This window comes from Gymnoscopelus microlampas (assembly GCF_963454915.1).
Source record: "Gymnoscopelus microlampas genome assembly, chromosome: 14".
NCBI classification, from domain to species: domain Eukaryota; kingdom Metazoa; phylum Chordata; class Actinopteri; order Myctophiformes; family Myctophidae; genus Gymnoscopelus; species Gymnoscopelus microlampas.
The window spans coordinates 49947986-50092164 of record NC_139951.1 but is presented as its reverse complement, the minus strand read 5'-3'; the positions used below and the strand labels follow the sequence as shown (position 1 = coordinate 50092164).

The window sequence follows — 144179 nt, the reverse complement described above, 5'->3', positions numbered from 1 at the left end:
TGCACGTGTGTGAAGCACATATTGGAGTATGTGATAAGAGTGTGTGTGTGTGTGTGTGTGTGTGTGTGTGTGTGTGTGTGTGTGTGTGTGTGTGTGTGTGTGTGTGTGTGTGTGTGTGTGTGTGTGTGTGTGTGTGTGTGTGTGTGTGTGTGTGTGTGTGTGCGCGTGCATGTGTGCGTTTGAGAGAGAGAGAGAGAGAGAGAGAGAGAATGCTTGATAGAGGTGTGTGTGTGTGTGTGCGTGCACGTGCGTGTCATTATATGAGCATCTTGGCCTGTGCAAGAGTGCCCCTTGGCGTTCAAACCCTCCTAATGTACCAACTGGATGTGCAAGAGCACAATTCTATTTCATTATCCTCTGTCTGTCTGTCTGTGTGTCTGTCTGTCTGTCTGTCTGTCTGTCTGTCTGTCTGTCTGTCTGTCTGTCTGTCTGTCTGTCTGTCTGTCTGTCTGTCTGTAGGTGAACAGCTATCTTGGGCACCGTTGGACCGATCGCGATCGGTATGAAAGATTCCACACACACTTGGGTCGGTCAAAGACGAACCTCCTGCCCCGAATGTTTCAAGTCGGCCTCATGGTGGCGCTGTGTCTGGCCCATTCATGTTTAAGTCTTTAACTCTTGACCCGTAGGACGTACAATCAATAACTAATACATTCCGTGGATTCCCTTGGATCATGACAGAACCCATTTCCGCCTGACCAGATTTGCGCGAGACGTTTTGCTCAGTGTCCTGTTGTGAACTTTTGCACGTTGGCACAACTACTGGCCTCATGGTGGCGTTATAACCGGTCGAAACACAGCCCTGGGTAGGCTCCCCGGCCTGGTGGGAGTCTGCGCTCTATTCTAGTTTCATTTCATTTCATTCAAAGGGGCAATGGGAAATGCACACACACACACACACACGCACACACGCACACACGCACACATGCACCATGGTACCATGGATGAATTCAGACATCCTTACTGCCATGAAAGTCAGAAACAAAAAGTGTTCTGAGATTCATAAAGGTTGGATCAAACTCGCCAAATGCTTTAACAAAGGTCTCGAATCCCTGTGACAACAGACGAAGTGTTTAAAAAATTGAGCGCGCTACAACAACACAGAGCCACAGGTCTCGACAATATCCCCTCCAAGTTTCTAAAAGACTCAGCCGCCTTCATTGCTCCAATCATTACCCACATAATAAACCTCTCCATCAAACAGGGACGGGTCCCTGTTTGATACTACAACAAGATAAGATATACTTGTAGAATATCTATTAGTCTACTTGTATTATATTATATTATATTATATTATAGTCTAGAGTGATTTATAACCTGTATTATATTATATTATATTTTGATTGAATACTTTATTTATAAAGACATGGAAACAGTATGGAAGTATAATTCACAATACAAGGTCCTCTAAACTGGATCGCTCATGAAAGCACAATGTTTTATTTAAAATGAGTTCCTCACATCATGATGACATTTAAGAACAGACAGATATACACACTACTATACAACACTATTACTATTTAATACTTTACATTTTATGCAACACTGTTACAATTTAATTTTAATTGTAATAGTGTTGTATACAATGTAAACCAGTGGTTCTCAAACTTCTTCATGTCAAGGACCCCCAAATTGACACTTATTAGCCCGCGGACCCCGTTTGAAAAGATATGCCAGGGACCCCCCATAAGAGACGATTTTCACGGCTCTAGCAGTGATTCTAAACCATTTAAATTTCAAGGACCCCCAGTTTGACTTGGCATTAGGGCTACGGACCCCCCATTTAATGGCATTTATTTCTCTGGGACCCCAATTCATATTGTAAAATCAATGTTAATTTAACTCTGAGAGTGTCCAAATGGAACCAAATGGACCCGTAAGGGTCCATTTGGTTCCATTTGGACACTCTCAGAGTTACAGACCCATAAGGGTCCATTTGGTTCCTATCAATCATTTAGCTGGGGACCCCCTGGAACCCCCTCAAGTACCCCTGGGGGTCCCCGGACCCCACTTTGAGAACCAATGATGTAAACTATCAAAAGTTTACATTTTATGCAACAGTATTACTATTTAATAGTTTGTATTTTATGCAACACTATCTTGTCATCCTGACACATGTTTTCATTCTGAAACAAGAGGACATTTTGACCATAGAATAGATTAAAAACCAGAGGTTATGACGCCTCTAATGTTATTCTACGGACTGTGTCGCCCTCTAGTGGACAAACTCTACTCTCGTCTCCTCTAGGTATATTATTTATAACTATGACGCAGTGACTCAACAAACACTATTTATGGATATTTAGTCCATTTAATCATTTTATAAAGAGCAGCATCATAATAAGATGATGATTTGTATTGTTAATTCCTCCTCCACTCATTGGTTTGTTAGTTTGTTTTGAGCATAAAGCAGCTGCTAGCTGCTAGCTAGCCGCTAGCTGCACATAAACAGTGGCCATAAGGACTACAGTTAAGAACTACATGTTCCATCCACCATGGGTGGCTAGAAAAACTACAATCTTCTACTACATTTCCCATACACCAACTTCAGTAGTGATGAGGACTACATTTAAAGAACTACATTTTCCATCGACAATGGGTAGCTAGAAAAACTACAATCGACTACTACATTTCCCAAACACCAACATGTGTAGCTGTATGGACTACATCTAATGAACTACATTTCCCAGCCACCATGGATGACTAGAAGAACTACACTAGAAAGGACTACATTTCCCGCACACCTAGGTGTCATGCTTCACATACAATGCCACATGAATGCTTCCGTTTTCTCTTCAAAATAAAACACCTGCCGTCTCAAGCCTCACACAGAACGCAACGCGAGTGCTTCCGCTAATTTTTTCAAAAAATACAACCACTTTAACGCTTACAAATACAAATACTACGACGGTGTCTCGCGCCAAAGATAGCCGATCTACAAGCTCACAATGAGTCTCATTGTGAGCTTGTAGATTTGAACAGCTTCATGTAGAAACCAGCGCCATGTTGCGTCATCTCGTGTTTAATATTTTGATGATTAGAGTGATTCATTGACGACTTCCACTTGTATTTACTCATTTTGTCCACATGAGGGCGACAAGGGCCGTTGAATACAACCAGATGAACTGAGTCAGATGTTTGTGAAGTTTCGTAAACATGAATACATTTATAACATTATTATAACATTACATAACACATATATAACACATATATAACACATTATATAACATATATATAACACATTGTTACATTTATAACATTATTAGTTCAATGGGTTTACATCAATGTTGTGTTTTTACAGTCAGTTAGTTAGTAGTGGTTTTCAACCAGTGGTCCTTGAGAGAGTACCAGGGGGTCCCCAGCAAAATGAGTTAACATAGCATCACAATCATTTTTAACCACTTAGCTCAGGCTATTCAAAAATAGCAGATATACAAGCTCATAGCGCGGCACCGAGTGCTGCGCTATGAGCTTGTAGATCTGCTATTTTTGAAAAACCTTGAAAAACTGTGCATATCTTTGATCATTTATATTTTTTAAAGCGAAAATTAACTGATGTCTTTGCTTCTGGGGGGTCCCTGGCACGAAACATTTTCAAATGGGGGTCCGCAGCCAAATGTATATCAATTTAGGGGTCCTTGGCATGAAAAAGGTTGAAAACCACTGAGTTAGTTAGTTAGTAATATTATGTATTTGGGTAAAGTGATGATAATAATGTATTTAATATAATAATAATATAATATCATATTTGGGTAAAGTGATGATAATATAATGTATTTGATATAATAATAATATGATATAAGTGATGATCAAATATAATGGAAAAAATAAAAATAAAAAAAAATGCACAAATAGCTTGTAGCTTGTAGAATAGATAGAGAACGTCGGAAGAACGTGACGTACGTCACCGCTCCTTCTTCAATGTACTCCTTTGGCCATGCGGAAGTGACGTATGAATGTTGCATCATGGATGCGAGCCCCCAGAACTGCGGTAGAACCAACGGTGACGCTGTCGTCCCCTGGTGGTCAGATCTAGGATCGCAAAGCTCCCGCGTTTAAAACGCCACTGCGCATGCTTCTATCGTCCATAACGCTAGTGCGCATGCTCTGTTGGCTCCCGGTCCAGGAAGTACAGGTACTTCCGGGTGCCTCAAACGCTGGTGCGCGTCTGGATGTCGTCGTCGTTTCTCTCTATGTTTACGTTTATAATCCTGTTTTATTGAACATAAAGTAACGTTATTAAGGCTTTGTTGAAACGTTCTTAACAGATGAGCTGAACGTCACGGTGTGTTCCTTTAACGGTAAGAAACTAAACACGCGTTTCCGGTGAAATAGGCTTTAGACTGTAGACATACAGGGGCCAGTACTGCATTACAGATAAATGTAGGCAGTGCTCCTTTAGAGCGGTTTAAGCAGTGGTGGGAAAAGTACTCAAATTCTCTACTTAAGTAAAAGTACCAATACTGCAATACAAAAATACTCTGTTACAAGTACAAGTCCAGAATTTAAAATTTACTTGAGTAAAAGTACAAAACTATTGGCATAAAAATGTACTTAAAGTACCAAAAGTAAAAGTATTCAACATTTGAAAATAGCAGATCTACAAGCTCACAGTTACTTTCCACCACTGGGCTTAAAGGGTAAGACCACTTTGGTAGAGGTTTGGGTTGTGTAGTTACACCAATACAACTACTAGCAAAACCATTATCCCTGATGGAAGCCAGGGGACTGGCCTTAAAACTGTTCTGTTGCACACACACACACACACACACACACACACACACACACACACACACACACACACACACACACACACACACGCACACGCACACGCACACACACACACACACACACACACACATATGTATAATCAAGTAGAAATATTTTATTTTTATGGGGTAAAAAAAAAGGACAATATGTTCACTAGTTTAGAAAATGTCAGAATATTATCTTTTTTTTGGGGGGGGGGGGGGGGGGCATTGATTTTTACCAACAAAAAAAAAGTACTAATTTGCACGTTTAAACACTTTTACTTGAGTACTTCAGTCAGCCAGGCAGACTAATCATGTTCCAGTTGTCCAGCTCTTCAGACACAGATGGATGTTGGCATAGTAAATAAATGTAATGTGTAATTTGTACTTCTTTCAGAGTAATATGTCCACTTTTCCATGGAGTAAATGCACTTTTTAATTTGTATTATGAATGAATGATTCTACAAATGTCTTTTAAATCCTTACAGTTAAAAAAAAAAAAAAAAAGTATGTTTCTATATCAGTGGTTATCAAACGTTTTCATGTCAAGGAACCCCAAAATGATATGTATTTGGCTGCGGACCCCCATCTCAAAATATGTATTCCATAGCCCCCCCCAGAAGCAAAGATTTGCGTTAAAAATGTTCACTTTAATATAATATATTCAAAGATTTGCACACTGTCTGATCTCCGTGGGGACGGCGGTCACAGAGAATATTCCATGAATTACAGTTCAGTAAAATCGCTCGTTTTGTTGGCAAGGGGACGAAAAACGTGTTTTGTTTTCATTCTGGCAGTCAATGTGTTAATGAGTTAATTTCAGAGTCATGTCCAGCTCTCCAGACACAGTGTGATGTAATAAATGTAATAATAATAATAATAATAATGTATATTATGTTTCAGATGTCCAGTTTCCCAGCTCTCCAGACACAGTGTGATGTAATAAATGTAATAATAATAATAATGTACATTCTGTTTCAGATGTCCAGTTTCCCAGCTCTCCAGACCCAGATGGCCAGTGTGATGGAGACTCTGGTCCACGCGGCGGTGGCTGAACTGGGCAAACTGGTGGAGGACAGCACCGTGTTCGTCTTCCACCTCCACCTGTCCAGAGAGGGAGGGGCCAACAGCAGAGAGGGCGGAGTCATCAACACTGAGCCGGGCCGGGACCCCGCCGTGAAGAAGGCTCTGGTACTTCCATGTGTTTATTGTTTTACATATTATTTAATCTATATTATTGCATGGCTTGGTCGAATGCTTGATTTTCATTGGTGTGTTATTTTTGAATAATGCAATGCAAAAGCAATGAAATCCTCCGTCTTGTTGTTCATTTTGGGTCAATGTTTTTATTTTTTATTAAAGGTAGGGTAAGTGATTTTCTTTGATTAAAATAAGTGTTAAATGGCTCTATATTGTGATAGTAATCATTGCTATAGAGTGTTTGTTCAGTATTAGGAGTCTCCTTGTCTCTCCACCTCTTTATAAAACAGAAAATGCATTTTCGTTTCAGTTTCAGTTTCATTTCAATTTTATCCAATCAGGATAGAGAACTCAATCAGGATATAGATTAAACCAAGGGCGTACGGTCATTGGGGCCAACGAGGCCATGGCCCGGTCTGTGTAAACCCTGCCCCGCGTCTAAACCGACGGCCTCGGTCCTCGAAAAAAAATGGGGCAGTGTGTTTTGGGACGAGCGTTCCGTTTTCCACCCGGAATGGCTCGTTAATTCTCAATAGACTTATCAGCCGTTGTTGCGCGAACCACCCCCTGGCCCGGTCAACGATCAAATTCACCATACGCTGCTGTATTAAACAAATGAAATGTGAAGTGATGACACTAAGAAATGAGCAGGCAAAATTGGAACTGGAACACTATAAAAATGAAGCTTAAAAATTGGTACTTTCTCCTGATTGGCTGAGAGTTTGACACCTACCGGAAAATGTATTTTCTGTTTATTAAAGAGCTGGAGAGACGGGGAGACTCCTGTTACTGAACAAACACTCTATAGCAATGATTACTATCACAATATAGTGTTTTAACCTTTTAACAAAATACTTTTTGTTTTAACCCAAAAATATCACTTACCCTACCTTTAAGTAGCCGTGTAATAAGCAGGATAATCAATGGGGAGCAGGTCATTATTGAGAAGTACATTTTAGTAGATAAGTTTAGTAGATAATAGTAAGTAGTATAATAGTAGGAGAATAAAAAGACGCTATTTGTTTGGATGGGCCCGGGCCCACCTGTAGCTACGCCCCTGATTTGGGGCTCCTCGAAATGAAGATGTTTGAGAACCAATGAAATAGATCCATATTGGAGCCACACCCCTCCCCATGTGGATCCTGAGATCAACATGATTATATTTATTTCATTTCATTTTGTGTCTTCCAGCTGCGTTTCCAGCGTCTGTTTGCCTCCACCATGGAGACCCTGGGGAACGAGGCCTTGGGGAAGCTGCAGAACATGGTGGAAGACGTGAAGGTCCTCATGGACTTTGAGGAGAAGCTCTTCAAAGACTCCAAAGGCAAGAGGAAGAGACCTCAGACCAGCATCCTCCACATCCTGTCTGGAGGCAGCGTGGGTGAGTCACAGTGTTTACCACATGATCATTATTATGCTGAGTGACAAATGATTCAAAAGAAAGTACTTAATTGTGTGTACTCGCCAATACAGAGTACCACTAAGATTAACCCATTGAGATTCTACTATGTCTCCTAAATCTCAACAGTTTTCTGAAAAACGTATATGTTTCTATATCAGTGGTGTTCAGTCTTTTTCATGTCAAGGACCCCCAAAAATACTATATGTATTTGGCCACGGACCCCCATCAAGATATTTTGTTCCAGGTGACCCCCCAGAAGCAAAGATTTGAGTTAAAAATCTTTGCTTTAAAAAAATATATATATAGCCCAAAGTGTAAAATAATGCTTTTTAGCTCAAATCTAAAAATGACACAGTTCCAGGTCTTAATGGGTTAACCCAGGAAAAGAACATTTATGTCATGTCACAATAGTACCATATCCAACATCACAGACGATATCCAGTCTGTTGTTCTTGTTTCCAAATGATTTGTGTTGCATTCTAATCCGTAGTGTGATGATGTTTGTGTTTCTCAGAGGATGAACACTGCTATGGAAGAAGTCCCATACAAGAGGTGAGAGATGATATCTATATACAGTATACCATTGGTTCTCAAAGTGGGGTCCAGGGACCCCCAGGGGTCCTTGAGGGAGTTCCAGGGGGTCCCCAGCTAAATGATAGATTAGGCACCAAATGGACCCTTATGGGTCTGTAACTCTGAGAGTGTACAAATGGAACCAAATGGACCCTAACGGGTCCATTTGGTTCCATTTGTACACTCTCAGAGTTAAATTGACATCCTGGCACCCAAGGGTGTTCTTTTAGATGTGGGTCCCAGGGACATTCAATGAGTCCTAATAAAATGTGTCATTTTTTAACCAAGTGCAGCGTTTAACTTGTGTTTGATCTCATATAGTTATAATAAGTTAGTTATATTAATGTAGAAAATGCATCTGAAAGAAGGAAACACAATTCTAAATCTGACAACTGTAATATCTGCAAAATAAATGCATGTGAACATAGAACAGTAGGCCATATAAAGTAAATGGCACCAACATATAGTAAAATGAAATAAAGTCATTGAAATTAAATACTTTGGTGGTATTTAAATATGGTTTTATTTTGATTTCGGCGACTGTCCACGGCACAGACATTCACGTTTTTCAGCTCTGGGTGTTACACTAAAAAGTGTGACCCATAATGATATTAATATAGTAATAATGATGATGATGATAATGATGATGATGATAATAATAATAAATCAGACTTATATAGCACTTTTCTTAGTAACCTAAGTCGCTTTACAAAACAGATCAAAATAAACAACTTTATTTAGGAGTGAAGAAGTTAAAAGGCTTAAAACATACAATCAGGTCAGGCTGTACATAGTAAACATCCTCATAACGGGTGGTGTTGCTATTGGCCCGTTGGTTTAATTGATGAATTAAAGCCTTTTTAATGTTGATCTGCTGTCAGATTATTGACGAGGAGGGCGTGGCTGAAGAGGTAGACGCTGGGTTTGTATTGGCCGTCAGCCTCAAAGACGAACACGGAGACATCGACCTGGAAGCCATCGCCACCAGTGAGTACAAAGCAATGGTAATAATACATAGTCAGTGGTGTAAAGTAACTAAGTACATTTCATTTTGATGTATTTTTTTTTTACTTAACTGGAGCATTTACGATTTTCAGTACTTTTACTTCTACTCCACTACATCTCAGAAGCAAATATTGTACTTTTACTCCACTACAATTATGTGAAAACTTTAGTTACTAGTTATTTTGCAAATATAAATGATTACATTATAAAACATACATTAAACGCTTTAGCCCTATTTTATACATAGGCTATTTTCAAACATTTTAGTACTTTTACTTTTGGTACTTTAAGTACATTTTGATACCAATACTTTGGTACTTTTACTGAAGTACATTTTTAATTCTGGACTTTTACTTGTAACAGAGTATATCCATATTGCAGTATTGATACTTTTACTTGAGTAAAGAATTGTAGTACCTTTTCCACCACTGGCTGTACTGTTAACTAACTTGTTAATAAAGTAATCAATCAGTCAATCAATCAATCGATCATTCTCTCCAGGAGCCGCAGCTGAAGCAGAAGCCTCTTTAGACCCCGCCCCCTCCTCCCAGAGGGGCGTGTCCCGTGTCCTGGACCTCAGCAGTCGCCAGACACAGAACAAGGTTATTAGAATAAATTATAGATGTTTTACTTTGTTTTATTTTAAAAGATTCTTGTTAAGTGTGCCTGCCATGTTAATGGCAGAGGCACACTTATTGAGATCTTCCAGATTTATTAATACAAGTTTCAAGCCACAAAATTCGGTCAACCGTAACAGCCGCACGGTTTACACTACCGCCGCAATATATACATCAAAACGTGCGGCTTGGCCGGGAGTAGTGTGCTCGGAAACGATTTTCCGTCACGCGTTACCATGGCGACGTTATTAGCAAAAAACAGCTAAACTCCGCCCCTTTTGGCCGCACGTACCGCGCAAAACGCTTCTCCTCCCACACGGTTTACTCGTTAGTCGCAATGTATATATCAAAACGTGCGGGACGACCGTCCCACTTACCGCATTACTTTTTTCGCCGTTTCGCGTTACCACGCCCACGTTATTAGCAAAAACATGTAGCCGCGCCCCCTTTTCAGTCCCAAATTCAGACTCATTCTGACTTGACTTACTCTTCATCATCATCCTCCATTCACACCCATGTTAACCATCATCATCCTCACTCCCCCATTCACTCCCATGTTAACCATCATCATCCTCACTCCCCCATTCACTCCCATGTTAACGGTTACGGGGAGGGGGGGAAACCACCCAGAGACTCTAGGGCTCCTGCTATAATCCATGTGGCAGCTGTAACCACCAATGAGCTTTGTGTGTTGAAGCTCCGCCCCCTCTGCCTTCCTATTGGCCGAGCTTTAAATGGCCGTAACTTCTGTTTGCAGCATGGTACCGCCCCCAAACTTTGTCATCGACTTTATTTTTTTATGAACTTTTTTTTTTACCCCAAAATGATCTGAAACTTCGCCTACCCCCCCTAAATTAGGGTCTGCGAACACATCCGTCACAACAGGAAGTGGATATTTCACTTCCGGTTTTGAAAAGTGCCCAAAATGCTCCCAAACTTCGCCTACCCCCCCTAAATGAGGGACTGCGAACGATTGTATAATTGGCACGTTTTGCGTCAGACCTTCAGAAGTGGGCGAAACAAGCACTCAAACCATTTATTCACTTCCGGTTTCTGAAAATTTCCCGAAATGCTCCGAAACTTTGCCTACCCCCCCTAAATGGGGGACTGCAAACAATAGTATAATGGGCACTTTCTGCGTCAGACCTTCAGAAGTGGGTGAAACAAGCACTCAAACCCATTTAAGTAATTGTTTATATATTTAAAAAAATTATTACATTTTCTTCAAATGTTGTTTTAGATGCTCATTTTTACCTTCAATTTTTCAGTTTTTAAATTGTCCTTTTTTGACTTTCGGTTTATTTTTTATTAATTTTTGAAACATTATTTTGCTGTTTTTTTCTTTACTTTTTTGGCCGCCCGAAGGGATCAAAATGCTACTCCTCCAACACGGTTCACACGGCCCCGCCAATGTATACATCAAAACGTGCGGGACGACCGGCCCACCTACCGCATTACTTTTTTCACCGTTTCGCATTACCACGGCGACAAAACCCCCAGCCAACGCAGGCACACTTAAATTTTCGTAGGAAATTTCTTTCTAGTTTATTTTACATTCCTTTTTTCAAGCAGGTTATTTTTTTTTTTAAAGGCTTACATTTTGTTTAGTTTTAGTGTCAGTTATTTTTTTTCATTGTAATACAGAGTAGTTAGAGGCAAGCTTAAAAAAAAAGATCCACAAATAAAATAGCAGATCTACAAGCTCACAGCACGCAACGGCTTGTAGCTTGTAGATCGGTTATTTTCGCTATTTGAAAGGTTTTGACAACGGAGCTAAAAAACTGGTGCTGCTGCTTAAATATGGTCAGAGTTATTGTTTCAGTCACGGCTTTGTAAACCGTTTCAGATGGAAAAACAAAATGATTAAAGCCACGTTTCTATTTGTATTTACCTTAAAGCTCAAATGTCTTTTTCAAAATAGTTTTTTTTATTTAGTTTTAGTTAACTACATGGATTAGAAGCCAGCAGCATGCATGCTGCGCTGCCAAAACAGCTGATCTACAAGCTCTCAATGCGTCGCAGACGCATTGAGAGCTTGTAGATCTGCTGTTTTCGGTCATTATTCTAAGATCAGAGCAGAGTGTGTTTAACAAATCACACATTAGTTTAAACATTGTCGTGAGATTTTATTTTGCTTTAGTCCATGTTACTAGTGATTTAAAAGTTGAAGGAGTACATAACATAACATTTTCTTGTTATTGTCACATTCCTGAGTCAATAACTTGATGACCGGTGACTCAAAGAGTCTCCTACTGACCGATGACCCGCTCATCACATTATTGGCTCAGTAATGCGACAAAAACAAAACATCTCCATGAATTCAAGGCTTCATGACTCATGAGGTGTGTTAATTGATTGGGAAAAAAGCCTTTTTTTTGGGTGAACTTTTCCTTTTGAAGCCTGGTTTTTTTATTTTAAGTTAAAGCTCCGATGTCTTTTTCCATGTAGATGTTGTTAAACGTGTGAACCCTTTCCCTCCTCCCTCCAGGCCTCCTGTCCTCCCAGCGTGGCGGACATCCTGTCGGGCCGTAAGAAGCACTTCCTGTGTCCTCACTGTGGGAAGAGCCTGTCCAAGGCGGAGGGTCTGCGTCTGCACCTGCGCATCCACACGGGGGAGAAGCCCTTCGTCTGCGGCGTCTGCGACAAGCGCTTCGCCCAGCGCGGCGGGCTGCGGAGGCACGTGCGCACGCACACGGGCGAGAAGCCGTACCCGTGCACGCACTGCGGCATGCGCTTCGCCGCGGCGGACGCGCTGCGGCACCACGGCGCCGTGCATACCCGCCTGAAGCCCTACCCCTGCACCGTGTGTGGGAAGACCTTCAGCGCCAAGAAGAACCTGGCCAGACACGTGCGCACGCACAGCGGTACCTGATGCACATGCACACGCACACACACACACACACACACACACACACACACACACACACACACACACACACACACACACACACACACACACACACACACACACACACACATATTCTTTTCAGGGGAACTGTTTTTAATGACATCACGTCAAAGCGTGCGCGCGCCACGTGCATGCGCGAGCACGTGCGTGCGCCTACATGTGCGCACAGAACAGCTGCTTTGAGTCAACTCGTGAGGAGACCAGCATTAGAAAGCATCTTCTAATACTAATAATAAGTACATTTTGAGGTGGAAACCTCATATGGGTGAGAGTAAGAGAGAGAGAGAGAGATGGCGCCAGTGTGTTTGGCTGCTCGTCTCCTGCTCTCGCTTTGGTTTGTGTTTCTGCTGTGTCTAAGCCTTGGCACTGTTCAGTTTAAGTCTCTGCTGGTGTATGATCGCCAATCTCTTCTGGATATCCGACAAAATGCCAGGATTATTGGCTCATTCTGCCACAATGAACAAAAAACCGAGCCGCCGCTCCTAACAGGAATCCCGACTCATCTGCTCTCGGTCGCGCCCCCGCCGCCGAGGAGGAAACGGCTCCGCCGCCGTGGAAAACGGAGTGGCAAGCTGGTAAAACTGAAAGCTTGTGTATGCTTTTCGTCTTTGCCCCACGTGAAACCTGGATTATCTCCCTCCGCCCTGCTGCAACGACTCCGGGTCCCCAGCGCGACCTGTCTCGCTCCTGTTGCTAGCCTGGAGGTGCTATTCCAGCCCGACCGCCCCTGCGCTCCTCGGCTCTGGAGTCGCGGGGTGAACCCCCGCAATCTGCGGCCGCTGCCCCGCGATTTTAGCTCCTCCGGATTAAAGGCTCCAGCCCCTGTCAGGATTGGCCTGGTGAATGCCAGATCGCTGACACATAAAACATTTATCCTGAGGGATTTCTTCAGCTCCCGCGACCTGGATCTCCTCTGTGTGACAGAGACGTGGATGGCGGCGGGTGAGTGCAGTGCCCTCGTTGAACTGCTGCCGGCCGGCTGTTCCTATTTCAACTCCCCGCGGCCCTCGGGCAGGCTGGGTGGGGGAACAGCGGTCATCTATAAGGATGATATTAAATGCAAGCAATGCTCTGCTTCCTTTTCCAGCTTTGAAGTGACTGTGTTTGAGGTGGGTCGTATTGAGCCTGTTTTGTGCGCACTCATTTATCGACCGCCTAAATACAACAAGGATTTTGTGACTGATTTCTCCAATTTCCTGGCTGGAATATTGCCCAACTATGATCGAGTATTGATTCTCGGAGATCTGAATGTACACGTATGTTGCCCCGATAAACCGATGGTGAAGGACTTCCTAAACCTTATTGAATCGTTTAACATGGTGCAAAATGTGACGGGTCCTACTCATGAACGTGGGCATACATTAGATCTCGTGATATCATATGGGCTGCCTATTCTTAACCTAGAGATCTGTAATAATACGTTCTCTGATCATTGCCCCGTTCTGTTTGATGTTTTGCTCTCTTGTACTGAAAATAGATCTAGGGCTCCTGCTAGACTCTGTCGGACTCTTAACCCCCGCACTGCTAGTCGCTTTTCAGCTGCCTTTGAACAGCTGTGTGTCCCGTCTGCCTCGACTGTTCCCACAGAGGAACTGTGCTCTTGGTTTAATTCTTCGTGTGGGACCATAATGGACTCTGTGGCCCCATTGAAATCCAAGCAGCCCAGGGCAAAGCCTGAGCCCTGGTTCAATGACAGAACCCGTGCAGCTAGACAGGAGTGCCGAAAAGCAGAACGTAAATGGAAGAAGGACAAGCTGCAGGTTTCTTCTCAGATCGTAAAGGAATCCTGGCTCTCCTACCAGAACACTGTCAAAGAGGCAAAAAGAGAGCACTTAGCGAATATTATTGAGTCTAACCGTCTTAACCCACGTGTACTTTATCAAACCATTGACTCTGTTCTTAATATCGCTCAGCCTGTCTGTTTTGAATCATCAGACATTTGTAATGACTTCCTGCACTTTTTCATTGACAAGGTGGTAAATACAAGGGCCCTCATCTCTGCTCCTGCCTCTGACCCCTCTGTTTGTGTCCCATGCCCCGCCGTGCTCAGCTCGTTCGAACCTGTAACACTGTCCTTTTTGGAGGATATAGTCAGCCACATAAAGGCCTCAGGTTCGCCTCACGACGTCATTCCGGCGCGCCTCTTTAAAGAGGTTTTCCCCAGCGTAGCTCACTTGGTCCTGAACATCATAAATAGCAGTCTCTCTTCTGGTCTTGTTCCCACGTGTTTTAAACATGCTGTAGTGCAACCACTGCTTAAAGAAGCCAGGCCTCGACCCCACTGTGTTGGCCCATTTTCGGCCCATATCGAAATTGCCTTTTATCTCTAAGGTACTAGAAAAGGCTGTCTATGCCCAGCTACAGTCTTTTCTAGAGGAGCATAACATCCCTGAGGTCTTCCAATCTGGCTTTAAAACCCGGCATAGTACCGAGTCTGCACTAGTAAGGGTATTTAACGACATCCTCCGAGCAAATGATGCGGGCGACCATGTAATTCTTGTCCTGCTGGACTTGACGGCTGCGTTCGACACAGTGGACCACAACGTCCTGCTCTGGCGTCTGCAGCACCTTGTGGGTATCCACGGAACTGCGCTAGGGTGGTTCAGGTCCTACCTGACGGGCAGAACCATGTCTGTCAGCGCTGCTGGCTCTGAATCCGCCCCGGCGCCGTTGGCGTATGGTGTTCCACAGGGCTCTATTTTAGCCCCAGTGCTCTTCTCTCTCTATCTCCTGCCGCTAGGGTCCATCCTCAGGAAACATGGCATTTTGTTCCATTTTTATGCCGATGACAGCCAGATCTATGTCCCCTTAAAAAAGAAAGATGCTGATCCGAAAGCTCTTCTCTCTTGCCTCGAGGACATTAAAGCCTGGATGGCCCTAAGCTTTCTAAGCTTCAATGAAAAGAAAACTGAGGTGGTGGTGTTTGCCCCAAATGGTTCTGGTAACCCCCCTCCCTTTGATCTAGGCCCCCTGGCACAGTTTGTGAAGCCAACAGTCTCCAACCTGGGTTTCAAAATGGACAATGACTTCAAGCTAGATCGCCAAATTAGTTCAGTGGTGAAGTCTAGCTTTTTTCATTTGAGACAGTTGGCAAAAGTAAAACCTTTTGTATCCACCCAGCACTTTGAGACAGTAATCCATGCCTTTATTACATCTCGGCTGGATTACTGTAACGCCCTCTACCTTGGAGCCAGCCAGTCTTCCCTTGCTCGGCTCCAGCTGATTCAGAACGCTGCTGCCCGACTGCTAACTGGCACACGTAGGAGAGAGCATATAACTCCCATCCTTGCCTCTCTCCACTGGCTGCCCGTGCACTTTAGAATCCAGTTCAAGGTTCTGCTTTTTACTTTTAAAGCCTTAAATGGTCTCGCCCCTCCATACCTCTCTGAGCTCCTCCCCCCCCGCACTCCTGCCCGCTCCCTCAGGTCAGCTGACCAGATGCTGCTGGAGGTCCCGTGGGCGAACCGGAAGCTTAGAGGGGACAGAGCTTTTTCAGTCGCTGCCCCCAAGCTCTGGAACGATCTTCCCCTGCAGATTAAGCAGGCCCCCTCTCTGGCCATTTTTAAATCCTCGCTTAAAACGCACTTTTATTCTTTGGCTTTTAACACAGCATGAGACCTCTTTTTCTGAACTAGCCCCCCCTCCTTTTCTTGTTCTGTGTTTGTCTTTGTATTCTGTGTTTTTAATCTACTGTATTACCTATGCACTGTACAGCACTTTGTGGCAGCTGTGGTTGTTTTAAATGTGCTATATAAATAAAGTTGAGTTGAGTGAGTTGAGACCAATACTTTCGTACTTTTACTCAAGTACATTTTTTATTCCGAACTTTGACTTGTAACAGAGTATTTCTACATTGCAGTATTGATACCTTTACTTAAGTAAACAATTTGTGTACTTTTTCCACCACACTAACAATGGATGAAGTGGTCCTTTGACTAACATGAATGATTTAATTAGATTCTTGTTGTTTTTTCCCACACAGGGGAGAAGGCGTACAGCTGTGACCAGTGTGGGAAAGGCTTCACAAACACCTACACTCTGAAGCACCACAAGATGAAACACATGGGCGTCACGCCCTTCAAGGTCTGTGTTATAGTTATGACAGGTTTTTTCAGAAACCTACCAACCAGTTTTGGTAATTTCCAACCAGAGTTCCACCGTTTATTTCATTTCATTTTTATTTTCTTTAGTAATGCGAGAGCATGGAAACAAAGACATTGCTCTTGCTTTAATACTAATAATGAAATAATAATTAAGGTTGAACTCTGGTTTGAAATTTCCAACTCTGCCTAACAATGACAGTGTGGAGAGTTTCAGAATTTTGTGCAAATCTTTGAATATATATATATATATATATCTTTTATAAAGCGCCTTTTTTTTTTACTCAAATCTTTTCTTCTGGGGGATTCTACAAAATGTCTTCTAAATCCTAACAGTTTTTTGAAAAAACGTATGTTGCTGTAATATCAGTGGTTCTCAAACCTTTTCATGTCAAGGACCCCCAACATGATATGTATTTGTCCACGGACCCCCATCTCAAAATATGTTGTTCCAGGGACCCCCAGAAGCAAAGATTTGAGTTAAAAAAATATTAATGAAAATATATGTATATATTTTCAAATATTTGTACACATTTTAAAAAACGTTCCGAAACAATAGCAGATCTACAAGCTCACAGCGCCCTATTATAGCTAAACACATTTTTTAATATTACTCCTACAAATTCCTGCCCTCCTAATACGCGAGGGGGTCGTGTTTTTTCGATTACTTTTTTCATTTATTTTATTTCATTTTTTTTTGTATTTAATCTTTTTCATTTTCCCCCAAAAATATAAAAAGCAAATGAAAAACGTTATGGAAGAAACGCAGCCCCTTCACGTATTAGGAGGGCAGGGTGAGTCACCAGAACCAAGGACGGGTGTTTCTGATGAATCTAACATAAAAAAATGGAGTTTGAAGTTACAATGGGTTTGTATAGGAAGGGGGCGTGTCTGATGAAATGAATATCAAATATCTAAATAATGAATCAAGCAACTTAAAAACAGTCTGGGGGGCTCCCTAAGGCCTGAGTAGATGATAACATGACCCAAAGTTTTGTTGAAAGTGAAATATCCCTTTAACTATAATAACTCTTCTCTGTGACGTGGGTGTGTCCTCAGTGCCCTCACTGCCCCAAGGCCTTCACCAGCGCCATCATCCTGAGGGGTCACCTCAGGGTGCACAAGGCCTACACGCCGCTGCCCTGTGACCTCTGTGACAAGAAGCTCCGCAACGCCTACTCCCTGAAGACCCACATGGCCATCCACACCAAACCCTTCAAATGCAAACGTAATATATCTGATGTTCACCTTATGTTTATTACAGTTGCTTTCAAACCTTTTCATATCAAGGCCCATTATTTATTGGGCATTTGAGCCACAGAACCACCGTGTGATGAGATTTAGACTCTCAGACCCAAGACTAAAGGCCTTTGCACACAGGGTGTGATTAGTCAATCAGTTTTTACCGTATGCGAAAGAACGCGCGAATCGCACTGGGTTCGATTGAAAAAAAAAACGCATCGCATCGCCGCACAGGGTGTGCATGAGGTCATTGAGAACCATGAGTTCATTTAAAAAATTATATTGTCCGTTTTTTCCGTGCGGAAAATCGCACCCTGTCTGCAAAGGCCTTTAGAATATTTTGTTGTCGTTGGATAATATTTTGTCCACAATTCCATCCATGATGTACTGATGTTGGTATAGGAGAGATAACAGATGTATAGGAGAGATAACAGGCCAATGTTGATAAAAAAAAATAGCGTTGTTTTAGTTAAGTAATGCAGATGTTTAACACTAATTTAACTCTTGAGAGCGTAAAATGTATGTAGATCAGCTATTTTTGATACTTTTGTGTGACCTAGTAGAATGACGATTTACAAAATAAGTTACAATATGGACATAAGAGGTGTATGCCCGACAGTATATGCAATGTGAGCCCTCTGGAGTGAGTGTGGAAATATAGTGGCCCTCTACATCCTCAAAGTTGCATCACCCCTGGTATATATAGCAACATACATTTATTGTAACCTTTGAATACATATTTGAAGTTTTTCAGAAAACTTCTGAGGTCTAAATGGGTGAAAGACAGTTTGCTAGTTTAGTGTTTTATGTTGCTTTTGTTTTAGTTTTGTTTTATTTATAAATATTTGTGTAACCCATTAAGACCTGGAACGCATCTGTGTCACTTTTAGATTTGAGCTAAAAAAGCATTATTTTACGCTTTGGCTATTCAAAAATAGCAGATCTACAAGCTCGTATCGCGGCACCGAGTGCCGCGATACGAGCTTGTAGATCTGCTATTTTTGAAAAATCTTTAAAATGTGTGCAAATCTTTTTAATATATATATTTTTAAAGCGTTTTTAAAGTTTTTCAGAAAACTGTTGGGATTTAAAAGACATTTTGTAGAATGGGCTTCAGGTCTTTAATGGGTTAATTAACGTGTTTCTATTGTAACATGAATGGTAAACTCTTAGACAGTAAAACAGTGATTGTCTGGTCTCTCTCTCAGAGTGTTTCTATTGTAACATGAATGGTAAACTCTTAGACAGTAAAACAGTGATTGTCTGGTCTCTCTCTCAGAGTGTTTCTATTGTAACATGAATGGTAAACTCTTAGACAGTAAAACAGTGATTGTCTGGTCTCTCTCTCAGAGTGTGATCAGAGCTTCCATAACCGTAGCAACCTGAAGGCTCACTCGTGGTCCCACACGGGTAAGACCATCCCGTGTGAGTTCTGTGACAAGACGTTCGACAACCCTCTGAAGCACCGGGCCCACGCACGGCGACACGTCCCCGAAAAACCATACAGCTGCAACTTCTGCCAGGAGAGGTTTGGCACTGCCAAAGTGTAAGAGTCTGGAATTTATTACATTTTGTGTGTGTGTGTGTGTGTGTGTGTGTGTGTGTGTGTGTGTGTGTGTGTGTGTGTGTGTGTGTGTGTGTGTGTGTGTGTGTGTGTGTGTGTGTGTGTGTGTGTGTGTGTGTGTGTGTGTGTGTGTGTGTGTGTGTGTGTGTGTGTGTGTGTGTGTGTGTGTGTGTGAGTGAGAGCACGGCATAGACATATGCATCTGATTTGCAACACAAAGTTGCAACTCTGTTCTTTTAAAATAATTCATATTAAGTTAGTTTTAGTCAGTGGTGGAAAAAGTACTCACATTTTTTACTTAAGTAAAAGTATCAATACTGCAGTGTATAAATACTGTTAGTAGTAGTAAAAGTAAGGTATTCAAAATTTACTTGAGAGAAAGTACAAAAGTATTGGCATCAAAATGTACTTCAAGTACCAACAGTTAAAGGACTCATTGTGCAGAATGTCCCATTTCACAAGTTCAAAATGTATAAGAATCTTTTGAAAATAGCAGATCTACAAGCTCACAATGTGTCTCATGTAGATCGGCTATTTCCAAATGGCCAAAATGCATATTGGGCTGAAGTGGTTAATGTATGTTTTGTAATAATAATCTAAATCTACAAAATAACTTGTAACTAAAGTTTTCAAATCATTTTAGTGGAGTAAAAGCACAATATTTGCCTCTGAGATGTAGTGGAGTAGAAGTAAAAGTACTGAAAACTGGAAATCCTGCAATAAAGCAAAAAAAAAACCTCAAAACTGTACTTTAGTACAGTACTTGAGTAAATGTACTTAGTTACTTTACGCCACGGCACTGTAGTGACGTATTGCTCCCCCTACAGGCTGGTGAAACACGTAGACGTGCATCACACGCGGAGCGAGACGGAGTTCGAGTGCAAGCTGTGCGGGGACAGCTTCTCTACGAGGTACCAGCTGAGCAAACACAAGCAGCAGACACACCCCGCCAAGCCCAAACGCTACGACTGTCGCAGGTATGTGTGTGTGGACCAAGGGGCCAGCCTGACATATTTACAATGAGGCCCATACGGACTGAGAGACAGTTCATATGAAAGGCCTGTAGGTGGCTGCAGTTGTCAGAAAGAATATTCTCTCATTGTAAGTGGATGGGTTTTTGACGAACTTTAGACTAGATTAATTGGCTGCCAAAGATGCAGATCTGCGTTTTATTTTGAAAAAAAAAAAATATATATATATATATATATATATATTATTATTATTATTATTATTTTTTTTTTTTATTTGACCCAAAGACCAAGGAGACTCCCATCCACTTCCTTGTTAACTTAAAACTTAAAAATTCTGTATCTCGGCTCCTGAGTACTTTTTTTTTTCATTGAAAAAGTCTGGCAGTCTACTGTAGAAAATAAATAAATGATTCTGGCAGCCAATGTGTTAATAAACATTGCCATAAATTCTATATGCTTCCAGTCGCTAGTTTAAAGTCTCCTTTCAATCATCATGATTCCCTGGTCACATGTCTGGTCTCAACCAATAGCGTTTGAGTTCCGGCGTGCCCAATGGTATATATTAAAGATGGAGGATTGCACGTTCCTGAACAATCGGCTTCATTTACGGTCTGTAGAAACCAATGGGTGATGTCACGTTCCCTATATCATAGACAGTCTATGATATAGACCAGGGGTCCTCGACGTTTTCAGGCTAAGGACCCCCTAGCTGAAAGAGAGAGATAAAGCAGGGACCCCTCTATCTATATTATATAAAATTGTGTTTCAGATAAACGTTTGCTGCGTTTTTCCCCTCTACGCCTATAACTCTTTGCCAAAAAATAGCCGATCTGCGAGGCGTTGTGAGCTTGTAGATCGGCTATTTTTTGGCTAAAGTTCTCCTCAGAAAAGGGATGCTAGGGTTCAAGTGGTTAATGTAAAAGAAAATCATAACACAAAGATTTGGCGGACCCCCTGTAGTAACTCTGAGGACCCCCTAGGGGTCCCGGACCCCCTGTTGAAGACCCCTGGTATAGACCCAATTATTACATCATCCTCTAATCGCAATTATTTTTGCATAATCGTTTCCATTTGAAAAAGCTTTCACACATTTTCAAATATTAATTCAAAGCAGAAATAACAGATCTGTAAGCTTGTAGATCTGCTATTTCTGCCATTATCACACGTATAAAATGACTAAATATGTCAATAATGTCTTTGTATATTTAATTATTTGTCATATCTGTCCTGTGCAATTTTTGATTAGGACGCCTAAAAGGCAAACAGAAATGTATTTTTTATTCACATGTTCCAATGTTCAACACAATGGCCATTAACACAATTCAAGTTTTGCAGTAATCGAATATTGATTCTATTTGATCAACACTTCCTTGTTTTCCGAGGCGTCCGTGTCCGCCCAGTGCAATACTTATGGAATACTTACATTGCCGTAAGCAAGGAAATACTTCGTTTTGTTGTTCCTTTTGGGTTAATTTGTTAATTTATTTAAGTAGCCGTGTAATAAGCGCGATAATTATATCCCTTTATAATCATAATTCTTCAGGGTGATTAGGCACCTCCGCTAAGCGTCGGTGCCTAATCACCCTGTTGGGATTTATTTATCAATAATGACCGGCTACCCGTCAATTATCCCTTTGCTTTAATCCATGGTGGCGCCCCCTACAGGTGTGGCAGGAGGTACCCCAGCCACCGCAGCCTGAAGACGCACGAATGTGTGAAACCGCCTCACTGAAGGATGACCGCCGAGAACCTACTGAGAACCTACTGAGAACCTACTGAGAACCTACTGAGAACCTACTGAGAACCTACCAGAACCTACTGAGGACCTACGGAGAACCTACTGAGAACCTGCCGAGAACCCAGTGAGAACCTACCGAGAACCTACTGAGAACCTACTGGAGTCCAGGCTGGTGTAGGAGATAGGGTTGGGTTGGGTTGGGTTCCTGAACCAGAGGAACCGGATCCAACAACATGGTGGAACATTTTGGAACGGTTTCCAGAACCAGGTTCTAGAGCCGTTATGCTGACTTCACGTCTGCTGGTACCAGTGGTTCTCACACTTATTTTGTTTTACTTAAAGGACCATCATTTACAGTTACAGACCCTGTAAGGGTCCATTAGTAACCCAAGGGGTCCCTGGAACCCTATTTGAGACCCACTACAGTAATATGTATTATAATACTGTGTGTATGATGGAATCAATGAAGGCCACAATTATATACATTTTATTTTTTAAACATAAGAATGGTTTAAGGGAATCGTTAAGGAACCAGAATCCTTTAAGGAACAGAAGGTCCCGGGACCCCTAGGGGGTCCTCAGAGGTACTGCAGGGGGGGGTGCCAAATCTTTGTGTATGATGCTTTATAGACATGGGATGCATACCCCAACTTTTTGATTTATTTATTAACCACTTAAACCCTAGCATCCCTATTCTGGGGGGAACATTAGCCGAAAATAGCAGATCTACAAGCTTGTAGAGCTTGTAGATCTGCTATTTTCGGGGAAGAGGTCATCATATCTGTCTCAGAGGAGGGCGGTTCAGGAACCTGCCTACCAGTGACATCATAGCTAGGCAGGTTTGGTCATTTTCTTTTTTTTTTAAATGAATGGAAGAGCAACGTGTTCTCTTTCATTCAGCATGCTGACTGTCCAGGAAAGAGAGAGGTTGCAGGTTTCTATTGGCTTAGATACAATCCCCCATCGATGATGTCACTGGTAGTCAGGTTCCTGAACTGTCCACAGCCCTCCAATGAGAACACTCAGAGTGAGTAGAAACAATATCCATGAATTCAAGTCTCCATGGGGTGACTAATCAAAAGAAAAAAAATATTGTTTTGGGTGAAGTATCCCTTTAAGCCCAGTCTGAACGTGATTAAAAAACAGACAGACAGACAGACAGACAGACAGACAGACAACTTCAACTTTAGAGTTGAGATAAATAAAATCGGTTAATGTATGCGTCTTGTATCGTCTCATCTTTTGTCTGGGTTTATTCTGTTGTTTAAGGTTTTTTTTGTTGTTAAAATAAGTGTCAAATAGATCTATATTGTGATATTAATCTTTACTCTAGACTTCAGAGTGTTTGTTCAGTGACGTGAGGCCCGGTCTGCACGTCTCTTCAGCTCTTTAGTAAACACACAAATGCATTTTAATTCTATTCAAAAATAGCAGATCTACAAGCTCATAGCACGGTACAGTGCTATGAGCACATAGTGCACACCGTGCTATGAGCTTGTAGATCTCTTTGAAAAGTTGTGGAAAATGTGTGCAAATCTTTGAATATGTATATATATATATATATATATATATATATATATATATATATCGTTTTTTTTAAACAAACATTGTTAACTCAAATCTTTGCTTCTGGGGGATTCTACAAATGTCTTCTAAATCCTAACAGGTTTTTTTAAAAGAACGTATGCTGCTATGATATCAGAGGTTCTCAAACTATTTCATGTCAAGGACCCCCAAAATGATATGTATTTGGCCGTGGACCCCCATCTCAACATATTCAGTTCCAGCCCGACCCCCCCCCCCCCCCCCAGAAGCAAAGATAGACTAAGACTATTACAATAAGAATAATGGTGTCAGTCAGTTATGTAACATACTGTTAGAGATTTAAATAGGTTTAAATAGGATTAAACCTGATTTTCTCCAGAAAAATGGCCTAAGTCACAAAACCATGTGACTTATCCTATTTTGGCCTAAGTCATTTGAGGAAGAAAGTCCACCTGTGGCATATCTGATCACAACATGATCTTCTGCACCAGAAAGAAACGTAAACCTAAGACCGGTTACCACAAAACAGTCACAATCAGAGACCTCAAAAATGATAAGAGTGAGGACTTAGATCACAGACTGGAGGAACAGGATTGGTCCGACGTTCTAAACAGCACACAGGTAGACGAATCCTGGCTTAGTTTCAAAACCAAATTCATTCAAATTTTGGACAGTGTGGCTCCCATGAAAACCATCAGGGTCAAAACCCGCTCGGTACCATGGATGAATTCGGACATCCTTACTGCCATGAAAGTCAGAGACAAAAAGTGTTCTGAGCTTCATAAAAGTAGGATCAAACTAGCCAAATGTTTTAACAAAGGTCTCGAATCCCACGTAGCTAAACTTGAAAAGGAAAAAAACAAGCTAAGAAACAAGGTAAATAGCATGCTCCTGTTAGCAGAAAAAAGCTACCTCGATGACAAGATTGAGGAAAATCAAAAAAAAAACACGAGAGCTTTGGAAGCTACTCAAGAACCTCCTAGGCTGCAGCAAAAAATTGAAAACCAGGCTTTCAAACTTAAGCCTCAAGGTGAATGACACTCTCATTTCATCCAAACACGAAGTGAGTAAAATCCTCAACATATTCTTCACGACCGTAGCCTCAGATTTGGTTGAAAAACTTCCTCCACACTCTGGGAGATATGGTGAGGAGTATGTTGTCTCATTTTACGAAAAACAGGGTGTTTGCAAAGATGACTTTAAACTCTCCCCTGTGAAAACAGAAGAGGTGTTTAAAAAATTGAGTGCTCTTCATCAACACAGAGCCACAGGCCTCGACAATATCCCCCCCAAATTTCTAAAAGACTCAGCCGCCTCCATTGCTCCAATCATTACCCACATATTAAACCTCTCCACCACACAGGGACAGGTCCCCAACGACTTCAAAAAAGCAAGGGTGACCCCTCTGTTCAAAAAAGGAAACCAATTAGACCCTGGCAACTACCGCCCTATTTCTATTCTAAGCTCCATCTCGAAAGTCATGGAAAAAATAGTCTATGAACAGGTCGACAAGTATCTTGCCGAGAAAAATCGAATCTACAAATTCCAATCTGGCTTCAGAACAAACCACTCCACTGACACATGCCTTCTCTATTTGAACGACTCTATCAAACAAGAGATTGAAAAGGGCAAATATTGCGGCATGGTCATGCTGGACCTCCAGAAGGCTTTTGACACCGTTAATCACCCAATTATGATCAATAAGCTCAAAGCAATAGGTTTTGATGACACGTCAGTGAACTGGATGAGATCCTACCTGGAAGGGAGGGAGCAAGTGGTGGAAGTAAACGGCACCCAGTCCCCCCCCCTCCCAGTGACTTGTGGTGTTCCCCAAGGAAGTATACTAGGACCCTTACTGTTCCTGATATATGTGAATGACATGTCGTCAGCCTGCGACTGCAACCTGTTCCTGTTCGCAGATGACTCGGCCCTGCTAGTCTCGGGCAGGGACAGGCTGCAGGTTGAGAAAACTCTCAGCTCTGAACTCAACAAGATCTGCATCTGGCTCTCCGACAACAAGCTCTCATTACACCTGGGCAAAACGGAATGCATCCTCTTTGGGTCCACTCCTAACCTCAGAAAGGCAGAGAGCTTCACGATCAAAGCGGGTGATGATATCATCAAAAGAAAAAACGAAATTACCTACCTGGGCTCTATCTTGGAGGCTGACCTCTCTGGTGACAAAAATGCTGAAAAAACGATCAAAACGGTCCACAAAAAAACACGCTATTTGCGGAGTATTGATCGTAAAGTCAGTAAGAAGACTCTGAAGACTCTTGCAGTGGCCCTCATACAAGGTCATTACGATTATGCATGTACTTCATGGTATCACAACACCTCCAAGGCCTTAAAAACAAGGCTCCAAACATCCCAAAACAAACTTGTAAGGCTACTTCTTGGCCTCAACTACAAAACCCATCTAACCCCTGATCATTTTGATAGGATTGGATGGCTTAGGGTTGCGGACAGAGTACAGCAACTTGCTATGGGCCTGGTCTTCAAGATATATCACAACATTGGGATCCCCCTGTATTTGTCAAAATACTTCCAAAATGTTAATGATGTCCATGATCACAATACCAGAGGCAGCTCCACAAACCTTGTCCAACCCTTTTTTGGCTCAACAAAGGGAAGTAACTCGTTCTCATGCTATTCATCAAAAATGTGGAACGCCCTACCAAAAGGAGTAAAGGAGTGTAAAACCCTACTCTCTTTCAAAACAGCCCTAAAGATACACCTTCAGGAGGCTGCAATTGGAAAATGGCCCCTGTCTAAGTCCTAACCTAACCTACCCCCCTACCCCCCCCCCCCCCCCCCCTCTCTCCTTCTCCTTTTGTACATATTTCTCACTCTTCATACCAGTAACCTGTAAACTGATTGTATGACATTCTATAGTAGTTGTGTATATCTGTCTGTCTCTTATATGTCATCATGATTTGTGTGCATGGGGAACTCATTTGAAACAAGCTCAGTGCTTTTATGAGTCTTCCAGTTTAGTAGACCTTGTATTGTGAATTTGTACTTCCATGTACTGTTGTTCTCATGTCTTACTAAATAAAGTACATCAATCAATCAATCAATCAATCCATTATACTAAAAGTGAAGAGAACAATAAGACTTAGACAGGGGGGCCATTTTAGAATTGCAGCCTCTGATTCTCCTGAAGGTGTATCTTTAGGGCGGTTTTGAAAGTGAGTAGGGCTTTACACTCCTTTACTCCTTTTGGTAGGGCATTCCACATCTTTGTTGAATAGCATGAGAACGAGTTCATTCCCTTTTGTTGAGACAAATCTGCGTTGAACATGATCAGTGGAGCTGCCTCTGGTGTTATGATCGTGGACTTCATTAACGTTTTGGAAGTATTTTGATAAAATACAGGCGGATCCCAATGTTGTGGTGTATCTTGAGGACCAGGCCCATCATCCTGTTCAATTAGGAGATGAGCGATTTTACCAGATGTGGCCGGTGAGGAGCTGACTCAGGCAAACATATCATTTTCCTCAAAAAATGACTTGGTTTTCAACTTTTTTCGCGTCATGGACCCCCAAATTGACACATATTAGCCCACGGACCCCCATTTGAAAAGATATGCCAGGGACCCAACCATTTTGATTTCTTGGGGCATCCCAATCTACACTGTATCATCATCATTAATGTTCATGTAACTCTGAGAGTGTACAAATGGAACCAAATGGACCCTAACGGGTCCATTTGGTTCCATTTGTACACTCTCAGAGTTACAGACACATAAGGGTAATTTGGTTCCTAACTATTAGTTTGGCTGGGGACCCCCTGGAACCCCCTCAAGGACCACTGGTGGTACGTGTGTATGGATGAAGCTCAGTGCAGGTACGTTTAATAAACAGCAGGGGGCAACCTTCCCCATTTAGGGGGACAAGCAAGGTGGTGAGGATAGTTGTAGGTGGGAGAGGGGGGGGGTCATGTCACCCTGCATCAGTGGTGTAGATCTGCTATTTTCAAAAAATATTTATACATTTGAAATCTTGAAACGGTACATTCTGCATAATGAGTACTTTTTACTTTTGGTACCTTAAGTACATTTTGATACCAGTACTGTTGTACTTTTACTCAAGTAAAAGTCCTGACTTTTACAGTTGTAACAGAGTATTTCTACATTGCAGTATTGATATTTTTACTTAAGTAAAACATGTACTTTTTCCACCACTGCGCCCCCTACAAATTTGGTCAATGGCATTTTTCCATTAACCAGACCTGTAGGAGGCGCACTAGAGCAAATAAATTAATATCCGTCTAGTCGACATATTTTTATTGTATGCCCACAAAGTATATTTCAGAGTAAAGGTTCGGTTCTTAGAGCTTCCCCACCACATAGGATAGACTTTTAACGTCATAAAAATGTCTTTGTTTTGGCGAGAAGTGAAACGGTTTACTTCATATTTTCATGACAGTTTAAACATCGTACGAGCTGCTGGCTTCGGCGCCGTCGTAGCACGGTTCACATGACGCAAGCGTCATGGCGCTACGTGTTCCTGCTTTTTGAATCTATTCTAATTAAAACCCGTACATCTACATAAACGTTCATATGTAAAATATAACGTGCTGACTTCATGGCCACGGATGTAAAAAGTTAAAACGCCAGGGTCTAAATATTCGTATCTTCCGTATTGTTCAATAAAAAGCATTTTAATCCGATCGTTGGCCATTTTCTTAGACTCGTTTCCATACGCTTTCAACTACGCGACCCTATCGGTTAGGCGATGTACTGCTCTCTGATACAGCATAACTCTGTAAAAAAAATGGCCGCCGATCGGATTAAAATGCTTTTTATTGAAGAATACAGAAGATACAGGTACTTAGACCCAGGCGGTCTAGCTTGTTACATCCATGGCTTTAGGGTCAGAACTTTATATTTGAAATGTGAACCTTTATGTAGATGTACGGGTTGTAAATGTAGAAAAATAAAAGTCCAGGAACAAGTTGCGCCATGACTGTGTCAGCCATGTTTCAGGGCTAGACACCGTCGTAGGACGAAGTATAAACACATCAGAGCGAGAGAGAGAGAGACCCGGAAGTGAAAGTCGCTTCCGGCTCGTACCGTCGGTAGCTTTAAGTTGTAGGTTGATCATTTAGTGTGTGATTCTATCATTAAAACATTAATTAAAACCTCTTGATGAAAACATCCGCTCCTTTAAAACATGTTTGTGTAGATCTCACAGCCTTCAGCCCGTCCACCACACCGAGGCTCTGCGGAGGACAGGAGGACGACAACAAAAGAGACAGAGAGGCCTGAGAGCCTGAAGATCTGCGATCTGATCTGCAAAACCACAGGCCTCCACACACACACACACACACACACACACAGACAGACAGACAGGCGTAGAGACAGACAGACAGACACAGAGTGAGACAGGCAGACAGACACAGAGTGAGACAGGCAGACAGACAGACAGACAGATTAACCAGACGTTCCTAACGGGAGGAGTCAGTCCATTCTAACGGTAAGACCATAAACAACGATATATTATAGACCAGTGGTTTTCAACCTCAAGGACCCCCAAATTGACACATATTATTATCAACCATTTAGATTTCTTGGGGGTCCCAATCTACACTGTATCACCATCATTCATGTTCATTTAACTCTGAGAGTGTACAAATGGATGGTTTTTTGGACCCCCCCCCAAATTGATATCTATTCACAGATCTCCCCCCCATCTGAAAATGTGTTGTGCCAAGGCAGGGACCCCCTCTCCAGAAGCAAATATTTGAATTAAACATGTATGTGTGTATCTGCTATTTGGGGGGGGGAAATTACTTTTTTTTTCTCAAAAAATAAATAAAATTTTTATATATATATATATATATATTTTTTTTTTTTCAAAGAAAAACAAATCCACAAAAATAGCAGATCTACAAGCTCATAGCGTGGCATGAAGTGTCACGGCATGAGCTTGTAGATCTGCTATTTTTGGAATAGCCAAAGTATAAAATAACACAGACAGATGCTATAAATTGTGGGCCAACTACATTATTATCATTTTGTTAAGTTTATATTTAAGGCTGAATATTGTTTTTTAATTGCTACACATGGTCACTAAAACATTTCAGTCACATCATAAACAATACATTGAAGTAGCCGCAAGCATCATTTTTTTTTTAGATGATATTTCTAATATGTGGAGACCTGAGACGATTCTTTAAAAAAAAGGAAATCCTAACAGTTTTTGGAAAAAAATCTAAAACATTTTTTTCCCCAAGATTTTTCAAAAATAGCAGATCTACAAGCTCAGCTTGTATATCTGCTATTTTTGAACAGCCATCATTACAGTTGTACGGAAAGCTTGAATTATCCTCTTTCTATCTGTCAAGTTTTTGTTTCATAAAAATCTGCCGTAGAGACGTGTTTATGTTATGAGATACTTTCTGTCAATACATTCTGTTATGAGATACTTTCTGTCAATACATTCTGTTATGAGATACTTTCTGTCAATACATTCTGTTATGAGATAATTTCTGTCAATACATTCTGTGCGGGTGATAATTCAATAAAGTGTTGGGAGTTTGGAAGAGCTCGTTTTAATCAAATAATGCTGCCTCCTGCATTATGTGACATTTAGAAACTGGCCGTATGAAGGACCGTTGAGTGATTTACAACGAGCGCTTCCAAACTCCAACACTTAGATAAATAATCACCTGCACGGAATGTATTGACAGAAAGATGCTCATAACATGTCTGTAGACCAATCACCTGTTTACCAACATTGAGACTAGACGCACAGGTGATTGTTTCACGCAATCAATTCTCAACCTGTTGTTTCGGGGTGTGCTGGTTTGGTTTCAGCACACCCCAACCTCCTCTGGTGTGTTGGCTAGTGAGACCCTACAGAAAAACGCGGGCAAAAATCCTTGATTATGCGATGAAATATGCAGTTTCTTGCAATTTTATGTGGTGAAATTGTGGGAAGTTGCGAAATATGCGGAAAGTTGTGAAATATGCGGCACTATGCGAATATTGAAATGTGCGGAAAATGTGAAATATGTGAAAATATGCGGACATATGCAATGCGAAGCGCATATGATGCGATGCGGGCTTTTTGAAAAAACTTTACCCCCGCGTAATTATGCATGTTTTTGCTGATTATGCGGTAAATTATGCGATCGCATAATCGCATTCTTCTGTAGGGTTTAGCTAGTGAGGCGAGTCCTAGCGAGACCTGACAGAATGGGTTTCATTTGCAGTGTGACGTCCGTCGTCTGTTAAGGCAGTGGTTCTCAAACTTTTTCAGGTCAAGGACCCCCAAATTGACACTTATTAGCCTGCGGACCCCCATTTGAAAAGATATGCCAGATATGACCCCATAAGAGAAGACTTTTACGGCTCTAGCAGTGAATCTCAACCATTTTAATTTCAAGGACCCCCAGTTTGACATGCATTAGGCTACGGACCCCCATTTAATGGCATTTCTATCCTTGGGACCCCAATTTATATTGTAACATCAATGTTAATGTAACTCTGAGAGTGTACAAATGGAACCAAATGGACCCGTGGTTCCATTTTAGAGTTACAGACCCACATAGGGTCCATTTGGTTCCTAACTATCCTCCATTTAGCTGGGGACCCCCTGGAACCCCCTCAGGTACCCCTGGGGGTCCCCGGACCCCACTTTGAGAACCAATGTGTTAAGGTGTCTATATGGTGGATTTTTACGAAACACAAACTTGACAGATAGAAAGAGGATAATCCACGCTTTTTCCGTACAGCTGTAATGTTGCTGAGTTAAACGTCGTTAAACACAATCAGATCTGACTTTTCTGTTTGGATGTATGGGCTGTCAGGGGGTTGGTCTTGCAACTCTAGATTCCACATATTAAAGATAGAATCTAGAGTTGCTTGCGGCTCAAATTGAAGGGTAAATGTAGGTGTGATAAATAATGACATACTGTTGTGCATGTTCACATCATGTTCAAAAGCTATCCCCCTGTGGAACCAGGTGTATCAGGTACCTAGGGGTACTTTAGAGCTCGTTACCCCCAGGTGTATCAGGTACTCTGGGGGTACATTAGAGCCTCAAGCAACTCTTAGATGCTATAATGCTATCTGGCGTCTAGCGCGCGCGTGGCGACAGCCATGCGTGTGTGTGTGCTCGCGACGGGGGACGGCTCTCTGGCTGCGTGCGTGTGTGTGTGTGTTCGTTCGCGATGGCCATGTGTGTGTTCGCGACTGGGGACGGCTTCGGGGCGTGCGCGTCCACAGCAGGTCGCGAGCACGACGGCCGTGTGTGTTTCGGGGGGGGGGGGGCGTCTTCGGGCACGTGTGTGTGTGTTTGCGTGTGGGCAAGCGCTTTGGAAGTGTTGCAAGTAACATGTACAAAGTCACTTTCCATCCCTGAGACAGTGTCTGTGCACAGTGCATAACCCACAGTGGCGTGCACAGACATTTTGAGGGGCAGGTGCTCAAGTTATACTTTTTTTTGTTTACTTGGTCTGCTCTTTTTTCCCTCTACACCTATACCTCTTTGCCAAAAATAGCAGATCTACAAGCTCACAACGCCTCGCAGCGCGAGGCGTTGTGAGCTTGTAGATCTGCTATTTTTGGCTAAAGTTCTCCTCAGAAAAGGGATGCTAGGTTTCGAGTGGTTATGGTAAAAAGAAAAATCATATCACATAAAGATTTGGCGGACCCCCTGTAGTAACTCTGAGGACCCCCTAGGGGTCCCGGAGCCCCTGTTGAAGACCCCTGCTGTAAACTGAAAAAAAGGGCACTTCTGGGCAAAGGGCAGGTTGCACCACCTAGAGTCTATCTGTGCACGTCCCTGATAACCCACACTGTGTCTGTGCACACACAGCGCATAACCCATACTGCACATACTGTGGGTGCTCATATCCCCCGGCGGGTATGGTCTAGTTTAGACAGATTCTAGGTTCATTGTTTACCTCTGATCCTACAGTTTCATGTACCAGTCCAGTTCTCCAGACCCAGATGGCCACAGACAGTGTAAATGGTGCATTTAGCGCTTTTATCCAAAGCGCTTTACATAGATTCACCCATTCACACACACATTCACACACACACACACACACACACACACACACACACACACACACACACACACACACACACACACACACACACTCACACACTGATGGAGGAGGAAACCAACCTGCTCATCAGGAGCAGTTAGGGGTTCAGCGTCTTGCTCAAGGACACTTCTACACTAACTCTAGGGGAGCGCCCCAGCCCGGGATCGGACTGGGAACCTTGTGGTTTCCAGTTCACTCTACCCCTGAGCCACTGCCGTGTGATGTAATAAATGTAATAATAATTACGCGGGCAAAAATCCTTGATTATGCGATGAAATACGCGTTTTTTTGCAATTTTATACGGTGAAATTGCTGGAAGTTGCGAAATATGCAGCAATATGCGATGCGATGCGCATATTACGCGATGCAATGCGGCCTTTTTGAAAAAACGTTACCCCTGCATAATTATGCGCCATTTTGATGATTATGCGGTAAATTCTGCGATCGCATAATCGCATTTTCCTGGAGGGTCTAAATGATGTGTAATTATGTTTCAGATGTCCACAGTGTGATGTAATAAATGTAATAATAATAATAATGTATATTATGTTTCAGATGTCCAGTTTCCCAGCTCTCCAGACACAGTGTGATGTAATAAATGTAATAATAATAATAATAATAATAATGTATATTGTGTTTCAGATGTCCAGTTTCCCAGCTCTCCAGACACAGTGTGATGTAATAAATGTAATAATAATAATAATAATGTATATTATGTTTCAGATGTCCAGTTTCCCAGCCCTCCAGACCCAGATGGCCAGTGTGATGGAGACTCTGGTCCACGCGGCGGTGGCTGAACTGGGCAAACTGGTGGAGGACAGCACCGTGTTCGTCTTCCACCTCCACCTGTCCAGAGAGGGAGGGGCCAACAGCGAGCAGGACCAGGACGAGCTGAGGGACAAGCTGTCCACGGAGAGCAGGATGAAGATGGTAGGAACGCATCACCGTAATTATAGCCTTGTTGTCGGGCAGAACACCTCCCTACTCTAACTCTTTGTGTTTTTTCAAGTTAACGGTCTTACTTGATCACAGTACAGCGTCACACACAAAAAGTAGGGATGTGTAAAAGTGACCGAAATGAAAATCGATTACTATAATTCTATTCTTACCGACTATTCGAATATTCGACCACGCCCTCCCTTTTAACCCATTGAGACCTGGAACTGTGTCATTTTTAGATTTGAGCTAAAAAGCATTATTTTACACTTTGGGCTATTCAAAAATAGCAGATCTACAAGCTCATAGCGCGGCACCGAGTGCCGCACTATGAGCTTGTAGATCTGCTATTTTTGAAAAATCGTGAAAATGTGTGCAAATCTTTGAATATATATTTTTTTAAGGCGAACCGTTTTTAACTCAAATCGTTGCTTCTCGGGGGTCCCTGGAATAAAATATTTTGATGGGGGTCTGCGGCCAAATACATATACTTTTAGGGGTCCTTGACGTGAAAAAGATTGAGCACCACTGATACAGAAACATACGTTTTTCAGAATACTGTTGAGATTTAGGAGACATGTAGGATCGGCTTCAGGTCTCAATGGGTTAAAAAAAAAAAATGTGTTTGGGTGAAATTGTTCTGGGGATTGTCATCAAATGACTAATAGGTTACAATAACAGCATTGCATTGGCCTATAAACTGATTTTCAGAAATTAACAAAGACAAAGTACATCTTTTACATTATTGTAACTAAACTATTAAAGACGTGTGGTGAAATAAACAATATAGCCTTTGCAACAGAACTTAAAAAAAAATAAATGACAGCGCGTTGTGGGTTCAAGCCCCGATCCCGACGGCCTTCGCTGCATGTCACTCCCATCTCTCTCCCCATGTCCTGTCAGACTATATCCTATCAATTATAAAGGCATAACAGCCAAAGAATAATTCTTACAAAAATAATACAAATAGCAGATATATATATATATATATATATATATATATATATATATATATATATATATATATATATAAGCTTGGCTTGCGGATCTGCTATTTTCTTTCTTTTGAATCCTTAACCCATTGAGACCTGGAACTGTGTCATTTTTAGATTTGAGCTAAAAAGCATTATTTTACACTTTCTGCTATTTTTGAAAATTCGTGAAAATGTGTGCAAATCTTTGAATATATATATTTTTAAAGCGAACATTTTTAAGTAAAATATTTGCTTCTGGGGGGTCCCTGAAACAACTTATTTTAATGGGGGTCCGCGGCCAAATACATATCATTTTGGGGGTCCTTGACATGAAAAAGATTGAGCACCACTGATATAGAAACATACGTTTTTCAGAAAACAGTTGGGATTCAGGAGACATGTAGAATGGGCTTCAGGTCTCAATGGGTTAAAAGTAACAGTGTTGGACATATGAGGTTTCCACCCGACAGAGACCATATGTTTATTTATTTATAACATTTAATACGTTGACCGTACGGCCTACGGTTCAAGAGTTATTGGCCACAACGTGAACCGGGCCTTTAGAGCTCCAAACATGATGCCCGTTTTTAATACATGGGGACTGTGTGCAAAGTTTAACGCCCATCGGTCCAGCGTCCCTATCCTGGGGGAACGTTCGCCAAAAATAGCCGATCTACAAGCTCACAACGCGTTGCGAGCTTGTAGATCTGCTATTTTTGCTTCATCTCTCTCGCAGCTAACGGGTCCTTGGTGTGGACCCTGCTATAGTGGTACATTGTAGTCTCTGTGTTAACCCATTAAGACCTGGAACTGTGTCATTTTTAGATTTGAGCTAAAAAGCATTATTTTACACTTTGGGCTATTAAAAAATAGCAGATCTACAAGCTCGTAGCGCGGCACCGAGTGCCGCGCTATGAGCTTGTAGATCTGCTATTTTTGAAAAATGTGTGAAAATGTGTGCAAATCATTGAATATATATATATTTTTAAAGCGAACATTTTTAACTCAAATCGTTGCTTCTGGGGGGTCCCTGGAACAACATATTTTGATGGGGGTCCGCGGCCAAATACATATAATTTTGGGGGTCCTTGACATGAAAAAGATTGAGCACCACTGATATAGAAACATACGTTTTTCAGAAAACTGTTGAGATTTAGGAGACATGTAGAATCGGCTTCAGGTCTCAATGGGTTAAGGTATCATCATCTCAGATCTTCTGTCCATCCAGGCTGTGACCAGCAGTGTTGCCATGTCTGAGCTTAGCGACTTTGGCCTTGTTTTCTTTTTCTTCTGTAAATTAGCTTTCATATGTACATATTGGTGGTTGTGTTCATGTAGGGGGCTTGTTTCTAAAGTGTAGCTGCTTATCTGTGGTTTCTTCCTTATAGTCCTGGGGCCAAGACATATTTTGGTACCACCTAAGGTGACCGTAAAGTTTTTGTATTTTTGTCTTCCTACATGTCTCTAGTTTATATTTTGGTATGATAACCCTTCCAATCTTGTAGCTTAATGGCAGTTATCACTACCTACCGGCTAATGTATCCGGTAGGAGACACAAAGTAGAATCTTTGTGTCTCCTACCCCGGGCAACAAATTATTGCGACAAAAAACAAAATATATCCATGTATTCAAGGCTTCATGGGGTGTGCAATTGATAACTTCTCAGATTTTTGGTGTTTGCAAAAAGACTGCTTTCCATAAGCTTGTAAAAGTTGACCCTCCTTCGGTCTGGGGTGGTCATAGCTGAATGGGTAGAGAGTCCCCCTGAAAAACTTAAAGGAGGAGTTCACCCAAAAAAATATTTATTTATTTTTGAAGCCTTGAATACATGGATATATTTGTTTTTTGTCGGAATAATTTGATGCCCGGGTGTATTTCCGGTAGGAGACACAAAGATTCTACTTTGTGTCTCCTACCGGATACATTAGCCGGTAGGTAGTGATAACTGCCATTAAGCTACAAGATTGGAAGGGTTATCATACCAAAATATAAACTAGAGACATGTAGGAAGACAAAAATACAAAAACTTTACGGTCACCTTAGGTGGTACCAATTTGTGTTGAATATCAGTGTTGGCCCCTGGACTATTAATGTTGTTTAAATCAGGGGTTCTCAAACATGTTTATGTCAAGGAGGACCCCTAAAATGAATATTTAATGTCCAAGGACCCCCACAATGAATATTTAATGTCCAAGGACCCAAGACAGTGGTTGTGTCTGGACTATTTTTGTAACGAGGGCATTGTCTTATGCAGGGGTGCCATGAAGTACACCAGTGTTCATTTTGACTGCAGATTCTGATTTAGTGTTAGTCATAGTCTTCTGAATTACACACCATTTAGTTTGAGTCCTATTTTAGTCTTCTGAAATTGTTTAGTCTTAAGGCCTTTGCAGACAGGGTCCGTTTTTTTTATAGTTGCGTTGTCTTTCCCCGTTTGCCGCATGATTAAAACGCATGGGATTTGGTGTGCAATGCTGTGCGTGTTCCAAAAAAAAAGAATCTCTCGCTTTCCTGGGAAAATAGTCACCGCCCCCCCCCCCCCCCCCCCCTATTATTATTTTTTAAATTGTATGGCTCATATATACACACTGAATAATGTCAGTCTGACACTTTCCCTGGCGTGGCTAGTACAGTAGAGTGTAGTGCATTGGTTCTCAAAGTGGGGCCCGGGGACCCCCAGGGGTCCTTGAGGGAGTTCCAGGGGGTCCCCAGCTAAATGATAGAGCTAGGAACCAAATGGACCCTTATGGGTCTGTAACTCAGAGAGTGTACAAATGGAACCAAATGGACCCTGACGGGTCCATTTGGTTCCATTTGCACACTCTCTGAGTTAAATTCTCATTGATTTTAGGATATAAATTGGGGTCCCAGAGATAGAAATGTCATTACATGGGGGTCCGGAGCTTAATGCATGTCAAACTGGGGGGTCCTTGAAATTAAAATGGTTGAGAATCACCGCTAGAGCCGTACAAATCTTCTCTTATGGGGGTCCCTGAGGCATATCTTTTCAAATGGGGGTCTGCGGGCTAATAAGTGTCAATTTGGGGGTCCTTGATATGAAAAAGTTTGAGAACCACTGGTGTAGTGCTCGCCTGAAGACGTGCGTGTTTGGCCACCGCCTGCATTTCTTCAGTGTTTGCCGGTGTATTGGCATGTGTTCAGTGATGGGATAGGCTTTATCTTTGTCATGAATCACACCACGATGTTCGTCATGATGATTGGAATAGCCTATGATTGATTGATTGATTGATTGATTGATGTACTTTATTTAGTAAGACATGAGAACATCAGTACATGGAAGTACAAATTCACAATACAAGGTCTACTAAACTGGAAGACTCATTAAGCACTGAGCTTGTTTAAGATGAGATCCTTATGCACACACATCATGATGACATATAAGAGACACACAGATATACACACTACTATACATATAAGAGACAGACACATATACACACTACTATACATATAAGAGACAGACACATATACACACTACTATACATATAAGAGACAGACAGATATACACACTACTATACATATAAGAGACAGACACATATACACACTACTATACATATAAGAGACAGACACATATACACACTACTATACATATAAGAGACAGACAGATATACACACTACTATACATATAAGAGACAGACACATATACACACTACTATACATATAAGAGACAGACAGATATACACACTACTATACATATAAGAGACAGACACATATACACACTACTATACATATAAGAGACATACACATATACACACTACTATACATATAAGAGACAGACACATATACACACTACTATACATATAAGAGACAGACACATATACACACTACTATACATATAAGAGACAGACTGATATACACACTACTATACATATAAGAGACAGACTGATATACACACTACTATACATATAAGAGACATACACATATACACACTACTATACATATAAGAGACAGACACATATACACACTACTATACATATAAGAGACATACACATATACACACTACTATATATATAAGAGACATACACATATACACACTACTATACATATAAGAGACAGACACATATACACACTACTATACATATAAGAGACAGACACATATACACACTACTATACATATAAGAGACATACACATATACACACTACTATATATATAAGAGACATACACATATACACACTACTATACATATAAGAGACAGACAGATATACACACTACTATACATATAAGAGACAGACACATATACACACTACTATACATATAAGAGACAGACACATATACACACTACTATACATATAAGAGACATACACATATACACACTACTATATATATAAGAGACATACACATATACACACTACTATACATATAAGAGACAGACAGATATACACACTACTATACATATAAGAGACAGACTGATATACACACTACTATACATATAAGAGACAGACTGATATACACACTACTATACATATAAGAGACATACACATATACACACTACTATACATATAAGAGACAGACACATATACACACTACTATACATATAAGAGACATACACATATACACACTACTATATATATAAGAGACATACACATATACACACTACTATACATATAAGAGACAGACAGATATACACACTACTATACATATAAGAGACAGACACATATACACACTACTATACATATAAGAGACAGACACATATACACACTACTATACATATAAGAGACATACAGATATACACACTACTATATATATAAGAGACATACACATATACACACTACTATACATATAAGAGACATACACATATACACACTACTATATATATATAAGAGACAGACAGATATACACACTACTATACATATAAGAGACATACAGATATACACACTACTATATATATAAGAGACATACACATATACACACTACTATACATATAAGAGACAGACACATATACACACTACTATACATATAAGAGACAGACACATATACACACTACTATATATATATAAGAGACAGACAGATATACACACTACTATACATATAAGAGACAGACACATATACACACTACTATACATATAAGAGACATACAGATATACACACTACTATATATATAAGAGACATACACATATACACACTACTATACATATAAGAGACAGACACATATACACACTACTATACATATAAGAGACAGACACATATACACACTACTATATATATATAAGAGACAGACAGATATACACACTACTATACATATAAGAGACAGACACATATACACACTACTATATATATATAAGAGACAGACAGATATACACACTACTATACATATAAGAGACAGACAGATATACACACTACTATACATATAAGAGACAGACAGATATACACACTACTATACATATAAGAGACAGACAGATATACACACTACTATACATATAAGAGACAGACACATATACACACTACTATACATATAAGAGACATACACATATACACACTACTATACATATAAGAGACAGACACATATACACACTACTATACATATAAGAGACAGACACATATACACACTACTATATATATATATAAGAGACAGACAGATATACACACTACTATACATATAAGAGACATACACATATACACACTACTATACATATAAGAGACACACACATATACACACTACTATACATATAAGAGACATACACATATACACACTACTATACATATAAGAGACATACACATATACACACTACTATACATATAAGAGACATACACATATACACACTACTATACATATAAGAGACATACACATATACACACTACTATACATATAAGAGACAGACAGATATACACACTACTATACATATAAGAGACAGACTGATATACACACTACTATACATATAAGAGACAGACTGATATACACACTACTATACATATAAGAGACATACACATATACACACTACTATACATATAAGAGACAGACACATATACACACTACTATACATATAAAAGACATACACATATACACACTACTATATATATAAGAGACATACACATATACACACTACTATACATATAAGAGACAGACAGATATACACACTACTATACATATAAGAGACAGACACATATACACACTACTATACATATAAGAGACAGACACATATACACACTACTATACATATAAGAGACATACAGATATACACACTACTATATATATAAGAGACATACACATATACACACTACTATACATATAAGAGACATACACATATACACACTACTATACATATAAGAGACAGACAGATATACACACTACTATACATATAAGAGACATACAGATATACACACTACTATATATATAAGAGACATACACATATACACACTACTATACATATAAGAGACAGACACATATACACACTACTATACATATAAGAGACAGACACATATACACACTACTATATATATATAAGAGACAGACAGATATACACACTACTATACATATAAGAGACAGACACATATACACACTACTATACATATAAGAGACATACAGATATACACACTACTATATATATAAGAGACATACACATATACACACTACTATACATATAAGAGACAGACACATATACACACTACTATACATATAAGAGACAGACACATATACACACTACTATATATATATAAGAGACAGACAGATATACACACTACTATACATATAAGAGACAGACACATATACACACTACTATATATATATATAAGAGACAGACAGATATACACACTACTATACATATAAGAGACAGACAGATATACACACTACTATACATATAAGAGACAGACAGATATACACACTACTATACATATAAGAGACAGACAGATATACACACTACTATACATATAAGAGACAGACACATATACACACTACTATACATATAAGAGACATACACATATACACACTACTATACATATAAGAGACAGACACATATACACACTACTATACATATAAGAGACAGACACATATACACACTACTATATATATATATAAGAGACAGACAGATATACACACTACTATACATATAAGAGACACACACATATACACACTACTATACATATAAGAGACATACACATATACACACTACTATACATATAAGAGACACACACATATACACACTACTATACATATAAGAGACATACACATATACACACTACTATACATATAAGAGACATACACATATACACACTACTATACATATAAGAGACATACAGATATACACACTACTATATATATAAGAGACATACACATATACACACTACTATACATATAAGAGACATACACATATACACACTACTATATATATATAAGAGACAGACACATATACACACTACTATACATATAAGAGACATACAGATATACACACTACTATATATATAAGAGACATACACATATACACACTACTATACATATAAGAGACAGACACATATACACACTACTATACATATAAGAGACAGACACATATACACACTACTATATATATATAAGAGACAGACAGATATACACACTACTATACATATAAGAGACAGACACATATACACACTACTATATATATATAAGAGACAGACAGATATACACACTACTATACATATAAGAGACAGACAGATATACACACTACTATACATATAAGAGACAGACAGATATACACACTACTATACATATAAGAGACAGACAGATATACACACTACTATACATATAAGAGACAGACACATATACACACTACTATACATATAAGAGACATACACATATACACACTACTATACATATAAGAGACAGACACATATACACACTACTATACATATAAGAGACAGACACATATACACACTACTATATATATATATATAAGAGACAGACAGATATACACACTACTATACATATAAGAGACACACACATATACACACTACTATACATATAAGAGACATACACATATACACACTACTATACATATAAGAGACACACACATATACACACTACTATACATATAAGAGACATACACATATACACACTACTATACATATAAGAGACATACACATATACACACTACTATACATATAAGAGACATACACATATACACACTACTATACATATAAGAGACATACACATATACACACTACTATACATATAAGAGACAGACAGATATACACACTACTATACATATAAGAGACAGACTGATATACACACTACTATACATATAAGAGACAGACTGATATACACACTACTATACATATAAGAGACATACACATATACACACTACTATACATATAAGAGACAGACACATATACACACTACTATACATATAAGAGACATACACATATACACACTACTATATATATAAGAGACATACACATATACACACTACTATACATATAAGAGACAGACAGATATACACACTACTATACATATAAGAGACAGACACATATACACACTACTATACATATAAGAGACAGACACATATACACACTACTATACATATAAGAGACATACAGATATACACACTACTATATATATAAGAGACATACACATATACACACTACTATACATATAAGAGACATACACATATACACACTACTATACATATAAGAGACAGACAGATATACACACTACTATACATATAAGAGACATACAGATATACACACTACTATATATATAAGAGACATACACATATACACACTACTATACATATAAGAGACAGACACATATACACACTACTATACATATAAGAGACAGACACATATACACACTACTATATATATATAAGAGACAGACAGATATACACACTACTATACATATAAGAGACAGACACATATACACACTACTATACATATAAGAGACATACAGATATACACACTACTATATATATAAGAGACATACACATATACACACTACTATACATATAAGAGACAGACACATATACACACTACTATACATATAAGAGACAGACACATATACACACTACTATATATATATAAGAGACAGACAGATATACACACTACTATACATATAAGAGACAGACACATATACACACTACTATATATATATAAGAGACAGACAGATATACACACTACTATACATATAAGAGACAGACAGATATACACACTACTATACATATAAGAGACAGACAGATATACACACTACTATACATATAAGAGACAGACAGATATACACACTACTATACATATGAGACAGACACATATACACACTACTATACATATAAGAGACATACACATATACACACTACTATACATATAAGAGACAGACACATATACACACTACTATACATATAAGAGACAGACACATATACACACTACTATATATATATATAAGAGACAGACAGATATACACACTACTATACATATAAGAGACACACACATATACACACTACTATACATATAAGAGACATACACATATACACACTACTATACATATAAGAGACACACACATATACACACTACTATACATATAAGAGACATACACATATACACACTACTATACATATAAGAGACATACACATATACACACTACTATACATATAAGAGACATACACATATACACACTACTATACATATAAGAGACATACACATATACACACTACTATACATATAAGAGACATACACATATACACACTACTATACATATAAGAGACATACACATATACACACTACTATACATATAAGAGACACACACATATACACACTACTATACATATAAGAGACATACACATATACACACTACTATACATATAAGAGACATACACATATACACACTACTATACATATAAGAGACATACACATATACACACTACTATACATATAAGAGACATACACATATACACACTACTATACATATAAGAGACAGACACATATACACACTACTATACATATAAGAGACAGACACATATACACACTACTATACATATAAGAGACAGACAGATATACACTCTACTATACAGAACGTCATACAATCAGTTTACAGGTTACTGGTATGAAGAGTGAAAAAAAATGTACAAGAGAAGAGGGGGGTGGGGGGGATGGTCAGGTTAAGACTTAGACAGGGGCCATTTTTGAATTGCAGCCTCCTGAAGGTGTACCTTCAGGAGTTTTGAAAGTGAGTAGGGTTTTACACTCCTTTACTCCTTTTGGTAGGGCATTCCACATTTTTGATGAGAACGAGTTCATTCCCTTTTGTTGAGCCAAATCTGGGTTGAACATGATCAGTGGAGCTGCCTCTGGTGTTATGATCGTGGACTTCATTAACGTTTAGGAAGTATTTTGACAAATACAGGGGGATCCCAATGTTGTGTCGAATCTTGAAGACCAGGACCATAGCAAGTTGCTGTACTCTGTCCTCAACCCTAAGCCATCCATTCCAATCCTAGCAAAATGAGCAGGAGGTTAGATGGGTTTTGTGATTGAGGCCAAGAAGTAGCCTTACAAGTTAATGACTCTAGATCAGTGGTTCTCAAACTTTTTCATGTCAAGGACCCCCAAATTGACATTTATTAGCCCGTGGACCCCCATTTGAACAGATATGCCAGGGACCCCCACAAGAGAAGATTTTTACGGTTCTAGCAGTGATTCTCAACCATTTTAATTTCAAGGACCCCCAGTTTAACATGCATTAGGGCTACGGACCCCCATTTAATGGCATTTCTATCTCTGGGACCCCAATTTATATTGTAAAATCTATGTCAATTTAACTCTGAGAGTGTACACTCTCAGAGTTACAGACCCATAAGGACCCATTTGGTTCCTAACTACCATTTAGCTGGGGACCCCCTGGAACTCCCTCAAGGACCCCTGGGGGTCCCCGGACCCCACTTTGAGAACCAACGCTCTAGATCGTGACAGCCCTATACAGACGTACTGTACAGCATAATGCTCATAAAGCCTTCATACGTGATATACTGTATAGTTTTAACAACTTAAAGCCTATATTTAGGCGAGTCCCACAGGGCTCCTTACTAGGCCTCCTCCTGTTTGTGCTCTGTGCTAAATATGTGTGAGCCAGAAATAGCCGTCAAACCCTGAGCTTTGTACAGCTGCTGTTTCAGCTCAGTGTTTGGCTCAGGGTAATAACAGGCACGTTAACCACTGAAAAACCCCATCCGGGTTCTGTGGGAAAACCTTCACAGAAAACAGCAAGATCTACAATCTAGATCTGCTATTTTCAATGGAGAGATTTAACACATTGTGTGCCAGAGGTTTATTAAAATAGGGTACATCTAGTGCCAGCATATCTTCCATCCACTTACGTTGATATGTTTCGTGCTGTAGAAGCCCCGACGCGGACGTGCATGTAAACAGAGCGTGTGTGCGAGACGGTGGAGGGTCCCGACTAACGCCTGGAACAATAATATTTCTAACGCGATCCTCCATTGCAGAGTGATCGCCCATCGAAAACGGCTCGTTTCCACCACGTTAAAAAGAAATAGGAGATATTAAGCTTTTAGTCAAGGAGATAACATTGGAGCGGACGAACGGAAGCATTTTTTGACATGGATCCACATCCGGCCTCTCCTTCTTAGAGACTCCTTGGATGATCCCAAAGTTTCGTTAGAGCGCCCCCACGTGGGAAAAATATATAAAAAAAATAAAAGGGCCAAAAACCATCCGGACCGTTTATGGCACTCAATGTGTTAAGACCTGGAACGCATCTGTGTCATTTTTAGATTTGAGCTAAAAAGCATTATTTTACACTTTGGCTATTTAAAAATAGCAGATCTACAAGCTCGTAGCGTGTATAAGCTTGTATATCTGTTATTTTTTTTAAATCGAGAAAATGTGTGCAAATCTTTGAATATATATATTTTTAAAGCAGACATTTTGTACTCAAATCTTCTGCTTCTGGGGGGGGGTCCCTGGAACAACATATTTTGAGGTGGGGGTCCGCGGCCAAATACATATCATTTTGGGGGTCCTTCTCCTGTCAGGTGATAAGAAGCTACGTCCTAGCTCTTAATACATTGAAGGAAGCATGAGCTCAGTTCGGGGCTCTCCCCAGGCTGGCAGAGGGAGAGTAGCGCCCATGATTACAGCGTAAGTTAGGAAATGGGCTCTACGCACCAGTGGCGTTCCCAGGAATTACCTTTAGGGCAGGCGAGATTCCCCCCCCCCCCCTCCATAGTGTCCTCTGGATGAATCTCTTCTTCAGTGGTGGTCTCTTCATGTTGTAGTTTAGTAATGAATGGCTCAAGCTGCTCTCAGAGCCCCTTTTTTTGCCAGGTGAGTACAGGTGATGGCCCAGACCCCCACCCCTGGCACCCCGTGAGGACATTTGCATCACTATAGGCGAGGGTCGCTTTGCTGAATGGATAGTGTATTGGCTGTCTGGCGGGCTAACGGCCCGACGGACAGTTTTCTGTTTGGATTTTATTCACTGCCTGCTTCTCAGTCAGTCTTTTACTTTATTTTCTAGGGGAGGCGAGATTTTAGTTGGGCAGGCGGCCGCCTGCCTTGCCTCTATGGTGGGTACGCCACTGCTATGCACAGCAGCCATATTGGACAGAAATTGGGCCTCTTCCTAACTTCCATCACAGGTGTTACCAATGATACTAATGAAGGCTCTGTTCCATTTAGTGTAGCACAGTGGTTCTCAATCTTTTTAATTTCAAGGACCCCCATAACTCTGAGAGTGTACAAATGCAACCAAATGGACCCGGGAGGGTCCATTTGGTTCCATTTGTACACTCTCAGAGTTACACCCCCTCAAGGAACCATGAAGGTCCCTGGACCACACTTTGAGACCCACTAGTGTTTCCAGTGAGCCAACATGCACAATATCAGCACCCTGACTCTGTTTGACTATGAATGGAACAGAGCCTTCATTAGTGTCATTGGTAACACCTGTGAAGGAAGTAAGAAGAGGCCCAATTTTTCTCTCCAAAATGGCTGCTGTGCATAGAGCCTATTGGCACTGGGTGAAAAAAATGGGTTACAAATAGTGTGGGATAAAACATAAAAAATCACACCCTGTGTGAAGGTAGCGGCGCCTTTGATACATTTTGTCATCGATATGTGTTTATAATGTGTTTATAGCCATGTGTCACGTGAAGCTTGACCAATCACTTTGTTGACGCACCTGACCAATCAGAGCGTTGACGGGTCTGACCAATCAGAGCGTTGACGGGTCTGACCAATCAGAGCGTTGACGGGTCTGACCAATCAGAGCGTTGACGGGTCTGACCAATCAGAGCGTTGACGGTGAACACGGACAAAGTCAGGTATAGAGCAGGACCCGCTCTATACCTAAAGGTATAGAGAGCGGCTAGCGCCGCAAAAAAAAAGATAGTAAATCGTTTTGTTTGTGTGTTTCCTTCAGACTCTGTTTGCGTCGGTCATGGAGACGCTGGGCAACGAGGCGCTGGGGAAGATGATGAAGATCGTCGACGACGCCAAGGTTCTTATGGACTTTGAAGAGTCCCGCGGCTCCAAGAAGAAGAAACCTCTGACCAGCGTGCTCAACATCCTGTCTGACGGTGTGGGTGAGTAGGACTAGAAACGTCTCTACATCCTGTCTGTAGGACTACAAACATTACTACATCCTGTCTGTAGGACTACAAACATTACTACATCCTGTCTGTAGGACTACAAACATTACTACATCCTGTCTGTAGGACTACAAACATTACTACATCCTGTCTGTAGGACTACAAACATTACTACATCCTGTCTGTGGGACTACACACATTACTACATCCTGTCAGTAGGACTAGAAACATTACTACATCCTGTCTCTAGGACTACAAACATTACTACATCATGTCTGTAGGACTACAAACATTACTACATCCTGTCTGTAGGACTACATACATTACTACATCCTGTCAGTAGGACTACAAACATTACTACATCCTGTCAGCAGGACTACAAACATTACTACATCCTGTCTGTAGGACTACAAACATTACTACATCCTGTCTGTAGGACTACAAACATTACTACATCCTGTCTGACGGTGTGGGTGAGTAGCCTGGGATCAATACCCTACGTCACCAGGCACGTCATCAGGCGGCCGGAACCCGCAAGCCTCACCCTCTGGTCACTCCGGCCGCGATCAAGGGCATTGTAACAGGGCCTACCTAATGAAATCCTTGATGCGGCGTGGTTTATCTTATTTTTAAAATACAAAATGAATATGAATGTGAGCGTACTTTCTAGTCACATCCTCCCAACCTCCCAACCTCCCAACCTCGGCCATGTGATAGAGGTCAGACTTCCTGTATCTGGTTGCTATGGCAACCTGCCAGATCAGGCTGAGGGTCTGATAGGCGAATCAGAGAATCAATCAAACATAGAGTGTGATCACTGATGGAGGTGAGGTAAGATGTCTAAAACATAGAGTCTGATCACTGATGGAGGTGAGGGTAAGATGTCTAAAACATAGAGTCTGATCACAGATGGAGGTGAGGTAAGATGTCTAAAACATAGAGTGTGATCACTGATGGAGGTGAGGTAAGATGTCTAAAACATAGAGTCTGATCACTGATGGAGGTGAGGTAAGATGTCTAAAACATAGTCTGATCACTGATGGAGGTGAGGTAAGATGTCTAAAACATAGAGTCTGATCACTGATGGAGGTGAGGTAAGATGTCTAAAACATAGTGTGATCACAGATGGAGGTGAGGTAAGATGCCTAAATCATAGCCATAGCTCTGATCAACAGTCTGTGGCGGGTCTTGGAGGCATGTGGAGTGATCCTGTGCTTGCGAATCCCGGACGAACTTCGGAGCTTTTGTCAATTATATAGTAGTAAAATAAGATAATAAGATGTGTTTCAGCCTACCTGAGGTTGGCCAGACTTTGAAAACGAATAACTGTTTTGAAGTACCGTTAGTTGTCTCCGCCAGGAGACTATGTTTTCACTTTCCGCCCCCCCCCCCCCCCCCCCCCCCTCGGCCAAGCTAACATTGGTCAAGCATCACGTGACACGTGACAATACGTTGAAAGAGTGTGCTCTGATTGGCTAGTGAGACGCATGACGTATAGCGGCCTATAAATAGATGTGTCACTTTGAAAGAGAGTGAGGTAAGACAGGAATAATCACGAAATGGCTGAGAAATGGCGGAGCAACGCTTAAGACAGGATTAATCAGGAACAGTACTGGCGGAGACCTGTGCTCCGAGGAGCACATGTTCTAGTTTATATTATCATGATTCATGATCATTTAAATGTATTAGGTGTATGAACGGTGTGTGTACATATAAGGTGATGGTGCATTAGGTGTGTGTACATATAAGGTGATGGTGTTTTAGGTGTGTGTACATATAAGGTGATGGTGTTTTAGGTGTGTGTACATATAAGGTGATGGTGTTTTAGGTGTGTGTACATATAAGGTGATGGTGTATTAGGTGTGTGTACATATAAGGTGATGGTGTTTTAGGTGTGTGTACATATAAGGTGATGGTGTTTTAGGTGTGTGTACATATAAGGTGATGGTGTATTAGGTGTGTGTACATATAAGGTGATGGTGTTTTAGGTGTGTGTACATATAAGGTGATGGTGTTTTAGGTGTGTGTACATATAAGGTGATGGTGTTTTAGGTGTGTGTACATATAAGGTGATGGTGTTTTTGTTCTCACCCAGAAGCTGAACATTGCTATGGAGGAAGCTCTCCCTCTGCACAGCATGACGACGGCTCCATCAACGAAGAGGTGAGAACTCACTCATTCATTGATCCATCCATCGATGGATTGATGGACAAATCACAGACGGTACAGCAGGTAGAGCTACGCAAGAGATGCTGAGAAATATGACACAAAAATAGCTCAAATCATCATCATCATCAATACAGGAGCAATGCAATGCATATTTACAGAAAGAGTATGTGTGGTATTTAATGTTATTTAATGTTATTTAATGTTAATCTCCTGTCAGATCGTTAACGAGGAGGGCGTGGTCGACATGGACGCTCCCTTCGTGCTGGCGGTCAGCATCAAAGACGAACACGGGAACATCGACCTGGACGCCATCGCTGAGAGTGAGTGTCGAGGGTAAACCACGGGGTCCCCACGTGGTTTTCGGGGGGTCCCCAGATGATCTTAATGTGCAACATTGTTTTCTCACTCAACAGTAAACAAACCAACATACAGTATAAGTGTTTACAGGGTATCTGTGCATTTATAAAGATACAATTTAAGGACCTTGAAGACCTTTTTAATACCGCTAAAAAAAATAGAAAAAAAAGATTACATTTGCCGTCAAAAGTAAAGTAGTCAACAAACTATATTATTAAAATAATTAATTTAAATATTTTCGGAAATCTCTATGGGAAACATGAATAGGCTTTCAATTTGTGGAACCACAAAATGGTCGCCACAGCGTGTCGCAGTGCGACGCGTTTTGAGCTTGTAGATCTGCTATTTTTGCTATTTTTGAATTGGAATCCAGATTATTTTTTTTGCTATTTTTTTATTAGCGTTCTGCTAAGTAATTTTTTTATTTAATTTGAAATGCATTTAGTTATACTTATGTTAACTTTATGAACTTAAATACAAATACATTGGACATAAAAAGTCATTAAGGTACTAATATAGACTGAAGTAATTAAAGTGGGTCATGTTTGCATGTTTGGAATTGTAACAGCTGAAATCAATAATACGTAAATTATGGTATATCAGTATTGTGATATTAACCTGTGGGCCGCCTTAAGTGAATGTGGGGGCTGCATGTGGCCCACCAGTATGTCTTAGCTGGTGTAGTAGCTTCGTCCTAATCTGTGTTTTCACTAGTGATGCGACCCGTGGGTAATGGGTCAACCCGCGGCGTGGGCGGACAGTCAAGATTTCAGAGGCAATTATGCGGGTTGCGGGTCATCAACACCACTCTCACACACAAAACGAAATCACATTTAAGCCTATTATTAATATTGATATATATGGATAAAACTACTATTAACACATCGGGTGCCTATCACGGTCTGAACCGTGTGTTTACATAGTAGCGCTCCGGTGCCGTTCACGGTCTGAACCGTGATTTCAGTCTTTTTGTTTTTTTCATTTTTCTCCGCGCGGGCGGGGCTAGAGCAGCTCTGGGAGCACCCATTGTAATCCTGCGAAGGAAGTGCCAGATCGCTCACCGGAAACAAAAAAATGGCTCCCATCCGCTTCCTGTCTATTTCCTACTTTGAAACGCCTATATCTCCGAATCTGTTTCCTGTGGGGAAAACCGGTCATGCGCGATGCGCGATCCCCCCCCCGTTGTAACCCGCGAGGGAAATGTTATGGTTCCAGGCTGTAGCCAGGCTCATGGCACAACATGAATCGATGCTTTTTTTTGCGTGGATTTGCTTGTAACGCACGTGGAAGCTTTAAACAGTAAAGCGCAGTCAATGGAGAGAATGCTGGCACCCGATGTGTTAAAACCCATCATAATTATTTAAGTTTTTTATCATGATCTGACAATGTCAGAGTGTGGGTTCATTCCAGACAGCCTGGTGCTGCTGTGTCTCACAGCTCTGCAGTTATCCCATTACCCCAGTTCACTCACACTCACTCATTATTATCTTCTTTTTTTTCACCGCGGGTCGCGGGGCGGGTCGAGTCGTTGATTTATATATCGTGTGCGGCGCGGGTCGAGGCGGGTTCGGTTCCGGGGCGGGTCATGAAAAAACCCAACCTGTGTTCACTAGTGTTCACATATCGTCCTTGTTTCTTTCTCTCCACCTCTCCTCCTCCTCCTCCTGTAGGAGCGGCCGTGGAGGCGTCCGACTCGGAGGACATGGCCGGCATGTCTGACGACGTGTGCCCCGTGACGGGGGGCCGGCACATGGTGGACCCCACGGAGCGGGAGGACCCCACCTTCCACCCGGTGCTGGGCGAGGAGGTGCTGCCCGCGGGGGGGCAGAAGCTCTCCATCTGCTCCCAGTGCGGGAAGAGCTTCCGCAAGCAGAGCCACTTCAAGCTGCACCACGCGCGGCCCCCCCCGCCCCTGATGATGCACCACAGCATGATGCACCACGTCATGCCCCGCCCCATGGTGGCCAAGCCGGACAAGCCCTTCACCTGCGAGGTGCGTTTGGCATAGAGCAGGGGTTCTATAAGTGGGGTCCGAGGACCCCCAGGTTACGGCTTTCACGACTAGAGATTTTTACAGATCGACTAATTTGACCCAGTGGTAGTCGACTAGCTGAAATTTACTTTTCTTTTTTTTTTTTGGGTGGTATTGTTTGAATGCCATCCTACTACTATATTACTATTATTATTATCCTCCTGCCCTTATTTTTATGGCGTTATAAGGGAAGCGCTTCTGGCACAGCAGCACAGCACCACAGCAGCGTCTCCAAGGATCCCCTTTGCCCAATAATAGGCTTTTATTGGGCATGCTTTTGACCCCCTTTTGATAAAAAATAAAGTCAGGAGGATAATAATAATAGTAAGATGGGCCATTACTATGGCATTAAAAATGTTTTTTTTTTTGACTAGTACCAACAAGGTCGACTAGTGGTTATACTAGTCGACTAGTTTACTATTTAAACTAGTCGACTATTTAACCAACTAGTCGACTAGTTGGTTAAAGCCCTACCCCAGGGGTACTTGAGGGGGTTCCAGGGGGTCCCCAGCTAAATGATGGACAGGGACCAAATGGACCCTTACAGGTCTGTAACTCTTGAGAGTGTACAAATGGAACCAAATGGACCCGTTAGGGTCCATTTGGTTCCATTTGTACACTCTCACGTGATTGGCAGTCAATGAGTTAAAGCCGCGAACGCAACTTTGTCTTTTTTTGAAAAATCATGAACATGTTTGCAAATCTTTGAATATATATATTTTTAATGCAACATTTTTTAACTCAAATCTTTGCTTCTGAGGGGGTCCCTGGAACAAAACATTTTGTGATGGTGGGGGTCTGCGGCCAAAGTTATATAGCAACATACTGTTAGGATTTAGAAAACATTTTTAGATATTTATTTGGCCCATGGACACCCATCTCAAAATGTGTTGTTCCAGTTGTTCGCTTTAAAAATATATATATATATGTTCAAAGATTTGCACACATTTTCTCAAAATAGCAAATCTACAAGCGCATAGCCATGCTTGTGATGAGCTTGAGCCTGTATATCTGCTATATGAATAGCCAAAGAAATCCAAAAATGACAGACCGATGCTTTCCCAGTCTTAAAGGGTTAATCAATGCTGTATCATTGTACACACCACTGTCTTAACTCTAGGTGTGCGGCAAGAAGTTCACCCACAAGCAGGGCCTGCTGGAACACGAGCTGGCTCACACGGGGGAGAAGCCCTTCGAGTGCCTCCAGTGCGGCAAGTGCTTCTCCAAGCACGCCCACCTGAAGGCGCACAGCGCCGTGCACTCCGGGGACAAGCCCTACGGCTGTGACGTGTGTGGGCGGAGCTTCAACCTGGCGCAGAACCTGGCGCGCCACACGGCCATCCACACCGGAGAGAAGATCTTCATCTGTGACGTCTGTGGCAAAGGGTTCACCCGCCAGATCACCCTGAAGGCCCACGAGCTCATACACACAGGTACTACACACACACACACGCACACACACACACACACACACACACACACACACACACACACACACACACACACACACACACACACACACACACACACACACACACACACACACACAGGTACACACACACACACACACACACACACACAGGTACACACGCACACACAGGTACACACGCACACACACACACACACACAGGTACACACGCACACACACACACACACACACACACACACACACACACACACACACACACACACAGGTACACACGCACGCACGCACGCACACACACACACACACACACACACACACACACACACACACACACACACACACACACACACACACACACACACACACACACACACACACAGTCCATGGGTATAATGTCCTATAGGCTGGATCACCAGAGGAAACAAAGTTCTTAGTCTTGCACTTCTGCTGTGTGTGTGTGTGTGTGTGTGTGTGTGTGTGTGTGTGTGTGTGTGTGTGTGTGTGTGTGTGTGTGTGTGTGTGTGTGTGTGTGTGTGTGTGTGTGTGTGTGTGTGTGTCAGAGGTCGCGTCAGTCTGATAATTGCCGGTTTTGACCGTTTTTTTTATGACAAAGACCGGAAAAAATAAATCTCTCCCGACATCCTGACCGGTTGATAATGACACTCGTTTTTCGACATGAAGATTGAAGAACCAGAATACGACCAAAGAAGACATCATGAAAAGCCAATAAGAAAGAGTTTCCCTCGCTCGCCTCGCCACACACGCACACGCCCCTCTCTCTCTCACTCACACACACACACACACACACACACACACACACGCCCTGCCCAGCTGTGTTTTTCATGTAATCCGTACCGTAGCGGTACAATCTTTGTCTTTGGCCTACATGAATGACATATTATGATACCAATCACATCGCCATGAATGGAATACTTTTTTTATTTTATTTTTATGATTTGTATTTTATTTTCTTTCGTGGACAAACAAACAGATACATTTCTTTTAACAGATGATGCAATTTTTTTTTTGACAAGACATACAATAGACATTACAAGGACATTCTTAAATCAATAGCTACATTACTTACGATTATAACAAGACAAGACATACCATACACAACTGAATGGAATACTTTTGTATATTAATGTATTTAACCCATACCGAGCAGTGCGCGTTTGAGTTACGCTAAAATAAAGCCGTCATGTAGGCTATTCCCATTTCCCAGTGAGACTCGGACCGTCGGACGGGCGAGTCCCGTCCCGCATTAATGAGAGATAGCCTGGAGAGAACATTAATGAATGAAGGATGGTGTGTGTTGGACCATGGGTTAAATGTCTGATCTCCCGGTGGCCATGAAAATATAACAGCAGCGCGGCTGCGCCGGTCTAAACTCCCGAGCGCTCGTATATTTTGAAAATAGCAGATCTACAAGCTCACAACGTGTCGCTGGCTTGTGAGCTTGTAGATTGTCTACAATCTTATCTGAATGACTGTTAAAGCAGTTTGTTTAAATTACTTTATAAAATGATATATTTTCACAGGGATTATTTATTAGTGTAGATATACACATTTATGAGTGGATTATGTGTCCAGATGCCTCTCAGACAGTCAAACAATGGTGCTCCGCAGGTCTACAATGGAATAATGTTTCTGTGTTCAGGTGTGTTTCTGTGTCTCTGTGTGTTCAGGTGTGTTTCTTTGTCTCTGTGTGTTCAGGTGTGTTTCTTTGTCTCTGTGTGTTCAGGTGTGTTTCTTTGTCTCTGTGTGTTCAGGTGTGTTTCTTTGTCTCTGTGTGTTCAGGTGTGTTTCTTTGTCTCTGTGTGTTCAGGTGTGTTTCTTTGTCTCTGTGTGTTCAGGTGTGTTTCTTTGTGTCTCTGTGTGTTCAGGTGTGTTTCTGTGTCTCTGTGTGTTCAGGTGTGTTTCTTTGTCTCTGTGTGTTCAGGTGTGTTTCTGTGTCTCTGTGTGTTCAGGTGTGTTTCTGTGTCTCTGTGTGTTCAGGTGTGTTTCTGTGTCTCTGTGTGTTCAGGTGTGTTTCTTTGTGTCTGTGTGTTCAGGTGTGTTTCTTTGTCTCTGTGTGTTCAGGTGTGTTTCTTTGTCTCTGTGTGTTCAGGTGTGTTTCTTTGTGTCTCTGTGTGTTCAGGTGTGTTTCTTTGTGTCTCTGTGTGTTCAGGTGTGTTTCTGTGTCTCTGTGTGTTCAGGTGTGTTTCTTTGTGTCTGTGTGTTCAGGTGTGTTTCTGTGTCTCTGTGTGTTCAGGTGTGTTTCTTTGTCTCTGTGTGTTCAGGTGTGTTTCTTTGTCTCTGTGTGTTCAGGTGTGTTTCTTTGTGTCTCTGTGTGTTCAGGTGTGTTTCTTTGTGTCTCTGTGTGTTCAGGTGTGTTTCTTTGTCTCTGTGTGTTCAGGTGTGTTTCTTTGTCTCTGTGTGTTCAGGTGTGTTTCTGTGTCTCTGTGTGTTCAGGTGTGTTTCTGTGTCTCTGTGTGTTCAGGTGTGTTTCTTTGTCTCTGTGTGTTCAGGTGTGTTTCTTTGTCTCTGTGTGTTCAGGTGTGTTTCTGTGTCTCTGTGTGTTCAGGTGTGTTTCTTTGTCTCTGTGTGTTCAGGTGTGTTTCTTTGTCTCTGTGTGTTCAGGTGTGTTTCTTTGTCTCTGTGTGTTCAGGTGTGAAGCCCTTCCAGTGCACCGTGTGTCCCAAGGCCTTCCGTCATGCAGTGAACCTGAAGAACCACCAGAGGGTGCACACGGGCGCCCGGCCCTACGCCTGTGACCTGTGTGGGAAGGCCTTCCGTCAGTCAGTCAACCTGAGGATCCACAAACGCATCCACACCGGGGAGAGACCCTTTGAGTGCAAAGGTCAAACCATGAGCATCCTCACATCAATGTATACATTATAACGTTACCATGGTTACCATGTAGGCCTACAGCATATTATAACGTTACCATGGTTACCATGGTTACCATGTAGGCCTACATCACATTATAATATTACCATGGTTACCATGTAGGCCTACAGCACATAACGTTACCATGGTTACCATGTAGGCCTACAGCACATTATAATATTACCATGGTTACCATGTAGGCCTACAGCACATAACGTTACCATGGTTACCATGTAGGCCTACAGCACATTATAACGTTACCATGGTTACCATGTAGGCCTACATCACATTATAACGTTACCATGGTTACCATGTAGGCCTACAGCACATTATAACGTTACCATGGTTACCATGTAGGCCTACATCACATTATAATGTTACCATGGTTACCATGTAGGCCTACATCACATTATAATGTTACCATGGTTACCGTGTAGGAATACACACATGATCTCTAGTCAATAAACAAGGTAAAGGTCAAATAGTCACACAGAGAGAACAGTGTAATACCTCAAATAAACTATAGGATCAAATAAATACAATATTTAAGGTGTTTTTAATGTATTTTAGTTATAGTGGACGATTATGATACGATGCAATTATCGCGGGGCGAGCGAAGCGGGTCAACCCACGCAAGAAAAAAAACACCAAAACACACTTTCTCTCTCTCTCTCTCTCTCTCTCTCTGTCTCTCTCTCTCTCTCTCTGTCTCTCTGTCTCTCTCTCTCTCTCTCTCTCTCTCTCTCTCTCTCTCTCTCTCTGTCTCTCTCTCTCTCTGTCTCTCTGTCTCTCTGTCTCTCTCTCTCTCTCTCTCTCTCTCTCTCTCTCTCTCTCTCTCTCTCTCTCTCTCTCTGAAAAAGCAATTGAAAGGACTTGCTTGTGTGTGTTTTCTGGCGGGTTGCGGGATCTCTATTATCCAGGGATCCTTTTAAACCATGCAATCCTCAGAGTGTGATCTTAACACATCGAGTGCCATAACCGTCGATCTACGTGTGTTCAATTTTATTTTCTCCACATGGGGGCGCTCTAACGCAACTTAGGAATGATCCACGGACCCTGTAAAATGTAATGGACGGATGTGAGTCCAGTCCAAAAAAAACTCCCGTCCTCTCCAATGATGGGATCTTGAGAAAAAGGTCCATATCTCCATATGTTTTTACCGTGGTGGAAACGAGCCATTTTCGACGTACGATCACTCTGCAATGGCGGATCGCGTTAGAGATATTATTGTTCCAGTCGTTAGACGGGACCCTCCACCATCGTGCACACAGCCTTTTGTTTACATCCGCTTCCTCGTTGTGGCGTCTACAGCTCTAAACAGATAAGCGTAAACGGTAAAGCGCTGGCACTGGATGAACCCTGTTTTAAAAAAACCTCTGGCACTAGATGTGTTAACCGTGACTCTCTGTGTTCCTCACAGAGTGTGGGAAGTGCTTCAGCCAGCAGAGCAGCCTGATCTCACACGGCCGGACGCACTCGGCGGAGAAGCCCTTCAGCTGCGACTTCTGCGAGAAGCGCTTCAACAACGCCAACAGCCTGAAGCTGCACGTCCGCATCCACACCGGGGAGAAGCCCTACGGCTGCGACGTCTGCGGCAAGGCCTTCAGCCAGGGCAGCCACCTGCGCACGCACAAGCGCCACGTGCACGCCGGCGGCAAGCAGTACATCTGCGACAAGTGCGGCAAGAGGTACTCCGACAAGCGCAACCTGAAGATCCACAAGTGTGTTTACGCCTGAAACAACAACATAACACATAAAAGAATAATAATTCAATCTACGTGATCGGACTGAGGGGAGGGGAGGGGGAGGGGGAGGGAGGGAGATGTAAAGAGTTTGATGAATAATTAAAATGAACAGACTATTTGTGTTGCGCTGGTTTATCAACGGTGGGTCTGGGGGCCGCGGGGAGGGTCAGAATTGGACCACTTTATGGGTCTGTAACTCTGAGAGTGTACAAATGGAACCAAATGGACCCTTACGGGTCTGTAACTCTGAGAGTGTACAAATGGAACCTAAAAGGACCCTTACGGGTCTGTAACTCTGAGAGTGCCGTCACTATTATGACATTTTGCATGCCGATTAATTGTCCACACAAATAATTGCTTTTAACAATTTAATTGCGTTTTTTTGTCGTTGAGCACTAAAACATTATGAATAAAAACTACATTTCTCTTTTGGCGTTTAAACCCTTTAAGGCCTGAGGTTTCAGATTCTACAAAATGTCTTCTAAATCCTAACAGTTTTCTTCTGGAAAACTTAATGTTGGTCTAATATCAGTCGTGCTCCAACTTGTCCACGTCCCAAAACTCCACCCAAAATGATATGTATTTGGGCTGCGGACCCCCCATCTCAAAATATTTAGTTCCAGGGACCCCCCAGAAGCAAAGATTTGAGTTAAAAATGTTTGCTTTAAAATAATATATATATTCAAAGATTTGCACAGATTTTCCTGCTATTTTTGAATAGCCAAAGTGTAAAATAATGCTTTTTAGCTCAAATCAAAAAGTGACAAGGATGCGTTCCAGGTCTTAAAGCATTATTTTACACTTTGGGCTATTCAAAAATAGCAGATCTACAAGCTCATAGCGCGGCACCAAGTGCCGCGCTATGAGCTTGTAGATCTGCTATTTTTTTTAAATCGTGAAAATATGTGCAAATCTTTGAATATATATTGTTTTAAAGCGAACATTTTTAACTATTCTTTGCTTCTGGGGGGTCCCTGGAACAACATATGTTTAGATGGGGGTCCGCGGCCAAATACATGTCATTTTGGGGGTCCTTGACATGAAAAGGTTTGAGCACCACTGCTATAGAAACATACGTTTTTTCAGAAAACTGTTGGGATTTAGAAGACATTTATCTCATATAATTGTGGCAGGCCTACAAATGGTCCATTTGGTTCCATTTTGTACACTCGAGAGTTACGGACCCCCAGGGGTCTATTCGAGACCCTCGGTAGGCCCCCAGACCCTATGTAGAGAACCTGTGTTACTAGTGGCTCTTTTCCACTGCATGTAGCGACTCCACTCCACTCGCCTTTTATTTGGTCAAAGTACCTGCTTTAAGATGGTAATCTGATATTTTTATCGGTATAAATGAGTAATCTGTTACTTCTTTTCGGTATCACCTTCGTCGGGGGTTCCAAGCGATCTTAGGCGATGCATAAAAGTTAAGGCTGGGTAAAATAATTATATAGCTATATATAAATTAGCTATGTGAGCTTGTAGATCGGCAATTTTTTTTGGAATGTTTTTTACCATTTGTGGAAGTACAAAAAACACATTTATTTTAAAAAGAACTGTCGTTTTTTTTTAAACCAGCTCATTAAAAAAATCTGTGTTTAGCAAAACCTGTCTCCACAGCACTTATGCATGAAAAACTGACACCAAATCAACAATAAACTAATTGTAATAAAAAATAAAACATTCACAATAGAAATGGCTTAAAAATAAAACATTCTAATAAATATATTAAAACGTCGTCAGTCTAAAATGTAAAGTTATTATGTTGAACGGTCTAAGAGGCATGTTTCATTTACATCTATTGGAGCTTGATTGACCCTGATCACAATATTGATCCAGAAATCTAACAATATGAAGTCACACATCATGATATGGATGTGTAGTATTGATTAGGGATGGGACGATACTCATTAATATCGTCTATCGCGATAAAATAATGCTCGCAATAATCATATAGCTTTTAATTTATCGTGAAATTGTCCCGTCAGACACCCGGACCTTAGTTGGCCACGTACTTGGGACGCTTTTGTCTTTAATCTACACCAAATCTCTCCACCAGAAAATGGCAGATCTACAAGCTCAAAAACGCATTGTAGATCTGCTATTTTGCCAGAGAAGAGAAGACCCATTAAGATCTGGAACGCATCTGTGTCACTTTAGATTTCTTTGGCTATTCAAAAATAGCAGATCTACAAGCTCATGGCGCGGCACATGAGCTTGTAGATCTGCTATTTTTGAAAAATCGTGAAAAAAAAAAAATTGTATACATTTTTTTCAAAAAACTGTTTGGATTTAGAAAACATTTTTAGAATCGGCCTCAGGTCTTAACGGGTTAATGTTGATCTAATATCAGTCGTGCTCCAACTTTTCCACCTCCCAAAATTCCAAAAAAACTCAAAGCTGATTTGTCAGAGAGAATCCCGTCAGAACCGTCTCCCCTATCACTGCATGGACTCAACCGCTGTACCGCTAAACCAACTATTAAACTTAGACCAAGGGTCTTCAACAGGGGGTCCGGGACCCCTAGGGGGTCCTCAGAGTTACTACAGGGGGTCCGCCAAATTTTTGTGTGATAGGATTTTTGTTTTTATCTTAACCACTTGAACCCTAACATCCCTTTTCTGAGGAGAACTTTAGCCAAAAATAGCAGATCTACAAGCTCACAACGCCTCGCGCTGCGAGGCGTTGTGAGCTTGTAGATCTGCCATTTTTTGGCAAAGAGGTATTAGGTATAGAGGGAAAAAAGAGCAGACCAAGTAACCAAAAAAAGTTGAATCTGAAACTCAATTGTATACAGTATAGAGGGGGTCCCTGCTTCATCTCTCTCTCAGCTAGGGGGTCCTTGGCCTGAAAACGTTGAAGACCCCTGACTTAGACGTTGTAAAAAATATACAATCTATCAATACTGAACAACTGCATGGCCTATTTATTTATCACCTAAACAAATGTTATAAGAACCTTTTTTTTTTTTTTTTTTTATATTTAACTGTACAGGATGAATAGATCGTTTCCACACAGTGATATTATATTAGCGTTAGCTCTAACTTTAGCGTCGGTTAGGGGCGTCGCTATGACGACCTGCTATATACATTTAGGGCGGTCCTAACTGCAGTGAAGCGAGTCGCATAGAGCACTGGATCTCAACGGGCGGTTTGGGGACCCACTAGGGGTCCAGAACAGAACCACGTTTGAACCACATTTGTTTGTTACACTCTTGGGGAGTTACAGACCCTTAAAGGGTCCGTTTGGAACCCTGGCTTGGTCCTCGGACCGCGCGTTGAGAATCGTTACATGTAATGGAAAAGCGCCATGAATCTGAATATTAATTAAAATGACACGGTTTCTATTGGTCAAGATGACAGCCCAGCCGGAAAGGCTCTGTCACTATTTATTTGTCTCGTAATGAAAAAATTACGGATAAAAAAAGAAAAAAAAGTTTTTCCACCTTTTATGTTATTATTTTATTATTTTTTTTCTTCTCCGATATCCTGTAATTCTGCATTGACATGATTTATTTCACTTTTTATTATTGTTTGTAATCATTTGTTAAAAAAATAACCGACAGACATGTTTGAACACGTATACATTTTTTTTTGTTGTTATTTTTGTTTTTATTTGTCAGGTTATCGCTTTAAGAAAGAAAAAACAAACACATTTTTCAAAAAAACAAAAAACAAAACATTGTCGAACGTTTTTTTTCTAGCGTAATTTAAAGGACAAGTCCGTACTAAAATAACATAGACTTTTTTCCCTACTTATGTTGATCCCAAATGACTGGCCAATGACTTGCAATTTTCTTATTGAGGTCAAAAGTGTTTAGTTTTTATCATGAATCTGTTAGATGATTAGAATCTGACTAATTCGTTATTAGTCTGTTATTAGAGCGTTCGGCACAACTGCCAATCAAAGTGACTGTACTGGCCAATCACGGCGCGTCCTTTCCGGGACTTGGCAAAACGCACAACAGCTGTTGGTGTGTTCAGACTACGGTGGCTCGCGTGGGACAACTCTGAATTCTGGAAATAGACCCCATGGCCAGATGGGGTCTATGGCCACACTTTCACGATCTTTCAAAAATAGCAGATCTACAAGCTCATAGCGCGGCACTCGGTGCCGCGCTATGAGCTTGTAGATCTGCTATTTTTGAGTGTAAAATAATGCTTTTTAGCTCAAATCAAAAAGGGATCAATATACGTAGGAAAAAAGGCTGTGTGTTGTTTTAGTCCAGACTTGTTAAAATAGCAATCTTTTATTCTGTGTAAAACTGATACGTTTTTGTTCAAGATGATTTTTTTTCGCCTTTCTTGTGTGTTTCCAGTTTATTTTTTCTTCTCCAGTTTGTTCTAAACTAGATGTTTCATTAATGTGTGAATGTGGAAAAATGAAAAATATAAAAACTGGTTCATATTCTTGTTGTTTTGGTTTGAATGCTGTATATTTCACTGATGCTCAAATCAATGAACCAACAAACGGTGACATGGCGTTTAAATGTGCTTCTTAAAACTAATACATCGCTGTGGCCGATGTATTATCAATGATTATATTTGACGACGTCAGTATCTACAATTATCCACCCCATTTTAACCTATAATGTCCTATAATATGCGATTTAAAGGCGAACAATGTCAGAAGTTTAACTTTTTTTTCCCAGAACTTCCAGATATACAAGCTCAGGTTGTGAGCTTATAGATTGGCTTAAGTGGCTAAATTTTTTTTTTTTTTTGCAAATCAGTTAAAAACAATGTTTGCACTTTTTGACAAAATGTGGGTCAAAGAATCAGTTATTACACTCCAAAATGGGTATCTAATTCTGGCATCGGTCAGAAGGACCCCTGGGGGTCCCCGGAAGGCACTTTGAGAACCACTGTTGTAAAAAAATAAAAACTGAGTACAGTGATGGACAGTGTACGCTAGTAATTAGTTATGAAGCACACACACACACACACACATACATACATACATACACACACACACACACACACACACACACACACACACACACACACACACACACACACACACACACACACACACACACACACACACACATACATACACCTACACACAAACACTCACACACACACACACACACAAACGTTAGGATTTTACAGTCAAGTTACATAGGCTCAGTGTTGTGCGTGAACGCGCTAAAAAAAAAAAGAGCGCGTTCATTGAACGCGGTCGTATTCAACGGTAAACTGAACGTATTGAGCACCGAAGTCTGACGTCATTTACGCCTCCTACCTGGGTCACGTCCCCTCCCCCCCGCATTCTGAATCCCCATAGACGTGTTTAAAATCGTGTCATATAAGAACTGTGTTCCAAAAATAAACAAAACGATCCCGGAGGTTTGACTGGTATGGATATGAAGCATACGCTAATGCTAATGTTAACGCTAATGTCAACGCTAATGTTACTTCGGCCAAATTAATTACATTTTCGTCAGAAACAGACTGTATCAAATATGAGTGACAGACTATCATAAACGATACAGAACCTCCTCCCTGACAATATCGCTCCCCGGGGGGCAATTTGTTTGTTTTTCTTATATGAGACGATTCTAAGGATGACCCCATGTTATTCTCCATAGAGAACGTGAGCCAGCCAGAGGATGAGCGAGTGACGTCATGGACTTCGGTCGCTCTTATTGTTTGCTAATAATGAACGTACGGGCGAGCCTCGTTAACTCGGCGGAGAGTCAACGAGGGTCGCACGTTGTTGCCAGTTGGTGAATAAAGACACTTGTATAAATAAACGGCTGATTGTGTTTTTATTTTGTTTTTGGTTATTTGTGTTTGTCTTAATACCAAGAACAAAAAAAATAACTTGTGAACCGGTTCAACCCATTAAGACCGGAAAATAATCTGTCATTTTAGATTTCTTTGGGCTATTCAACAATAGCAGATCTACAAGCTCGTAGCGCGGCACTCGGTGCCGCGCTACGAGCTTGTAGATCTGCTATTGTTGAAAAATCGTGAAGATTTGCGCAAATGTTTGATATATATTCTTTTAAAGTGAACATTTTTAACTAACATTTTTGCTTCTTGTGTGGGGGGGGACTAAATGTTTTTAGATGAGGGTCTGCGGCCAAATACTTGCATAACATATGATATAATATTTATTATATAATATATAAATATTTATTTAAATATATATGTATTATATCATTATTTATTGTATAATTAAAATTATCATAATTTTGTTAATTTTATGTTTTGATAATACATTTTAATATTATTTTTTTAATATATAATTATTTATATATATAAATATTTATTATATAATATATGTATATGTTAAAATACTTGCATAATTTTGGGGGTTATTGGACATGAAAGAGTTTGACTGAATGTGTTGTTATTCACACGGTCAGAGCTGGTATTTCTGTCTGATATTCAATTATAATACTAGAGGTTCTTCAATGTCAAGGACCACCACAACTCTTGAAGGTGTACATATGGAACCAAATGGACCCATACGAGTCCATTTGGTTCCATGTGTACACTCTGAGTTACAGACCCTGTAAAGGTCCATTTGTCCTTTAAAGGCTATGGATGGATGTAGGGTTGTATTTCCGGTAGGAGACACAAAGAGTCTACTTTGTGTCTCCTACCGGATACATTAGCATCTTTCCAACGGTAATCAAATTATTGGCTCAGGAATGCGGAAAAAAAACCCCCAAAAAATCCATGAATTCAAGGCTTCATGAGGTGTGTGATTGATAGAAATTAAGTCATTTTTTTGGGTGAACTACTCCTTTAAGCTAATCATCTCTGGTCTACATCAGAGAAACCTGGACATTCACTGCCATCCAGTGGTCACATGCATGCACTACCACATAAGCTATGACTTAGTGTGTAAAAAAGTAAATAAACTTAATTAATTAATTTACACCTCTGCAAAAAAACATACGTTAGGGCTCATTAGGCACAACATGATTATAGAATGTTTTTATTTGTGTTTAATAGATTTTTAATGTATTTATATTATATTGTATATAAGTTCAGTTTAGTTTAGTTTATTTCCAGCTCTTTTGTACAACAGAAAGATACATGTATACAAGTGCATTAATGCAAATTTGAAAATCATAATCACAAGAAAAAAGGAGGTCCAAGGCACAAGTTCATGTACATGAAGTGTCCAAGAAGCTGGAAAAGGGGAGAATAATGCTTATCTAGCCCTGTCCCTGGCTCAGTTTGAAAAAGGAAATAAATAAGAAATAAGGTACAGTGTTTACAACACAATTCAAATGAAAAGAATAATATATGTATAAAAAATGATATACCGTAAATGTATACATAATTTATATGTTATATTTACATTAATTGATACATTAATTGATACAGCACGCTCACATTCATAACTCTCTCTCTCTCTCATGTGAGAGTTAAGACAGCAAAGAGCATCATAGTGTCACCGCAGAACGGGCGACGCAGGACTCATTGAAATTATGATTAAATAATAATAATTATATATTGATAGTATATAACACTAATATGATATAATACCAATAATAATTACAATCATTTCATAATATATATTATCATCATAATAGTATGCTAATACCATTATTTGTCCCTATAGTGACTATTTTAACTATTTTAACTATTTCAGTCTATAACTTATATGTATTTATTTATGTATTATTATTAGGTTAATACAATAATATATGATGGTAATATAATAATAGTACATCATTCTATAGTGATAAGGATACAATACAGTGTATAATACATCATTTTACTCTACTAGGGTATCTTCCAGTTTATAAATGTCAAAGAATATTTGTTTTAGTTTCCTTTTGAATAGTTTGATGTTGGGGCTTTTTTGTATATCATCTGCTGGCCCATGTGACAAAAAACACATGAACTTGAGTGTATTACTGACTGACTAGGTTGTTCTCTGATGTAGCTCACACATGTGACGCTTTGTGAGCTTGTAGATCTTTATTGCATTTGGAAACTGTGAAATGGGACATTCTGCATAATGAGTACTTTCTACTTTTGGTACTTCAAGTACATTTTGATACCAATACTTTTGTACTTTTACTCGAGTACATTTTGAATCCTGGACTTTTACTTGTAACAGAGTATTTCTACATTGCAGTATTGATATTTTTACTCGAGTAAAACATGTGAGTACTTTTTACACCACTGGTAATGAATGACGTAGCAGTTTTTCCACCGCTCCACTCAGTCAGGAACGGGTTAAGTTTTACGATGACGTCATCGTCAGCTGGCCCACGGGCACGTTGCGTGCGTGCGTGCTCTCTTCGTGCACGCGCGCGTACGGCACGTGCTCATGCGCTCGTCCATTCGTGTGTGAGTGCGCGCTTGCGCGTGACGGGAGCGCGCGCACAGCGCGTGGATGATTCAGCAGCAAAGAGCAGAGAGACATAGGGTAGAGTTTTACCTTATCAACAGGCAGAGTGTTGCCATGTCTCTGCCTGTTATAAGCAATACGGTAGAGTTTTACCTTAGGAACAGGCAGGGTGTTGCCATGTCTCTGCTCGTTATAAGCAACGTTTTTGATTGATTGATTGAATACTTTATTAGCAGTTTGCGAAAAGAAAAAAAAAGCACAGGAAAGTACAGTTCAATACAAATATAAAATTTTAAACCCAAGAAAGCACTATGGCTTGTTTCCATTGGGGTCCTTTACTCAATTCATCGAAGACATCGAAGGTTCTCAAACATATTCATGTCCCCAAATTAATTAATTGCACAATTAATTTAACAATTAATTTAATTTACACAAACTTTAAGCATTTTTCAAAAATAGCAGATCTATAAGCTCATATAGTGCGGCACTCGGTGCCGCACTATATGAGCTTTTAGATCTGTTATTTTTTGAATAGCCAAAGAATAAAAGGTTAAAGTGGTTAATAAGTATTGTGACGCTATATTAACACATTTTGCTGGGGACCCCCTGGAACTCCCTCAAGGACCCCTGGGGGCCCCTGGACCCCACTTTGAGAACCAATGCACTATGTCGTCGACAAAGACACAAACTCAGAGATCCACCGTCAGTCTGTGGTCTAAAGAGTGTCATTTATGAACCGTCTGCCCGTAAACATGGACACCGCTACTAAGTACGGTTCTCAACCATAGTTCTCAACGGGCCTGGGCTGGAAATGAAGGCCCGGCCTTAACTGGGCCCTAACAATTACCACAATGTTAGACGCGGAAACCCCCCAAAAACGGGATTTTTTAAAATTATATATTATATTTTAAATATAATAAAAAAAATTATAAAGCTTTTTTAGCAGACTAATTAGCATACATTTTCTACCTAAGTCGCGCTCCACCACCACGCCCCCCTTTAAGTTGCAGCCAGGCACCTCTTCCTCCTCCTTATGACTCACAGACACGGTAAAAATAAACACCCTATGACGCAGAGAGGAGCAGCAGTCAGCCGGTGTTGTGTTCCCGTCCTACCCGTACACAACACACACACATTAACACACAAACACGCACACACACACGGAACACGCACGGTTCTGTCCATGTGAAGCAGAGGGTTCTGGATGAAGAACTTTATATGTTTGGTAAAGACAGCGTGACGTAAACAAACCGGACCTTAAAACGATCAGGAATCATATCGTATCGTATTCGAATCGTATAGTATCCGTACCGTACCTTACCGTACCGTACCGGACCGGACCGGACTGTACTGTATCGTACCGTACCGGACCGGGACAGACCGGGACAGACTGGGACGCCAGAAGGTGAAGAAACTGGACCTTAAAACGATCAGGAATTGTGTCATATCGTATCGTATAGTATTCGTATCGTACCGGACTGTATCGTATCGTATCGTATCGTACCGGACCAGGACAGACCGGGACAGACCGGCAGACCAGGACGCCAGAAGGTGAAGATAGAGTCTCCTCTGGCTCTGCTTCTCATTGGATGAATGTCATGATGATGACGTCACTCTTATTAATTAATGATGGTGTTAATTAATGAGCGTTAATGAGGGCCGTCATTACCGAGGAGGTTATTCTGACGTCATGGAGCTGAATCAGCTCAACTGTGAGTAATGCTTTATTCTCTATCATTAGTGTGTGTGTGTGAGGATATACTCATTATCTGCAGTGGTGGAAAGTAACTGAGTACATTTACTCAAGTATTGCACTTAAAATGTAGGGTTAACACAAATAGTTTTTTGTTTTTTGTTTTATTAAGAGGTTAAATATCATATATTGTGACATTACTATAGAGTGTTTGTTCAGTAACAGTGTTAAATAGCTCTATATTGTGATAGTAATCATTACTATAGAGTGTTTGTTCAGTAACAGTGTTAAATAGCTCTATATTGTGATAGTAATCATTACTATAGAGTGTTTGTTCAGTAACAGGGATCTCCGTGTCTCTCCAGCTCTTTAATACACATGTTCAGGTGGGATGGCAATTTCAGCCAATCAGGAGAGAGTACCTTATCAGCTTCATTTTTATAGAGTTCCAGTTCCATGTGTGTGTGTGTGTGTGTGTGTGTGTGTGTGTGTGTGTGTGTGTGTGTGTGTGTGTGTGTGTGTGTGTGTGTGTGTCAGCTCACTCCTTTGTGACATCATTTCCAGTTTCACTTGTTTATCCTGCATCCTGTATGAGTTCTCCGTCCCGATTGGATGAAATAGGTATCCCGACCTGAGAACGCATGTTCTGTTCACTAAAGAGCTACGTTAACAGGGGAGACCCTCGCGTTACTGTGGCGTTACAGAGCTGTAACTGTAAGGGTCCATTTTGAACCCCCTCAAGGAGGGACCCCCGCTTTTGAGAACCACTGAATTAGTGATTATTTGACCATTACTGAGGATAGTTTCTGAAGGCAGCGTGTCATATATATTCAGCTTTATAGAGCACCGAAGTCTGACGTCATTTACACATCCTAGGTTTGTCTACCTGGTTCGCGGTTTTCCACCCCCGTGCTATTTTCAAATATTTTTGTACTTTTACTCTTGGTACTTTAAGTACATTTTGATGCCAATACGTTTGTACTTTCACTCAAGTAAATTTGGAATTTTGGACTTTTACTAGTAACAGAGTATTTCTATATTGCAGTATTGGTACTTTTACTTAAGTAAGGAATTTGAGTACTTTTTCTACCACTGGGCATTATGAGCAGGATAGGATTCATCTACCCCCCCCCCCCCCCCCGGGTGGAACTGTAAGAGGCTGTGGGCGTGTCCTCTGTGCCTGTAGCCATGAGGATGTACAAGCGGACACACGTTGTCGGCTCTGCCACGTCTACTGTCACTTAGTGTTGATTTTGACAGCAAAATTTTGATTCAGCTTTAGTCACAGTCTTTTGAATCAAATTCCATTTAGTTTTAGTCATATTTTAGTCATCTGCAAGGTTTTAGTTTTTGTCTAGTTTTACTCGACTTAAATATCATAAGATTTTAGTCGACTAAATCTACAGTTGATTTAGTCGACTATAATGTATCTTGGCAGTCGCTTGACAGCGTCGTAATGCCTGATTTTATACTTGGTTGCATGCTGAACATAGCAGATCTCACTGAAAATGTAGCAGATCTACAAGCGTTGTGAGCTTGTAGATCTACAAGCGTTTTGAGCTTGTAGATCTGCAAGCTATATTCAGAGCGCAACACCCGAGCGCAACCAAGCATAAAATGTCTTGTCTTTTAGTTCTACTGGATCTCTTCTTCTCCACTAGATCCCTCACTGACATTTTAGTCTAGTTTTTATTTGTTGAGGAAATTGTCAATATATTTAGTCTTAGTTTTAGTCATCGTAGCTTAGTTTATATTTAGTTTTCGTCAGTGAAAAAAGTCAGGACTTCGTCATAGTTTTAGTCGACAAAATCAACACTGTTTGTCACATGACTATAGATAGGGAGTAATAGATGCACCAAAGGACTCTGACCTCTGATGACACTTTAGTGTTATGGTTCTTGTACTGATTGCACTGTGGACACTGCTGTTACTTTCAGTGGCGTGCACAGACATTTTGAGGGGCAGGTGCTCAAGTAAATTATACTTTTTTTTGTTTACTTGGTCTGCTCTTTTTCCCCTCTACACCTATACCTCTTTGCCAAAAATAGCCGATCTACAAGCCCACAACGCCTCGCAGCGCGAGGCGTTGTGAGCTTGTAGATCGGCTATGTTTGGAGAATGTTTGGCCCCAGAATAGGGATGCTGGAGTTCAATAATATGTCTAATCTGTCCTATAATAATGGAAAGAGATATAACAGAAGTTTTCCTCATGATATACTGTATCTTAGGGGGGAAAGATTTGACATATTTATGTGGCGTAATAATATGACATTAATGTAAGGTGCTATAAAGTGATAAAGTCAGGGTTGCCGTGGATGAAAAAGGTTATTGACAGGGATGACCTGAGATAAAAAATAAAAAAGAAGTTTAATAATCATTGCTTTAGGGTTATCGTACTGATGGCACGGTTGACAAAGACACTTTTTGTTGCCTAAGGGGGTCCCCAGCAAAATTAGTTAATATAGTGTCACGATCATTTGAACCACTTTAACCATATTTTATAGTTTGGTTATTCAAAAATCATGAAAACTTGTGCAAATCTTTGACTATATATATATATATATATATATATATATTTTTTTTTTTTTTTTTAAAGCGAACATTTGTAACTCAAATCTTTGCTTTTCGGGGTGGGGTCCCTGGAACAACATATTTTGAGATGGGGGGGTCTGTGGCCAAATACCTATAATTTAGGGGGGTCCTTGACATGAAAACGTTTGAGAACCACCACCAAGCAAGCGAGAGTCACATGTCCAGCTGTGGCTGAGGATAGGTTTTATTGTACAGTACAGGATACAGTATCAGGGTAAATAGTGTTTTATTGTACAGTACAGGATACAGTATCAGGGTAAATAGTGTTTTATTGTACAGTACAGGATACAGTATCAGGGTAAATAGTGTTTTATTGTACAGTACAGGATACAGTATCAGGGTAAATAGTGTGAATATGTTTTGCTTACATAGTGGGTTGTGCTTTGGATGGGATAGTGTGATCAGTGTGATGACGGTGTAACCTTGTGTAGTTGTAGTGTGTGTGTGTGTGTGTGTGTGTGTAGTGCAGGATAGTTGTACAGGTTTATATATACTATAGCAGTGGTTCTCAAACTTTTTCATGTCAAGGACCCCCAAATTGACACTTATTAGCCCGCGGACCCCCATTTGAAAAGATATGCCAAGGACCCCCATAAGAGAAGATTTTTTTACGGCTCTAGCAGTGATTCTCAACCATTTTAATTTCAAGGACCCCCAGTTTGACATGCATTAGGGCTACAGACCCCCATTTAATGGCATTTATATCTCTGGGACCCCAATTCATATTGTAAAATCAATGTTAATGTGACCCTAACGGGTCCATTTGGTTCCATTTGTACACTCTCAGAGTTACAGAACCATAAGGGTCCATTTGGTTCCTGTCCATCATTTAGCTGGGGACCCCCTGGAACCCCCTCAAGTACCCCTAGGGGTCCCCGGACCCCACTTTGAGAACCAATGCTGTAGTTCATTGTGGACGCTCAGTGCTCCTGTAATGTCATTGTCTTTGTATCGCTATATCTGTAACTCTTAACTGCTGTTCTGCATCTAGGCGACGTGTGGCCGCAGATGTGTGTGGCCGCAGACCCCCATCTGAACATATGTGTTGTAACAGGGGACCCCCATCCGAACATATGTGTTGTAACAGGGGACCCCCATCTGAACATATGTGTTGTAACAGGGGACCCCCATCTGAACATATGTGTTGTAACAGGGGACCCCCATCTGAACATATGTGTTGTAACAGGGGACCCCCATCTGAACATATGTGTTGTAACAGGGGACCCCCATCTGAACATAATGTGTTGTAACAGGGGACCCCCATCTGAACATAATGTGTTGTAACAGGGGACCCCCATCTGAACATAATGTGTTGTAACAGGGGACCCCCGTACAAGATATTTTGTGTTGTTAAAATACTTAGATCAAAATCAGCTATTTTCAAATAAGGAGGTAGGTTGTTAAAGTGATGCTATAGGAACTCATTTGGCTGGAACCCCCTCAAGGACCCCTGGGGTCCAACTTTCTCTTTGTGTCTGTCCCCCCCCCCCCCCCCCCCCACACACACACACACACACACACACACACACACACACACACACACACACACACACACACACACACACACACACACACACACACCACACCCCACACTCCGCCCAGATAATGACTAGGTGCTGTGAATGTTGAATGTCTTGTTCCAGGACATACACACACCCTGAGGGAGGGAGAGACACACACCACACACACACACACACACACACACACACACACACACACACACACACACACACACACACACACACACACACACACACACACACACACACACACACACACACGTTTGTATTACTATACTTGTGAGGACATCGACACTTTAGGGCAGCCATGTTATGAATGCCATTTAAAAAAAAATATTGCCATTTTTAACCGTAAGCCTAAAGCCGAAAAACAGCAGATCTATAAGCCCACACGCTGCGACGCGTTGTGGGCTTATAGATCGGCTATTTTTCGGTGCATGACACTGGCGCGCAACTAAGTATGAATCATGTTAAACTCTTAATTCCAATCCCTAAACCTAACCTCTAAATGTCTAATCCTGACCTGAATGTTTTTCTAATTGTAAACGTATCTCTAAAAATGTTTTTTTTAAACTATAAAACAACCATTTGTCTTGTGAGGAAAACTGTCCTCACAATGTATATTACTTCAAATTCTACTATACTTGGTCCTCGCAAGTATAGTAACACAAACACACACACACACACACACACACACACACACACACACACACACACACACACACACACACACACACACGTCTTGAGAGTGCCCCTGAGGTAAAAGCATCACAAGACACTAATCGTGGTACACATTAATAGATGTTTCCCAGAAGAAGAACTTGTGAAAATGTCTTTTTTTTTGGGGGGGGGTCTCGACTCTCCAGCTAAACACGTTTGAGAACTAAAATCTAGTCGATAACCTTATCGATGGATTAAAGGAGAGTTCCAGTCATTTTAGGTGTTTGCTTTGATGTGTCGCTAATCGCTCACCAACGTACCAGGGCCAGTTGACTTTTAGCTTTAGCTTTAGTTACTTTGCAGACACAAAACATCACAAACACTTTAAGACCCGTTTTATGCTTGGTTTGAAAACAGGTCATTTTACTGGAAATGAGTTACACAACATGTCAGCTGTTTAGTTAGTGTGAGACACCACACACACACACCTGTAAAGAAAGTGCACATTGAACATTATTGTTGAGAAAACATGATGCAACTGTTACGAACACGCACGCACGCACGCACGCACGCACGCACGCACGCACGCACGCACGCACGCACGCACGCACGCACGCACACACACACACACACACACACACACACACACACACACACACACACACACACACACACACACACACACACACACACACACACACACACACACACACACACACACACCTCCATTAACAAAGGACAGTCTCTCTCTCTCTCTCACACAGTCTTTTCCAATGTTTTCCGCACATCAATTATCTATTAGATACCAGATATTTAGAGAGAGAGAGAGAGAGAGAGTCTGTCTGTCAAGACAAGGTCCACAGTGCAGTGTAAAGACAGACATTACACGATAGGAGTGGCTGAGAGAGTGTGTGTGTGTGTGTGTGTGTGTGTGTGTGTGTGTGTGTGTGTGTGTGTGTGTGTGTGTGTGTGTGTGTGTGTGTGTGTGTGTGTGTGTGTGTGTGTGTGTGACTCAAAGTAAACATGTCATAATGTAGTTCAGTCACAGACAGGATGGATGAGATACTGTCAGTGGTGTCAAGTAACTAAGTACATTTACTCAAGTAATGCACCTAAGTACACTTTCGAGGACATTTTACTTTACTGGAGTATTTACCATTTTCAATACTTTTACTTCTACTCCACTACATCTCAGAGACTTAATATTGTACTTTTACTCACTACAATTATTTGACAGCTTTAGTTAGATTCTTTGTAGATTTAGATTATTATTACAAAACATACATTAACCCCTTCAGCCCTATATATATATACATTTTGGCCATTTGAAAATAGCCGATCTACAAGCTCACAATGCGACGCGATCGTGGAAAATGTGTGCAAATCTTCGAATATATAGAATATAATGTTTTAAAGCGAGCATTTTTAACTCCGATCTGTGCTTCTGGTTTTGTTCCAGGGACCCCCAAGAAGCAAAGATTTGAGTTACAAATGTTCGCTTTAAAAAAAATATTTATTCAAAGATTTGCACACATTTTCAAGATTTATCAAAAACATTTCAAATATTTTTGAATAGCCCAAAGACATCTTAAAATGACACAGATACGTTAATGAGGAGCAAAGTTATACAAAGTAACAGGGTGGAGCGGATGGAGGCAAAGAGTCGGGAGTGATTTGTGACAGAAGGGAACCAGTAAGAGTGACTTTTACTAATTTTAACATATTTTTAGTATTTTTACTCATTTTAAGTATTTTTACTCATTTTAAGTATTTTTACTCATTTTAAGTATTTTCTTTAGGAGTGACGAGGATTGACAGGATGAGAAATGACTACATTAGAGCATTGGTTCTCAAAGTGGGGTCCGGGGACCCCCGGGGGTACTTGAGGGGATACCAGGGGGTCCCCAGCTAAATGATTTATAGGAACCAAATGGACCCTTATGGGTCTGTAACTCTGAGAGTGTACAAATGGAACCAAATGGACCCTAACGGGTCCATTTGGTTCCATTTGTACACTCTCAGAGTTAAATTAACATTGGTTTTACAATATGAATTGGGGTCCCAGAGATATAAATGCCATTAAATGGGGGTCCGTAGCCCTAATGCATGTCAAACTTTAATCCTTAAATTACAATGATTGAGAATCACTGCTAGAGCCGTAAAAATCTTCTCTTATGGGGGTCCCTGGCTTATCTTTTCAAATGGGGGTCCGCGGGCTAATAAGTGTCAATTTGGGGGTCCTTGACATGAAAAAGTTTGAGAACCACTGCATTAGAGGACTTCAGGGCAGAGGGAGTGACGTCAGGACGAAGGTATTATTCTATAGTAGAGCTATTAGCTGATCGCATAGATTAGGGTGGAGTTCTGTAGTCACTATCTATCATACTCTCTCTCTCACTTTGCCTCTGTCTGTCTGTGTGTGTGTGTGTGTGTGTGTGTGTGTGTGTGTGTGTGTGTGTGTGTGTGTGTGTGTGTGTGTGTGTGTGTGTGTGTGTGTGTGTGTGTGTGTGTGTGTGTGTGTGTGTGTGTGTGTGTGTGTGTGGATGTCACATGCAGTCTGTGTTCAGATCGTTATGATTAGAATAATTATTGTCTGTCCATTAGAGATCCTTTTTTTTGTTTAATTGAGTGTCGTTAGTTTTGATCATATTCAGTCAAACCTCATCCTGTTTTGATTGATTGATTGAAAATGTTATTAGGCAAAAGAATGTAAAACAACACAACACTATTCCATACCTTGGTGGCCGTGCTGTAAAAGGAGAATTTGCCCATGTTTGTTTTATGGGTGATACCAGATTGTTGTTTGCGCTGTTTTTATTAGTCAGTCTAAAAAGCATTATTTTACACTTTGGCTACTCAAAAATAGCAGATCTACAAGCTCATAACGCGGCACCGAGTGCCACGCTATGAGCTTGTAGATCTGCTGTTTCTGAAAAATCGTGAAAATGTGTGCAAATCTTTGAATATATATTGTTTTAAAGCGAACATTTTGAACTCAAATCTTTGCTTCTGGGGGGTCCCTGGAACAAAATATTTTGAGATGGTGGTCGGCGGCCAAATACATGTCATTTTGGGGGTCCTTGACATGAAAAGGATTGAGCACCACTGATATAGCAACATACGTTTTTTGTAGAATCGGCTTCAGGTCTTGTTAATTTTCGTTTTTTTTAATATTAGGACAGTAATATTAGGCTGCAACTTCTTACCTTGCCGAGTTACCCTGTAGCTATCGACGTTGACCCTGCAGTTCGTCCTCTTACAACAGTACATTGAATAAACTCCACTGGTTTATCAGTGCGATTTGGATGTTTGTCAAGTGGAAATACCTCTTTTTCACTGGTTTTAAGCTTTTGTGTGTCCGAACCTCAGAGCACAGTCCACATTGGCGCTGATCATTTTCACAGCATGGCAGGTGATAGGCTGTAGAAAGCCCTGCTGGTTTGCGTCGCTTTGTAAGCGGCCGTGCTTTACCTACTGTCTCACTTACGTGGGTGTGTAGTAGCTACTTATAGATGGATGTTTGTTACTGTGCTATCATAGCGAGATCCATCCACCGCTCCGACCGCAGCCCGTAGCTTACGTTTCCTAACGAGAACGGGCTCTCCATCCACCGTCCCAAGCGCTGATGGCCGCAAATCCACGTTGTAGCGACGGTCAGAGTAAACGATGTTACATACAAACTTCTGCTGTCGTCATAATTATGAACTTTCAAGTGAAATTTATGGGGGGAAAGGGAGGGAGGAGTCTTGCCTGCCTCTGTGTTGAACCAACGTGGTGTGTCAGGCTCAGTGTGACCAGACGCACGCACACGCACGCACGCACAGGCGCACGGCTAAGCGTACACAACAGATTCACTGGGTGGTGTGGCAGCGTGATGAAAGAATTTGTTTTTGCATCGGTAGGTCAGAAAAAAAAATCATTTTCTTTTCTTTAAAAAATAAAACATTCAAATGGAAATTTCAACATCGGAAGATTTTTTATTTTTTTCATATTCAAATTATATTTGAATCCCGAATTTAGTTCTGACAGCACTAGTTGGTCGTCATGGCTGCCAGTTCCCACCTGACATTGTGTGGGAGTTCAGACTGCTCCAAACCGTACTGAATAACTGCTAGCTTACATAGTGTCTTAAGACTAGGACTTAAGTCTAGGATATACAGATCATCAGAGGGTGTGTAGACTCTGTGTTTGTTTCCAAAGAGGATGATACGATCTCCCATCATGCAACAGCACATACAATACATCTTAGATGGTCCTTTCCCCTTGGGCTCAACTTTCTTCCAGGAGAAGGTCTCTGGACTGATTCTCCACAGATCATTGACGGTCTGGTTATCGTTGTAGCCACAAAATATGTACAGCTACCCTTTGTAGGTAAAGGCTGAATGACTCCTGCGTCCTTTTGGAAGAAGCTGTGCAGACGGTGTGTTAAGCCAGCAGTTGGTCTCTGTGTCAAACACTCTGATGGTGTTGTAGTAGACCTCCTGGTACCCCTCAAAGCCCCCAAATACAAACATCTTTGTTCTGATGATGGTGGCAGAGTGATATTATGAACCAGGTGGTGGAGTTCCTCTGGTGTTAATTAAAGACCAGACCATTGTGCTGGTGTCCAACTTGTAGATGTCATTAGTCCATTCAGTCAGCTTGTTGTATCCTCCATAGATAAACATGACCTTCTCCAACACACAGGCTGAGTGGTAGAACCTCTCCTCTGGAACAGTCCCAGAAACCCTGGGTTTCAACCATATATGGGCGTCGACATCAAATGCATAAAGCACATTGTAGTACTCCCCTCCCCAGTTTCCTCCCCAGACATAGACTGTATCTTCTACCAGCACAGCTGTGTGGCCCTGGCGCTTGGAGGGAACCTCAAGGTTATGTTCTCCTCTTCCAGGCATCACCGCAGGCGACTTCACCCAGCGCAAAGACACTGAGTTGAAGACATGCACCTCAGTCGGTTCCATGTTGTCGTAGGTCCGTCCATCACAGTAGCGTCCAAAGGAATAAACCTTGTGCTCCACTGTAACAGTAACATAACCGGGTCCTCCTGGTCCTCCATTCAGATGTACCGTCCAGCTGAACATGTCTCTCACGTCGTAGATCAAACTGGATTGGTCAAGTCTTGCTCTGTAAAAGTATAGATTCCTGTCGTGAGGCACTTACCACTTATTGGCTCAGTTTTACAAATGTCACACAAATGTTTGACAAATCCACAAAGCCGATAAGTTGGTTGTTTAGCCAATCAAGGAAGCCGGTGATGCTTTGCTAAATTAACAGGTTGAACGCTATCTCAATCACAGCCAAGGCAGTCTGATCCACTGTGTTGACAAAGTATTTCCAGGGGGAAGTCACTACATAGAGCCAGATTCATTGGTAGAAGATGCTAAATGACGGTGTGTTTATTTGAAGATGCAGTTTTAAAGGACACGGTCGTGATGACGACATTGTGATGTCGTTGCGTGATGATGTCACGACTCAGATTACCCAATGACAGTCTGTGTTCAGATCGATATGATTAGAATAATGTCTCATGTCTGTCCATTACAGATCCTTTTTAGCTGCTCTATACCTGACTTTGTCCGTGTTCACCGTCAACGTTCTGATTGGTCAGACCCGTCAACGTTCTGATTGGTCAGACCCGTCAACAAAGTTATTGGTCAAGCTTCACGTGACACATGGTTATAAACAGATTATAAACACATATCGATGACATAATGTATCAAAGTCGCCGCTACCTTCACAGAGAGTGTGATTTTTTTTTTAATTGAGTGTCGTTAGTTTTGATCATATTCAGTCAAACATCATCCTGTTTTTATTTAGTCAGTCCAGCATCGTAGTCTTCATCTTAGTCTGAGAAAACCAACCATAACTATTCTAGTTCAGTTAGTTTACTCTATTTTATAGTTACAATATATAACTATATATATATAACTAATATAGGTTAAAAAAAGAAGCTCTAAATCAGGTGACAGCAAAGACAATGGTGAACAATGTATTACAATCGTAGTGTTAACTGAAGACATAACTAACTGTCTGTCTGTCTGTCTGTCTGTGTGTCTGTCTCTCTCTGTGTCTCTCTGTCTCTCCATGAAATGACAATAATAGCTTAAACAGAGAGCTTTATTATTCATATGTTGTTAGATTATTGTTGCCATAGTGGTGGTAACAATAGCTGATGTGGAGCTTAGGTGAATCCTGTTCTAAACGTGTCGTTATGTTGTTTAAAATAGTCTGCTCTGAATTGTTACTTACTGTCAAACATCAGCTGCAGTTATTTAAGGTGGAACTTTAGATTCTAACTGTGTCTTCACAAACAACATTCACAAGGTGATCATTTGGTGCTGGTACCATCAAAGAAGAATTCATCGTATTAACGGTTCCACAACATCTTTTTTTTTCACTGTGTTCAAGTGATGTTTTCGCCCCTCTCCGTCCGTCCGTCCGTCCGTCCGTCCGTGAACAGCTAATCTCCTGCACCGTTGGACCGATCGACGTAAAACTGTACACACACACACACTCCCTGGATGCCAGAGCAGTGACTTCCAGGGGGAATGTAGTGACTTCCAGGGGGAAGTCACTACATGCAACCGGATTCGTTGGTAAAAGTTGCTAAATGACGGTGTGTTTATTTGAAGATGCAGTTTTAAAGGACACGGTCGTGATGACGACATTGTGATGTCGTTGCGTGATGATGTCACGACTCAGATTACCCAATGACAGTCTGTGTTCAGATTGTTATGATTAGAATAATGTCTCATGTCTGTCCATTACAGATCCTTTTTTTTAAATTGAGTGTCGTTAGTTTTGATCATATTCAGTCAAACCTCATCCTGTTTTTGGGGCGGTGTAACCGCCCCCTATAAGTGAGTTTTGGACACTGACCAATCCTGCACCATGATTGGCCAATAGTCTACAACGCAGTCTACACCCCTAACCCTTCCAAAGTCAATGCAAATCTATACTTTTGCAAAGTCAGCCAATCACATTACAGCTAGTGTCATCACCACTAGCTGTAATGTGATTGGCTGACTTTGCAAATTCAGGACTTTGATTGGCTAGCGAAACACATGACACATGTGCAGCCCTATGAATAGCAGTATGGACTTAAAAAAAGTCATTTATCCTTTTTTTAAGTGAGTCATGTTGTGATGACCACACACCGCCCACTTCACACTGGGTGTGATTTTTATTTAGTCAGTCCAGCATTGTAGTCTTCATCTTAGTCTGAGAAAACCAGCCATAACTATTCTAGTTCAGTTAGTTTACTCTATTTTATAGTTACAATATATAACTATATATATATAACTAATATAAGTTTAAAAAAAAGGAAGCTCTAAATCAGTTGACAGCAAAGACAATGATGAACAATATATTACAATTGTAGTGTTAACTGAAGACAACTTTCTGTCTGTCTGTCTGTCTGTCTGTCTGTCTGTCTGTCTGTCTGTCTGTCTGTCTGTCTGTCTGTCTGTCTGCCTGTCTGTCTGTCTGTCTGTCTGTCTGTCTCTCTCACTGTCTCTCTCTGTCTCTCTCTGTGTCTCTCTGTCTCTCTATGAAATGACAATAATAGCTAAAACAGAGAGCTTTATTTTTCATATGTTGTTAGAATATTGTTGCCATAGTGGTGGTAACAATAGCTGATGTGTAACTGTGGTGAATCCTGTTCTAAACATGCCGTTATGTTGTTTAAAATAGTCTGTACTATTATTTACTGTCTAACATCAGCTGCAGTTATTTAAGGTTGAACATCAGGTTCTAACTGTGTCTTCACAAACAACATTCACAAGGTGATCATTTGGTGCTGGTACCATCAAAGAAGAATTCATCGTATTAACGGTTCCACAACATCTTCTTTTTTCACTGTGTTAAAGTGATGTTTTCGCCCCTGTCTGTCTGTCTGTCCGTCCGTGAACAGCTAATCTCCGGCACCGTTGGACCGATCGACGTAAAACTGTACACACACACACTCCCTGGACGCCAGAGCAGAGCGCCACCAGGAGGCCGATTTTCGCAAAACGTTTTTGATATTACTAGTACAGATCTTGTCCAAACAAAACGCAAATCGGTACACAGTATCTCTATAGTCATGTGATCAAGATGGATCTGTCCATTTTTTCATATTCCATCCTGATTGGCTAAGATTGGCTTACAAAGTTTGGAAGGAGTCGAGCGGTCCGTTTTGAACAAAATGCTTCAAATCATCAATCATTCTGGTTGCCGTGAAACTTTGCACGCTCACAATCAGTTACGGGCCCTGGCGGAGCACAGGCTAAACAAAATGGTGAAACCAACTATAGTTAAGGGTTATGGCTTTAATTTATGTTAACTAGATGTGAGGGCCCTCACATCTAGTTAACATAAATTAAAGCCGTCGAGTGGTCCTGTGCTGAGCAACCCCGGACAAACTTCTGGAGGTCATTTCAATTACAATAGTAAATATAAGATAAGATAAGATGCTCGTTTTTTTTTTATATAAGGACAGTAATATTAGGCTACAACTTCTTACCTCGCCGAGTTACCCAGTGGCTATCGATGTTGACCCTGCAGTTCGTCCTCTTATAACAGTACATTGAAAAAAAAAACTTTCACTGGTTAGCTTACGTTTCCTAACGAGAACGGGCTCTCCATCCACCGTCCCAAGCGCCGATGGCCGCAAATCCACGTTGTAGCGACGGTCAGAGTAAACGATGTTACATACAAACTTCCGCTGTCGTCATAATTATGAACTTTCAAGTGAGGTTTATGGGGGGAAAGGGAGGGAGGAGTCCTGCCTGCCTCTGTGTTGAACCATCGTGGTCTGTCAGGCTCAGCGTGACCAGACACACGCACACGCACAGGCGTGCACAACAGATTCACTGGGTGGTGTGGCAGCGTGATGAAAGAATTTGTTTTCGCATCGGTAGGTCAGAAGAAAAAAAAAACATTTTCTTGTCTTCAAAAAATAAAACATTCAAATGGAAATTTCAACATTGGAACATTTTTTAATTATTCAAATTATATTTGAATCCCGAATTTAGTTCTGACAGCACTAGTTGGTCGTCATGGCTGCCAGTTCCCACCTGACATCGTGTGGGAGTTCAGACTGCTCCAAACCGTACTGAATAACTGCTAGCTTACATAGTGTCTTAAGACTAGGACTTAAGTCTAAGATATACAGATCATCAGAGGGTGTGTAGACTTGTTTGTTTCCTCCAAAGAGGATGATACGATCTCCCATCATGCAACAGCACATGTCATACATTGGACACGGTCCTTTCCCCTTGGGCTCAACCTTCTTCCAGGAGAAGGTCTCTGGACTGAATCTCCACAGATCATTGAAGGTCTGGTTATCATTGCAGCCACCAAATATGTACAGCTCTCCATTGTAGGTAAAGGCTGAATGACTCCAGCGTCTTTCTGGAAGAAGCTGTGCAGAAGGTGTGTTCAGCCAGCAGTTGGTCTCTGTGTCAAACACTCTGATGGTGTTGTAGTAGACCCTCTGGTCCCCCCCATAGCCCCCAAATACAAACATCTTTGTCCCGATGATGGTGGCAGAGTGATATGATGAACCAGGTGGTGGAGTTCCTCTGGTGTTAATTAAAGACCAGACCATTGTGCTGGTGTCCAGCTTATACATGTCATTAGTCCATCCAGGCCGCTTGGTGGATCCTCCATAGATAAACATGACCTTCTCCAACACACAGGCTGAGTGGTAGCACCTCTCCTCTGGAACAGTCCCAGAAACCCTGGGTTTCAACCATATGTGGGCGTCGACATCAAATGCATAAAGCATGTTGTAGTACTCCCCTCTCCAGTATCCTCCCCAGACATAGACTTTATCTTCTACTAGTACAGCTGAGTGGCCGTAGCGCTTGGAGGGAACCTCAAGGTGACGTTCTCCTCTTCCAGGCGTCACCGCAGGTGTCTTCACCCAGCGCAAAGACACTGAGTTGAAGACATGCACCTCAGTCGGTTCCATGTTGTTGAAGGTCCGTCCCTCACAGTAGCCTCCAAAGGAATAAACCTTGTGCTCCACTGTAACAGTAGCATAACTGGGTCCTCCTGGTCCTCCATTCAGATGTACCGTCCAGCTGAACATGTCTCTCACGCCGTAGATCAAACTGGATTGGTAAAGTCTTGCTCTGTAAAAGTATAGAGTCCTGTCGTGGGCGCTTACCACTTATTGGTTCAGTGCTACAAATGTCACACAAATGTTTGACAAATCCACAAAGCTGATAAGTTGGTTGTTTAGCCAATCAAGGAAGCCGGTGACTTTTTTGCTAATATAGCAGGTTGAACGCTATCTCAATCACAGCCAAGGCAGTCTGATCCACTGTGTTGACAAAGTATGTCCAGGGGGAAGTCACTATCTAGTACCTGCAGCCGTATGCGTTGGTAAAAGTTGCTAAATGACGTTGTGTTTATTTGAAGATGCAGTTTTAAAGGACACGGTCATGATGTGGACATTGTGACGTCGTTGCGTGATGATGTCACGACTCAGATTACCCAATGACCTTACTGCAACTGACTGCCGCCGTTAAACACTTGAACCACATTGAAGCCCATTGCAGCGTTGTTGAGCCCAGTTCCTATAGTCTTGTGACGGCTTCCGGTCAAACTGGTTTTCATTTTTGTATTCCGACGGAACCGATACACCTCAGAGGCAAATATTGCACTTTTACTCCACTACAATTATTTTAAAAGTTTAGTTACTAGTTACTTTGTAGATTACAATTATTACATTATAAAGCATACATTCATCACTTTAGCTCTCTTTAACAGTCAGGCTATTTGAACATAGCAGATCTACAAGCTCACAACATGTCGCGCGGCGACACGTTGTGAGCTTGTAGATTTATTTGTTTGTTAAGTTAGGGGTGTGCCGATATATCGTCCCGCGATATATCGCGATACGTTTTCGCGACGATATGTATCGTTTTGGGGGAAAAAAATATCGTTTTTGAAAAAAACTTTTTTTTTTTACAATCATAATAATCAGGCATGCAAACGGCCCGAAGTGAAAAGAGTGACAACATGTTTTTTTTTTCGGGTCAGGTGTCATACTATTTGGATTCAAAACGGCTATTGTAGCTGAAAAGCTACAAGTTTGCATGTCTGAATAATGCAAAAACAGAATTATTTGTTTGCATTTTCTTTTTTTCTCCTCCATATATTTTCATAATAAAAAAAGTGCGTATCGTATCGAAATCGTATCGAAGTTGTGAGCCAAATATCGTATCGTATCGTTTCGTGAAATTAGTGTATCGGCACACCCCTTTGTTTGTTTGTTTATTATCACTTACAAGAACATTTAAAAATGATACACAAAGATTTGGTAAAAATTTGAAGGAGAATGCCTAAAGCCCCTCCAGGGGCTTGAGAAGTGGCATTCTCCGGGAATATTTGTACATTCATAGGATAAAAATTAACATCACTGTGGAATATACACATCCATTTCAGTTTAAACATTAATAGACATATCATACAGATGAAGAAACAGAACGGAAAAAAACAATAGAGGATATTCGTATGACATCATCATCAAACCCGGAAGTTATGCAGGAATGCCTACTGAGTGTCAAAAAAATACTTTCTGGCCTTGACAGCCCATGCATCCAAACAGAAAAGTCATATCTGTATGCATTAAACAACATTAAACGATGTTAAATTCACTTTGCATGTTTCTTTGCCACTCGATTTGCCACTCGATGTGCCATTCACTTTAAGCATGCGCATATCCTCTATATGGACACCGTTACAAAAAAGAAAGAATCAGCAAAAACATATTGCAACAATAAAAGTCAGGGGAACCAAAACGTAAACCTCTAGGGGAAAATGTTATATTATATTAGGCAGACCATATGGAAAGTATTTGGTTGTTAAGAGAAGCGATTTTTAGAACCTTCTTAAATTGGTGAGAAGACAACTTCCATAGATGCAATGGCAGAGAATTCCATATTTTAGACCCTCTGAAGCCTATATTAAACTGGGTTTGAGCGGTACGGGCCTTTGGAGGTCTGAGGTTATTTGAGCTACGTGTTGGGTAATTAGGGACCTGAAGATTATACTCAAATATATCATGAAAAAAGGAGGGAAGGGTTCTCCCCAATGAGCCATAAACAAATAAACCAATTTGAAGATGGTTCACTTGATAAATAGTGAGGACACCTAATTGGATAAATAAAGGCTGAGATGAATGTCTTGGGCGTGCACAACTTATTGTTCTGACAGCTCGTTTCTGAAGACGGTATATGGGCTCCAGTTTGGTCTGATGAGTACTAGCCCAGACCAGTGGTTCTCAAACTTTTTTATGTCAAGGACCCCCAAATAGACGCTTATTACCCCACGGACCCCCATTTGAAAAGATACGCCAGGGACCCCAATAAGAGAAGGTTTTTATGGCTCTCTAGCAGTGATTCTCAACCATTTTCATTTCAAGGACCCCCAGTTTAACATGCATTAGGCTACGGACCCCCATTTAATGGCATTTATACCTCTGGGACCCCAATTCATATTGTAAAATCAATGTTAATGTAACTCTGAGACAAATGGAACCATTTGTCTCAGAGTTGGAACCAAATGTCTCAGAGTTGGAACCAAATGGAACCAAATGGACCCTAACGGGTCCATTTGGTTCCATTTGTACACTCTCAGAGTTACAGACCCATAAGGGTCCATTTGGTTCCATTTGTACACTCTCAGAGTTGCAGACCCGTTAGGGTCCATTTGGTTCCATTTGTACACTCTCATTTAGCTGGGGACCCCCTGGGGACCCCCTGGGGACCCCCTGGAACCCCCTCAAGTACCCCTGGGGGTCCCCGGACCCCCACTTTGAGAACCAACGTACTAGTATATTTGATGAGGTATTTCCTGTCCCTAACACTTCCTCTCTGTCTGTTGTCCCCTCCCTCCCTCCTCCCCCCTCAGCTCCGCCCACTCAGTGTCTCCATGGTGAAGCGGGCGGGCTCTGATGTCAACCCCGCCCACTCTCGTAGCCCCTCCCACCACCATGCCCACCATGGTCTCCAGGCTGCCCAAGTTCGCCGCCTCCCGCCCCCCTGCCCCCGTTGCCACGGCGACCGCGCACCACCACCACGCCTCCGGCGCCGCCCACCACCCCCAGATGGCCACGCCCACAACAACAACAACAACCACCCACGGGCCGCCGTACCAGCACGGCTCCTCCCCCAGAGGAAGCTCCTCCCCCAAACACAACGGTTCCCTCCTCCGCATCATCCCTCCTTTCTCCCTGAAGTGGAGGAGAGAGAAAGAAGAAGGGATGACCACCAGTGATGACCCCTCCCCCCCTCCCCCTCCTCCTCCTCAGCCTATCAGGGAGGTCAGGAAGCCGGCGGGGGGCGTGGGCGGCAGCGACGGGGGCGTGGCCTCCGCCGCGGGAGGGAAGGGCCGGGGCTTCGGCTTCGGCTTCGGCTGGTCCGTGACATCATCGTCGTCGTCGTCGTCGTCCAATAGGACGCTCCCTGGCCCTAATAAACCCGGCGGAGCGGCGCGGGCCGGGACCAAACCCGACCAAAAAGCGCCCTCCGCCCTGCAGAGTCCTCAGGCTCTGTCCAAGACCAGGACCAACCGGAACGCCGCCGCCGGAAACAGACTCGGTTCGAACCCGAGGCTTCCTCCTCCTCCTCCCGGTTCCGCTCAGAGCTCTAATAATAAACCCGGCTCTAAGCAGAGCGACACCGGGCCTAGCGGTTCCTCCTCTAGGCCCGGCTCTAAGCCCGGTTCGAGGCCCGGCTCCGGGGGGCCCGGGTCCCGGGCGAGCTCCCCGCTGCTCCCTTCCAGCCGCTCTCAGTCCGAAGTCAGCCTGAGGTCTGCCCCGCCCGCGGCCACGCCCGCCCCCCCGCCCCGCTCGCCGGCCGTCCGTCTGTCCCTGGACGACCGCCTCCGCTCTCAGAGCCTCACCCAGGTACCTGATGCTGTCTGCTGTTTTTAAAGGCATAGTTCACCCCCAAAAAATGCATTTAACCCATTGAGACCTGAAGCCGATTCTACATGTCTCCTAAATCTCAACAGTTTTCTGAAAAACGTATGTTTCTATATCAGTGGTGCTCAAACTTTTTCATGTCAAGGACCCCCAAAATGATATGTATTTGGCCACGGACCCCCATCAAAATATGTTGTTCCAGGGACCCCCAGAAGCAAAGATTTGAGTTAAAAATGTTCGCTTTAAAAATATATGTATTCAAAGATTTTCACACATTTTCACGATTTTTCAAAAATAGCAGATATACCAGCTCATGAGCTTGTAGATCTGCTATTTTTGAATAGCCCAAAGTGTAAAATAATGCTTTTTAGCTCAAATCTAAAAATGACACAGTTCCAGGTCTTAATGGGTTAAAGCAGTTGTTCTCTAACCTTTTCCATGTCAAGGACCCCCCAAATTGACACTTATTATTAGCCCGCGGACCCCCTTTCGAAAAGATATGCCAGAGACCCCCATAAGAGAATATTTGAACAGCTCTAGCAGTGATTCTCAACCATTTTAATTTCAAGGACCCCCTCAGTTTGATGCATTAGAGGCTACGGACCCCCATTTAATGGCATTTCTATCACTTGGACCGCAATTTATATAGTAAAATCTATGTCGATTTAACTCTGAGAGTGTCCAAATGGAACCAAGAGTTACAGACCCATAAGGGTCCATTTGGTGCCTAATCTATCATTTAGCTGGGGACCCCCTGGAACTCCCTCAAGGACCCCTGGGGGTCCCCGGACTCCACTTTGAGAACCATTGATTTAAAGGGTAGGGTAAGTGATTTGCAATTATTCAAATAATTGCAAAATGGGTCTTATGTTCTGATAGATACTCGTTACTATAGAGTGTCCTGTCCATATAAGGAGTGTCCCATGTCTCTCCAGATCTTTTTTAAGATTAAACAGAAAATTAATTTTCAGTGCTCTCTCCTGATTGGCTCAAATGTTGTCACCTACCTGAACATGTACTATATAGAGCGTTGCAGTTCCCGCCCACTTCCTGGTGCCGGAAGTAAATACTCGATGCATTTTTCCCATTGACTTTTACAAAAATATTTATATAAATTAATTTAAGCCTAGAATCAAGCTATCCAGGATCCTGGTGAATCATGACCATAAAACATTTGATTCTGTGAAAAAACTTTTTTGAAAACGGTAAAACAAAGGGTATTTATTAAATATAGTATATCATATCATTAAATATAAAATTTTAAAAAATCACAGAAAAAAAGGTTTTATGGTCATGATTCACCGCTATCCTGGATAGCTTGATTCTAGGCTTAAATTGATTGATATAAATATTTTTGGAAAAGTCAATGGGAAAAATGCATCGAGTATTTACTTCCGGCACCAGGAAGTGGTGGAACTGCGACGCTCTATTGTGTTTACTAAAGAGCTGGAGAGACCATGTGACCAAACAAACACTCTGTAGCAATGATTACTATCACAATATAGTACTAAAAAAATATATACCAAAATGTATTAGGGGAGTGGTAGGGTATAATAATGTATTAGGGGAGTGGTAGGGTATAATAATGTATTAGGGGAGTGGTAGGGTATAATAATGTATGAGGGGAGTGGTAGGGTATAATAATGTATTAGGGGAGTGGTAGGGTATAATAATGTATGAGGGGAGTGGTAGGGTATAATAATGTATGAGGGGAGTGGTAGGGTATAATAATGTATTAGGGGAGTGGTAGGGTATAATAATGTATTAGGGGAGTGGTAGGGTATAATAATGTATTAGGGGAGTGGTAGGGTATAATAATGTATGAGGGGAGTGGTAGGGTATAATAATGTATTAGGGGAGTGGTAGGGTATAATAATGTATTAGGGGAGTGGTAGGGTATAATAATGTATGAGGGGAGTGGTAGGGTATAATAATGTATTAGGGGAGTGGTAGGGTATAATAATGTATTAGGGGAGTGGTAGGGTATAATAATGTATTAGGGGAGTGGTAGGGTATAATAATGTATGAGGGGAGTGGTAGGGTATAATAATGTATTAGGGGAGTGGTAGGGTATAATAATGTATGAGGGGAGTGGTAGGGTATAATAATGTATTAGGGGAGTGGTAGGGTATAATAATGTATTAGGGGAGTGGTAGGGTATAATAATGTATGAGGGGAGTGGTAGGGTATAATAATGTATTAGGGGAGTGGTAGGGTATAATAATGTATGAGGGGAGTGGTAGGGTATAATAATGTATTAGGGGAGTGGTAGGGTATAATAATGTATTAGGGGAGTGGTAGGGTATAATAATGTATTAGGGGAGTGGTAGGGTATAATAATGTATTAGGGGAGTGGTAGGGTATAATAATGTATGAGGGGAGTGGTAGGGTATAATAATGTATTAGGGGAGTGGTAGGGTATAATAATGTATGAGGGGAGTGGTAGGGTATAATAATGTATTAGGGGAGTGGTAGGGTATAATAATGTATTAGGGGAGTGGTAGGGTATAATAATGTATTAGGGGAGTGGTAGGGTATAATAATGTATTAGGGGAGTGGTAGGGTATAATAATGTATTAGGGGAGTGGTAGGGTATAATAATGTATGAGGGGAGTGGTAGGGTATAATAATGTATGAGGGGAGTGGTAGGGTATAATAATGTATTAGGGGAGTGGTAGGGTATAATAATGTATTAGGGGAGTGGTAGGGTATAATAATGTATGAGGGGAGTGGTAGGGTATAATAATGTATGAGGGGAGTGGTAGGGTATAATAATGTATTAGGGGAGTGGTAGGGTATAATAATGTATTAGGGGAGTGGTAGGGTATAATAATGTATGAGGGGAGTGGTAGGGTATAATAATGTATTAGGGGAGTGGTAGGGTATAATAATGTATGAGGGGAGTGGTAGGGTATAATAATGTATTAGGGGAGTGGTAGGGTATAATAATGTATTAGGGGAGTGGTAGGGTATAATAATGTATTAGGGGAGTGGTAGGGTATAATAATGTATTAGGGGAGTGGTAGGGTATAATAATGTATTAGGGGAGTGGTAGGGTATAATAATGTATTAGGGGAGTGGTAGGGTATAATAATGTATTAGGGGAGTGGTAGGGTATAATAATGTATGAGGGGAGTGGTAGGGTATAATAATGTATGAGGGGAGTGGTAGGGTATAATAATGTATGAGGGGAGTGGTAGGGTATAATAATGTATTAGGGGAGTGGTAGGGTATAATAATGTATTAGGGGAGTGGTAGGGTATAATAATGTATGAGGGGAGTGGTAGGGTATAATAATGTATTAGGGGAGTGGTAGGGTATAATAATGTATTAGGGGAGTGGTAGGGTATAATAATGTATGAGGGGAGTGGTAGGGTATAATAATGTATTAGGGGAGTGGTAGGGTATAATAATGTATTAGGGGAGTGGTAGGGTATAATAATGTATTAGGGGAGTGGTAGGGTATAATAATGTATGAGGGGAGTGGTAGGGTATAATAATGTATTAGGGGAGTGGTAGGGTATAATAATGTATTAGGGGAGTGGTAGGGTATAATAATGTATTAGGGGAGTGGTAGGGTATAATAATGTATTAGGGGAGTGGTAGGGTATAATAATGTATTAGGGGAGTGGTAGGGTATAATAATGTATTAGGGGAGTGGTAGGGTATAATAATGTATTAGGGGAGTGGTAGGGTATAATAATGTATTAGGGGAGTGCCCATATATCGTCCCGCCATACATCGTGATACGTTTTCGTGACGATGTGTATCGTTGTGGCGTTTTGAAAAAAAAAAAAACAGAAGTATTTCACTGTATTTGTTTGCATTTGCTTTTTTTCCCCGCATATATATATGTCATGATAAAAAAAGTGCCATATATCATATCGTATGGATATGGTGAACTTAGTGTATCGGTACACCCCTTATTCCTATGGATTATTCACCTCCATGGAGACTTGAATTCATGGATATTTGTTTAGTTTTTGTCTCATTCATAAGACAATAATTTGATGACCGGCGTAGGACCGCTAGGCTAGCGGTTCCGGTAGGAGACTCTTTGTTTCTCCTACCTGAACCGTTGCCGGTCATCAAATTATTGTCTTAAATATCCATGTGGGGGTGACTACTTGATTGGGGGAAAAAAGTCATTTTGGGGGTGAACTGTCCCTTTAAGACCGAGAAAGCATCTTTAATTTTAGATTTTATCCACTTTAACCATTATCTTTTACTTTGGCTATTCAAAAATAGCAGATCTACAAGCTCATAAGCTGTAGAAATGCTATTTGTTTTTATATATTCTTTTAAAGCGATATAAATAAGCAAATCTTTGCTTCTGGGGATTCTACAAATGTCTTCTAAATCCTTTTTTTTTACTTATGTTGCTATAATCGGTGGTTCTTAAACTTTTTTTCATGTCAAGGACCCCCCAAAATAATATGTATTTGACCACGGATCCAAGATATTAAACATAGTTTTCTATCCCCTTGTCAGCGTATAATTACCTCAATCCCATGATGTTTGAAACGCTGTGGAACCGACATTTGTGTCCCAAAAAAACTAAAAAAAAAGTCCCCGTGGGTTGGCGGAGGGATCTGTGTATCCATAGGAAGGACAACCTTCCAACCGCGATCCGCCATTTTGGGGCTTCGTCCCGCTGAAAACTAGTGCTTTTCAATGCAAAAAAAAATAAACTGAGTTACAGCTGTTTTTCTGAAAATCCCATCGTTGGGATGAACGGTGACGTTTTTTGCGATGACGTCACAGCCACATATTACTTCTGTGAGTGACGATCGATCATTCCAAAGCTTTGTTAGGTCGCCCCCTTGTGGAATTCAAAATCTTGGCGATCAATGTGTTAATGCTATGTATACATGTTTGTTTCCCATGTCCCTCCCCCTATAGCCCTCTGTCTCTGTAAACCTGTGACTTGTCAATAAAGTTGTGATTCTGACCCTCAGGTCCGGAGCAACCCCTCGATCGCCCCACACACCACCTCTCTCTCTCGCTCCTCCACCACCACTTCAAGGTTAACTTTAGTTCTGTTTTTTTTCTTTACATTTTCATTGTAAGAATCAGTTCATTAGTTAAAATGACATTCTACATACTATAGAAAGCAGTAAATGAAAAAAAAATGACACTCATCTTTATTTACTTTAATTACAAGCTAAAATATAAACGTTGTTTGTAAAAAAACAAAGTTGTCCTTTAACTGTCCCTTTAAGTTTTGTATTATTATTAAAACAAAGTGTATTATGAGGTAGTCAGGAAAGATAGTGAAAATCGTAGATCTACAAGCTCACAACGACCCGCTGTGAGCTTGTACTTTGTATGTTTGACAACAGGGCTTTCAAATCCAACCAAACATACTGGTCATATTATGTGTGAAATGTTGATTAAAAGCCGAAGACGTTTTCTCTCTCTCTCTCTGTGTGTGTTTTCAGCTCCTCTCGCTCGTACTCCTTCAATCGAGCCGCCGAGCGCGGGACCCGAGACTCCGCCTCCTCGCCGTTGACGGCACGCCCTCCTGGCAGAGGGGGAGGAGCTACAGGAGGGCCGGGCCAAGATGTCGACGGTCAAAGGTCAGTCCAAAAAAATGTCAAAATAAAAATACATAGTAAAAACAAAAAGTACACAGGAGCCGAGATACAGGCTTTTGAAGTCATAAGTTAAAGGTATTGTAGGGAACATTAAGCCTAAATTTAAAATATATATATATATATATATATATTGCATTTTTTCCCCTCTATCAGCCACTATATAATGATGCTGGGGTGTTTTCCTCCATTGAAACACAGTCCTCCTTCTGAAATCCGTATTTTCCCTAATGTTTATGTGTTCTATGTTTATGTCCGGGACGTAAATTAACGCACGCATGTGCGTGTCCGTGTCCGTATGAACGTTCACTTTCGGCTTTAAAACGCTCTCAAACTTCGTTTTTGAGGCACATAATTTACTTTTAAGATAGCGTGTGGATAGAATGTAGTTGTTTAACTTCATATATGTGGTCAATTTATCATGAAAGAGCCTATTTAAAAAATAAAAATTCAGAGAACCAGCAGGGCGGGAATTTCCGCATATTGTATCCCAATAAAGCAACCTGTTTTCGGGCACCAATCCCTTCAAAAGTACCTCGCTATGGAACTCCCTCCTGCGTCACCCCCTGGTGGTCGGGGAAAAGTACTGCTGGTGTTTATTTACCTCTGAACTCCCCCGTATACCTTTAACCAGGAAGTGGATAGGAGTCTAAATCTTCGGGGGGAAAATTTAAAAAAAAAAAAAAACTTTTTTTCAATTTTTTTTTCAATTTTTTGACTGTGTCGTCCCAGTGCCAGGAAAATGGTGCATTTTTCCTCCGTTTGATTTCTAACATTGAAGTGAATGGAGCAGCAATTTTTTGGATAGCGTTATCTCCTAGTTGCTTTGAGATAAAAAAAAAAACAAGACCAAAAAAAAAAAAAAAGAATTAATTTTTTTTTTTTTATAATTTCCGTTTTTCCGTCATTGGCCATGATAGCCATAGTACCATCGGACGGGAATTCCCGTTTTTGGCAGTCAAAGAGTTAACAAACATTGCCTGTATGTTAAAATGTTAACGAACCTCATTGTGGTTTTTTTACGTACCGTCTAGGTCGGGCGTGGCCGGCTCCGCCCCCTCCCTCCTCCCCTCCCCCGCCCCAGTCTCCGCCTCCTTGAGGAAGTCCCTCCTACCGGGCCCCGCCGGCTCCGCCCCCCCCTCCTCCAAGCCCGCCGGCAGCGGTGGCGTCCCCGGTGGCTATAGGCTGTCGCGCCCGTCACTCATCAGGCAGCCCCGCCCCCTGCGGGCCAGCGCGCCGCCGCCGCAGGCCGGCTCCGCCCACAACAACAACAACAAGCAGGGGGGCGGCGACCTGGAAGTGATCCCACATCCCATTGGAGGAGGAGGAAGGAGGAGGGACTCTCTGGACACGCCTCCCGTCACGCCCTCCACTACAGATGACAGCCCTGGTAGGAAACGATCAATCAATCAATCATAGCCGATTATAAGTCATTTAACCCATTAACTCTTTTAACGCCATTGACAGGGGTGCACATAACTTTTTAGGTCTGGTACTCAGAAGAGCACCTGGAGATGTGACTTTTTTTCTCACGATGTTAGATAAAGCCCCCAAGGTTGGTGCCCTGTGCTGCTGCGCTGATTTTATCCACCAGATTGGGACGTTCACGGCATATTTTGCACCATTACGGTGCGTTCATCATCGGTGACGAGTGCCTCTAACAGCCGCTGCTGGCTGCGTGCACGCAGCGAGGCAATGCGAGGCGATGCGAGGCGACGCGAGTCATATCTCTACCCCTGTGCCTAATGGCTGTACATGGGGCCGACGGGTGCTTTAGAGTGATTGTGTGATTGTGGCTTCAGGAAGTAAATTCCTAGCCTCGATCTCCAAGCTTTTATTTTTTATTTTTGCTAAAAAATAAAAGCTTGGAAATTCCTGTCCCAGCTGTTGGTACGCAAAAGCGCCTCGCGTCGCCTGATGTGGTGCGCATTTTTTATTTTGGGTGCGCATGCGCACCAGTTATGTGCACCCCTGGCCCTTGACTCGAAAACGCGTCAATTACTACTTCATCCACCCACGCCATCGACGCGTTTATAGCGTTTATAGCGTTTTCATTGTTTAATCTGTGATCGCGCTGTTCTGTTTAGTTTCCACCATCAGATACTGTTTTTGTTTTTTTCACACTCACCCGGATCCAGATTCATGACGCAGATTCCGTTTCCGGTTTTTGCTTTTCTTTTTTAGGCATTTTAGGCGAGAATAGGGAAACGGGCGGTTTTTCACACGGCATAATTAACGCACGGACACCTCTACTTCTACTTTCTTTGGTCTGGATGACGAACAGTCATCTCCGTCGTCGTGTAAACACATCGTTCTCTGCGGCCGATTGCAGATCTGAGAACGTTACATCCGGATATGACTATGGTCATGTGATCCTGTTTGGAGGGGGCCGAGTGAGTGAGCGAGTATATCAACGTGTGGATCTGCTGCTCTCTGGTGGCCGTCTGTGGCGTGTGCAGACAAACTCTATGCAGACTTAAATGAATTTAAATTACAAAATATCAAAAAAACGAAAATCGTGGCTCTGTGTACTCTGGCAGTCAAAGAGTTAAGACCTGGAACCATTATTTTACACTTTGGCTATGCCGCGCTATGAGCTTGTAGATCTGCTATTTTTGAAAAATCGTGAAAATGTGTGCAAATCTTTGAATATATATATTGTTTTAAAGCGAAGATTTTTAACTCGAATCTTTGCTTCTAGGGGTCCCTGGAACAAAATATTTAGATGGGGGTCCGTGGCCAAATACATATGATTTTGGGGGTCCTTGACATGATAAAGTTTGAGAACCACTGATATAGAAACATAGGTTTTTCAGAATACTGAGATTTAGATGTAGAATTGGATTCAGGTCTCAATGGGTTTAAAGGCTGTATTTATACAGACCCTCCAGAAAAATGTGATTATGCGATCGCAGAATGTACCGTATAATCATCAAAATGGGGCATAATTATGCAGGGGTAACGTTTTTTCAAAAAGGCCGCATCGCATAATATGCGCTTCGCATATATCGCAACTTTTCACATATCTCGCATTTTTTTTGCATATCGCATATTGCCGCATATTTCATAACTTTCCTTATATTTCGCAACTTCCCGCAATTTCACCGCATAAAATAGCAAAAGAAAAACACGTATTTCATCGCAAAATCAAGGATTTTAGCCTGCGTTTTTCCGGAGGGTCTATTTTGAGGATCCTACCGAAGGTCCTGCTGCCCACCGGTGTTCTAAAATGCCCATATCACCCGTCATATAAGCAGTGGTGTAAAGTAACTAAGTACATTTACTTAAGTACTGTACTTGAGTACAATGTTGAGGTACTTTTACTTTACTGGGGTATTTCCAATTTTCAGTGCTTTTACTTCTACTCCACTACATCTCAGAGGCAAATATTGTACTTTTTACTCCACTGCAATTATTTGAAAACTTTAGTTACTAGTTACTTTGTAGATTTTTATTGTTATTACAAAACATACATTAACCACTTCAGCCCTATATACATTTCGGCCATTTGAAAATAGCAGATCTACAAGCTCACAATGCGTTGCGATGCGACGCATTGTGAGCTTGTACATCTGCTATTTTCAAAGGATTTTGATACATTTGAAAACTTGTGAAATGGGACATTCTGCATAATGACTACTTTCTACTTTTGGTACTTTAAGTACATTTTGATGCTAATACTTTGTACATTGCTGTATTGATACTTTTACTTAAGTAAAACACATGAGTACTTTTTCCACCACTATTTGTTAACATGGGTCTGTGTGTGTTTTTTTCTGCCCTTTCCCAGGCAGCACGCCTGAAGCTCCAGAGGCAGAGGGGGGGCTGTCGGCTGAGCCCGGGTCCCAGGGAGAGGTGTCCGTCCTGGGGGAGACGCTGGAGGACATGTCCCTGTCCTCCACCTCCTCCCTGGAGAGAAACGACACCAGTCAGGAGTACATGGACGACTTTGACAACCTGGGTGAGCTTGTAGCCTGTGACTTCACTGCCGAAGGGCCAATCACACATTACCTTTCAGCCTAATTATTCCAGAACACCCCAGACCACAGAGAATCCACTGAATGTTCAAAGTTCAGGTTTTTTGGGTGTAATTGAGGTCATAAAACCCCCCAAAAAACATGGGGAAAAAAAAGTCAAAATGAATGTCATAGAACCTTTAACTCTTTAACCCATTAAGACCTGGAACGCATCTGTGTCACTTTTTGACCCAGATGCACTGATTTACTACGACGACTAAATAGAACATCTATGAAGGAAATCATGTTTTTTTTTCTCATTTTTTTCCTTCTTCTTCATTTCCTTGATTAAGACAGTCTTGTCAGCGTTACGTCTGGCTTTGAGCCAAATGGTTCATTAGGATAATAGGAATGACTGGACCACACACACACACACACACACACACACACACACACACACACACACACACACACACACACACACACACACACACACACACACACACACACACACACACACACACACACACACACACACACACACACACACACACACACACACACACTCACACACACACACACACACACTCACGCGCATATACGCACGCACACACACGCGCACACACACACACACACACACACACACACACACACACACACACACACACACACACACACACACACACACACACACACACACACACACTCACACACACACACACACACACACACACACACCAAACCGACCATTGACCATCCCTTATTCTGTAACCTAGGTAATGGAGGGGTGGGACTACTGCTGCTCTCCTCCTCCAATCAAGACCAGGAGGACTCGGGGCTGGGCCAATCAGGCGACAGGGTGGATGAGGATGAGGATGACATCATAATCAACGGCGTCAGCAAGTCTACTCGTCTGCACAGCTTCCTGTCTGACAGCCTGGACTGGACCGCTGTCAATCACACGGGTAGGACACGCCCACATATGCACACACACACACACACACGCACACACGCACACACGCGCACGCACACGCACGCGCACGCGCACACGCACACGCGCACACGCACACGCACACGCACACACACACACACACACACACGCACACACACACACACACACACACACACACACACACACGTGCAACTTCTCAAAGCACTTTTTTATGTGAGTGTCTGCCCCCGACACTCACACCACAATGACCTAAATGATTATGTATTAATGTTTCTGTTTATTTTACCTTATCTTTTCTCTCTGTCTCTCTCTCTGTCTCTCTCTCTCTCTCTCTCTCTCTCTCTCTCTCTCTCTCTCTCTGTCTCTCTCTCTGTCTCTCTCTCTCTCTCTCTCTCTCTCTCTCCAGGTAACAGAGGTGACATAGATATGAACAGACATTCTGATAGGAGGAGATCCAGCCAACCAGAACACAATGGACAGGTTTGTTTTGTTTTATTATAGATCTGAAAATACATTATTATTAATAGCAAAGTTAATGCCAACCAAAAACATGTAATGTACACAACACAGGTGTACACACAAATGGATGTGGCATTTTAGATGTCTTTGGCTATTAAAAAATAGCAGATCTACAAGCTCATAGTGCGGCACCGAGTGCCGCACTATGAGCTTGTAGATCTGTTTATTTTTGGAGAAAATAAATCGTGAAAATGTGTGCAAATCTTTGAATATTTATATATACATTTTTAATTCAAATGTCTGTGTGTGTGTGTGTGTGTGTGTGTGTGTGTGTGTGTGTGTGTGTGTGTGTGTGTGTGTGTGCGTGCGCGCGCATGTGTGTGCGTGTCTCTCTCTCTCTCTCCTGCCACTAGGGGGGGTGGTCTCTGGAGCTGTCCCCCTCAGACAGCTGTGGCTCGGGTGGGACGTACCTCTGGGACGAGGAGGGCCTGGAGCCACTGGGGGGCGCTGTCCTCTCCGCTAGCCACCACAGCGCTAACCGCAGCGCTAACCACGACACCGACACCAACACGTCACACATCGGCAGCTACGACTCCGACCTCAAGAGCATCGTAAGACTGTGTGTGTGTGTGTGTGTGTGTGTGTGTGTGTGTGTGTGTGTGTGTGTGTGTGTGGACATAAATAAATGGTTAAAATGTGTGTGTGTGTCGTGATGACATTTTTGTTTCTTTTGGTGGAAGCACAGTGAAACCCTTGGCGATTGGCAACGATCGGGTTGAAAAGTTTTAGAATAGCAGATGGACAAAGCTCACAATAGTCCAGGGGCCAAGACATATTTTGGTTACACCTAAGGTGACCGTAAAGTTTTTGTATTTTTGTCTTCCTACATGTCTCTAGTTTATATTTTGGTATGATAACCCTTCCAATCTTGTAGCTTAATGGCAGTTATCACTACCTACCGGCTAATGTATCCGGTAGGAGACACAAAGTAGAATATTTGTGTCTCCTACCGGAAATACACCCGGGCATCAAGTTATTACGACAAAAAACAAAATATATCCATGTATTCAAGGCTTCATGGGGTGTGCAATTGATAGAAAATAAATCATTTTTTGGGTGAACTCCTCCTTTAAGTTTCCCAGGGGGACTCTCTACCCATTCAGCTATGACCACCCTAGACCGAAGGAGGGTCAACTTTTACAAGCTTATGGAAAGCAGTCTTTTTGCAAACACCAAAAATCTGAGAAGTTATCAATTGCACACCCCATGAAGCCTTGAATACATGGATATATTTTGGTTTTTTGTCGCAATAATTTGATGCCCGGGTGTAGGAGACACAAAGATTCTACTTTGTGTCTCCTACCGGATACATTAGCCAGTAGGTAGTGATAACTGTCATTAAGCTACAAGATTGGAAGGGTTATCATACCAAAATATAAACTAGAGACATGTAGGAAGACAAAAATACAAAAACTTTACGGTCACCTTAGGTGGTACCAATGTGTGAAAATATCAGTGTTGGCCCCTGGACTACAACACGACATCATCCCTTTACACGTGTGTCTCTTTACACGTGTGTCTCTTTACACGTGTGTCTCTTTACACGTGTGTCTCTTTACACGTGTGTCTCTTTACACGTGTGTCTCTTTACACGTGTGTCTCTTTACATGTGTGTCTCTTTACATGTGTGTCTCTTCAGGACATATTGAATCATCTGGAGTCATGTGACCTGGACGACGATGACCTCATGCTGGACGTAGATCTCCCAGAAGACATCTCTCTACACAGTGGTGTGTAGATCTACAAGCTCAGATCTTAATGGGTTAATACATGTTAGGAAATAAATAATTGCATATTTAATTACATAATTAATACGTGTTATAATTACATTCTTACACATTTAATGACATAACAAATACATGTTAGGAAGTACATATTTACATATTTAATGACATACATATTTACATATTTAATTACATAATGAATACATGTTAGTAAGTACATATTTACATATTTAATTATATACACATTTACATATTTAATTACACAATAAACACATGTTAGAAAGTACATATTTACATATTTAATTACATAATTAATACATGTTAGGAAGTACATATTTACATATTCAATTACATAATAAATACATGTTATGTGATGTACTCTCATGACCCATAAACTGCATGTCAATATGTTTATAATTACTGTCGTCCTGTGCGTGTGTGTGTGTGTGTGTGTGTGTGTGTGTGTGTGTGTGTGTGTGTGTGTGTGTGTATGTATATGTGTGTGCGTGTGTGTGTGTATGTATGTGTATGTATGTGTGTGTGTGTGTGTGTGTGTGTGTGTGTGTGTGTAGACACAGATGGATTGCCTCACATGGCTCAGTGGAGCGGTCCACAGCTTTGCTGGGAAAGCCAGGAGCTCTGCACTGACCTGAGGTCTGTATCTTATCCTAACAAGAACCGCTGGCCTGGCCTAGCGGTCCTTAGGGCATCTTAACACATTAACCGCCAGAGTTTAATATCATAATATACTCACCAGTGCCAGCGATTTATTGTTGTTTTTTACTTTTTTTTTTCGTCGCCACAGACATCGCTAAATCCGTTAAAACCACGCGTTCAACTGTTTGTAAACACACAGGGTAGCTGTGTGAGACGCCCAGCGAAGACCGTTTGGATCTGCGATCCGCCATCTTGAAGCTACAGCGGTTAATGTTAAACAGCGATCAGCGATGAGAAAAACAACAAACGAGAAAATCGACTTTTAGTTTCCGCTTTAGAGTGGAGGCGGATGGGGACGAAAATCTCCGGATATGGATCATTCCGTTTCCGGTGGTGCTACAATGAAATGTGAAAAAATACCACTTCGCGTAGATCTACGCGACTGGCACGTTGCGCAATTATTTAGGTTCGCGTTGATCAACGCGATTGGCACGCGATGTGTTAAGGGCCCTATTCAGGACCATACTGGCTGAACCCACTGTTTGAGGATTTAGGAGTGCGCAACGGGCTAAACACCTGTTCTACCCGTTACCTTATGCAGAGGTGTGGTTTGGGCGTTATCACTGTGCCGGATGCCATTACCTTCAAAAGGATCCCTGGCTAATAAGCCAAATATGCCGTAATACATTATAATTGCCCTCTATAACAAAACAAATGTTTCTTTAAACACCTTCAATATTTTGTTTATTTTACAAAGAGTTAATCTTTTACTCAAAAGTTGCAAGTTGATGATGTAATGGAATGCATGTGCAAAAAGATACATTTAAAATATTTATTGATGCTCATATTAACTAAATGGCCCAAAAAGCCCAGACTGCCAGCCATTTTTCGATTTTCTTACTTTTTCAAGTAGTCACAGAATATTTATATCCCGTATGATCCATCCCCTGATGGTTGCTAATCACTGAGGGTTTCCCTGTGATTCCGCCCAAAAAAAAAATAATCATGGCTGGTCTCATTTAAAACAGCCCTAAAAACTCATCTTTCTGGAGGCCAAAAGAGGAGGTAGTACCAGTTTCCCTGTAGACAGACGACCCCCCCTCTTTTTGTATATATTTTTTATTGTCCATGCTTTTTTTCTTTTTTGTACATAGTGATATTTTTTCTCTGTATTTTTATGTTGATTTGAACTGTTTGGTTGCCACTATGTATGTCTATGAGATTAATTCAAGGACCCCAACGGAAACAAGTCCGCAAGGACCGACCTTGTTGGCCGGACCTTTTAGTCAAATGTAACTGTGTTGTTTTGCATTATTTTGCCTAATACAAATTTCAATCAATCAATCAATGAAAATTGTGACCCCCCGTTCGCTTGTTATAGGCCGTTGAAAATAGCACGTCTCGCCAAAAATACACAGTAAAGCACAGGAGCCCAGATACAGAATATTTCCCAAATACTTTAACCAGGAAGTGAATGTAGCGATAAAACTTTGGATGACGTTATCTCCTGGTTCTGTGAACAAAATACAAATTTAAAAAGTTGCAAAAGACTTCATTGGCAGTGAATGAGTTAACAACATTACGACGTATCAAGTTGTTTTTTGCATTCCATAGGGCTAGACCACACATGGACAAATGACATCATCAACTTGCGACGGGCGTTTCGAGCTTGTAGATCTGCTACTTTTGCTATTTTGGAATTTGAATACTGAAAAAAAACAAAAAAAAATCCTGACATATGAGGTTTACACCTGACAGAGACGATGTTATATCTGATCAATTCTCTGTCTCTGTCTGTCTGTCTCTCTCTGTCTGTCTCTCTCTGTCTCTGTCTGTCTCTCTGTCTGTCTGTCTGTCTGTCTGTCTGTCTGTCTGTCTCTCTCTCTCTCTCTCTCTCTCTCTCTCTCTCTCTCTCTCTCTCCCTCTCCCTCTCCCTCTCTCTCTCTCTCTCCCTCTCCCTCTCCCTCTCTCTCTCTCTCTCTCTCTCTCTCTCTCTCCTCTCTCTCTCTCTCTCTCTCCTCTCTCCCTCTCCCTCTCTCCTCTCTCTCTCTCCTCTCCCTCTCCCTCTCCCTCTCCCTCTCCCTCCTCTCCCTCTCCCTCTCTCTCTCTCTCTCTCTCTCTCTCTCTCTCTCTCTCTCTCTCTCTCTCTCTCTCTCTCTCTCTCTCCCTCTCCCTCTCCCTCTCCCTCTCTCTCTCTCTCTCTCTCTCTCTCTCTCTCTCCTCTCCCTCTCCCTCTCCCTCTCCTCTCCCTCTCCCTCTCTCTCTCTCTCTCTCTCTCTCTCTCTCTCTCTCTCTCTCTCTCTCTCTCTCTCTCTCTGTCTCTCTCTCTCTCTCTCTCTCTCTCTCAGTGATCTGCACTACCGGCTGACAGAGTCTCCAGGGAACCAGAGGACGGACTCACCCAGGGATGAGCACCTGTTTCTGGGTGGACTTCCTGACAGGTGACCCCAAACCTCCATGACACACGTCAATATGTATCCCCATCTGAAACATATGTTGTGCCAGGGACCCCATGGGACCCATTTGTGTTATTACAATGTGAAGAAAAAAAAGAAGGAAAAAGTCATTGTTTTTCTGGATGAACACATTGCCTGCCTATTTCCCAATTATTATTGTTTTTGAAAATTTCCACAAGAGGGCGCTCTAACACAGCTTATGAATGATCCCTCGACGCTGAGAGAAGAAATAGACGGATGTGACGCCATCCCAAGAAAACGTCACGTCCGTCCGCTCCAACGTTATGATTTTTAGAAAAACACTTATATCTCAGATTCCTTTTGCCAGACCCAGGGGGTCGGCCTACATGAGGCTTTGTCTGTCCCCCTTTCGTCCATACATGGGCATAAAAGGAACCTCGGTCTGTCCCTCTTTTCTCCATACATGGGCATAAAAGGGACACAGGCTGACACGTCATGTGAAGTCCGGCCTAGGAATTTATTCTGGGTCTGGCAGAACCAGGTCTCCTGGTCTTGTTTTTTGTGATCCAAAAACCAGCCATTTTCAACGGGCCATAGCTCCACAATGGCGGATTGCGGTAGAAATGTTATTGTTCCAGTGGAAACACAGGACTCTACCCCACCCCACGGACACTCTTTTTTTTACATTTGTGTACACAACGTGGCTTCCACGACTTTGCAAAGATCGTCTATTTAAGGTAATAAACGCTGGCAAGGGGATAAAAAAACAATGTTTTAAGTTTTTCAGTCAATGTGTTGAGGATTTTTATGTCTCAGCTAGATAAAAAAAAAATCAGTATACTCGACCAGTGGTTCTCAAAGTGGGGTCCGGGAACCCCCAGGGGACCTTGAGGTGGTTTCAGTGGGTCAAAAGCAGGCCCGCGTGTGTCGCGTGTTACACCACATTTGGTTACCTACCGAATTATGTCCGTTGCGTCCTGCCATCACTGCAATGACGGCAGGTCACAGAATTGGACAACTAACACATATAGCAGTGTAACAGCTACCATGTCCACGGTTGTGACTAAATAAAGTAGGCCTACCGGACTGCAGCTTCTTGCTATACCAACACCTGGACGTACGGGAAACGATTTTACACATATTCATGGATATAACGGAAAACCCTTTTTTAAATTTTATTTTGTATTCCTGAATCAGTGAGGACTATAAGGAAATTATCACATGGATGCACCGAGGACGTATCATCAGTGTTGTAGCCTGGGGTCATCGGGTGTTTCCCTCCCCTCCCCCAGGTCACCCAGCCGGGGTTGATCAAGCCCCGACTCACGTCCCAGTAGCAACCCACAGTCAGTCCTCTGAGGGAAAGACAGGGTCACTCAATCTGCTTCTCCGGAACTACTCTGCCAGGACCAGGGGAGGCTCTGGCAGGTGGAGGGACTAGGCTCTGTGGATGGGCCCCTGTCCGGGCCCCTCCTTCGTCTCACCAGGTCCAGGACCTGAGCGTTGCACCAAACTCCCCCCGATCCAAACATTTCACTCATACTGCTCCCGCATGCCGTCTAGGGGTGACACGATTTCACGATACGATACGCAATATTGGGCTCATATATATAATAACTATTATTAAATTCTTAGTGGGCTCATTTATATTTGTTCCATTTTTTCTTTTTAGTGGGCTTGTCGGCAGAGAGCACACGTGTGTTATTCTTCCGTTTTCTGACGGTCGTCATGGCTGTAAGTTCCCACCTGATGTTGTGTGGGAATTCAGACTGCTCCACACCGTACTGAATAACTGCTAGCTTACATAGTGTCTTAAGACTAGGACTTGAGTCTAAGATATACAGATCATCAGTGGTAGTCCCATCTATTTTGTATCCTCCAGAGAGGATGATACGATCTCCCATCATGCAACAGCACATATGATACATCTTAGACGGTCCTTTCCCCTTGGCCTTAGCCTTCCTCCAGGAGAAGGTGTATGGACTGAATCTCCACAGATCACTGAAGGTCTGGTTATTGTTGTAGCCACCAAATATGTACAGCTCTCCATTGTAGGTAAAGGCTGAATGACCCCTGCGTCCTTTTGGAAGAAGCTGTGTAGAAGGTGTGTTCAGCCAGCAGTTGGTCTCTGTGTCAAACACTCCGATGGTGTTGTAGTAGACCCACTGGTCCCCTTGGCCCCCAAATACAAACATCTTTGTCCCGATGATGGTGGCAGAGTGATGTGATGAACCAGGTGGTGGAGTTCCTCTGGTGTTAATTAAAGACCAGACCATTGTGCTGGTGTCCAACTTGTAGATGTCATTAGTCCATCCAGTCAGGTTGTTGTATCCTCCATGGATAAACATGACCTTCTCCAACACACAGGCTGAGTGGTAGAACACCCCCTTAGGAACAGTCCCATAAACCCTGGGTTTCAACCATCTGTGGGCGTCAACATCAAATGCATAAAGCACGTTGTAGAACTCCCCTCCCCAGTATCCTCCCCAGACATAGACTATATCTTCTACCAGCACAGCTGAGTGGCCACAGCGCTTGGAGGGAACCTCAAGGTGACGTTCTCCTCTTCCAGGTGTCAGTGGAGGCAATTTCCTCCAGCATAAAGACACCGTGTTTAAGACTTGGACATCCATCCGATCCATGGTGTTTTTGCGGATCCCTCCATCTAAGCATCCAAAGGAATAGAGTTTGTTCCTCACTGCTACAACAGCATGATAGAGTCCATCTGTAGCTCTTTTTTTGGAAACGGTCCAGTGCCACATCATCACCACTCTGTCTACTCCCTCGTGGACCAAGTCTCTCCGTCTCTTTGTCTGTGGGTCTCTCTGTCCTCAGGTCCTCACGCCCGTCTCTGTCGCTCTCTTGACGTCTACGGTCATTTCCAACACCGTGCGACATCTTATATAGGCTGGTGTGTAATCACACACACGGCAAAAAGCGTTGCCATAGCAACATGCCTAACAAGACTGATTTGTGCAGGTGTTCCTATCTGCACACCTAAGGGCCATTCCGACCTCCGAAGATTTCCTCGGAAAAGGGAGGTGATATAACTACGGATTGACATCGTTCCGAGCAAGTAGTAATGTACTGTAGTGGTCTATATATATATTTACTAGTATGTACTGTAGTGGCCTATATTTGTGACCTATTTGCGCGACTATAAAGATGAAATGGAAGCGGGAAGGAGGAGTCTAGCCTGGTAAACCATCCCAGTGGGAGGAGTCTAGCCTGGTAAACCATCCCAGTGGGAGGAGTCTAGCCTGGTAAACCATCCCAGTGGGAGGAGTCTAGCCTGGTAAACCATCCCAGTGGGATTTCTGCAGACCGGTCTGGCCCCAAAGCGCTGGGTGGGCGTTAAGCGGAAACCAAGATGTGGAATCAGCCAATCGGCGTCTGCGCTCAGGGCGGCCCCTGTGATTGACAGACGGCGATTGGCCCTTCCACTTTTTTTTTTGTTTTCGACACATGATAACGTGAATTCACGTTCGACTGGGATGGTTTACCAGAGACTGAGAGGCTTCATCCTCTGATCGTTGTCAGAGCTGCGGTGGCTCCATTCCTTCACAACGATCCATAAATGGTGCATTTATATAGCGCTTCTATCCGAAGCGCTTAACAATGATTGTGCCATTAACCCATTCACACACACATTCATACACCGATGGCGGAGGAAACCATGCAAGGCACCAACCTGCTCATCAGGAGCAATTAGGGGTTCAGCGTCTTGCTCAAGGACACTTCTACACTAACTCTAGGGGAGCGCCCCAGCCCAGGATCGAACTGGGAACCTTGCGGTTTTCCAGTTCACTCTACCCGGCCACTCTACCCCTGAGCCACTGCCGCCTCCATCCGGCGAGCCCCTCAAAACACGTACGCGTACATGGTACACGCTATGCTTAGCCTCCCGCATACATGGTACACGGCCACGCGTAGTCGCGCACATGTATGCGACTACGCATAGTCACTTTAAAGCAGTGGTTCTCAAACTCTTTCATGTCAAGGACCCCCAAATAGACGCTTATTACCCCACGGACCCCCATTCGAAAAGATACGCCAGGGACCCCAATAAGAGAAGGTTTTTATGGCTCTCTAGCAGTGATTCTCGACCATTTTCATTTCAAGGACCCCCAGTTTAACATGCATTAGGCTACGGACCCCCATTTAATGGCATTTATACCTCTGGGACCCCAATTCATATTGTAAAATCGATGTTAATTTAACTCTGAGAGTGTACAAATGGAACCAAATGGACCCGTTAGGGTCCATTTGGTTCAGATGAAACCAAAATAGAACTTTTTGGTAGAAACTCAACTTCTCGTGTTTGGAGGAGAAAGAATGCTGAGTTGCAACCAAAGAACACCATACCTACTATGAAGCATGGGGGTGGAAACATAATGCTTTGGGGCTGTTTTTCTGCAAAGGGACCAGGACGACTGATCCGTGTAAAGGGAATAATGAATGGGGCCATGTATCGTGAGATTTTGAGTGAAAACCTCCTTCCATCAGCAAGGGCATTGAAGATGAAACGTGGCTAGGTCTTTCAGCATGACAATGATCCCAAACACACCGCCCGGGCAACGAAGGAGTGGCTTCGTAAGAAGCATTTCAAGGTCCTGGAGTGGCCTAGCCAGTCTCCAGATCTCAACCCCATAGAAAATCTTTGGAGGGATTTGAACGTCCGTGTTGCTCAGCGGCAGCCCCGAAACATCGCTGCTCTAGAGGAGATCTGCATGGAGGAATGGGCCAACATACCAGCAACAGTGTGTGGTAACCTTGTGAAGACTTACAGAAAACGTTTGACCTCTGTCATTGCCAACAAAGGGTATATAACAAAGTATTGAGATGAACTTTTGTTATTGAGCAAATACTTATTTTCCTCATAATTTGCAAATAAATTCTTTAAAAATCAGACAATGTGATTTTCTGGATTTTTTCCCCTCACTTTGTCTCTCATAGTCGAGTTATAACTATGTTGAAAATTACAGGCCTCTCTCATCTTTTTAAGTGGGAGAACTTGCACAATAGTGGCTGGCTAAATACTTTTTTGCCCCACTGTATTTCTAAAGCGAACATTTTTAACTCAAATCTTTGTTTCTGGCGGGGTCCCTGGAACACAATATTTTGATGGGGGTCCGCGGGCAAATACATATAATTTTGGGGGTCCTTGACATGAAAAAGTTTGAGCACCACTGATATAGAAACATAGGTTTTACATATAGAATCGTCTTCAGGTCTCAATGAGACCTGAAGACTAAAAACATGTCTGTAGGTCAGGAGAGCTCAGCTCTGTCATGTGTTCTACTCCTCAGGTCACCCTGTCTGTCTCCTTCTACCAGTCTGTCCCCTGGTACTGGGACCAGTCTGTCCCCTGGTACTGGGACCAGTCTGTCCCCTGGTACTGGGACCAGTCTGTCCCCTGGTACTGGGGGGACCAGTCTGGGTCTGTCACCTGGTACCGCTACCATTGTGTCCTCTGGTACTGGCACCAGTGTGGGACTCTCCCTTTGTACTGGTACCAGCCTGTCACCTGATACCGGTACCAGTCTGGGCTTGTCACCTGGTACTGGCCCCAGTGTGTCCTCTGGTACCGGCCCCAGTTTGTCCTCTGGTACTGGTACCAGTGTGTCCTCTGGTACCGGCCCCAGTTTGTCCTCTGGTACCGGCCCCAGTGGCCCCAGTGTGTCACCTGGTACCGGCCCCAGTTTGTCCTCTGGTACTGGTACCAGTGTGTGCTCTGGTACTGGCCCCAGTGTGTCCTCTGGTACCGGCCCCAGTGTGTCCTCTGGTACCGGCCTCAGTGTGTCCTCTGGTACCGGCCCCAGTGGCCCCAGTGTGTCCTCTGGTACTGGCCCCAGTGGCCCCAGTGTGTCCTCTGGTACTGGCCCCAGTGGCCCCAGTGTGTCCTCTGGTACCGGCCTCAGTGTGTCCTCTGGTACCGGCCTCAGTGTGTCCTCTGGTACCGGCCTCAGTGTGTCCTCTGGTACCGGCCTCAGTGTGTCCTCTGGTACCGGCCCCAGTGTGGCGTTGGGTTTGGAGGACGTGGAGGAACTCGCCGAAGACTGTTCTGCTGTGAGAGAACATCTGGAACACCTGCAGAAAATACTGCTACAGGTACACACACACACACACGCACGCACGCACACACACACACACACACACACACACACACACACACACACATACAGGCACACTACGGGGCTGGATCAATTAGTCCAGGGGCCAAGCCATATTTTGGTACCACCTAAGGTGACCGTAAAGTTTTTGTATTTTTGTCTTCCTACATGTCTCTAGTTTATATTTTGGTATGATAACCGAAAGAGGGTCAACTTTTACAAGCTTATGGAAAGCAGTCTTTTTGCAAACACCAAAAATCTTAGAAGTTATCAATTGCACACCCCATGAAGCCTTGAATACATGGATATATTTTGTTTTTTGTCGCAATAATTTGATGCCCGGGTGTATTTCCGGTAGGAGACACAAAGATTTTACTTTGTGTCTCCTACCGGATACATTAGCCGGTAGGTAGTGATAACTGCCATTAAGCTACAAGATTGGAAGGGTTATCATACCAAAATATAAACTAGAGACATGTAGGAAGACAAAAATACAAAAACTTTACGGTCACCGGTGGTACCAATTTGTGAAAATATCAGTGTTGGCCTCTGGACTAAATGTCTTATTGTCTCCGAGAGTATGTTTTGCATATGTCTGTCCGTCCGTCCGTCCGTGTGTCCGTAATGTGATCAACCACCGGCTTCGAATGCTATCAATGCATTGAATGGGAGATTATCACGTTTTATCAGACCATTGAATGGGGCGAGTAGGTGAGGAGTAGGCGATACACGGACCTACCCGCGATTTGTCAGACCATTCATTGGGCGTAATCAGGAGCTACTGACCTACTTTGGAGGAGGAGCAGTCCCCACAACAATATTTACGATTCTGTGCCTATCGGTACATAATAACTCCAACGGCGCTGAGTAGGCTCAGGCGAACGTCGCACCGTTCAGGAAGGCAACTCGGTCGCTTTAGCTCCCTCGGTGGTCCTTCGCGGGGCTCCAGTTCGCCTGAGACTGTGCGCCTCCGTCATGGTCCCAAACCAAAACAACCAAAACCGAAACTGAACTATTTAAGTCATCTCCGTTGGTAGGTCAGTATGTCTTGATAACACCCAATGAATGGTCTGATAAATGGCGGGTAGGTAAGTAGGTCTTCTACTTCGCCCATTCAGTGGTCTAATAAAAGGTGATAATGTCCCATTCAATGCATTGATAGCATCCGAATCAGGTGGATCAACACGGATCTGTCCGATTTTCCATATTCCATCCTGATTGGCTAAAATTGGCTTCCAAAGTTTGCGGTATTGGTTTGTTTTGAACAAAATGCCTCAAATCATCAAGGCAGCATGCGATTCCCGTGAAATTCTGCACGCAAATTCCCACTACACAGAGGAAGAAATGCCACTTGAAAATGTTCAAATCAGCCTCATGGTGGCGCTATATCAGGCCATTTGTGTTTTTACCTATAACTGCACCGATCTGCGTGAAACTTTGCACACACTCTCCCTAGAGGCCAAGGAAAGACCTTTACCATGCATTTTTCACATCTGCCTTTTAGAGCGCCACCAGGAGGCCGATATGTGCAAAACACATTTTTTTAATATTACTCCTACAGATTTTATCCAAACAGCACGCAAATTAGTACACAGTATCTCTATAGTCATGTGATCTCTATAGTCATGTGATCTCTGTAGTCATGTGATCAACATGGATCTCTCAGATTTTCCATATGCGATTTCCGTGAAATTGTGCACGCACATTCCCACTAGGCCGAGAAAGAAATGCCACCCTTTTCAAATTGGCCTGTTATAGCGCCACCAGCAGGTCTAATTTAGCAAAACACATTATTGGAACAAAAAATGCGTATGCGTAGCCTCACGCTATGCGTAGCCTCCCGCGTACATGGTACACGGCCACGCGTAGCGCGTACATGGTACACGGCCACGCGTAGCGCGTACATGGTACACGGCCACGCGTAGCGCGTACATGGTACACGGCCACGCGTAGCGCGTACATGGTACACGGCCACGCGTAGCGCGTACATGGTACACGGCCACGCGTAGCGCGTACATGGTACACGGCCACGCGTAGCGCGTGCATGTATGTGACTACGCGTAGCGCGTACATGGTACACGGCCACGCGTAGTCACTTTGAGTCAATGTGAAAGTACATGAGACGTCTATTTGTTGAGTTGAGCGCAGGCATCAAATCATGTGGATGAGTCACACAGAGCTGGCATTAATGACATTGATCCAGCCCCATACCCCCCCCCCCACCACACACACACACACACACACACACACACACACACACACTCAGCACACACTCAGCACACACTCAGCACACACTCAGCACAAACGCACACACACTCTCTTTTCTAATGTCTCTTATAGCAGTAAAACGTTTTCATGGAAATGCTGACTGTGTGTGTGTGTGTGTGTGTGTGTGTGTGTGTGTGTGTGTGTGTGTGTGTGTGTGTGTGTGTGTGTGTGTGTGTGTGTGCAGGAAGAGGAGTGTGATGATGATGATGATGAGGAAACGCTGACCACAGAGCCACAGTGCACACAGGTGTGTAACTACACAATATATATTTGAACACACAGGTGTGTAACTACACAATATATATTTGAACACACAGGTGTGTAACTACACAATATGTACATTACATTACAGTCATTTAGCAGATGCTTTTATCCAAAGCGACTTACAATAAGTGCATTCAACATAGGTAGGGAACTAAACTACTAATCACCAGAAGTCTGAAGTCCATTTCCTGCAAAAAACAAGCAACCAAGAGTATACCTAGCGCTAAGATAAAAGTGATATATATCAGCTTCCTATTTCCTTAAACAGATGAGACAAAATAGCAAAATCAAATGAGCACGAGCTAAAACAAATAAGTGTATCGACTAAACAAGATCCAATAAAACAATACAACAATAAAACAAGAGTTCGTACAACTAGTTAACAACAAGTAGGCCAGGCAAAGAGGAAGGGTAGTGTTTCCTGAAGAGGTGGGTTTTCAGCCTGCGGTGAAAGATGGGCAGTGACTCTGCTGTCCTGACATCAGTGTCTCTGCTGTCCCGACATCAGTGACTCTGCTGTCCTGACATCAGTGACTCTGCTGTCCTGACATCAGTGTCTCTGCTGTCCTGACATCAGTGACTCTGCTGTCCTGACATCAGTGACTTTGCTGTCCTGACATCAGTGTCTCTGCTGTCCTGACATCAGTGACTCTGCTGTCCTGACATCAGTGTCTCTGCTGTCCTGACATCAGTGTCTCTGCTGTCCCGACATCAGTGTCTCTGCTGTCCCGACATCAGTGACTCTGCTGTCCCGACATCAGTGACTCTGCTGTCCCGACATCAGTGTCTCTGCTGTCCCGACATCAGTGTCTCTGCTGTCCCGACATCAGTGTCTCTGCTGTCCCGACATCAGTGTCTCTGCTGTCCCGACATCAGTGTCTCTGCTGTCCCGACATCAGTGTCTCTGCTGTCCCGACATCAGTGTCTCTGCTGTCCCGACATCAGTGTCTCTGCTGTCCCGACATCAGTGTCTCTGCTGTCCCGACATCAGTGACTCTGCTGTCCCGACATCAGTGTCTCTGCTGTCCCGACATCAGTGACTCTGCTGTCCCGACATCAGTGTCTCTGCTGTCCCGACATCAGTGTCTCTGCTGTCCCGACATCAGTGTCTCTGCTGTCCCGACATCAGTGTCTCTGCTGTCCCGACATCAGTGTCTCTGCTGTCCCGACATCAGTGACTCTGCTGTCCCGACATCAGTGACTCTGCTGTCCCGACATCAGTGACTCTGCTGTCCCGACATCAGTGACTCTGCTGTCCCGACATCAGTGTCTCTGCTGTCCCGACATCAGTGTCTCTGCTGTCCCGACATCAGTGTCTCTGCTGTCCCGACATCAGTGTCTCTGCTGTCCCGACATCAGTGTCTCTGCTGTCCCGACATCAGTGTCTCTGCTGTCCCGACATCAGTGTCTCTGCTGTCCCGACATCAGTGACTCTGCTGTCCCGACATCAGTGTCTCTGCTGTCCCGACATCAGTGACTCTGCTGTCCTGACATCAGTGAACAAGCTCCAGAGGTACCTTTATCTCTCCTCTCCTCTCCTCTCCTCAGATAGAGGAGTTAATGCAGGAGGTGCAGCGCCTCAGAGAGGAGCTGAGGAGTAGAGACCGAACAATCGCACAGCTCACACACACACTGGTGGGTTACACACACACACACACACACACACACACACACACACACACGCACACGCACACACACACACACACTCTATTCTAATGACTTTCTTTTTGCTGCAGTAAAAAGTATTCCTGGAAATGATGACTGTGTGTGTGTGTGTGTGTGTGTGTGTGTGTGTGTGTCTGTGTCTGTGTCTGTGCGTGCGTGCGTGCGTGCGTGCGTGCGTGCGTGCGTGCGTGTACACCAGAGCGTTGCCACGGCGCCCATCAGCTGTGGTTGCCAGGATACGGAGAGGCGAGACGGACATTCTCAGACCAGTGTGACGGAGAGAGAGGACCTGAGCCTCCACAAACACACACAAACACCACAGCAACACACTGTGAGTCACACACACACACACACACACACACACACACACACACACACACACACACACACACACACACACACACACACACACACACACACACATTTTCAAGATGTTTCTAAACTAGCAGATGACCTGTATCAGGGGTCTTCAACGTTTTCAGCCCAAGGACCCCCTAGCTGAGAGAGAGATGAAGCAGGGACCCCCTACTCTATATTGCATAAAATTGTGTTTCATATTCAACTTTTTTTGTTTACGTGGTCTGCTCTTTTTTTCCCTCTACACCTATAGCCTCTTTGCCAAAAATAGCCGATCTACAAGCTCTCAACGCCTCGCAGCGCGAGGCATTGAGAGCTTGTAGATCTGCTATTTTTGGCTAAAGTTCTCCTCAGAAAAGGGATGCTAGGGTTCAAGTGGTTAATGTAAAAAAAAAAAAAATCATATCACACAAAGATTTGGCGGACCCCCTGTAGTAACTCTGAGGACCCGCTAGGGCATTGGTTCTCAAAGTGGGGTCCGGGGACCCCCAGGGGTACTTGAGGGGGTTCCAGGTGGTCCCCAGCTAAATGATAGATTAGGCACCAAATGGACCCTTATGGGTCTGTAACTCTGAGAGTGGTACAAATGGTGTAGACGGCAGACGGAGTGTAGGGGAGCCTGCAGGACCACCACGGCCCAAGACACCATCACACCAGAATGAAATGTTTGGAGCGGGGGGGCGGGGGGGGGGGGGGTCTGGTGCAACGCTCAGGTCCTGGACCTGGTGAGACGGAGGAGGAGGAGGAGCCCGGCCAGGAGGCTGCACCCACAGAGCCTGTAGCCCCTCCACGTGTCACAGAGCCTCTCCTCTCCCCCAGTCCCGGCAGAGTAGTTCCGGACAAGCGTATTGAGTGGCCCTGTCTTTCCCTAAGAGGACTGACCGTGGGTAGCTACCTGGGACGTAAGTCAGGGCTTGATCAACCCTGGCTGGGTCACCCGGGCGAGGGTGTATGCTGTTGCGAGACCTGAAACATCCTATGACCCCAGGCTACAACACTGATGATACGTCCCATGTGCATCCATGTGATGTTTTTTTCGTTAATCATAGCGTGGCACCAAACAAACGTCTGTTAACACTCTGACCGCCGGGCCCGTAGCCTACGGGCCGATAAATCCAACCGTAAAGCGCCGATCCCGTAGCCTACGGGCTGTGGTGCTTTTTCCTTTTTTTCGAAAAAAAACATTTTTTTAAATTTTCGACACGGACCATTTCATTGTAACACCACCGGAAACAGAATTAATCGGGATCCGGTTTTGCCGATGCCATCAGCCCTCGTTCTAATGACGAAACTGAAACCTTATTTTCTCCTTGTAATTTTTTCTCCTTGTGATCACTGTTTAACATAAACCGTTCTAACTATTCAATTCAATTCAATTCAATTTTATTAAAGTGTCAAATCACAACAAGTTGTCTCAAGACACTTTACATGTAGAGAAGAGACCCAACATCCCACCCTGAGCAAGCAATTTTGCGACAGTGGCAACGAAAAACTCCCTCTTAATTCAACAGGAAGAAACGTCAGGCAGACCCTAGGCTCTAGGGCGGGGGCCTTCTGCCTCGACCGTGTTGGGGGAAAGAAGAGAGAGAGAAAGGGAGAGACAGAGGAGAGACAGAAAGAGATACAGTGCAAGCAGTAACAATAACAATAATAGCAAATATAATAGTGTAAGATACTAGCATATGATAGTATAATATAGTACAGCAATAGTGTGTACGCAGTATATAATGGAATAATATAAAAATGTTTAAGATAATATAATATGCGGTATAGTGTAGTGTAGTAGAAGTCCACGGTCGTGTCCAGGTCGTGCTCCATGGAGAGAGGCCCGGTCCGGTCCGCAGTCACAGTCTTGAGCCGCAGCTGGGGGTCCGTAGTAACAGTCCATAGACTCCATGGAGAGGCCCAGGCCCGGTCCGCAGTCACAACATGGATGCCCCGTTTGACACGTGGTTTTCACTGGTAGAAGCAGGCAGATGTCGGCGATGTAAACAAACAGTGCACAGCTCAATCTTACGGATTTTAACAAGGTCTATGGCGACATGAAAAAAACAAAAAACAACAATAAAACGTTGGCACTGGTGAGTACATTATGAGATTAACCTCTGGCGGTCAATGTGTTAAACGATAGGTTATTGCTCATTGCTCTCTCTCTCTCTCTCTCTGTGTCTCTCTCAGGGTCTCTCTCCCTCGGTTCCTCTCATCTCTCCTCCATGGCAGTACCAGCGCTCCAGACCGTTCAGAGGGAGGCCACGCCCCCCTGCACCCCCCCACCCCGGCCAGCACAGTGAGTGTACCCCCCCCACACACACACACAGTCTTCTGTTGTCGATAACTCTGGTGGACGTGGGTTTCACCTCCTGAGCTCAGGGCATTGCAGGTAGGCCCCCGAATAATTGGCAAAACACTCCTATTTTCAATGATAACAGGATGTGAGTGACTGAGTGAGTGAGTGAGTGAGTGAGTGAGTGAGTGAGTGAGTGAGTGAGTGAGTGAGTGCGTGCGTGCGTGCGTGCGTGCGACTAACCTGCATTGCTGTCCTTTGTTTTTCTTGTCTTTCACCTCCTTTTTTCCTCTGTTCATCTCCTTACTTCTACTAATACTTTACTACTTCCTTGCTCTGTCTCTTTCTGCCCCTCTCTCTCTCTCTCTTTCTGCCCCTCTCTCTCTCTCTCTCTCTCTCTCTGTGCTGCTGGTAAAGGAGTGGAGATTCTAGTTGGTTACTTCAGTGACAAAGCATGGTACGGTAGCACTTTAACTTCTCTTCCTCCACTGCTCCCTCCATCCTTCCTTCCATCCCTTCATCCTTTTTGTCCGTCCATGTGTCCATCGTTCAGTCGTCCTCCATTTATCAGATGCTCTTCATCCAGAGTGTCTCACAGTAAACAAGGTCAACACATAGAATACAGAGACCGTGTAGTGTCTCAGTAAACTATAGTTGCGAACGCAGCGTGGCGCGCCTCCGCGCAAGTGGAGCTTACTATGACACCGTTCTCTGGGTGTGTGTGTGTGTGTGTGTCTCTGTGTGCAGTATGTGTGCACTGCCTGTGTGCAGCCAAGTAAATGTCCAATATAGACGTACCATACATCAAATGAAAGGTCTTTGAAAACTGAACACACCTGTCAAGGTTGCGTTTAAGTCCGCCCCTTCCCCCGGAAGCCACGCCCCGGAGAAGGCTCCTAAAAACTCCTCATTGAAACCCCATGTTAAATCAAAAGTGCCCGAATCGCTCCCAAACTTTTTCTACCCCCCCTAAGTGGGGGTCTACGAACAAATACTTCGGCCTCGGATTTTGGCTCCGCCCCCCGGAAGTGGGTGAAACAGGCACTTCAAACACTTTATTGAATTGTTCAAAAACATTCAAAACATTTTTTTTATGAATTTGTATTTTTCTAAGATGCTCCTTTTAACGCAGATTTTACATTTTTTTTATTGGTTACTTTTTTTTAAATATTTGTTTTTCTTTTTGCGTTCGCTTCCCGCGTTCGCGTGTCTTACTTGTGTGTGTGTGTGTGTGTGTGTGTGTGTGTGTGTGTGTGTGTGTGTGTGTGTGTGAGCTAGCACATCTACCGAAACCAAAGTAATCTTGGTTGTTTAGAACATTTACTATTGTGTTTGTTTTCCTATAACACAAGTTTCTCACCCTGTCTGTCTGTCTGTCTGTCTGTCTGTCTGTCTGTCTGTCTGTCTGTCTGTCTGTCTGTCTGTCTGTCTGTCTACAGCCTCAGATACTATCGCCCTCCAGTCCGGCAGTTCAGAGCAGACTGATTGAAACATCCCTCCTTCAACCCCAGCTTCAGCTAAAAACCCAGAGCCTATTTCACCTCCTGCTACGACCTGAGAGCCTATTTCACCTCCTGCTACGACCTGAGAGCCTATTCCACCTTCCGCTACGACCTGAGAGCCTATTCCACCTCCTGCTACGACCTGAGAGCCTATTCCACCTCCTGCTACGACCTGAGAGCCTATTTCACCTCCTGCTACGACCTGAGAGCCTATTACACCTCCCGCTACGTCCTGAGAGCCTATTCCACCTCCTGCTACGACCGGAGATCCTAGTTCACTTTCACTGCGACCAGACAGCCCGCAAACTAGCAGATCTACAAGCGCACACTGTGTTTGTAGATCTGCTTCTTTTTTTTTTTTTTTGCACGCAAAACCGTTGCTGGATGGTGTCAAAATTGGACTTACTGGATTGTCTGTCTCTGTCTGTCTGTCTGTCTGTCTGTCTGTCTGTCTGTCTGTCTGTCTGTCTGTCTATCTGTCTCTCACTCGCTGTCTGGACACTGCAGAGGTCATTGGGAAAGAGAACAGCTCCGGCGTCTGGAGCAGAACTTTCTGATGGCTTAGATTTTATTTTGTCTTTTGTTTACTTTTTGTTTGTGTTTACAAGTATTTATTTATTTATGAGTACTTTGGAGAGGAGGAGTGTGTGTGTGTGTGTGTGTGTGTGTGTGTGTGTGTGTGTGTGTGTGTGTGTGTGTGTGTGTGTGTGTGTGTGTGTGTGTGTGTGTGTGTGTGTGTGTGTGTGTGTGTGTGTGTGTGTGTGTTGTGTGTTCACATTCTCCATCCTGCAGTATTACTGTATACATTGTACAGTAGTAATAGTTATACTAGCACACATTGTTACCAGTGTTATTCTGGGATGAACATTCACACCATGCGGCGCGGTGTGAGCTTGTAGATCGGCGAGGGACATTTGGTGTAGAGGGAAAAAGGAGCGGACCTATTATAGAGGTTCATATGTAAAGAGACTGTTTTACTGTCAATCACAGCCACCAAGCTAACAGACCACTTAGCGTTAGCTACCTCTACACCCTGTCTCTCTCATACACTGTCTGTCTCTCAGCTGTCCTACTGTCTGTCTGTCTGTCTGTCTGTCTGTCTGGCTGTCCTACTGTCTGTCTCTCTCTCCTACACTGTCTGTCTGTCTCTCTCTCCCACACTGTCTGTCTCTCAGCTGTCCTACTGTCTGTCTGTCTGTCTCTCCTACACTGTCTGTCTCTCCTACACTCTGTGTCAGCTGTCCTATGGTCGGTCTGTCTGTCTGTCTGTCTGTCTGTCTGTCTGTCTGTCTGTCTGTCTGTCTGTCTGTCTGTCTGTCTCTCTGTCTCTCCTACACTGTCTGCCTCTCAGCTGTCCTTCTGTCTGTCTCTCCTACACTGTCTGTCTCTCCTGAAAGATAACTCCTTTACTGTAACAAACTGCAGTGTTAACAACTATATGTGTAGGGGTGCACATAACTTTTTAGGTCTAGTACTCAGAAGAGCACCTGGAGATGTGACTTGGTGCGCACCAAATAAATGGTCCCGTCCCGTTTTGTCAACGGGGGGGGGGGGGTGTTCAGCACGGCGCCCACCGGAAAGTTTTGTCAACGGGGGGGGGGGGGCTTTCCTCTCACACCGTTAGGAGAAGCCCCCCACGGTTGGTGCCCTGTGCTGCGCTGCTTTTATCCGCCAGATTTGGACGTTCACGGCATATTTGGCACCCCTACGATGTGTTCATCAGTGCCTCTAACAGCCGCTGCTGGCTGCGTGCGCGCAGCGAGGCAATGCGAGGCGATGCGAAGCGAGACTCACACAATCACGTGCAGCATGCGTCTCCTCTCCCTGCGCCTAATGGCTGTACATGGGGCCGGCGCGTGCTTTAGAGTTATTGTGTGAGTGTGGCTTCAGGAAGTAAATTCCTAGCCTCGATCTCCAGGCTTTTACTTTTTATTTTTGCTAAAAAATAAAAGCTTGGAAATTCCTGTCCCAGCTGTTGGTACGCAAAAGCGCCTCGCGTCGCCTGATGTGGTGTATTTATTTTGGGTGCGCATGCGCACCTGCGCACCAGTTATGTGCACCCCTGTATGTATGTGTGTGTGTGTGTGTGTGTGTGTGTGTGTGTGTGTGTGTGTGTGTGTGTGTGTGTGTGTGTGTGTGTGTGTGTGTGTGTGTATGTATGTATGTATGTATGTATGTATATATGTATATATGTATATATATATATATATATATATATATATATGTGTACATATATATATATATATATATATATATATATATATATATATATAAACTGTACTGTAATGAACTGCTGTATTAAGGACAAAATGTCTTAATTAACATGTCTTATTTATTTATGCATCAATCACCTCTATCACCTTTATTTGTGGGTTAGGGTTTTTATTTAATTTCACTTTATTTTGGTCGGACTTGGAGAAGAAACGTCTCCTTTTCACTGTCAGGTGTAAACTAAACTAAACTAAACTACTATAATACAATGCTGTACTATAATGTCATAATAATATAACTGTACTATAATCTCACTGGCTGAACTTACAACTATTACAGACCATTAAAGGAACCCTTCACCCATTTTCCACAGGAAAGAAAATGTGTGCGCTTGCGGTAATCTGTTGCACAGTTGAATGTGGCTTGTTCTTGTCTCGGCTCTGTGGACCCTCGGGCCAACTGACGAGTGTACTCGTTCATGGCAGTCAATGAGTTAATGAGCATTAGTGAGGACCCATTATATAAAGGTAGCAATTGGGTGAATTGCTCCTTTAATTAACTAGCACACAGAGTCATTATACCAGTAACATATTGTGGTGTAATAATAGTTTTAATAACTTCATAATCATCGTTGCTGTTGTTTTCTCACACAACATGACTTTTCTGTAATTAACATTCTATGATTTAAAGAGTGACCAACGTTATGTGTAATTGTTGAGCTTTGTCGTCAACGTTTGATAGTTTCAGGTTTTTTTTCTTTCTTTTCTTTGATCAATATGGTCTGATCATATGATCAATATGCTGATAATATGATCAATATGCTGATAATATGATCAATATGATGCTTAATTTTTTTGAACGGTTATTTATATGTTTATGTACAGAGATGAGATATGTTCCACTCTGACCTTTGACCTGTGTCCTTTTTTCAGATTCCTTTGGCTATTCAAAAAATATCAGATCTACAAGCTCATAGTGTGGCACTCGGTGCTGCGCTATGAGCTTGTAGATCTGCTATGTTTTTAATATAGTTCAGATTGTCTCACTGAACTGTCTCACTCTCCATTCTATGTGTCTCTCTGTAGTTAACAGAACTGTCTCACTCTCCATTTGGCATGTTATATGTCTCTCTGTTTGGGTCATTGTTTTGTTCCAGGTGGGTTTGCTGTCTCACCACATGCTGCTGTCTCACCACCTCCTCAATGAAATAATTATATTGTTTTAATTGTTTCCATTTGTGCAAAAACTGCTGACAAGATTGTGACTGTTCTGCTACTAATGTTATGTGGGGAGGAAAAAAAAGAAATATATATATATATATATATATATATATATATATATATATATATATATATATATATATAGTGTACAGAATGCTGTCTATCTGCTGTATTAATACATGTAACTATAGTTCATATAGACACTGGAAAGCGTTGATTTTGTTGAGGAAAACAAAGTGTCCATTTATGATCTCAATCATTTAGAAAACTTTCAAAGATGTAAATTACCTTTTTTTTCTCTTCCTGTTTAAATACAATAGCATACATTGTGAATATAGCTGAGCTACAACCTCAAAACGCGTCACGACGTGTTGTGAGCTTGGAGATCTGCTATTCTCCCCATTTTTGCGTGACACCGTCAACAAAGTATAAACCAGGGCTTAAAGGGATAATTCACCCAAGAAATGTTATATTTAACTTTTTTTCTATTGATTAGTCACGGCATGGAGACTTGAATTCATGGATATTTTTTTTTTGTTTAAGCCAATAATTTGATGACCAGCGGATTGGCTTGAATTTAAAAATCTCCATGAATTCAAGTGTCCATGGGGTGAGTAATACATAGAGAAAAAGTATGTTTTTTGGGTGAACTATCCCTTAAGTGTTAAGTGTTTAATCAGTCGATTATGAAAACATGTATTGTTTTGTTATATTGTTGATAAACATGGGGGGGGGGGCACATTCTTGATTATTAGATTAATCAAGCAAAGACCATAATTCATAGTTTGTTCGCTGTTCCATTTCGACATTCCATTTCGTTGGTAGTTTTCTGTCGTTTGTCGTTACGTAAAACGTCACACTTTTCACCGACTAAATCAATCAACATCCACAGAGTCGTGAGCTTTGTAAAAACAAAACGTATATACATACGAATATATAGATATGAAAGTGAAATGATATATATACACATATAAGACTGTGTCAGTCTGATAAAGCACTTTAACAATGATGTGAAATGAACGGGACATTTTTGAAGAAAAACATTGATTTGTTTTTTTGTTTGTTTGTTTGTTTAGTTGTTTTTGTTCATTGTTTATTTGCTGCTGTTGCCTAGGATACTAGCATCTTGTGAACTTTTATCAACACAATGTATCAACTGCTAACTGGTTCTCAAAGTCTGGTTTGGGGGCCTCCAGTCGGTCCAAATGGACCCTTACAGGTCCGTCACTCTGAGAGTGACGGACCTGTAAGGGTCTATTTGGACCCCAGGTGCTCCCCCTCCCCCCCAGAGTGTATCTTGAGAAACTTTCCTACAACTCATTTAATTCCTGACTTTCTCATTGGTCAGGGAGATGTTTCCTCACAATCTATTGGCTGAAGTGTATCTCTCTCTATGCCGCCATTGGGCGATGGCTGTTTTATCCTCTCTGTCTGTTATTGGCTGCAACGGCCTGTTAAACTCGCGCCTCAGTGGCCAAGAACATGTATTTTCCCTGTGCCGTGATTGGTCGGCCGAGATGTCTGTGAGAAGCTGAACGCTCCAATAAAAAATGAACTGCGACGAAGCCTGATTGGCTGCTTCTGTTTCAAGCTGTCTGTCTTTCTGTCATATATATTTACTGACTCAATTCAGTGGTGTAAAGTAACTAAGTATTACACTTATAAGTAAGAGTAAATAAGTAATTTACTATTATAGTGTCTCTATATTATAGTGTCTTAGCTTCTCTATATTATAGCGTCTCTTTTGATCTTGAATAACATTTTAATCTTGAATAACATTATGCCAACTAAATGATGTTGTAGGAGAGACACCAACATCCAGCAAGCCTCGAGCTGTGCGGTCCCCAGACCAGGAAATTAATGGTATGTCGCTATCAATGCTAAAACATCAACTGGATAACTGTTTAAACACAATGTGCAGTATCTTCAATTCTCACACTGGCTGGTTTATCTTTTTTAGATTCATTGAATGGCAGCTTGGGCTATTGAAACAATTTGCTGTCTCCTGATCCAAATAACAGTAAGTTGAACCCATATCATCATGTGTGTTTGTTCTTGTGAGGAGCGAGCTGGCATCATGCATGCAACAGACGACATGTTATCTAAATTAAAATGTGTTGCATTTCAGATAACCCCAAGATCAACTCCAGCTCACTACAAAACTCCACCCTCACAACTTGCAAGGAATGTGTTATGTCACAATAATAATTATGTGTAGTAGAACACCATGCTTTTAGATGGAGCACTCTGTATACATTTTGTCACAACTTGTTTTCCATTGGTCCTTTGTAGATCTGCTGACTGGCACCTATGGCAACTACCTGCAATCACCACCTGAGCAAGTTCATAATGGTGAGTTATCAAACAGTCACATAACATAATATTCTGTATATATATATGTTTAAACACCTGTGTCATGTGTGTTTTATCACATTATCTTTATGACGTGTTTGATGAAAGTGTAAATTGGGACGGTGCATTTAGCTTTCATCCCTTTATTTTATCCCTGGGTCAGAGCAATGCATTACATCTAGGGATCAGCTGTAAGGAAATCAAACATTTCCTTACATGGGCGGTTACAATAGTGTCATATGCTAATGACTTCAGTGCCTTGTGCATTTCCTACTGTGTGTGTGTTTAAGCTGAGATGTCAGGATTTGGTGCTGTCCATTACCACCAGCTCCAGGCCCCACAGCGAGCAAGTACAAGTACTGGTATGATACCTTTACTCTTTCACTACACTAACGTTTAGAGCAGTGGTTCTCAAACTTTTTCATGTCAAGGACCCCCAAATTGACACTTATTAGCCCGCGGACCCCCATTTCAAAAGATATGCCAGGGACCCCATAAGAGAAGATTTTTAACGGCTCTAGCAGTGATTCTCAATCATATTAGTTTTAAGGACCCCCAGTTTGACATGCATTAGAGCTACGGACCCCCATTTAATGCCATTTCTATCTCTGGGACCCCAATTCATATTGTAAAATTAATGTTAACTTAACTCTGAGAGTGTACAAATGGAACCAAATGGACCCGTTAGGGTCCATTTGGTTCCATTTGTACACTCTCAGAGTTACAGACCCATAAGGGTCCATTTGGTTCCTATCCATCATTTATCTGGGGACCCCCTGGACCCCTCTCAAGGACCCCTGGGGGTCCCCGTACCCCACTTTGAGAACCAATGGTTTAGAGAGACGGGGACACAGAACTCAATGAATACTATTTGACATATTAGTAGGACTTACAATGCAGATGTTGTGTTCAGACATCCTGTGGTAGTTGACAACAATATGCTGCAACATCAGGTTGTGTTGCTACTCCCAAACTATAGAGTACAGAAGTCCTGACGTCACTCGTTCATCCCCTGGGTCCTAAAGTCATTTCTCTATGGAGAATTACATTGGGTCATCTTACAATCGTCTCATATAAGGATTGTGGTCCAAAAATAAACAAACTGTCTCTGTGATATTATCAGGGGGGTGGCTCTGTATCGTGTGTGTTTGCGCGCGTGTGTTTGTCTGTCTGTCTGTCTGTCTGTCTGTCTGTGCATGCAACAAGCGCCGGTGTTGCCACATCCGTAACAAGCGGACCATGATGCACTTTGGGTGCTGATATCCCCCCCGACGGGTATGGTCTAGTACATTACATTACATTACATTACAGTCATTTAGCAGACGCTTTTATCCAAAGCGACTTACAATAAGTGCATTCAACATAGGTAGGGAACGAAACTACTAATCACCAGAGGTCTTAATAAAACGTAATGTTTTCTGTTCCTTCCAGCCGCTCCATGCCGGACATCGACAGCCTGATGCAGGAGTGCCCCCCCCCCCAGCTGGAAGAGCTGTTGGGGCCCGTGGGTCTGCCGGGGGCCAACCTGGAATGCGAGCTGAAGGACTACGTGGACGTGGTGTGTGGTCTGCTGGACGTCCCCGTCTACAAGAACCCAGTCCAGTCTCTGCACGTCCTGTTCACCCTGTACCAGGAGTTTAAGAACTCTCCTTCACCACTTCAAACACACTGTCACACCAGTTCACCCTCTACCAGGGGTTTAAGAACTCTCCTTCACCACTTCAAACACACTGTCACACCTGTTCACCCTCTACCAGGAGTTTAAGAACTCTCCTTCACCACTTCAAACACACTGTCACACCTGTTCACCCTGTACAAGGAGTTTAAGAACTCCCACCACTTCAAACACACTGTCACACCTGTTCACCCTCTACCAGGAGTTTAAGAACTCCCACCACTTCAACCACACTGTCACACCTGTTCACCCTCTACCAGGAGTTTAAGAACTCCCACCACTTCAACCACACTGTCACACCCGTTCACCCTCTACCAGGAGTTTAAGAACTCCCACCACTTCAACCACACTGTCACACCCGTTCACCCTCTACCAGGAGTTTAAGAATTGTCCTTCACCATTTCAAACACACTGGCCCTCATTTATCAATGGAGCGTAAAAAACGGCTTATTTTTTGCCTTAAATCTTGCCGTAGGCCAACGTCCGAGTGGCATTTATCAAGCGATCCTATACAGCCAATCCTAGCGTACATTTGAGTCACGGGCTGCGGTGACGCCACGTTAAATTGAGAGATAGCAGGCAAGTCAGTAATAACAATGTGAACGTTTATGGAGTGATCATTGATGAATGAATTATAAACATTAATGGATGAAGGCTGGTGTGTGTTGGAGTGTAAAAGTCCAATCTCCCGCGGCGGCTCAAATGAATCCACAGCATGAAGAATAACCTGTGCTGGTCAAAGGTTTGGAGCGTCGGGTTTATATCCTCAACCCAGGATATATATATGTAGCTATTTTCAAATAGCCAATGCAGCCAGATCTGCAATCTTATCTGAATGACTGTTAAAGCAGTTTGTTTAAATTAGTTAATACATTTTTTTCACTGTGTACATGGTACAGGTACATGAGTACTGTGGTCCCTTAAGTATCCTGAAGACCACAACAAAACACATGAACCTTTCTCTGCGTTTAAAACATGAATATATTGATACATGTTGAATATTGGAATTTCTGTTTATTTTCTATATGTTGTATTGTATTTTTTTTTATAAATCTATTATCTCCATAACGCCACCTTCAATTAATAAAAAGCAACCCTGTCTACACGATCTGAAGGTTGTGTTTTCAAATCCTCCTGCTTTACTCTGAAGCATGTTTTGAACACAAACCTCCAGAAACCACACTTAAAACACTAATAGAAACATGTGTAATGTGTGGAGGAGACATAACGCAGAGGATAGTTGGTGGACACCTCTGTGGGCTTTGGCACAGAAAGCCACAGGTTCGATTCCCATCTCTGCAAGCAAGGCCACAGGTTCAAGTCCAGCCTAGCACCGGCACCGAAGCCAATACTCACGGATGTACTCGTGTACACTTTTTTGTGAATTTTTTTTTTCCGTTTCGGTAGTTACACTACCGAAACGAAAAAAAAATTGTTCCCCCAAAAACCTGTTAGGAGTACGTTTCAGGCAATTTAAAGTTGATTGGTAGTGACTTTTTTGTGATTTTTAGCCGCCAGCTGAAAGCGCGGCTCTGTATTCACTCTGACTCTGACCCGACAGATTTCCGACATGTATTCAACACTTTTTTTGCGTGATTGGCTGTCGTTTAAGCCAATGGGCGCTCTCGTCCTCCCAAGCTATGGGACTAGACACGCCTCTCTCAGTGGATTCGTCTGAGCGCTAGCCGAATTTGGCTAATAGTTAGCTTGTATGCTTGTATGATGTTACTAACTGTTTTTAGCCAAACGCGGTAATGTCCACTCTCCATTAGTTCTCGACGCAAGTAGGGATGGAGCTCGAAAACCGGGTACATTATATACCCGGGCATGAATTTATCGAGACCCGGGTATCGATAAGCTTTAGCCTTGTCGAGCCTGTTATCGAGTGCAGCGGCCCCTGACGTCATGTCTAAACTATCAAAACAAGAGGCGATCAAGAAATAAATCTAATCACTCACGCTGGCACAAACATGTTGGTCTAAAAGTGTATTGATAGCTGCAAGTTGTGCCAAACAGCGCTGCCCGGGTTAACAAGGAAGAGGAATTTTATTGGCTCACTACATCACTATTTTAAGGGGGCTGTAAGCGTCCATTTGGTTCCATTTGTACACTCGGGTGGTTGCGTCGTTGTTGTGTTTACATGTGCGGTGCAGCGGTGAAACTGCACCGAACGAGTGAAACGCTCAAAAGTTTCACTCGTCCTCTTCTACCCAAGGTAGCAAGTCTCCGTTGACAATTTTAATTATCCAATTGATAATAATCCGTTTGGGAGCTCCCTGTGAATGAATAACTAGTGTTGCTGAGCGTGTCCGTCCCTCAGTCTATCGTTGCCGAAAATGGCAGATCTACAAGCTCACAACGTGGTGCGAACAGACGCAGTGTGAGCTTGGAGATCGGCTATGTTTGGTGCGTGACACCGTCGTACGATGAAGTATAAATTGCGCTTTTAAAGTGACAGTACACAAATTAACCGTTTCTTCACTATTATTTTCCAAAAGTAAAAAGGTCACTTGCCTTCTGTCTGTTACTCTGTAAAGTACTGTATTTGAAGGCCCTAGTAAAATGTAGTGCGAGTGATATATTTTGGTTAAAACAAAGAAAAAATAAATATGCATTTTTTGTTATAAAGAGTTGAAGAGACATGGAGATTTTATAGTAATTATTACAGTACTATTCATAATATAAAGCCATTTAACACTTATTGCACATTATATGAATGGTTGTTTTAATGATAGGCAACAATATTTTTAACTTTTGTCATTTTAATTTCAGATAGTTGTCAGCCACAAACACACACACACACACACACACACACACACACACACACACACACACACACACACACACACACACACACACATCCTTTATATTGGTAGCCAACCGATGAACCTCTCTGTTGAGTTATTTTGGTTGCATTGGAATGGCTGAGATTTCATTTTAAAGACCACTTTTACATTTTGTGCTGCAGATTGGGGCAAAAAAAGCCTGCCGCTGGCGGCTATATTATGACTTTAGTCATTTCTTGTTTTTTTCCGTTTCGGTAGTGACACTACCGAAACGAGAAAAAAAAATGGTTCCCCCAAAAACCTGTTAGGAGCACGTTTCAGGCAATTTAAAGTTGATTGGTAGTGACTTTTTTGTGATTTTTTTTTCCCGTTTCTGTAGTGACACTACCGAAACGAAAAAACATTTGTTCCCCCAAAAACCTGTTAGGAGTACGTTTCAGGCAATTTAAAGTTGATTGGTAGTGACTTTTTTGTGATTTTTTTTTTTTTTCGTTTCGGTAGTGACACTACCGAAACGAAAAAAAAAATGGTTCCCCCAAAAACCTGTTAGGAGTACGTTTCAGGCAATTTAAAGTTGATTGGTAGTGACTTTTTTGTGATTTTTTTTTTCCGTTTCGGTAGTGACACTACCGAAACGAAAACATTTTTTTTCCCCAAAAACCTGTTAGGAGTACGTTTCAGGCAATTTAAAGCTGATTGGTAGTGATTTTTTTGTGATTTTTTTTTCCCGTTTCGGTAGTGACACTACCGAAACGAAAAAAAAATTGTTCCCCCAAAAACCTGTTAGGAGTACGTTTCAGGCAATTTAAAGTTGATTGGTAGTGACTTTTTTTTTGGTCCCTAACATTCATCGAGCTCTGGACTTAGTAATTTTTTTTTTCCTTTCCGTAGTGACACCATTGTGTAGTGACACCATTGTGTCACTACCAAAACAAAGTTAAATCCGAAAAAATCACTAAGTGTGGAGGCAAAAAAAAAATTGTTCCCCCAAAAACCTGTTAGGAGTACGTTTCAGGCAATTTAAAGTTGATTGGTAGTGAATTTTTTTTTGGTCCCTATCATTCATCGAGCTCTGGACTTAGTAAATTTTTTTTTCGTTTCGGTAGTGACGAAAAGTGACGAGTGACGAAAACAGAAAAAAAATTGTTCCCCCAAAAACCTGTTAGGAGCACGTTTCAGGCAATTTAAAGCTGATTGGTAGTGATTTTTTTGTGAATTTTTTTTTCCGTTTCGGTAGTGACGAAAAGTGACGAGTGACGAAAACAGAAAAAAAATTGTTCCCCCAAAAACCTGTTAGGAGCACGTTTCAGGCAATTTAAAGCTGATTGGTAGTGATTTTTTTGTGAATTTTTTTTCCCGTTTCGGTAGTGACGAAAAGTGACGAGTGACGAAAACAGAAAAAAAAAAATTCCCCCAAAAACCTGTTAGGAGCACGTTTCAGGCAATTTAAAGCTGATTGGTAGTGATTTTTTTTTCCGTTTCGGTAGTGACACTACCGGAACGAAAAAAAAATTGTTCACCCAAAAACCTGTTAGGAGTACGTTTCAGGCAATTTAAAGTTGATTGGTAGTGACTTTTTTGTGATTTTTTTTTTTCCGTTTCGGTAGTGACACTACCGGAACGAAAAAAAAATTGTTCCCACAAAAACCTGTTAGGAGTACGTTTCAGGCAATTTAAAGTTGATTGGTAGTGACTTTTTTTTTTGTCCCTAACATTCATCGAGCTCTGGACTTAGTATTTTTTTTTTGTTTCGGTAGTGACACCATTGTGTAAAAAAAAATAATGTTCCCCCAAAAACCTCTTAGGAGTACGTTTCAGGCAATTTAAAGTTGATTGGTAGTGACTTTTTTTTTGGTCCCTATCATTCATCGAGCTCTGGACTTAGTAATTTTTTTTTCGTTTCGGTAGTGACACCATTGTGTCAAAAAAAAAATTGTTCCCCCAAAAACCTGTTAGGAGTACGTTTCAGGCAATTTAAAGTTGATTGGTAGTGACTTTTTTTTTGGTCCCTAACATTCATCGAGCTCTGGACTTAGTAATTTTTTTTTCCTTTCGGTAGTGACACCATTGTGTAGTGACACCATTGTGTCACTACCAAAACAAAGTTAAATCCGAAAAAATCACTAAGTGTGGAGGCAAAAAAAAAAATCGTTCCCCCAAAAACCTGTTAGGAGTACGTTTCAGGCAATTTAAAGTTGATTGGTAGTGACTTTTTTGTGAATTTTTTTTTTCCGTTTCGGTAGTGACACTACCGGAACGAAAAAAAAATTGTTCCCCCAAAAACCTGTTAGGAGTACGTTTCAGGCAATTTAAAGTTGATTGGTAGTGACTTTTTTTTTTGTCCCTAACATTCATCGAGCTCTGGACTTAGTATTTTTTTTTTGTTTCGGTAGTGACACCATTGTGTAAAAAAAAATAATGTTCCCCCAAAAACCTCTTAGGAGTACGTTTCAGGCAATTTAAAGTTGATTGGTAGTGACTTTTTTTTTGGTCCCTATCATTCATCGAGCTCTGGACTTAGTAATTTTTTTTTCGTTTCGGTAGTGACACCATTGTGTCAAAAAAAAAATTGTTCCCCCAAAAACCTGTTAGGAGTACGTTTCAGGCAATTTAAAGTTGATTGGTAGTGACTTTTTTTTTGGTCCCTAACATTCATCGAGCTCTGGACTTAGTAATTTTTTTTTCCTTTCGGTAGTGACACCATTGTGTAGTGACACCATTGTGTCACTACCAAAACAAAGTTAAATCCGAAAAAATCACTAGGTGTGGAGGCAAAAAAAAAAATTGTTCCCCCAAAAACCTGTTAGGAGTACGTTTCAGGAAATTTAAAGTTGATTGGTAGTGAATTTTTTTTTGGTCCCTATCATTCATCGAGCTCTGGACTTAGTAAATTTTTTTTTCGTTTCGGTAGTGACGAAAGGTGACGAGTGACGAAAACAGAAAAAAAATTGTTCCCCCAAAAACCTGTTAGGAGCACGTTTCAGGCAATTTAAAGCTGATTGGTAGTGATTTTTTTGTGATTTTTTTTTCCCGTTTCGGTAGTGACGAAAAGTGACGAGTGACGAAAACAGAAAAAAAAATGTTGCCCCAAAAACCTGTTAGGAGCACGTTTCAGGCAATTTAAAGCTGATTGGTAGTGATTTTTTGATTTTTTTTTTCCCGTTTCGGTAGTGACGAAAAGTGACGAGTGACGAAAACAGAAAAAAAATTGTTCCCCCAAAAACCTGTTAGGAGCACGTTTCAGGCAATTTAAAGCTGATTGGTAGTGATTTTTTTTTTCCGTTTCGGTAGTGACGAAAAGTGACGAGTGACGAAAACAGAAAAAAAAATGTTCCCCCAAAAACCTGTTAGGAGCACGTTTCAGGCAATTTAAAGCTGATTGGTAGTGATTTTTTTGTGAATTTTTTTTCCCGTTTCGGTAGTGACGACTAGTGACGAGTGACGAAAACAGAAAAAAAAATGTTGCCCCAAAAACCTGTTAGGAGCACGTTTCAGGCAATTTAAAGCTGATTGGTAGTGATTTTTTTGTGATTTTTTTTTTCCGTTTCGGTAGTGACGAAAAGTGACGAGTGACGAAAACAGAAAAAAAAATGTTCCCCCAAAAACCTGTTAGGAGCACGTTTCAGGCAATTTAAAGCTGATTGGTAGTGATTTTTTTGTGAATTCTTTTTTCCGTAGTTTTCCGGTAGTGACGAAAAGTGACGAGTGACGAAAACAGAAAACAAATGTTCCCCCAAAAACCTGTTAGGAGCACGTTTCAGGCAATTTAAAGCTGATTGGTAGTGATTTTTTTGTGATTTTTTTTTTTTTCGTTTCGGTAGTGACGAAAAGTGACGAGTGACGAAAACAGAAAAAAAATGTTCCCCCAAAAACCTGTTAGGAGCACGTTTCAGGCAATTTAAAGCTGATTGGTAGTGATTTTTTTGTGATTTTTTTTTTTCGTTTCGGTAGTGACGAAAAGTGCCGAGTGACGAAAACAGAAAAAAAATTTTCCCCCAAAAACCTGTTAGGAGCACGTTTCAGGCAATTTAAAGCTGATTGGTAGTGATTTTTTTGTGAATTTTTTTTCCCGTTTCGGTAGTGACGAAAAGTGACGAGTGACGAAAACAGAAAAAAAATTGTTCCCCCAAAAACCTGTTAGGAGCACGTTTCAGGCAATTTAAAGCTGATTGGTAGTGATTTTTTTGTGATTTTTTTTTTCCGTTTCGGTAGTGACGAAAAGTGACGAGTGACGAAAACAGAAAAAAAAATGTTCCCCCAAAAACCTGTTAGGAGCACGTTTCAGGCAATTTAAAGCTGATTGGTAGTGATTTTTTTGTGAATTCTTTTTTCCGTAGTTTTCCGGTAGTGACGAAAAGTGACGAGTGACGAAAACAGAAAAAAAATGTTCCCCCAAAAACCTGTTAGGAGCACGTTTCAGGCAATTTAAAGCTGATTGGTAGTGATTTTTTTGTGATTTTTTTTTTTTCGTTTCGGTAGTGACGAAAAGTGACGAGTGACGAAAACAGAAAAAAATTGTTCCCCCAAAAACCTGTTAGGAGCACGTTTCAGGCAATTTAAAGCTGATTGGTAGTGATTTTTTTGTGAATTTTTTTTTCCGTTTCGGTAGTGACGAAAAGTGACGAGTGACGAAAACAGAAAAAAAAATGTTGCCCCAAAAACCTGTTAGGAGCACGTTTCAGGCAATTTAAAGCTGATTGGTAGTGATTTTTTTGTGATTTTTTTTTTCCGTTTCGGTAGTGACGACTAGTGACGAGTGAGGAAAACAGAAAAAAAAATGTTGCCCCAAAAACCTGTTAGGAGCACGTTTCAGGCAATTTAAAGCTGATTGGTAGTGATTTTTTGAATTTTTTTTCCCGTTTCGGTAGTGACGAAAAGTGACGAGTGACGAAAACAGAAAAAATAAATGTCCCCCAAAAACCTGTTAGGAGCACGTTTCAAGCAATTTAAAGCTGATTGGTAGTGATTTTTTTGTGATTTTTTTTTTCCGTTTCGGTAGTGACGAAAAGTGACGAGTGACGAAAACAGAAAAAAAAATGTCCCCCCAAAAACCTGTTAGGAGCACGTTTCAGGCAATTTAAAGCTGATTGGTAGTGATTTTTTTGTGATTTTTTTTTTCCGTTTCGGTAGTGACGAAAAGTGACGAGTGACGAAAACAGAAAAAAAAAAATTCCCCCAAAAACCTGTTAGGAGCACGTTTCAGGCAATTTAAAGCTGATTGGTAGTGATTTTTTTGTGATTTTTTTTTTCCGTTTCGGTAGTGACGAAAAGTGACGAAAACAGAAAAAAAAATGTTGCCCCAAAAACCTGTTAGGAGCACGTTTCAGGCAATTTAAAGCTGATTGGTAGTGATTTTTTTGTTATTTTTTTCCCCCGTTTCGGTAGTGACGAAAAGTGACGAGTGACGAAAACAGAAAAAAAATTGTTCCCCCAAAAACCTGTTAGGAGCACGTTTCAGGCAATTTAAAGCTGATTGGTAGTGATTTTTTTGTGATTTTTTTTCCCCGTTTCGGTAGTGACACTACCGAAACGAAAAAAAATTTGTTCCCCCAAAAACCGGTTAGGAGTACGTTTCAGGCAATTTAAAGTTGATTGGTAGTGACTTTTTTTTCTGGTCCCTAACATTCATCGAGCTCTGGACTTAGTAATTTTGTTTTCGTTTCGGTAGAGACACCATTGTGTCAAAAAAAAATTGTTCCCCCAAAAACCTGTTAGGAGTACGTTTCAGGCAATTTAAAGTTGATTGGTAGTGACTTTTTTTTTGGTCCCTAACATTCATCGAGCTCTGGACTTAGTAATTTTTTTTTCGTTTCGGTAGTGACCAACTTTCGTTTCGGTAGTGACCCAATGGTGAATTTACTTTACGTCACTACAAAGTACTACCAATCAACTCTAAATTGCCTGAAACGTACTCCTAACAGGTTTTCGGGGGGACGATTTTGGCCTCCACACTTAGTGATTTTTTCGGATTTAACTTTCGTTTCGGTAGTGACCAACTTTCGTTTCGGTAGTGATCCAATGGTGAATTTACTAAGTCCAGAGCTCGATGAATGTTAGGGACCAAAAGAAACGTCACTACAAAGTACTACCAATCAACTCTAAATTGCGTGAAACGGACTCCTAACAGGTTTTCGGGGGGACAATTTTGGCCTCCAAACTTAGCGATTTTTTAGGATTTAACTTTCGTTTCGGTAGTGACCAACTTTCGTTTCGGTAGTGACCCAATGGTGAATTTACTAAGTCCAGAGCTCGATGAATGTTAGGGACCAAAAGAAACGTCACTACAAAGTACTACCAATCAACTCTAAATTGCGTGAAACGGACTCCTAACAGGTTTTCGGGGGGACGATCTTGGCCTCCACACTTAGTGATTTTTTAGGATTTAACTTTCGTTTCGGTAGTGACCAACTTTCGTTTCGGTAGTGACCAACTTTCGTTTCGGTAGTGACCCAATGGTGAATTTACTAAGTCCAGAGCTCGATGAATGCTAGGGACCAAAAAAGATGTCACTACAAAGTACTACCAATCAACTCTAAATTGCCTGAAACGTACTCCTAACAGGTTTTTGGGGGGACGATTTTGGCCTCCACACTTAGTGATTTTTTCGGATTTAACTGTCGTTTCGGTGGTGACCAACTTTCGTTTCGGTAGTTTGATTACAAAATGTAAGTTGTGTAAAAAATAATCTGACTATACTAAGTTGTTATTTGTTTGTTTAAGTCAGGCTATACTCTACTCAGAGTCATAAGTTTACAAAATGTACAGTGAACGTCTGTGCGGTTTGTCTTCATCACTGAAAATAACGTACATGTAAACTGATGTCATGTGTAGTTGGGGTGAAGAAACACAACCATTTCACTCCTAATAATACCTATTTGATTTGACATCCTGACTTGCTGCTGTATCTGAGGCTTGAACCTGTTACCTGCGGCTCACTAGTCAGTGACTCTATCCATTCACCTACAGCTGTTTCCTTGGAATCTATGGTTCTGAAACGTTTTGTTGTCAACCCCCCAAATTGACATGTATTTGGGCAGTGGACCCCAATGTGAAAAGATGTAGTGGCAGGGCCCCCCATGAAAAAGATTTATATTTATGCTGTAACACATTTTTTTAAAGTTATTTGTCTTGTTTGTTGTTCAAGTCAAAGCACCAGGAAGGCTGTACTTGTCAGCCATCTGTTAGCTCAATGGGTTGAGACGCAGTATTCATGATCCAGAGGCCATGAGTTCAAATCCCATTGATGTCTTTCCTATGATTCTTTCCTTTGCAGACTGGCTTCCAGAAGATCAACTGAAAACTACCAGGAAGGCTATATTTGTCATCCAACTGTTAGCTCAATGGGTTGAGACGCAGTATACATGATCCAGAGGCCATGAGTTCAAATCCCATTGATGTCTTTCCTATGATTCTTTCCTTTGCAGACTGGCTTCCAGAAGATCAACTGAAAACTACCAGGAAGGCTGTACTTGTCAGCCATCTGTTAGCTCAATGGGTTGAGACGCAGTATTCATGATCCAGAGGCCATGAGTTCAAATCCCATTGATGTCTTTCCTATGATTCTTTCCTTTGCAGACTGGCTTCCAGAAGATCAACTGAATACTACCAGGAAGGCTGTACTTGTCAGCCATCTGTTAGCTCAATGGGTTGAGACGCAGTATACATGATCCAGAGGCCATGAGTTCAAATCCCATTGATGTCTTTCCTATGATTCTTTCCTTTGCAGACTGGCTTCCAGAAGATCAACTGAAAACTACCAGGAAGGCTGTACTTGTCAGCCATCTGTTAGCTCAATGGGTTGAGACGCAGTATTCATGATCCAGAGGCCATGAGTTCAAATCCCATTGATGTCTTTCCTATGATTCTTTCCTTTGCAGACTGGCTTCCAGAAGATCAACTGAAAACTACCAGGAAGGCTGTACTTGTCAGCCATCTGTTAGCTCAATGGGTTGAGACGCAGTATTCATGATCCAGAGGCCATGAGTTCAAATCCCATTGATGTCTTTCCTATGATTCTTTCCTTTGCAGACTGGCTTCCAGAAGATCAACTGAATACTACCAGGAAGGCTGTACTTGTCAGCCATCTGTTAGCTCAATGGGTTGAGACGCAGTATACATGATCCAGAGGCCATGAGTTCAAATCCCACTGGTGTCTTTACTGTGATGCTTTCCTTTGCAGACTAACTTCTAGAAAAACAAGTTAAAACCACCAGGAAACCTGTAACTCTCAGCCAAATGCTTAGCTCGACTGGTAGAGCGTCTGTCCAATAACATGACTTGACTTGACTTTAGTGGGTTCGATTCCCACTCGAGTCAAGTGTCCCAGGTAACTTTGCCCCAAGTTACCTGGGACACTTGACTCGAGTGGGAATCGAACCCACTCAAGTCAAGTCAAGTCAAGTTATTGGACAGACGCTCAGGTAACTTTGCCCCAAGTTACCTGGGACACTTGACTCGAGTGGGAATCAAACCCACTCAAGTCAAGTCAAGTCAAGTCATGTTATTGGACAGACGCCCAGGTAACTTTGCCCCAAGTTACCTGGGACACTTGACTCGAGTGGGAATCGAACCCACTAAAGTCAAGTCAAGTCATGTTATTGGACAGACGCTCTACCAGTCGAGCTAAGCATTTGGCTGAGAGTTACAGGTTTCCTGGTGGTTTTAACTTGTTTTTCTAGAAGTCTGCAAAGGAAAGCATCACAGTAAAGACACCAGTGGGATTTGAACTCATGGCCTCTGGATCATGTATACTGCGTCTCAACCCATTGAGCTAACAGATGGCTGACAAGTACAGCCTTCCTGGTAGTATTCAGTTGATCTTCTGGAAGCCAGTCTGCAAAGGAAAGAATCATAGGAAAGACAACAATGGGATTTGAACTCATGGCCTCTGGACCATGAATACTGCGTCTCAACCCATTGAGCTAACAGATGGCTGACAAGTACAGCCTTCCTGGTAGTTTTCACTTGATCTTCTGGAAGCCAGTCTGCAAAGGAAAGAATCATAGGAAAGACATCAATGGGATTTGAACTCATGGCCTCTGGATCATGAATACTGCGTCTCAACCCATTGAGCTAACAGATGGCTGACAAGTACAGCCTTCCTGGTAGTTTTCAGTTGATCTTCTGGAAGCCAGTCTGCAAAGGAAAGAATCATAGGAAAGACATCAATGGGATTTGAACTCATGGCCTCTGGATCATGTATACTGCGTCTCAACCCATTGAGCTAACAGTTGGATGACAAATATAGCCTTCCTGGTAGTTTTCAGTTGATCTTCTGGAAGCCAGTCTGCAAAGGAAAGAATCATAGGAAAGACATCAATGGGATTTGAACTCATGGCCTCTGGATCATGAATACTGTGTCTCAACCCATTGAGCTAACAGATGGCTGACAAGTACAGCCTTCCTGGTGCTTTGACTTGAACAACAAACAAGACAAATAACTTTAAAAAATGTGTTACAGCATAAATATAAATCTTTTTCATGGGGGGCCCTGACACTACATCTTTTCACATTGGGGTCCACTGCCCAAATACATGTCAATTTGGGGGGTTGACAACAAAACGTTTCAGAACCACAGATTCCAAGGAAACAGCTGTAGGTGAATGGATGGAGTCACTGACTAGTGAGCTGCAGGTAACAGGTTCAAGCCTCAGCTACAGCAGCAAGTCAGGATGTCAAATCAAATAGGTATTATTAGGAGTGAAATGGTTGTGTTTCTTCACCCCAACTGCACATGACATCAGTTTACATGTACGTTATTTTCAGTGATGAAGACAAACCGCACAGACGTTCACTGTACTTTAGTACATTTTGTAAACTGTACTAAAGTACTGCCCAAATACATGTCAATTTGGGGGGTTGACAACAAAACGTTTCAGAACCACAGATTCCAAGGAAACAGCTGTAGGTGAATGGATAGAGTCACTGACTAGTGAGCCGCAGGTAACAGGTTCAAGCCTCAGCTACAGCAGCAAGTCAGGATGTCAAATCAAATAGGTATTATTAGGAGTGAAATGGTTGTATTTCTTCACCCCAACTGCACATGACATCAGTTTACATGTACGTTATTTTCAGTGATGAAGACAAACCGCACAGACGTTCACTGTACTTTAGTACATTTTGTAAACTTATGACTCTGAGTAGAGTATAGCCTGACTTAAACAAACAAATAACAACTTAGTATAGTCAGATTATTTTTTACACAACTTACATTTTGTAATCAAACTACCGAAACGAAAGTTGGTCACCACCGAAACGAAAGTTAAATCCGAAATAATCACTAAGTGTGGAGGCCAAAATCGTCCCCCCAAAAACCTGTTAGGAGTACGTTTCAGGCAATTTAGAGTTGATTGGTAGTACTTTGTAGTGACTTTTTTGGTCCCTAACACCACAAATGGTTTACATACTCTTTACGAATGTCTTACGCATCATTTGCTTAACATGAATGATAATTCTAGTAATTGTTTGGTGTCTGCATTCATGAAAGCCAGGTAGTTTGCAACAGGTAAGGAGAAAGTCCACATTAACAGACAGTCATAAATGATGAACTGTCTTCACTTTACTGTAGGGCACATAATAACATGTACAAAGGATTTATAGATATTTTAGGAATGTTTTACAAAGCATGTTAAACATGAACAAACACATTAACAGACAGTTGTAAATGATGAACTGTCTTCACTTTACTATAGGGCACATAATAACATGTACTAAGGATTTATAGATACTTTAGGAATGTTTAACAAAGCATATGTTAAACATGAACAAGCTACCAATAGCTTGTATATATTATGTAACATCAGTTACAAATGATTTAATAATCATTTACAGATGTATTATACATGGCTTATTCATGAATAGTTACTAATACCTTTATAGATGATTTGTAACCGTAGTTATAAAGGTTTTAGTAATCATTTACGAATGTCAATAAACAGGTTGTTAATGATTTGTTAATAGTCTACAAACTGCTTATAAACGTTTATAAATGCTTTAGAATGGGTCGTTACAAATGATTTAATAATCTTTTACAGATGTATATAAATGGCTTATTCATGAATAGTTCACTACTTACTAATACTTTACAAATGATTTGTAACTGTAGTTATAAAGGTTTTAGTAATCATTTACGAATGTCAACAAACAGGTTGTTAATGATTTGTTAATAGTCTACAAACTACTTATAAACGTTTATAAATGCTTTATAACGGGTCATTATTGTAAAGTGCTACCAAAGAAAATGTACTAAGTCCAGAGCTCGATGAATGTTAGGGACGGAAAAAAAAGTCACTACAAAGTACTACCAATCAACTTTAAATTGCCTGAAACGTACTCCTAACAGGTTTTTGGGGGGACGATTTACCGAAACTTTCGTTTCGGTAAAAAGAAAATTTACTAAGTCCAGAGCTCGATGAATGTTAGGGACGGGAAAAAAAAGTCACTACAAAGTACTAACATTCAACTCTAAATAAAAAAAATTACCGAAACTTTTGTTTCGGTAAAAAGAAAATCGTTTCGGTAAAAAGAAAATGTACTAAGTCCAGAGCTCGATGAATGTTATGGACGAAAAAAAAAGTCACTACAAAGTACTAACATTCAACTCTAAATTAAAAATTTATCGGTAAAAAGAAAATCGTTTCGGTAAAAAGAAAATGTACTAAGTCCAGAGCTCGATGAATGTTAGGGACGAAAAAAAAAGTCACTACAAAGTACTAACATTCAACTCTAAATTTAAAATTTACCGAAACTTTCGTTTCGGTAAAAAGAAAATGTACTAAGTCCAGAGCTCGATGAACAAAAACATGTTTTTCCTTATTCTGGCCTAAAATGACACTTTCAAGCTTCTAGAGCATTGGTTCTCAAAGTGGGGTTCGGGGACCCCCAGGGGTACTTGAGGGGGTTCCAGGGGGTCCCCAGCTAAATGATGGACAGGAACCAAATGGATCCTTTTGGGTCTGTAACTCTGAGTGTACAAATGGAACCAAATGGACCCGTTAGGGTCCATTTGGTTCCATTTGTACACACTCAGAGTTAAATTGACATAGATTTTACAATATAAATTGCGGTCCAAGTGATAGAAATGCCATTAAATGGGGGTCCGTAGCCCTAATACATATCAAACTGGGGGTCCTTGAAATTAAAATGGTTGAGAATCACTGCTAGAGCCGTAAAAAAAACCTTCTCTTATTGGGGTCCCTGGATTATCTTTTCAAATGGGGGTCCGCGGGCTAATAAGTGTCAATTTGGGGGTCCTTGACATGAAAAAGTTTGAGAACCACTGTTCTAGAGAACCGGAAACGGAATCTGCGTCATGAATCTGGAACCGGGGTGAGTGTGAAGCAAACAGAGAACGAAACTGACGATGAAAAATATACAGAACAGCACGATCACAGATTAAACAATGAAAAAGCTATCAGCAACGCGTCTAACGTGTCGACGGCCAACTGGACAAACTAGCAATTGACTCGATAACGCGTCGACGGCGTATGTGATATGATTTTTCTTTTTACCATAACCACTCGAAACCTAGCATCCCTTTTCTGAGGAGAACCAAAAATAGCCGATCTACAAGCCCACAACGCCTCGCAGCGCGAGGCGTTGTGGGCTTGTAGATCGGCTATTTTTGGCAAAGAGGTATAGGTGTAGAGGGAAAAAAGAGCAGACCAAGTCAACAAAAAAAAGTATAATTTACTTGAGCACCTGCCCCTCAAAATGTCTGTGCACGCCACTGAATTGAACTCACAGGAAGCTGCACCCTTGGTCCAAACTATGGAAAGGAAGTCAAAGACACTTGGAATGGCATCTGAAGGTAAAGGTAAAACCCTCAGTATTCATTTAACTGTGCCCACGTTGGGCCCACATTGTGAAATGTGTCCTAAAGCAAATAGATGATGAATGCCTCAATGCAATACGGTGAACAAAGACACCCTGTGATTGCAGACGTAACATCGCATCATCGCCCCCTAGAGGCAATGTTTAAGCCTCACACAACTTGGCAGCTGTCAAAGCTTATTAGACACACACACACACACACACACACACACACACACACACACACACACACACACACACACACACACACACACACACACACACACACACACACACACACACACACACACACACACACACACACACACACACAAATTCAGATGTACTTTATATGTACTGTGTCTGTCTGTCTGTCTGTCTGTCTGTCTGTCTGTGGTGTAAAGTAACTAAGTACATTTACTCAAGTAAGTAAAATTTTGAGGTATTCTTTACTTGAGTATTTCGAATTTTCAATACTTCTACTCCAGTACATCTCAGAGGCAACTGTTATACTTTTACTCCACTACAATTATTTGAAAACTTTAGTTGCTAGTTAGTTTATAAATGATTATATTATAAAACATACATTAACCACTTTAGCCCTATTTTATACATACTGTAGGCTATTTGAAAATAGCAGATCTACAAGCTCACAACGTGTTGCAGGGCGACACGTTGTGAGCTTGTAGATTGGCTATTTTCAAACATTTTAGCACTTTAGCTTTTGGTACTTTCAGTATATTTTGATGCCGTGCGTGTATGCGTGCAACTGTGCGTGTGTTTGTCTGTGTGTGTGCGGACGTGCGTGCGTGCGTGTGCGACTATGCGTGTATATGCGCGTGTATATGCGTGTGTGTATGCGTGTGTGTATGCGCGCGCGTGTGTGCGTGCGTGCGTGGGGCAGTGATCATGTCCAGGCCTGTAACATTTCTCCTCTTCAGAAGAAATGATTAGTTTCTAAATGTCTTTGAGAGGTCAACTTCTCTGGAAGTTCCAAGTCTACTATCAGTCACAGCTTCTTGTGTATTTAAGCAGTATTACACGAGAGGGTGTGCTTTACCGTCATTATTGGCACGCCAGTGATGCGGCGCAGGAACCGAGTTCCTGACCGCATCACTAACGTGCCAATAATGTAGCTACTGTAAAGCACACCCACGAGTGTAATATTGCGATTATACAACAGTTACCAACAAAACACATCCAAATGTATTGATATTAGGGGCAATTCATGATAAAAATGTTTCGCTATTATCCGTTTCCCTGTAAAGAGAAGAGTTTATGTGACAGAGACATTAAATAGTCCCTGTAGCAGCGCTCTGAGGCACCGTCTCATCAACACAGCTGATTCCAGTAGGCTATATGCTCCGTCGTACGACCGTGTCACGTGGCCAAAATAACTGATCTACAAGCTGACAACGTGTCGCGATGGTGACGCGTTGTGAACTTGTAGATCGGCTATTTCTGCCTATTTTCGCCTATTTTGCATAGCTGTTTGTTCTCCGGTGGCGGCGGTGGGTCAGGCTACTGTCTGTTTGTTTTCCTATGTTTGAAGCACGGCTAGATAGCTATTTCAACCAATTAGATTGCTTGGTCGGAACTCCCTGTTGTGTAACAGCCTTTATTAAACACTGTCACCACCGTGGCCAGCGGCGTAAAGTAACTAAGTACATTTACTCAAGTACGGTCAGATCAGGGCCGGATTAACCTCTGACACAGGTGTTGTTGTTTTTATGTCATCTTATTTTATTCATCTTACTTGAGTATTTGCATTCACCGGTGGTGGAAAAAGTACTCAAATGTTTTACTTAAGTAAATGTATCAATACTGCAATGTAGAAATACTCTGTTATAAGTTAAAGTCCGGAATTCAAAATGTACTTGAGTAAAAGTACAAACGTATTGGTAACCAAATGTACTTGAAGTAACAAAAGTAAAAGTACTAAGATGTTTGAAAATAGCAGATCTACAAGCTCACAACGCGTCGCATCGCGACACGTTGTGAGCTTGTAGATCTGCTATTTTCAAACAGCCTACTGTATGTACAAACGGGTTAAAGTTAGTAGTTAATGTATGTTTTATGTATGTTTTATGTAATGTATGTTTTATAATATAATCATTTATATCTGCAAAGTAACTAGTAACTAAAGTGTTCAAATAATTGTAGTGGAGTACAAGTACAATATTTGCCTCTGAGATGTAGTGGAGTAGAAGTAAAAGTATTGAAAATTGGAAATACTACAGTAAAGTAAAGGTATCTCAAAATGTTACTTAAGTACAGTACTTAAGTAAATGTGCTTAGTTACTTTACACCACTGATGCACTTTATATATATATATATATGCACACTAATATATATATATATATATATATATATATATATATATATATATATATATATATATATATATATATATATATATATATATATACACACATCATTTTCGTTCTTCTTTTACAGTAAAATGCTGTCACTAGGATTTGCTCTCTGTTCGTTGTATTAATGCATACCTGAACTAGAAAAAGTGCTCCTCGGAGCACAGGTGTCCGCCAGGTCAGGTATGTTATTGTGGCCTCCTGGTGGCGCTATAACAATGCCAATGTGAAAAGGGTGCCATTTAGTCCTAGGTCGTTCACGGCAATCGGACACTGCATTCATGATTTGAGGCATTTTGTTCCAAAAATGTGTTTTGCTAAATTAGGCGCTATAAGAGGCCAATGTGAAAAAGGGTGGCATTTCTTCCTCGGCCTAGTGGGAATGTGTTTGTGAAATTTCACGGAAATCGCAATCTGCGTGCATAGTTTGAGGCATTTTGTTCAAAACGGACCAATCCTGCAAACTTTGGAAGCCAACCTTAGCCAATCAGGATGGAATATTGGAAATCAGACAGATCCGTGTTGATCACATGACTATAGAGATACTGTGTACCGATTTGCATGACGTTTGGATAAAATCTGTAGGAGTAATATTAAAAAAATGGGTTTCGCACAAATCGGCCTCCTGGTGGCGCTATAACAGGCCCATGTGAAAGATTTGAGGCAGAGGTTCTGAATTGGCATCCAGGGAGTGTGTGTGCACAGTTTCACAGCGACCGGGCCAACGGTGCCGGAGATTAGCTGGTAACACACGGACAGGATACACGGACGGACGGAGGGTGAAACATACATTCTCGCCATGCCTTCGGCCTGGCGGCGACAACTAATGAATTATGATTCAGTTGTACTAAGTGTTCATTGTATTAATGCATACCTGAAGTAATGACTTCTGATTCAGATGTAATAAGTGTTGGTTGTACTGCATACTGAAGTAATGACTCACAGCTGGTTGTGTAAAAGTTGTGTAAAGCGCTGTGTCATCCTGTGTGACCGTAGCATCATGTATGAAATATTAACCCTGTCACCATGGTGGAAAGAACCTAAGAACATTAAGAACATAAAAGTA

At 41.9% G+C, this 144179-nt stretch overlaps 5 protein-coding genes and 1 pseudogene across 7 annotated transcripts; 4 read left to right on the top strand and 2 right to left on the bottom strand.

The window, feature by feature from the left end:
* Window positions 1-4218: 4218 nt before the first annotated feature.
* LOC311059513 (uncharacterized protein) lies at window positions 4219-22749 on the top strand. The gene is made up of 12 exons (XM_084077525.1): window positions 4219-4301; window positions 5733-5942; window positions 7143-7332; window positions 7868-7905; window positions 8808-8913; window positions 9433-9533; window positions 12037-12412; window positions 16439-16539; window positions 17616-17784; window positions 19149-19344; window positions 20190-20339; window positions 21999-22749. The coding sequence occupies exons 2-12, from the start codon at window positions 5733-5735 to the stop codon at window positions 22063-22065; spliced, it is 1704 nt and encodes a 567-aa protein (XP_083933651.1). The 5' UTR covers window positions 4219-4301; the 3' UTR covers window positions 22066-22749.
* A 6169-nt stretch (window positions 22750-28918) lies between these two features.
* On the top strand, window positions 28919-58755 carry LOC311059983 (uncharacterized protein). Of its 2 annotated transcripts, none has more exons than XM_084078111.1 (9): window positions 28919-29096; window positions 33403-33609; window positions 47945-48107; window positions 50212-50276; window positions 50500-50602; window positions 52310-52632; window positions 53792-54104; window positions 56748-56939; window positions 58389-58755. In XM_084078111.1, the coding sequence occupies exons 2-9, from the start codon at window positions 33403-33405 to the stop codon at window positions 58703-58705; spliced, it is 1683 nt and encodes a 560-aa protein (XP_083934237.1). In that variant the 5' UTR covers window positions 28919-29096; the 3' UTR covers window positions 58706-58755. The 2 variants fall into 2 exon arrangements, with proteins under 2 accessions (XP_083934237.1, XP_083934236.1); XM_084078110.1 differs by having other exon boundaries at window positions 50209-50276.
* A 9364-nt stretch (window positions 58756-68119) lies between these two features.
* On the top strand, window positions 68120-118400 carry LOC311060287 (uncharacterized protein). The gene is made up of 18 exons (XM_084078423.1): window positions 68120-68744; window positions 86401-87397; window positions 92374-92441; window positions 92857-92994; window positions 94044-94399; window positions 96800-96970; window positions 97742-97930; window positions 98324-98397; window positions 98790-98987; window positions 100076-100166; window positions 100733-100814; window positions 103166-103258; window positions 108544-109345; window positions 111800-111862; window positions 113428-113514; window positions 113744-113875; window positions 116080-116188; window positions 117625-118400. Exons 2-18 carry the CDS (start codon window positions 86444-86446, stop codon window positions 117672-117674), a joined length of 3657 nt encoding a protein of 1218 aa, XP_083934549.1. The 5' UTR covers window positions 68120-68744; window positions 86401-86443; the 3' UTR covers window positions 117675-118400.
* On the bottom strand, window positions 77529-78578 carry LOC311060289 (kelch domain-containing protein 3-like; annotated as a pseudogene). Its single transcript has one exon. The product of its transcript is annotated as a kelch domain-containing protein 3-like (transcript).
* Window positions 82523-83572, bottom strand: LOC311060288 (kelch domain-containing protein 3-like; the record flags this gene model as incomplete). Its single annotated transcript, XM_084078424.1, has 1 exon — window positions 82523-83572. One exon carries the CDS (start codon window positions 83570-83572, stop codon window positions 82523-82525), a length of 1050 nt encoding a protein of 349 aa, XP_083934550.1.
* Window positions 118401-123364: 4964 nt separating the features above from the next.
* On the top strand, window positions 123365-125871 carry LOC311060422 (intraflagellar transport protein 46 homolog). Its single transcript, XM_084078601.1, has 3 exons — window positions 123365-123470; window positions 123761-123832; window positions 124902-125871. Exon 3 carries the CDS (start codon window positions 124909-124911, stop codon window positions 125233-125235), a length of 327 nt encoding a protein of 108 aa, XP_083934727.1. The 5' UTR covers window positions 123365-123470; window positions 123761-123832; window positions 124902-124908; the 3' UTR covers window positions 125236-125871.
* Window positions 125872-144179: the final 18308 nt, after the last annotated feature.

Excerpts from the sequence above, each read along its gene's own strand:
- LOC311059513 (XM_084077525.1), top strand. The coding sequence starts at position 5,733 with ATGTCCAGTTTCCCAGCTCTCCAGACCCAGATGGCCAGTGTGATGGAG. Across the intron at positions 9,534-12,036 it reads GTCGCCAGACACAGAACAAG|GCCTCCTGTCCTCCCAGCGT; the intron begins GTTATTAGAATA and ends TCCTCCCTCCAG. Across the intron at positions 17,785-19,148 it reads CAAACCCTTCAAATGCAAAC|AGTGTGATCAGAGCTTCCAT; the intron begins GTAATATATCTG and ends TCTCTCTCTCAG.
- LOC311059983 (XM_084078110.1), top strand. The coding sequence starts at position 33,403 with ATGTCCAGTTTCCCAGCCCTCCAGACCCAGATGGCCAGTGTGATGGAG. Across the intron at positions 33,610-47,944 it reads CGGAGAGCAGGATGAAGATG|ACTCTGTTTGCGTCGGTCAT; the intron begins GTAGGAACGCAT and ends TGTTTCCTTCAG. Across the intron at positions 48,108-50,208 it reads CATCCTGTCTGACGGTGTGG|AAGCTGAACATTGCTATGGA; the intron begins GTGAGTAGGACT and ends GTTCTCACCCAG.
- LOC311060287 (XM_084078423.1), top strand. The coding sequence starts at position 86,444 with ATGTCAACCCCGCCCACTCTCGTAGCCCCTCCCACCACCATGCCCACC. Across the intron at positions 100,167-100,732 it reads AGACATCTCTCTACACAGTG|ACACAGATGGATTGCCTCAC; the intron begins GTGTGTAGATCT and ends GTGTGTGTGTAG. Across the intron at positions 109,346-111,799 it reads TGCAGAAAATACTGCTACAG|GAAGAGGAGTGTGATGATGA; the intron begins GTACACACACAC and ends GTGTGTGTGCAG.
- LOC311060422 (XM_084078601.1), top strand. The coding sequence starts at position 124,909 with ATGCCGGACATCGACAGCCTGATGCAGGAGTGCCCCCCCCCCCAGCTG.